General features: G+C 38.5%; 11 protein-coding genes and 1 long non-coding RNA gene across 28 annotated transcripts; 5 read left to right on the top strand and 7 right to left on the bottom strand.

The window, feature by feature from the left end:
• Positions 1–8,790: 8,790 nt before the first annotated feature.
• LOC124646111 lies at positions 8,791–10,569 on the bottom strand. The gene has a single exon (XM_047186188.1). The coding sequence runs from the start codon at positions 10,567–10,569 to the stop codon at positions 8,791–8,793; it is 1,779 nt and encodes a 592-aa protein (XP_047042144.1).
• A 1,690-nt stretch (positions 10,570–12,259) lies between these two features.
• Positions 12,260–23,965, bottom strand: LOC124644016 (trichohyalin-like). Of its 4 annotated transcripts, none has more exons than XM_047184324.1 (8): positions 23,876–23,965; positions 23,632–23,792; positions 23,219–23,315; positions 18,327–23,142; positions 14,128–14,232; positions 13,368–13,545; positions 13,160–13,298; positions 12,260–13,078 (listed from the first exon to the last, which is right to left on the bottom strand). In XM_047184324.1, exons 4-8 carry the CDS (start codon positions 22,491–22,493, stop codon positions 12,358–12,360), a joined length of 5,310 nt encoding a protein of 1,769 aa, XP_047040280.1. In that variant the 5' UTR covers positions 22,494–23,142; positions 23,219–23,315; positions 23,632–23,792; positions 23,876–23,965; the 3' UTR covers positions 12,260–12,357. The 4 variants fall into 4 exon arrangements, with proteins under 4 accessions (XP_047040280.1, XP_047039523.1, XP_047041043.1 ...); XM_047183567.1 differs by having other exon boundaries at positions 23,681–23,792; XM_047185087.1 differs by having other exon boundaries at positions 18,327–23,136; positions 23,681–23,792.
• Positions 23,966–25,474: 1,509 nt separating this feature from the next.
• On the top strand, positions 25,475–25,965 carry LOC124645750. Its single transcript, XR_006986271.1, has 2 exons — positions 25,475–25,540; positions 25,617–25,965. It is a non-coding gene; the product is annotated as an uncharacterized LOC124645750 (long non-coding RNA).
• On the bottom strand, positions 25,956–28,285 carry LOC124645675 (GPI transamidase component PIG-T). Its single transcript, XM_047185560.1, has 3 exons — positions 27,980–28,285; positions 26,586–27,872; positions 25,956–26,223 (listed from the first exon to the last, which is right to left on the bottom strand). Exons 1-3 carry the CDS (start codon positions 28,143–28,145, stop codon positions 26,003–26,005), a joined length of 1,674 nt encoding a protein of 557 aa, XP_047041516.1. The 5' UTR covers positions 28,146–28,285; the 3' UTR covers positions 25,956–26,002.
• Positions 28,286–28,610: 325 nt separating this feature from the next.
• Positions 28,611–32,611, top strand: LOC124632882 (major facilitator superfamily domain-containing protein 12-like). The gene is made up of 8 exons (XM_047167870.1): positions 28,611–29,212; positions 29,323–29,530; positions 29,812–29,896; positions 29,984–30,175; positions 30,379–30,676; positions 30,942–31,092; positions 31,487–31,614; positions 31,695–32,611. The coding sequence occupies exons 1-8, from the start codon at positions 28,933–28,935 to the stop codon at positions 31,766–31,768; spliced, it is 1,416 nt and encodes a 471-aa protein (XP_047023826.1). The 5' UTR covers positions 28,611–28,932; the 3' UTR covers positions 31,769–32,611.
• A 1,831-nt stretch (positions 32,612–34,442) lies between these two features.
• Positions 34,443–35,580, bottom strand: LOC124635015 (ubiquitin carboxyl-terminal hydrolase isozyme L3). Its single transcript, XM_047170753.1, has 2 exons — positions 35,426–35,580; positions 34,443–35,327 (listed from the first exon to the last, which is right to left on the bottom strand). Exon 2 carries the CDS (start codon positions 35,312–35,314, stop codon positions 34,622–34,624), a length of 693 nt encoding a protein of 230 aa, XP_047026709.1. The 5' UTR covers positions 35,315–35,327; positions 35,426–35,580; the 3' UTR covers positions 34,443–34,621.
• Positions 35,581–35,948: 368 nt separating this feature from the next.
• Positions 35,949–39,260, top strand: LOC124635001 (DNA-directed RNA polymerase II subunit RPB1). 2 transcript variants are annotated; one of them, XM_047170734.1, is made up of 5 exons: positions 35,949–36,170; positions 36,421–36,558; positions 37,394–37,474; positions 37,559–37,811; positions 37,893–39,260. In XM_047170734.1, the coding sequence occupies exons 1-5, from the start codon at positions 36,117–36,119 to the stop codon at positions 38,600–38,602; spliced, it is 1,236 nt and encodes a 411-aa protein (XP_047026690.1). In that variant the 5' UTR covers positions 35,949–36,116; the 3' UTR covers positions 38,603–39,260. The 2 variants fall into 2 exon arrangements, with proteins under 2 accessions (XP_047026690.1, XP_047026698.1); XM_047170742.1 differs by lacking the exon at positions 35,949–36,170 and adding an exon at positions 36,182–36,331.
• A 1,181-nt stretch (positions 39,261–40,441) lies between these two features.
• LOC124634985 (aspartyl/asparaginyl beta-hydroxylase) lies at positions 40,442–54,841 on the bottom strand. 3 transcript variants are annotated; one of them, XM_047170705.1, is made up of 18 exons: positions 54,688–54,841; positions 54,445–54,554; positions 54,167–54,358; positions 53,822–53,931; positions 53,172–53,570; positions 52,862–53,080; positions 52,119–52,254; positions 51,449–51,597; positions 47,704–47,812; positions 46,006–46,083; positions 45,253–45,342; positions 45,004–45,167; positions 44,587–44,926; positions 44,047–44,144; positions 42,883–43,117; positions 42,694–42,799; positions 41,355–42,065; positions 40,442–41,232 (listed from the first exon to the last, which is right to left on the bottom strand). In XM_047170705.1, exons 2-18 carry the CDS (start codon positions 54,494–54,496, stop codon positions 41,082–41,084), a joined length of 3,339 nt encoding a protein of 1,112 aa, XP_047026661.1. In that variant the 5' UTR covers positions 54,497–54,554; positions 54,688–54,841; the 3' UTR covers positions 40,442–41,081. The 3 variants fall into 3 exon arrangements, with proteins under 3 accessions (XP_047026661.1, XP_047026670.1, XP_047026679.1); XM_047170714.1 differs by having other exon boundaries at positions 54,684–54,702; XM_047170723.1 differs by lacking the exons at positions 52,862–53,080; positions 53,172–53,570.
• A 205-nt stretch (positions 54,842–55,046) lies between these two features.
• Positions 55,047–56,206, top strand: LOC124635021 (metallo-beta-lactamase domain-containing protein 1). The gene is made up of 4 exons (XM_047170764.1): positions 55,047–55,414; positions 55,494–55,658; positions 55,735–55,848; positions 55,927–56,206. Exons 1-4 carry the CDS (start codon positions 55,264–55,266, stop codon positions 56,133–56,135), a joined length of 639 nt encoding a protein of 212 aa, XP_047026720.1. The 5' UTR covers positions 55,047–55,263; the 3' UTR covers positions 56,136–56,206.
• Positions 56,207–56,357: 151 nt separating this feature from the next.
• Positions 56,358–70,549, bottom strand: LOC124629802 (sodium/hydrogen exchanger 7). 11 transcript variants are annotated; one of them, XM_047163368.1, is made up of 16 exons: positions 70,077–70,549; positions 69,322–69,477; positions 68,668–68,828; positions 68,098–68,313; positions 67,302–67,375; positions 66,850–66,991; positions 66,043–66,148; positions 64,759–64,961; positions 64,086–64,197; positions 63,409–63,568; positions 62,994–63,045; positions 62,129–62,158; positions 61,250–61,318; positions 59,972–60,163; positions 58,188–58,289; positions 56,358–57,857 (listed from the first exon to the last, which is right to left on the bottom strand). In XM_047163368.1, exons 1-16 carry the CDS (start codon positions 70,303–70,305, stop codon positions 57,819–57,821), a joined length of 2,043 nt encoding a protein of 680 aa, XP_047019324.1. In that variant the 5' UTR covers positions 70,306–70,549; the 3' UTR covers positions 56,358–57,818. The 11 variants fall into 11 exon arrangements, with proteins under 11 accessions (XP_047019324.1, XP_047019331.1, XP_047019398.1 ...); XM_047163375.1 differs by having other exon boundaries at positions 58,188–58,271; XM_047163442.1 differs by lacking the exon at positions 61,250–61,318 and adding an exon at positions 60,840–60,914 and having other exon boundaries at positions 58,188–58,271.
• Positions 70,550–76,871: 6,322 nt separating this feature from the next.
• Positions 76,872–101,820, top strand: LOC124646256 (myrosinase 1-like). The gene is made up of 7 exons (XM_047186404.1): positions 76,872–77,111; positions 90,945–91,063; positions 91,142–91,717; positions 91,801–91,895; positions 92,506–92,811; positions 93,711–93,952; positions 101,111–101,820. Exons 1-7 carry the CDS (start codon positions 77,068–77,070, stop codon positions 101,316–101,318), a joined length of 1,590 nt encoding a protein of 529 aa, XP_047042360.1. The 5' UTR covers positions 76,872–77,067; the 3' UTR covers positions 101,319–101,820.
• Positions 101,058–121,695, bottom strand: LOC124646352 (facilitated trehalose transporter Tret1-like). The gene is made up of 4 exons (XM_047162834.1): positions 121,263–121,695; positions 104,720–105,117; positions 101,897–102,706; positions 101,058–101,691 (listed from the first exon to the last, which is right to left on the bottom strand). Exons 1-4 carry the CDS (start codon positions 121,312–121,314, stop codon positions 101,503–101,505), a joined length of 1,449 nt encoding a protein of 482 aa, XP_047018790.1. The 5' UTR covers positions 121,315–121,695; the 3' UTR covers positions 101,058–101,502.
• Between the last annotated feature and the right edge of the window lie 7,795 nt (positions 121,696–129,490).

The raw sequence follows: 129,490 nt of genomic DNA, 5'->3' as shown, positions 1-129,490 counted from the left end.
GGAGCATATATATGTGGCATTCCGAAATTGTTTGTTTCAAATAAACGTTTTTTTTTTGCTTTTCTGTGATTCAATAATTAATCATTGTCTGCAAATGATGTTTGCAACACGATTGTAGAGCAAAATACCCTGTAGATAGAGCAAGCAATGGCAGACCAATGGAACGTCATTGGAAAACAATTGCTTTTATATTAGTAGCAGAATTCACGCTAAGGTTAAAACTGCTCCTACATCGTCAAATTAGCAGAATTGAGCCCCTGAAGACACCTTTCATTCAGCCTCGTCGTTGCTTTGTTCAATGTAACATATACTGGCCATTAACAAGTGCGTTATATAGGGTGTGTCGTTCACAATCACATGAAATGAAATGCGTTAATATACTGGTTATGTCGATTAACACAAAGAAAAAAGAAAAATACGTAAAAATATAAAAATGAATTTTTCAAACATATAAAAATAGAATAAAGATGTGCGAAAATTACATCACCATATATAAGTCAATCATTAATTACAAACAACTGAAATTCTCCCTTGAAAACTGACAGCTGTCAACTGATCAAAACATTCGATACTCCCATGATACTCCTAACTTATCTCTGCTTTACACACGTGATACACATGATGTTGTAAATTATAAAAACCAAAAATGACTCCTGTGGTTAAACCACTGAATGGATTAGGTTATTTTTTTTACAATTCGCCATAGAATATCATAAAGTATAGGTATGCGATAGGATTTAATGTGATTGTGAACGACACACCCTGTATAGATGAACGAGAAACGAAACTATAATAAAAGAGTTAGCGATCAGCGAGAAGCGAGTGTGTAGATTCGATAGTATTGTCGCCGTACTATGCTTTCAATGACGCACTGTTAAGAAATGATCAAGCGAGCGAGCATCGCTGAGCGAGTTTATTTTTAAAAGCTCGTCGCTCGGCTACAAAACTAGTAAAGCGAGTCGTCGTCGGCAGTGTGAACAGCCAGCGAGCAACTATTAAACATATGCATCTCTTTCGTTTACACGGAATGTACATTTATTGTGCGCTTCTTGAGAGAGAAAATCGCCGATAGTTAGTCGTTTTCTCGCCGAAGCTTTAGGCAGTGGTCCCACTGCCTAAAGCTTGGGTTTCCTAGGAAAGCGGTGCAGTCATATAGCGGCCGTAATATTACGGACGCAAATAGACGGTCGTCTTGACGGTGATGACATGTGGAAAGTTCCACGGCCGTTTTAACATACCGTTATAATAGTAGGGGAGGCATAGAAGGGATTTTGGGATTTACTCAAGCGCGGCAGATTAGTATAAAGGGAGGTACCTATTACCCCATTTAACACCTCCACCAAGTATAAGCCCTGTATATGTAGCCGCGTGTCTAGAATAAAGGATCAGATTAGTAAAAAAAAAAATATCATCTGACATTCTCCAGCGCGTCAGATTAAGATAAGGTAAGTTAGTTATATGCTAAAAAGTGTATATTCCACTAATCTGACAATTTGCGATTGACGATAAGAAGTAGGAAGGTTACAAACTTGTAAAAAAAAAACGTCATCTTGACTTTCTCGAGCGCGGCTAATTTTTTTTTATTTTGAAGGGAATAATTCAACGTTCACGAAAAATATATAATCTGACGATTCCCGTAAGCCGAAGTAAGGAAAATTAATCGATAAAGTTTAAAGCGTGCAGCTACGTGATGCCGGTATTCTCCTCCCAGGTTTCTATTCCTCTCTCTCTTTTTTCAATTCAATTCAATTCAATTCAATTCATTTTAGTGCAAATGAATGTGTGTTAGTATGTAGTGTTGGTACATTTTGGGTCTTAAATAATCTACACTAATATTATAAAGCTGAAGAGTTTTTTTGTTTGAACTCGCTAATCTCAGGAAGTCATACGTAGTATGCAGATATACTGTTTTTAACGAAGACGATTCATTTTATTGGATACTTTCGTTAAGTACGTGTGCCTTCCAGTTGCATTGTTTGTCTATCGTGATACCGAGAAATGCCATTTCGTATACTTCTTGTAATTTATGTCCTCTATAATTACTCTTTATAGTCTTCTTTTTATACAGTCGTGGTCAGCGGCGGCCCTAGCCTTTGCGAGGCTACGTGCAGCAGGTCTATGCGAGGCCCTTTGTCCTACGTGAAAAGTATGTGTTGCGAAAGTAAGCTGGTGTTTTGATTTAGCTAAACGTCATGTTTGAGGAGAATTGCTCAAGTTAAACAAATTAATAAAATTCTATTTTTACTACAGTTTATATTTAAAGAATCACAAAATAAAATGATCCAATGCTTGCGACTTTTCTTAAGACTAAAATCTTTAATTAAAGCAGAATGTAAAATTGGTGTACCTAATAAAGTATATCTATCTATCTATCTTTCTTTCAAAAGCAAAAAAGGATAACAAAAAATAACAAAATAAAAAAAGAATAACAATTATAAGAAAGACTAGCAAAAAAGGATGAAAAAAATAAAACAAGTGGAAAGTAAAGCACCTGCGAGCGTAGCGAGCGCAAAAAATTTTTGAGCTTTGGGTCACTGAAACACCTAAACTTGTATAATGAACAACAGTGCAAGGTGAAGTCGCGAGCGTAGCGAGCGCGAAAATTTTTGAGTTTTGGGACATAAAAATACTCTAATCAAGTTAGAAGGAAAGGTACTGCCAAGTGAACAGCCGCGAGCGTAGCGAGCGCATTTTTTTTAATTGTTTGTTTAAGGACTCTCAAATTAAACTCGGAATTAAGCACAAATAAAAAGAATCCGTGACTGGATCGAGAGCCAGTTGTTTTTGTTACTTTGGTGTTTCAAGTTTTTGTTAAATTGAGGACTCAAAAAGTAAACGCAGAACGAATTAGAAATGAAGAAAAAATGCACATTTTTTTTTCTTGGACCAGATATATATTTTTTAATTCTATTTTTTTATATTAGTGTGGGTTGTAGCGCGAGGCCCCCCCAAGCGCGAGGCCCTGTGCGATGGCACAGTTCGCACACCCCTAGGGCCGCCACTGGTCGTGGTGGCCTAGTCATCCGGTTAGACTGGAAGCCGACCCCAACATAGTTGGGAAAAAGGCTAGGCAGATGATGATGAGCCTTATTTTTTATCTATATGTATTAAATTGAATAAAATTAGTTTTTGTAAGATTTACGCGTAGATTATTTTCGTCAAGCCATGTTATTATAGATTCAATTGTATTGTTTATGTCACATGTATATTTATCAATGTCATTATAATTCAATGTAATTATTATAGAAATGTATGTAATGTATGAGCAGATTGGTACACTCCGCCAATAGCAATTTCATACATATCATTGGATAGGCCTTTTTATCTAGAACAACCTTTATTATGACAGCTTTGTTGAAATGTTTGTCCGTTCTGGGATATAGATCAAAAAGTGTGTAAAAGTTAAAACTAAATAATCTATTGATATCTCAAGTTTTTAAGGAATACCAAAGTGCTACACGTACGACGCGACCACCGGTGCTCCAATACTCTTGCCATTGAAAGAGCAATTGAGCTGAATCGGGGGTCAAAGGTGTTCGTACAATCTCTTGGAAGAAGCCACTTGACGAAGCTGACCACAACAAGTGGAGAAGTCGTTTCTTCGGTGCCGGCAGTCCTTTCGGAAGTGGAAAATTTCTATGGCCGGTTATACGCATCGCATGCATCTCGACCTGATCACGGAAATGAGGATTCTAGAGCCACATTAACACGCCATTTCACCGAAGACCTGCCAGAAGTCAGCAGTGGCGAAATCGAGATCGCTCTGAGACAGCTCAAAAATGGAAAAGCCCCTGGCGAGGATGGCATTACAACAGAGCTTTTAAAAGCAGGAGGTAAGCCCGTACTGGGGGAGCTCCAGAAGCTTTTTAATGCCGTCCTGTTTGAAGGGAGAACTCAGGCGTGGAGTAGGAGTGTTGTCGTCCTGTTCTTCAAAAAGGGAGACAAAACCCAGTTGAAGAACTATCGACCCATTTCCCTCCTAAGCCACGTATATAAGCTGTTCTCAAGAGTGATCACGAACCGACTTGCGCGAAGACTCGACGAATTCCAACCACCGGAGCAGGCTGGGTTTCGGAGCGGATACGGCACCATAGACCACATCCACACAGTGCGGCAGATTATACAGAAGACCGAAGAGTATAATCAGCCCCTGTGTCTAGCATTTGTGGACTATGAGAAGGCCTTTGACTCGGTTGAAATCTGGTCTGTTCTGGAGTCCCTGCAGCGTTGTCAAGTAGATTGGCGATACATCCAAATGATGAGATGTCTTTACGAAGCCGCTACAATGTCCGTCCAAGTACAGAATCAGCAAACAAGGCCCATACCGTTGCATCGAGGAGTGAGACAAGGGGATGTTATTTCCCCGAAACTGTTCACTAATGCAATGGCGGATATGTTCAAGACGCTGAACTGGAAAGGACGCGGCATCAACATCAATGGCGAACACATCTCTCACTTGAGATTTGCTGACGATATCGTCATCATGGCGGAAACGCTGCAGGACCTACAACAGATGCTGAACGACCTGGCTGAATCTTCTCTACGCATCGGCCTACAGATGAACTTGGACAAAACCAAGGTCATGTTCAATGAACATGTTCTACCGGAACCGATTGCGATACACGGCGCCGTTCTCGAAGTTGTTCGGAAATATGTATACCTCGGGCAGACATTGCAGTTAGGTAGAAACAACTTTGAGGACGAGGTGAATAGGAGAATTCAGTTGGGTTGGGCTGCATTTGGGAAGCTACGTCGAGTCCTAACATCGTCGATCCCACAGTGCCTAAAGACAAAAGTCTTCAATCAGTGCGTCCTACCTGTCATGACTTACGGAGCCGAAACGTGGACACTGACGGTACGGCTGGTCCACAAGTTCAAAGTCGCTCAGCGGGCTATGGAAAGAGCTATGCTCGGCGTTTCTCTGAGGGATCGCATCAGAAATGAGGTAATCCGTCAGAGAACCAAGGTCGTCGACATAGCCTACCGAATTAGCAAGCTGAAGTGGCAGTGGGCTGGCCATATTAGCCGAAGAACCGATAACCGTTGGGGTAAACGAGTTCTAGAGTGGAGACCACGCCTCGGCAAACGTAGTGTAGGACGTCCTCAGGCACGGTGGAGTGATGACTTGCGCAAGACGGCTGGCAGGAGCTGGATGCGAGAAGCCGAAAATAGATCTCAGTGGCGTGCACTTGGAGAGGCCTATGTCCAGCAGTGGACTGCGATAGGCTGATGATGAAAGTGCTACAACGTGTATGTCTTGTAAGTACTAAGTACTTGCTGTGCAGACATTGGTACTTGCCTGACCTTTTTTTTTTTTTTTTTTTTTTTTTTTGTTGTCGCTGGGCTAAAAATGCTATTACGCATCCCCTTCCCGTCGGGGGACGGGAGAGGGGTATGTGGGACTCCCCGGTAAAAACGTTCCCGGTATACCCACTAAAAAGGCCCAGCGGCACTCCGACCTCGCCTGAGTGGAGGGGGTCTGGGAATCTATGGCATCCAGTCCCCCACCGGCGATTGCCCGCCTTACGGCAGGCCCCTCATTCCTCCCCCTAGTGGGGATGGATCCTTATAATGGCCGGAGCGCAGGGGTTGATCCTTGTGATGCAGGCGGTGGCGCCCCCGCGCCTGTCGCCCGCTGATCACCCCCCAGGGCGGATGGGGACGGAGGTTGTATTCGCCGTCTTCTGCCCCTTCTTCGTCTACGGAGCGGCACCGCGAGAGGATCGTTCTCCCGCATGCGCTCCGCAGCTTCCTTCTGGGACATGATGTCTTCACAGAAGGAGGCTACCGCTTCCCATGTCTCTTCACCTCCCAGCATGGCAGCAATCACGCTGGGAAGCGAGAGATCGTTCCCGACCACTGCCATCAGGGCGCGGCGGGGTTCAGCCCACGATGGGCACACCTGGAGTGTGTGCTCTGCCGTATCCTCCGTGGCTTCGCAGTGGTGACACTGTGGGGTCGCCTCCCTCCCAATCCGATGCAGGTACGATCCGAAGCAGCCATGTCCGGACAGCACCTGCACCAGACGCATCGAAAGGCACCCATGCCGCCGATCGAGCCATCCGTTCAGGACAGGCCCGATGGCATCCAGCGTCCAGCGACCATACGTTGCCGAGGCAAGATCTTCGGCCCAGTGTAGAGTTATTGCCTCCCTTGCCTCCTCACGCACCTCTTCCTTTTCTGTCGGGTCTGGGCGCCGGTTTAGCGCCTTCTGCTCCGCCGTCCAGTCGTACACTCTGGCGAGCACCCAAGCCTCGAGCTCCCAGGGAGGAGTTCCCGCCAGAACGCACGCCGCCGCGAAGCTCACCGTGCGGTACGCCCTCGACACCCGCTGTGCAATGGCCCTTTGTGGCCTGCGGATGGCAGCGGCGTTCACCCTACTGCACAGTGAGTCTGCCCAGATTGGGGCCCCGTACAGTGCCATACTTTTGAGTATGCCGGCGTATAGTCGTCGGCATTGGTCGCCGGGTCTCCCGATGTTTGGGAGGAGCCATGAGAGGGCGCCCGCGGTCCTCATCAAGCGCGTCGACAGGCCGCTGAAGTGTGCTCTGAAGCACCACTTACTGTCGAGCACTATGCCCAGATATTTCATCTGGGGCTGCACCCCGATGCGGACACCCTCCACATGGATATGGGCGTCGGGCGGTTGGTGCTGCCGAGGGCCATGGAAGAACACGGCCTCGGTCTTGTGCAGCGCCACCGTCAGCCCTAGGCGGGAGATTCTGTCCACCACTTGAGAACCGCCCGCCGAGGCCAAGCTGGCTGCCTCTCCAAAGTTTCTCCCCCTGGCCGTCAGGAGGGTGTCGTCTGCATAGCAGATGACAGACGTGCCACGTGGGAGGTTGCCCCGCAAAAGCCAGTCGAATCCGATGTTCCACAGAAGTGGCCCTAGAACTGAACCCTGTGGGACACCGGACTCGACGGCGTAACGTCGGAGCTGGCCCGACTTGTCCACAAGGAGGACTGTACGGTCCTTCAGGTAGTCCGCCAATAGTCCCCGCAAATATGGAGGCACCCCATGAAAGCGAAGGGCCTCCAGTATGGTGGAGTGGGGAATTGAATTGAAGGCATTGGCTATGTCGAATGACACAGCCAGCAGTCCATCTCCCGCATCCATTGCCTCCCTCACCTGGCCCTTGAGTCGGGACAGGGCATCAACTGTCGAACGCTCAGCTCGAAAACCGAACTGAGCGTCCGCTAGATCCGGGCCGATTGTGCCCAGATGTCTGGTGATACGGGCAGCGAGGATCCTCTCGAACATTTTACCGACCTCATCCAGTAAAACGATGGGTCGGTATGCCGATGGGGAGTCCACCGGCCGCCCTTCCTTCCGAAGAAGGCACAATTGGCCCTCCTTCCATGGCTTTGGGAACCTCTCACACGTCAGGCACGCACTGAATAGGTCCCGAAACCTTTCTCCCATCTGGGAGGTGGCGATGGCCACCACCTTTGCGGGGACGCCGTCCGGACCTGGGGCGGTCTTTTTCCCCCTCAGGCAGAAAGCTGCCTTCTCTACCTCGTCCTCCGTAACCGGCGGGACCTCCTCGGCCGATGGAGCCGTACCCTGCAAGGCGCTCATCACTGGTGGAGTGAAGTTGTCCCTACGCGGAAACAGGGACTGGACCACCCCATCCAGCAACGACGGCTCGAGGGTCTCGGCAACTGGGGGACCGTACGGGCGCAGTTTATTGCGTGCCGCTTTGTAGGGCCTCCCAAAGGGATCAATGTCCAAGCCCTCAAGCATCTCCGCCCTTGCGCGATCCTGGGCTGTGCCCATTTGCGCCGTCAGCGTCGACTTGGCCTCTATGTAGGTTGCATAGAGGCGGTCCTCGTTGTCGAGGTCGCGAAGGCGCCGCCGCCGACTTCTTGTGTAGGCCCGCCTGGCCGCCACACAAGCGGCCCGAAGATCCCCCAACTCCTCCGACCACCAATAAACGGCGCGTCTAGGAGGCGGACGATGAGACCGAGGCATGCTAGAGTTGCACACCTCGGTCAGGGAGACCCTTAACTGGACCGCTGTGGCGTCCACATCCCGGGCTATTACAGGAGGAGACAGCCAGTCCTGGACGAAAGCCGCCTCCGAGGCGGCCTCCCGGTCTAGGCGGGAGAGCGCCCACCGTGGGAAGTGCGACCGACCCTCCTGGGTCCCCTGGGAGCCCGGGGTGGAAATATCGAACCGCACGTATCGGTGGTCGGATAGCGTCTCCACCAGCTCCACCCGCCAGTCCACTACACAGGCCGCCAAAGAAGGGGATGCAAAGGCGAGGTCCACGATGGAGCCCCCCTGCCGCCGCACGCAGGTGTGAACTGTTCCCCTATTCAGGAGGGACAGACCGGATGACACGGACCAGGTTTCCACCTCTCGTCCTCGGGCATTGGTGGTTGGGTTACCCCATATTGCCGACTTGGCGTTAAAGTCGCCTAAGACCAACACCCGTTGCTGCACCACTCCGCTTGCCACCCTGGCGAGCACTTCGAGAAAGTTCTCGAAGTCCGTGAGAGGGCGGTTTGGGGAGAAATACACCCCTATTAGGGCTATGTCACCCCACGCGGCAGCCACGTATCCCGGTCCCCTCTCTAAGAGTGAGAGGGAGGGGGAATCCGTGGAAGACCGTGCTACCAAAGCAACTAAGCCGTTGTCGTCTCCCAGCCAGCTGCGAGGGACAGAGTACGGCTCGGCAACAACCGCCACGTCCACCAACCACTCCGCAAAGGTTTGAACCAGCAGGCTCTGGGCTGCTCTGCAGTGGTTGATGTTCGCTTGAAGAACACGTCGTCGATGCCCAGCCATCAGTCGGTGTTCATCGCGCTTCCCTCGGTTGCCGGCACTGGAACTGGAGTTTCAGAGGTGGCGGCAGCAGCAGGCCGCACCGGCGCCTGCAGTTTGCCCTTCTTCGGTGGCGGTCGGCATTCCTTGCCCGCCATTACGTGGTCGGATGGACGACCATTGGCAGCGCATACTGCGCAATGCATGGTGGCAGCCTCGCAGCTGGCCAACCTATGTCCCTCTTTTCCGCAGCGGAAGCATAGTTCCCCACGCTCGGCAGTGGACGGGCAGAGAGGCCGGGTGTGTCCGATGCCGAGGCACTTGAAACAGCGCATCGGCGCATCCTCAAGCACTCGGACCCCACCCGAGCTAAACCCGACCGGGAGGCGGCCCTTAGCCAGAACCGCCTTGGCAGCTACGACCGGGCACTCTAACCTCATAGTGCCCATACCCCTGCGGCCAGGTCTAATGGCTCGGCCCTTGACAGATGCGACGGCGCAGCCCCCCGCCGCCGCAACCGCTGCCACCACCTCCTCTTGCGTGACCGAGTCGTCGAGGTCGGTCACTTCTAGAGCTACACACTTAACGGCCCTCACCACCTTGGCCGTGTCCGCGACAGCCTCTCTGAGCTTCGTCGCAAAGAGGTCCGCCTTGGTGCCGCGTTGAGCCCCCGAGAACTCGAAGATACGAGCCCCCGTTTGGGTCTTCCGGCACGTAATTCTGCCAGCCCCAAGTTCTGCAGGGTCGACGTTTGTACGAGCCCGCCGCAGCACGGACTCGTATGTCTCCCCGCGTTCCGCTGCCTCTGGGGTCAACGTGACCACCACGGCTTCGGTTCTTGGAGGAGGAGCGAGCTTCCTCCTCCTGTCCCCCAAAGCGGCAGGCTTGGCTGCAGGGGGCTCGGGAGCTAACTGCTTACCCTTCCGCTTCCTCGCTACCACCTTAATCCAAGGCTGGTTGGAAGGGGTGGTGGAGGGCAGTAATGGGTCTTCTCTCACCGGTTCGGGAGGGACCGTCTGGGTAGTCGGGGCTAGTGAGGTTTTCTTGCCCTTTCCCTTGCCCTTGGTGGTCTTTAGGACCTGGGGCTCCGACTGGTCTGGAGCCGTTGAGGGCCCCGGTGCGATGGGCATCCGTCCAGGTGCTTTATCCGCCGCGAGTGGAGGGCGTAACCGCTTCTCCGGCAGGAGCCGATCCTCTATGCCGGCAAAACAGGCCCTGGTGAATGCTCTCTCCTCCATTACAACCTTACGGATAAGATCCTCAAGGTCAGAGGAGGCAGGTATCGTTGCTGTACCTTCCGACGTCCCCTCGGGCCGAGTCGTGGGCTCGGCAACGCGCGCGTGCAACGCGGACACCTCTTTCTGCAGGCGATCCACCTTCGCCTGAAGTTGCCGCGTCTCATCGGAGGTGGTGCGCTTCGCCAACTCCTTTACAATGCCGAGCAAGCTCGCTGCCCGGCATTTTAGGGCCTTCTGGAAGGTCCCCTTCAAGTTGGAGGACTTGGAGGCGACCTCTAGGATCTCCATCTGATCCTCCAGAGCCATGCGCTCCATTTCCTCCACGGAGTGGTCCGCGTAAAGGACACTGGAGGCGTCGTGGCTGGCCCTGGCTCTGCTTGGCCGGTCGTCGTCTTCCAATACCGCCCTCTTCGCGGGCTTCTCGGCTGCGTCCTCGGAAGAGCCTCCGGATCCCCGCTTGAGGAAGGCCCTCTTCCTCGTACGGCGGGTTGCAACGCCGCTCGTTCCACTTATTTGTGACTCCGTGTCGGACAAGTCGGTCGACACGAGGTCACTACCTCTCATGAGACTGACCGCGGATGGTGCGCGGCTGGTCTCTGATGCCGAAGCATCTCGAGATTGGCCCTGAGAAGGGCCTTTGGGTTGGCCCTGAGAAGGGCCTTTGGGTTGGCCCTGAGAAGGGCCTTTGCGGAGACAGCGCCCGGAGGCGGCCCTCACAGGACGTGGCATTGCCACCCACAATATCGAAACGCAAGACTGTTGAAGATGTTTCGACGCACAGCGTTCGTTTGCCGCCGGCCTGCCACTCCGTTACGGTGGTCAGGCACGGCGTTGCCCAGGGGTCACTACGTGGAAGTCAACGCTGTGGGGGGACCCCCGGTACTTGCCTGACCTGGAATCGAATCCACATACTTGAGAGGTTGGTTCTTTACCCACTAGGCCACCACGACTTAGATAATGATTATAACAAAATTAAAAAACAACGACATTGGTGTTAATTTTTCAAAGAAAATTAGGTTACAGTATTGATTATTATTAGTTTTAAAAACTTTCCATTGTCAGATTAAGCGAGTCTCTCCAGATAATCGTCAGATTATAAGATGATTACGTTAAGGGTACATAAATGAACCATATATATCTTAATCTGACGCGCTCGAGTATTTCAAAATGGCGATATTTTTTTGCAATTTCAAATAATGGCCACGAGTTTAGGTCACGTCTAAATCGTCAGATTATTGCATAAGAGACATCGTCTTGGTTCACTTAACACCCCTTTTGAAAATCTGTCGCGCTCGATAAAATTATTTTTTTTTCCCATTTTTAACCCTTACCTACGACCACCCCCACCATGGAAACAGTCAGATTAATATACGTATGTTTTCAAAATGACGTACGACGTGCATGCTATTAATATCTGACGCGCTCGAGTATGTCCATGCAACTGTTTTTTTTTACATTTTTGAAAGTTTATAGCCGCTCCACCCACCGATGAAAGTGTGTGTATGTCAGGACATTTTTTTCTTCTTATAATCTAAGCTTCGCAATCTATAATAGGTCTCATTGACGCTCGAGTCACTCCCGGTTTAGCACCCTTGCCTCCCCTACTATAAACTTTTTGTTAGTTGTATTATACTTACTAACCTGTTTTATTTAATATTTCTCAAATTTCACGACACCAATTCAGTTTTAGTTGACTTCTTCTATAATCTTAACTTTTTATATTATTTATTGCTTCGTGGTTACGAACGAAATCTATTAAAATTTCGTCGTCCTCGCTGCTCCAAGAGCTGGAACTCATTTTTTACGTTGTTCCGAAAAAAAAAACACATACGGATTAAAAAAGCTTCACCGCTTTCAATAAAACGTTCACCAAACCATCTGACACAGACAAGACGGCCGTCATGCAAATGCCGGCACCGCTTTTTGAAGTTACGGTGTCAGTTACCGCTCTCTAGGAAACCGCCCCATTTCGTTTTTACATAGACAACGTTCTAGTGACGTCATTCACCGCTGTATTACGGCCGCTATATGACGGCACCGCTTTCCTATGAAACCAAAGCTTAACGTACTTGCGCAAAACGCTGTAGTTTTTATATTTCGCATTACTAAAACCAATGTTGACTGCCAAGGGTCAGAACATGCTAAAAGTCACTAGATGTACTAACTTATTTTAGTTGCATGAAACAAGGATTGCATAATCTAAATTATTTATTTTAAACCTATAAATAGAAATATCTTGTAATTATACTAATAATTATATTAAGACTAATTTATTTATGGAAATATTAAAATAATAATATAACAATACTTTAAAAAGAAATAGAAAATGTTTAACAATTGCGAGTACATCATTCAAAGAAGGCGGGTATTATAATATAGATTGTTTGATGGCTTTCGGCAAGGACAATATCCAGCGCTAGTCGTAGAGGCAGTGGGCAGAGTCCTCAAAGGAGGTCTTAACGGGGCGGAGACGGCAGCCATGAGGTGATCCGCACTGGCGCAAGGCTCCGGGGGCCGCAGTCTACGCTCGCGCTCGGTGCGCTGCCTCTCGTAGCGCTGCGCGTACGCTACACTGCGCTGCAAGCCCGCCAGGCTGTCAGTGCGAGCTGGGAATCTTTCTAAATTGTTCGAAACTTCTCCTACCTCAGCAGTGTCCGTATCCACAATTTCTTGATGGTCTAATATCATGCCGATGTTGAGTTTCAAATTAGTCGTACCGTCTCTAAAGATTAGATAGATTGTAGCTTGATCTAACACTTTCAGAGAAAAATGCTCATTGATTTTAAGAGCCTTCATTTTTATCTGGAAGGGCTTGAATTTTTGCGACAACTTCTTACTCTTCTCTTTGATGAAGTTATCAAACTCTATAGCTAACATTTCTTCGTTATCCGGTCGAACTTTCGTGTCAGCAGCCGCGCCTAGTTTAAGTATTTGAGGATCTTTATGTGCCATTTGCGTATCTATCATGACTTGTTGTAGAACCGGCGGATCGTTCAGAGTATGCCATTTCCAATGCGAAACAGGTCCGATACCACGATCGAGCACTACTCCTTCAGTTTGATTGTATTTGAGACTGCGAAACATAAATATTATGCAAGATATTAGGTATGAATACTAAAAAGGTACATACATATGTAGCTATATTTGCTGTTACCGTATTTTTCCCGCATGATCGAAAACTATCCCATTTCCTAGATAGTCAAAAGTGGCAAGTATCGTAATAGGATAACTGCGACCGCGCTCATCGGGCTCACCACTGCTGTATATAACGAACCGCTGTTGAGCATTTGTCTCTGAAATTCACAACGGTGCATAAATCCCAACATTATGTTTAAAATAAAGTATGTGTACACCAAGATTACCTTCAGCATCGTAATAATCTAATGCCAGCCGTCCACTTCTGTAATACCAGCGACCTCGTCCGTTATCATCGAACTCTGCTAATCTTTCACCAGTATCGTAAGTCATCAATCGCTTATTTTTGTTGTGTTCGAACCAGTCGAATTCGGGATGCGCGGGACGCATACGGTAAACATTCATCTATAAAAAATATAAATATAAATCCCAGATGCGTAAACATAGTTACCAATACCTAAAGTTTTATTGATTCTTTTATACTAAAATAAAGAAGATAAAGAGAAGAGGTTTGTTTGTTTGTTTATTTGTACCCGTAACTAGGTTGGTCCGATTTGAAAAAATCTAACTGGTGAAACCAAACAACCAAAAGGCCAATACTATCTATACTAATCTGGAGTAGTATAATATAGAGGAAACATTTTTTGTACCCTAAAAACTCCCAAACTACTGAACCGATTTGAAAATTCTTTCACTGTTGGGAAATTGGAAACTAGTCTATCCTCGAGTAACAATAAAGACACGGGGCTGGAACCGCTGGAAAACGGCTATTCTATACATATTATAAAGTGTAAAAATTTGTATTTGTAAAGGACAAACTCAAAAACTGCTGTACCGATTTTAAAAATTCTTTCACAAGGCTACATTATCTGAGTGATATAGGCTATATTTTATCTCGGTACGGGCCCGCAGTAGTTACCACAGGGCGCAGGTGAGATAGCGCCAAAATGGCAAACCTTCAATAAATATAGAGATAAACAAACCTACCTTTCGCACAACTTTCTCAGTTGGTAGCATAGTCCAACCCTTGTCTATGAAAGTGCGATCGGACAAAGCGTATCGTACTATACCTTTCGCGGGCTCCGGGTCGATCTGCAAAGAGTTTTTAACAATTAATTAAAATTTTTATTTTGTATTTGCCTCAATTTTTATGTAAGTACCTATATAAGATATATATATTCGTTTCACAGCGTCTTCCTATGCTCAGAATAATGTAAGTTTTTTACTAAATTAATCTAAAATGGGCGATGTTGGCAGACTCGATGTTGTCTACTTACTGGTTCTGCTTTTTTGTTTCTAGACATTTTCGGTTAGAAAATAATGAAAATAAAGGGCTATAATAAAATAAATTACTCGCAAATATACCTAATTATCAAAATCGAATAGTTGTTATGAAGAATAATGTCAAATATTAACGTCACATTTAGAAAATATTCAAAGATTATAAGTGGCCAGTACAAAATACTTACAAAACTTATAGAAAAAAAAATACTCAACCGATGATAATTTTGATATTTTGATTATTTTAGCGCTCTAAAGTTGGTAGAATATTTTGTGCAGTTGAAGTTTCATATAAAAATAAAACATAATGAATTCAAAAAGTTCGAAAATGACCTTATGTCTATTTGATTTATACCTCGAGGAACACCCTGAATAAAGTAAGGATTTTCTTCATTTGGTACATCCAGGAAACGTAGGTAGGCCCTTTTTAGACTAAGTTTCAGTTCGGGTTACTAAAATTTAAAATCATGCTAACTTCTCTCTAGCGGTTAGATTGTATTAGATAATATTTATTATATTGTTGTCTTGTAAGTCGTGATGGTTGGGTACCTATACAAATTGAAATACGAAGAAAACTCGATTGTTTATCTAGAAACATTATTATCGCGGCTTATACAATAGGGTAACCTACATTACACAGGTTACGTACCTACAGCCCATCATGACCATTCATCAGACGAAGGTTATGAGAAGCATGAGAAGACTATAATTGGACGTGATTTTCTAATAGACGATAATGTTCAAATTTTGATATCTAGCAGGTATATAACGTATTTTAAAGTAGTACAAGCTGAAAATCGCCATTGACAAACTGCTACAACACACTAAAGCCCGAAGTGCACCACTTAGGTTTAACCGACTACAGCTAGGTGTAACCGGCCATAATTATGCCCCTTTAAAACTAATTGTATACCCAAATCTTCGGTTAGAATTAGGTGTAGCCTTCATCGTAGCGACTACAATGTGCAGTCGAACTGTGGAGTTTAGGTGTACCTATAGGGCTTATTGCACTTCACTAAATTGAGTCGTCTATGATTCAGTCACAAAATTCAGATAAATGTAAATAATCGCATTTAGGAAGGTAGGTACCTAGGTTTCATTAAATCATTTAGAAACCTCATTAGACGACTGAATTTAGTCAAGTTTAATAAGCCTTTAATTAAGCAGAACGAAATGACCATTTGTTCCCAACGAGTAACACCCTCAAATGTCACACTGTTACTCGATGGGATTTTTTTCTGAAAAAATTCCCAACCGGTCACACTACCAGTCACACTGTTACTCGATGGGATTTTTTTCAGAAAAAAATCCCATCGAGTAACAGTGTGACTGGTTGCGTGGCCGCCGCCACCGGGGCCGCGGGAAGAGGGATGCAAAAGTATTTTTACATTAAATGTGCATGGAAAATAACCGCCATTACACACTCGCGATAACTGATGTTGCCGGCTTATCATAACTTTATTTTGCTATACATAATTTTAATTGTCACAACATACTTATGGCTAATTATATGTATTTGGAAAATTGTTTAAAGTTCAAATTAACATTAGAAATTAGAACTGATAATTGTTGTAAAATGTGATGATTTACTCTGATATATTATATAAAGCTGATTGTATTTAGGTACCTCCCCCCCCTTATTACGTGGGACTTAAATATAGATGGCGAGATGTGGGTGTTATATTACACCTCTGCCTACCCCTTCGGGGATACAGGCGTGAGTCTATGTATGTATGTATGTATTTAGGTATTGTAATTTTATTTAATTATTTAAGAATAAAACGTTCAAAGGAGAATCACCAGCAATATGACGAATAAATGTTTTTAAAGTAAAACCGATTTAATTCTTCTTTTCATTAACTACTGTAATATTGTGACTGGTTGGGAAATTACTAATAAGAAGTTCCCATCGAGTAACAGTGTGACTGGTTGGGAAATTAGTAATAAAAAGTTCCCATCGAGTAACAGTGTGACTGGTTGGGAATTTTTTCTTAAAAACATTCCCATCGAGTAACAGTGTGACATTTGAGGGTGTTACTCGTTGGGAACAAATGGAAATGACTACCTAGTGGATATGCCATAAGTAACGCAAAATCTCTAAATAACGCAAGTACGTACCTAAGTTTCAAAATATTTATGCTAACATGTTTAAATCATCATCATCATCATTATCTCAGCCATAGGACGTCCACTGCTGAACATAGGCCTCCCCCTTAGATCTCCACAGATACCTGTTGGAGGCGACCTGCATCCAGCGTCTTGCGGCGACCTTTATAAGGTCGTCTGTCATGTTTAAATATGTAAGGCATAACCTAAAGGACCCAAGGACTCATATAGATATAAACATAAACTAACTGCTCCTGACTATCGGTAAAATAAGGTGTACGGATCATTTGTGCCTTTGTGTACCTACGCATTTACATGCTATTTTAATGTTAATGATTATTTTCACAGATAAACGCAGATGGCAGCTTTGAAGGGGAAAACTGTGTTTTATTATGTATATCATGTATATGTGTATTATTATATGTAGTATTGATATACAAAAAACCCAAAAGCACACTCAATGTGTCAAAAACGTCCTCACAAAATGAACGCAACATTTAAAATTGTGCGCTCCTTTCAAATAGTCTCGCGTCGCTCGAGTACGTAAGCAGTCGTTAAAAATGCCGAAGTGTTCCCTCAAAAACTGTAAAAATATCACGTCTAGAAGATTAAAAAAGGATGGGATATCGTATTTTCGGTAAGTTAAATAGTTCATTTATTAGTTTTTATGACTGATTTTTGCAAGCAATATTTGATTTATTTTTCTAAAACCTTAATCCAACACTCATAGTATAATACGACCAACTTCAATGGCCACTTGTTCAGTGTTAGAACAACGCAATACAGCGACCTGCTTATTTTCGTCGCATTATAAAAGTTCTAATATAATGTATAAGTGGAGTCGATTTTTTTTTGTATTTGTGTTGAATTTTTTTGTTAATACATTTATACACTTTGAACTTTTTTATGTAGGTTTTTAGAGTTATATTTACTTTACGTACATTCTACAAAGTGTGTCATACCTAATCACATTAAATTAAACATTACAATGAATATTAAATAAACGATAATAACAGTTACCTACTATTTGTTTTTTTTTATATACCCATAGGCTACCAAAGACATGTTTATGCAAAAATAAAAGAATGTATACCTATGTCACCGGAAAATAACAAGATCCGTACGTTTATCAATTTACTAGGAAGTTTATAAACTTTCGTAAGATTCTAAACGGGAGATAAATTGTAATATTTTACGTCCACATTTTCGTATATTGATAAACTTACTGAACTCACTCGTAAAATAATAAGTAACCAAACGCTACGCGCGATCTGATTGGTTGGCTGTCACGTGTCACTTCTCCTTCCTGAGCATTGCCACTATGAACATTGAACAATCAGAGAGCAGTGGGTTGTTTTACTATTTCAAAGATCAAAAGAGTGATTCTGACATTCAGAGTTCTGTGATTGGTCGAACCGTATAAAATCTTACGAATAGACATTCGTTAGTTTATAAATTTACCGTATGACTTCGGAAATTGATAAATTTACGAAAATGTGGACGTAAAATATTACAATTTATCTCCCGTTTATAATCTTACGAAAGTTTATAAACTTCGTAGTAAATTGATAAACGTACGGATCTTGTTATTTTCCGGTGACATATATGTGTTTAAAACAAATCCAACAAAATTAAAATACTGGCTAATAATGAAAAAAATAAAGCCATGTTCGTCTCCACTCAATGCTTTGTCCTAGCCGACCGAGTACTTACGGAGCCCTTCGTGTGCGAGTCCGACTCGCACTTGGCCGGTTTTTTATTTTCCTGGCACTCCTCTAATTACTTGTATGTGTACTTACCACATTAGCGCCTTTCTTTGCCATGACAGTTGGCAGAACTGGTTTATTCTCGAGTTCGTCCACACCAGTAGGTACTGTCACTAGTTCTTTAGATGGTTGTAGATTAGATTCTTCTATAAATTTCGATTTAAATAATAAAGGAACATTAGTTTCTTGAATTATTTCGCGGCGTGGTTTATATTTCAATATGTATTCGCCAATTATGATGTCTGTTATGTCTGCCTTCTTACGATTAAGTTTATTATCATAACTTTCAACATCAATTTCTAAGTCAGAATCGAAACAAAGTATACACGTTTGTGAGTCGTGTCCACATCTATAGTGGTTTCTATGAGCTCTTACAACTTTAGGGTCAACATCGGCAGGGTTAATCTTTATTAGCCTTGGAGTGGATTCTTCAGACAATTGTGGTTCAATTGACTTTGGTGCTTTCTCACTTTTTTTACGTTCGGCTTCTTCTTTGGCTCTTTTTTCTGCTAACTCTGTTAATTTTCTTGCCTCAGCTTCTTCTATTTTTTTCTGCTTTAAGGCTTCTTCTTTTTCTTTTTTGAGTTTAGCTTGTAATTTTCTAAACTCAGCCTCATCTGCTGATTCTTTTGCTTTTTTTTTAGCATCTTCTTTAGAAGCTTCTTCTTTTTTAGAACTTTCGTCTATGGGTTCTTTAGATGTTTCAGCTTTCTTAGACTCTTTTCTAGAAGACTCTTGCATCTCTCCAGGCGTTTCTCCTTTTTTCTTTTTAGAATCTTGTTGCGTAGTTGAAAGTTTTATATTTTCAGATGCATTTGGATCTTTGACTTTTATTTTTGTCATAGATATTTCAATTTCAGATGATTTTTGTGCTTTTGAGGCCTTCTCCGACTTTTTGAGCGTTTCTTTCTCTTTAATAGACTTTTTTGGCATCTCTGCTGCTTCTTTTGTTGATGGTTTCTTCTGATATTCTTTGTCTTTTCGTTCTATTAACTCTCGCATTTCTTTTTCTTCTTTGTCTCTTTGTAGCTTTTCATCAAGCTCTTGCTTTTCCTTATTTTTTAAAGCTGTTGCCATTTCTTTATCCATATCTTTATTCCAATCTTTCTTTTCTGGTTTCTTTTCTTTAGCATTTTTATCTTTGTGTTCTTCTTGAAAGTCTTTTTTGTCTTCAGCTTTTTTAACTCGTTCAGATTTTTCTTTTAAATCTTTTTTCAACTGACTATCACTTTTGATAGCTTGCTGTCCAGTTTTACTTTTTAACGTTATTTCAATATCTGTATCTGATTCTCTTTTTAGCTTGGGATATTTTTTACTCAAGTCGGGTATGTCCTCATGTTTACCTTTCAATCCGGGCTTATCTGTTACCTCTTTTCTGCTTTTGGGAGTTATTTCACCATCTTTGCCCGTTGATTCATATTTTTCTTTAATTCCTTTTTTACCTTTTTCTTGCACTTCGAAGCCCTTTTCTTTTGGTTCAGACCTCATCGAAACTTCAACTACAGTATCTTTTTCGGGTTTTATTTTATAGTCTTTTTTGGTCTCCTTTTCTTTCTTCAATGCTTCTTCAGATTTATCTCCTAGTCCAGATTTAGCCTTGGACCCTTTTTTGGCTTTTTCGGATACTTCATCATATTTATCTTGTTTGTCAGTTTTAGAACTAATTTCTTTTTTTGATTTGTCTGTCGTAGCATCATATGTATCTCTTTTAGATTTCAATTCTCTCTTAGATTTAGAACTTAGCTCTTTTCTTTCTTTGTCTATTCCGTCATCATATATATCTCTTTTATCACTTTTCGATTTGAAAGAAAGAAAGAATTTATCTAATTCTTTGTCGGGTTTAGAACTTAGCTCTTTTCTTTCTTTGTCTGTCCCATCATCATATGTATCTCTTGTATCACTTTTCGATTTTATACCTCTCTTAGATTTTTCTAAATCTCTATCAGTTTTAGAACTTAGCTCTTTCCTTGCTTTGTCTGTCCCATCATCATACGTATGTTTAGAGTCACTTTTTGATTTTACACCTTTCTTAGATCTTTCTAATTCTCTATCAGTTTCAGAACTTAGCTCTTTCCTATTTTTATCTGTCCCGTCGTCATATGCATCCTTTGTGTCAGTTTTCGATTTTATATCTCTTTTAGATTTTTCTGATTCTCTATCAGTTTTAGAACTTGGTTCTCTCCTTTCTTTGTCTGTCCTATTATCGTAGATATCTTTTGTGTCAGTTTTCGATTTTGTTCCTTTTTTAGATTTTTCTAATTCTCGATCAGTTTTAGGACTTAGCTCTCTCCTTGCTTTGTCTGTCTCATAATCGTTTGTATCTCTTGTGTCAGTTTTCGATTTTATACCTCTCTTAGATTTTTCTAAATCTCGATCAGTTTTATAACTTTGCTCTCTCTTTGCTTTGTCTTTCTCATCATCGTATGTATCTCTTGTGTCAGTTTTCGATTTTATACCTCTCTTCGATTTTTCTAAATCTCGATCAGTCTTATAACTTTGCTCTCTCTTTGCTTTTTCTTTCTCATCTTCGTATGTATCTCTTGTGTCAGTTTTCGATTTTATAGCTCTCTTAGATTTTTCTAATTCTCTTTCAGTTTTAGAACTTAGCTCTCTTCTTGCTTTGTCTGTCTCATCGTCATATGTACCTCTTGTATCACTTTTCGATTTTAAGCCTCTCTTAGATTTTTCTAATTGTCTTTCAGTTTTAGAGCTTTCTCTCCTTGCTTTGTCTGTCTCATCATCATATGTACCTCTTGTTTCACTTTTCGATTTTAAGCTTCTCTTCGATTTTTCTAATTCTCTTTCAGTTTTAGAACTTTCTCTCTTTGCTTTGTCTGTCTCGTCAGCATATGTATCTCTTGTGTCACTTTTCGATTTTAAGCCTCTCTTCGATTTTTCTAATTCTCTTTCAGTTTTAGAACTTTCTCTCTTTGCTTTGTCTGTCTCGTCAGCATATGTATCTCTTGTGTCACTTTTCGATTTTAAGCCTCTCTTCGATTTTTCTAATTCTCTTTCAGTTTTAGAACTTTCTCTCTTTGCTTTGTCTGTCTCGTCAGCATATGTATCTCTTGTGTCACTTTTCGATTTTAAGCCTTTCTTCGATTTTTCTAATTCTCTTTCAGTTTTAGAACTTTCTCTCTTTGCTTTGTCTGTCTCGTCAGCATATGTATCTCTTGTGTCACTTTTCGATTTTAAGCCTCTCCTAGATTTTTCTAATTCTCTATCGGTTTCCATTTTGTCCCTTGGTTGTGTTCTTTGTTTCAAATCCTTTTCAAATAAACCTGAATCCGACATCGTGTCTCTTTTGTATTTATCTTCTTTGGAGAGGTCCCTCGCTCTATCTTGCTTTTCTCTCTCTGCCAATGATTTGCTTTCCAAATCTTCAAAGCTTCTTTCAACTGTCATTCTAATATCTTCTTTTTCATCCTTAATTGACTGCCGTATTTCTTCATCCTGCTGCGTTTTCCCTTTTTCGGTTAGCATTTTCTTTTCATGTACTTCCTGTTTTTGTTGTTGTTCAACTTCAAGCCGTTTCTGCGCATCTTCAGCTTGTTGAAGTATCTTTTCCTGTGTTGTCTTAATAAGCTCTGATGAACGAACTTTGAATTGTTTTTTGTGTTTTTGGACTTTTTTTGGAAAATAGAAGCTGAATTGGTGTTTCAATTTTCTTTCTACGTTATCTTTGGATCCGATGGGTTTTTGTCCAGTTACTTTTGCTACACCTTGTTCTGATTTAAATTCTTTATCATGTAAATGGTATTCGTCTCGCTTAATTTTCTGGAATATTAGTTCAGATTCAGATATTTCTTTATTTAATTTACCGTGGTCATATTTACCAACTCGCTCAGAGCGAGTACCTCTTAAACTCTTTTGTGACGAGATTTTTGATGTTGGGTGCTTTCTTTTACCGGTTTCTTTAGCATTAAATTTGGTATCAGCAGCATATTCCAAAGGTTTCCGTTTCGATTCTTTTTGAGAGGTTCTTGATCCATATTTTTTTAATTTGTACAATTCAGATTCTGCATCACCTGAACTTTCTGAACTTAAATCTTGTTTTGCTTTAGGCAATTTAATAAAAATTTCTGATATGCCGTCATGATCTTTTTCGGTTTTAGGGTGTTCCCATGGTGCGATTTTAAGAATTTCGTATATTTCAGGCCTTTTCGATGCGGCTCTAAATTTTTTTCCAGATCCCACCATTTGTCTCAAACTGAGGTCATGTTTATTTTTATAGCTTCCTTAACATCCATTGAAGGTTTATTGTAATAATCTAACTTATCTTCTAGTTTGCCTTCTTTTAGTGAAGTTCGTGGGGGCTCCTGTGCAGGTACATGCGTTCCAACGACAGTTTCCGATGGTTCAATAGGTTGAGAAAAAGCTACAGCCTTTTCAGGCACATTAATTTCTTTTAATTCTGTTGTCGTGTCCACAAATATGTCTGCATATGATTTGTGTGTTTCGGGGCTAAACATTTGTTGAACTTCTAGTTCACGTCTACATTTGGGTGATTTTATAAATATTTGGTTTATATGTGCGTCAGAATAGGTACGAGTTTGGTGTCTATTGTCAAGATTCATTGTGTCTTTCAAAAGATGCCCCATTCTTGAAAGCCATAATTTAACATCCTTTTTTGTCTCTTCTTTTTGTTCACCTTTAACTGATATAAATTTCTTTACAATCTCTTCACAGGCAAAGCATGGCTTTTTAATTCTTTGAGCTTTCTTACGACAGTGATCACATACACCTATAGTATTTCTCCTACCTATCGACGGTATTTTTTTAATTAGTTCTTGAGCATGCTCTAATGTTTTTCTACATCTTGGGCAGCTGATGTCTTTTTTTTCTGAAACTGTGTGAAACTAAAGTAAATGAAAACCGAATCAAGGCTGTCACACTAATTAAATTAATGAATAGTGCCGTTTTACCCAATTCTGAAGTTAAATCGGCATTTGTGATTTTTACGCCTCCCGTATTATGCAATATAAATACATCTTTTACAGCGCCTTCTTCACCTTGCCTGACCTGTTGATCGTAATAGCAATATAGTGGGTGGCTTTTATGTAGGTAGCTAGTCTCAGATACCTTACAAGACATACAATACTTATAATGTAGTAGGTAGGTATATTTGTAGATACGGTTATAACATTACTTGTGATAGAAGAGTATGGAAGAAAACATACAGCGCCGACCCCAAATGAAATTGGGATATGGGCAGGAGGATGATGATGAGGTAGGTTAATTTATCCAGCACATTATGGATCTTAGGTCTTTTTGCCGAACTGGGACTGTATTACACAGAGTGGACATAAAGTTATATGAAGTGAGAAAGTTTACCTACCTACATACCTAGAACCTAGTTAAGTAGTTACGGAAAAGTGTTCTCTTACATTCGTTCTCCGTGTGCTATGACAATAGACCACCAACCCAGTATCCTTAAATTCAGCTAGTTTGTAGAACTGTTGTTGGCACTCCTTGTAGCACGGACATAACTGCTGTTCTCTGCACATAATAATATTATAATATGTTATATTAGAAAAAAAAAGTTCCACACTAGAACAACTGCGCAATCTCATTACACTTACGTTCCAAGTACTCCCATCATATACCTAGCTACATGTAAAATAAAATCCCTAATAGAAAAAATGTTACACATACAAAAACGGTCCTATTTGTCAATTTGACACTGGATTACCTCAAAGACTACAATGTATATGTTATGGACCATGTGATTAATTCGGGCATTATTTATAATGCCCGAGCATTATGAATAATGTCTAGCTTTATCGGGCCAAATGATTAATAACTATCTTAACTTCATTATTTATCACATTGCACGGGCATTATTATATTGCTACATGATAGTTGGGCAAATTGATAATAAAGCTATATTTTATGCGGTGCGAGGGTGGCAGTTGTTCTAATAAATAAATCCTGATACTTGCTACATATGTTATGATTATTGTTTTAAATTATATGTTCTATTTTAATGGGAAATTATAAGTCTAGCCACAAAATTATTAATTGGACAATTGTCATCTAATTTACTAACTCGGCCTCGTTTTTCTTGATCTCATTATTCTTGGCTGCTTTTTTTTATGGTAGAATTTAATTTGGATTCAAAACATTGTATTAAAATCTGAACTTAGTGACGAAAACGAATCGCTGCAAAACCGACTCCACGTAGTCTTGTCTGCCCTACCCCTAGAGTGCAATTCAAAACCGCGTAGGCGTGGAGGGGCGAGGCGGCCTGCGAGCTGAGGCGCAGATAGTTGAAGCGCTCGCCGCCACGGCTGAGGCTGGCCGGCTGAGCCGGCCAGCAAGCCGAAGCTGCGGTGGTGAGCGTGAAAACCATCTGCGACGATAAGCTCGCATGGGACCGCCGGAGCCCCGCAGCGCCGGAGCCGTGACAGAAGCCATGCTTGCTGCATGTTGCATGCTTACTTCCATGCTCTGTTAATTGATATGGGATGTGTTATATTTTAAACGTACTGAGTAAAAAAAATATTGTCATTTTATATTATATGATGTCATTTAATAGTATTTCAGAAGTTTACTTTAGTTTAGCATGCTACAAATTTAATTGTGGCTGACTTAGTATTTTAGAAGGCAACATACATTTTTGGGGGCGATTAATGATATTAAAAAGAAGCCTGTTTAAATAGCACCCTATTTTAATTATATTTTCTATGTGACTTTTATTTAGAGAAGCTAAATAATAAAAGTTAATTATGCCAAATAATGAGTCCAATCGCTTAAACTTTAGTTTATTTTGTTTTATAATAATAAGTCATTTGTATAAAACAAAGATACGTTGTAAATTTTTGGTTTTAAATTTAATTATATTTTATGTTATATTTTTAATATGACTTTCCTTAACTTTTAAATGCAAAAACTAGTGGATTTTTAAGGCAGAAGTCCTTCATTATTAATCCAAATCATGAGGCTGATTATTTAAGTGGTTTAATGTTTAGTTTAAGTTAAATGGCAAAAACAAAAAAAAATGAAATTAAATATGTTTGTATTACTTTGCCCAAAATGTCACGGACAATATGTATAGTGCCCGGTCAATTTGATTATTTGAATAATTATTATCAAATTGCGCTCTCATATTGGGCATTATTCATAATGACCGGGCATTATGTATACTGCCCAATTTATCACTTGGTCCATAACATATATACGATTATCTTTTCTAAGTTGTCTTTGAAGATGAGCACAGATGCCTTCGCACCTCGGCTGTAATCTCGGTATTTTCCAAGAAGTTTGTATACAAATAAGTAATGATATCAATCAATATCGCTCAAGTCTAAGGGATCATCGTAGGTCCAGTCCGCCACGCGTATGGCGTGCACCACACGCGGCCGGCACGACTACCGGGGTATTCCATCACAAGACTTTCAACTAATGTGGCTAAGGTCCAGTCATTACAGATATGAAGTACGACAAAGGTACGATGATACATGATACCCATTTTCCAGATACCAGATTCAGGCTGACTTTGTACCTAGACATTCCAAAAAGCAAAAAAAAAAATGATAGATTTAATTACGGACTTTGTAGTGTGGTTGCGCTCTAAGTACATTTTCTAATGTATATTTTCCAGAGATATCAATGTGTTCAATTGGGGCACATAATGTTTCACTTACATGAATAAAAACCACATTATTCTGTATTATTTTATTCAGTCCAAAATTAATACTTCCTTCTTCTTAATCCTTCTTCTTTTTAAATAAATTTAACAGTTTTTGTGTTAGTGACACAGGAGTTCCCAATGGCTTGAGAACTAACTCTTTTGTGCAGATGTTGTGGAGTGGGCCAAATGCCAGTGCTACCACAGTGCAGGCTAGGCAGATAACATTATAAGGCATACTGAAGTCTGGAGTAGGCAATGATACCATAGCACCATTTGTTCTGAACACGATAGGGTACCCTGAAAATAAACAGTATTTGAGATTTCTTATCAAAACAACATATCGACTGCAAGCAAGCAATACCTCCTATCTGACATTTTTGTTTCAAAAAACCAAAAAACTTGTATCTACCATAAACTACCTTTAGATTCAAAATAAAAACAAAAAACTTTATTAATCAATACTATGCTTAGAAAAAGAAAACTTGGATTTTCAGTATCTCATTATACCTTCCTCGGAATAAGGATTTTATTAAGTTTTATTGTTCCCCTTTAAAATCCACCCGGAGTCAGATAGGAGGTATTGCTTGCTTGCAGTCGATATTCACAAAAACTATTACTAACTTGAAAAATATATGTATAGTATAAATTGGACTACTTACATATCTTTGATGCATTAACAAATGAATCAAATGTGGAGCCAGTAATAGGCAGACTTGTATAGTTTCTGGCTGTAGGCAGGTTTGCCGAAATGAGTGCTGAACCAACATAGAACCCATGGTTAGCATCAGGAGGATATTCTTGCCATTTCAGAAAGACAAACTCAAAGTCGATTGTTATGGTTGTTGTTGATTTAGGCGGAAGTTTGATGAGTAGCTCCAAATGGTATGGTTTTTGCCTGCTCCTACCAGGTGAATAGAATTGAGACATAACCAAATTACTCTCAGCTTCACCATTAATTCTTAGGGAACTAAGTTGTATTGGCAACCACCAGGGAGCATTTTCCAAAACAACAACATTTATAGAAGTCCAACAGTTGTTTGTAATCTCTGTTACTATACCTCCATACTCTTTACCATAACCAAGAATGTAGCGAGTAAAGTGTAAAGGTGGGGGTACAGAAAGGGGCAAATGTAACTTAGATTTATATTTAGCTCCAATATTTATCATTTGGCCATCAGGCTTTACATTGTAGACTGCTAATTTAGTTTCGCTACCACCTCTTTGAGACATTATGACATTTTCTGGCGATGGTGTTAATGTGAATGTCTGTGTATCATTTAAAGTAATATCAACATATATCTTGCTGTCTGAAGAAAGCGGGCAAGCTCCAGGCAATCCTTGGCCAAATAATTTTCTGAACGACCAGTCATTGCTGTTTATTATATCATAATCATAAACAAGAGCCACTGTCTGTTTAAATTCCATTTGAGTCTCCAAGCAGTCACTTGATTTACAGATTTTTCTTACATGAACTCCAATTGAATGGTAGTTTGTGTTATGGATCATCCGGGAGTTGAGCAATGCAGAGAAGCCACGACTTGATTCACATGGTAAAAGTTTCTTCCATGGTGTTAAGTTCTCTGTGCACACAATCTCCCTAGGTAGTGAAGCATATCGAAGCTGTGAGGTAACATTTTGACTAGATTTGACTGCTCCCATAGGCCAAAGGGCCATTTGAGGTGTGACAGTATTAAAGTTGTCAATGAAATTAAGTGAAGCACAAAAGAGTCCTGAAAGAGTAGCACTTAATTTTTTCCAATGTGTATCTACATCTGTAACATCAGGTGAGAACCAGGCATACAACTCTGCCCCAGGTGCCGCATCCAGTACTGGATATCCCCATTGGTTATGTCTCCATTGTCCTTCAGTAAGAGTTAAGTGTAACTCCTCCACTTGAAAGCGAGATATAACTTCAGCCAATGATCGAGGTGCCAAGTGGGAATGAACTAAAAACAGAAATACTCACTGAATAAAGAAAGTTCACTAGTATGTCGACTTATTGAAAAAATAAACAGGTATATATATGTAAATAATTTATGTTATCAATCCTTACATGAAGAAGTCTCCCCATCTACCAATGTGACGAATTGAAAGTAGCTATACAGATGAGTCGGCGGCAAAGGTTTTATATATAATTCCTCTTTAAAGTCATCTCCACGGACAAATAAAAAATAAGTAAGGAATACACTGTAATATACTAGTTTACGAAGGGTCTCCATTGTAAGCCACGAATAAAGTTTAAAGAAAGATTTTCATTATCAACAGTGTAATCAAATTCAATCATTCGGTATCGCAGTCCTATTCGGCGCAATGTTTCTAAAAAATTGACACTGACAGCTTGAATCTTGACAGCAAAATAGTTTGAATAGTAAATGACATTACGACAAAGACTAAAGAGCATTGTGTGTTCCGAATCTTAGGATGCTTTTAACTTCAGTGTAAACTTGTAACGTCATTCGAATCTGATGTGATATTCCGTATCGTACTGGTGAGAAAGTGAGGCGTGCGTGTTATTATAATTTATGATATTGTGTGTCTACAGTGACATGGCAACATTGACATACATGGCAATGGCATGCAGATGGCAGATGAAAAAGAAAATTCCTCGTACCTCGTTCTCCTTTCTCGATAAGCTTTTTGAGAATACCTAACGTTAAAAATTTTTGGCCCAAGTCTATGGCAAAATAATGACATGAAATTGACATTTCTGCCAACTTTGACCTTATTTTGTTGACATTGTTGACAATTTGAATTTCATGATATTCAAAAAAAATACTTAGCTTGTGGACGTGCTATGCTGGTTAGACAATAGAAAATGTGATAAATGTGAAGGAAATTAAATCTTGACGCGATATTTTTTATGAATAGAATAGAATACCAAACCATTATAATCTTTAACGTTACGGAACTAATTCTGTGTGTACGAAGTTTCTAATATCACGACGCGACAACAAAAAAGAATTAACTTTTTTATTAATTATAGTAACGTGAATTAAGTACATTAAAATGGATACCGAATTTATACACATATCTACTAGCTTGCGGTTACAACTGGGCTACGGTATAGGCCATGTATTGAACGATGTTTGTGCAAGTTTATGGTTTACATATTTTCTTGTATTTTTTCATTTAGTACTTGAATTTAGTGCTTCTCAATCAGGTAACTTGATGTTAATCGGTCAAGTAATGGATGCTCTATCAACGCCTTTTGTTGGCTATCATTCAGATCACACAGACAATCGTTTTAGTATAAAGTATGGTAAGCGGAAACTATGGCATTTATTTGGTAAGTATGTTTTAAAGTTTTTAATTATTAATTACTTGCTGTTTATATATTTGCTAAGTATGAAATCAGTTTACTGGTAATAGTTACCAATGCTTAATTACTTGTTTTAGGTACAGCCTGTGTTCTTGCTTCATTCCCGTTCATATTCACGGAATGTATTGGTTGTTCATCCACACACAAATGGGCACAAATGTACTATTATGCTGCATTTATTGTTATATTCCAAATTGGATGGGCTGCTGTTCAGATTTCCCACTTAAGTTTAATACCAGAGCTGTCTGAGGATGATCATACAAGGACACATCTGACTGCAATCAGGTAAATATGTTTTATGTTCATTATAAATTGATAAAATTCATGTATCACTATGGGCAAAGTATAGTAAAAATCTATATCATGTGCCTAGCCTTTTCCAACTATGTTCGGGTCTGCTTCCACTCTAACTGGATACAACAGAGTACACTGTTTTACATAGAGCGATTACCTATTAGATCTCCTCAACCCAGTTATCTAGGAAAAAATATTTAACATGTAAAAAAACACATATTAATTGAATATGTTTCATAAGAATACTAATTATGTTAATATTTCTATTGCAGATATGGATTTACAGTGTTTTCTAATCTATTTGTTTATATTATCACATGGATTATATTACATTTGACTGGGGAATGTGATAAGCATGTAAGTTTATTAGTTTTTTTATTAATCACTAAATCGTAAATTCTGTTTATGAGTTATATGTTTGAAACATTTTCTTTATTCTTTTAGCAAGTGGGGCCTACTGATGCATGGAAGTTTAGACATGTTGTCTATATAGTATTAGGACTAGGAACATTAACGTCAATTATATTTCATCTTTCTGTTACTGAAAAAAACAACTACCAACGTCAAGAGCTACTCCTAGCTGAAGGTGAAAGCGGGGCACACTATGAGTTCTTACAAAAACCAGTCATGTATCAAGTAAGTTGATAGACAAATAACATACTGCATGTCTGAATTAGCTTGGTATACTGAAAACAGGCCTAATTCCTATATGATATGGATAGAAACCTTTTAATATGTTGTATCTAGTTATCAGTAGACTAACACAGTTATCAATACTCATTACCTACTCATTACTATTCAAATATTAAATGTTAAATAATTAATTAAGTTGTTTGTAGGTTGCAGGAGTGTACATGTGTACGAGGCTGGTAGTGAACATTTCTCAGGTGCTCATCCCACTGTACCTGCACCGGACGCTAGGGCTGGCTGCGAGAGCCCTGGCCGTGGTCCCTCTCGCCCTGTACCTTGGCAGTCTGGCAGCTGCTGGAGTACAGAGGTTGGCACCAAGATCCTTCACTCGAAAACTTAATTATTTGACCGGTGCTGCATGCGCAATAGCTGGTTTTGTGTGGATTTATCTTGGATCAGATGATGATTACAAAGTTTATTTCATTTATGTGGTTGCTGTGTTAATAGGTTAGTACCCTCTCACTTACACACATTGACCTATATTACAATTATGTAAATAAAACCATGTTATTATCCTAAAATGTTCTGTCACCTCTTAATCTATGTACTGTTAAATAAACTAACAAACCTGATGAATGAGCCTCACATACCCCTGTTACCATGTAATACAAATGTTATTTTGTTGTGATAAAAGTAGTTAGTCAGCTCCAATTCTGTGTATGATATGGTATTACCCAGAATTTTCGTTCATAAATTGTATTTCTGTTATCAGGTTTTGGTGGTGCAGTGATGTTGGTGACGAGCCTAGCTCTGACGGCTGACCTAGTCGGAGCTAGGACAGAAGCTTCCGCCTTTGTCTACGGCCTCATGAGTTTTACTGATAAGCTCGCGTGCGGCATTGCAATTGCTATTATACAGGCATAGTAAGTGAACTCATGATTCATAGTGACACATAATGCTTCTGTTTACACATTTAGTTGAACTCAAATATTATTTCAACAATTTGTAATAGTGTTGATTTTGTCAAAACACATAATTTTGTTAGTCACTTTCAAAAACAAGTAAGCAAAAGCAAAGTAAGGAACCTACTGTTTCAATGTAAAACTGTGTCCACTTTGCAATTACTTTAGGTACCTACTTTATATCAAAGCATTCTTGTCCATATATAACACAAACTGTGCTAATATTAGTATTCCTAAGTTGCTGCTCTAAATTGCTATGCCCTATCAGGGCGATGAACTCATAAGACCTCATTGTGCAATACGCAATAAAGTAAATAGTAAAAGCTATATCTAAAATTTGATATTACGTTTTCAGCGCAGACGGCGCTCCTGCGGCGTACTACGGGACCGTGCTTGTGTGGGTGTGTGGCGTCGCAGCGATTATAGGACTCGTGCTAACTCTGCTCTTGCCAAGATTTAGATTTGATGCTCCATCATCCACTGGTAAGTACTTGATAATATATTTGGTAGTATATTTTTTATCAACTACCTACAGTTTCATGTTTTGTCTTTGTATGTTTCAGTGGACTCCTCAATAAACAACTCTGACGTGATCTCAGAAGAACAGCAATTACCTGCGGCGATAGAAAGTATATGAAGCGAATTTTAGTACAATATACATAAATATGTATGCAATGCACACATAATATATTCCTTAAGTATATAATTGACTGGGTAGTTACCATAAGTATCATATTATCTCAAGATGAGTACCTAAAATACGTATGGGTGAACATAATACTATTTATTTGGTTGCAACAATACAAGAGGCATTTTACTCACATATTTTATTTGGTTATTTATTCTCATAATAAATCTCTATAGAATGTAATGGGGAACTCTTAGGAATTGATATTTTAAAGTTAGATTCAGTATAAGAAGAATAAATGGATCTCGTGCGATAGCCTGAAAGTTGTAGTAAGTGAAGATGTCTTAAAGCACAAAATGACTAATAACATAGTAAGTATAAATAAATAATGATAACAACACGTTACTAGTGTAATAGTGTTACTACCTACTTTACATTCCGGCAATTGTTGTGAATATATAGTTACTTATGTATCTAGATATTCTATTGTTATTTTTGTGTTAAGATTTTAACTGTGTTATGATAGTACAGGTGCTAATTGTGTAAATGATATTTAATTGCAAGTGAAATGCAATGATACCAATTGATATTATATTTACTAGGAAAAAAAAACAATATTCAGTCAGTACTGTATATCTATTTATTATTGAGATATAATTATTATGGAGCTACATTTTCGTAAGTAGGTACCTAATATTAACTATAAAGTGACTATGGAGTAGTTTTTTTTTTATTGTAATAATTAAATTACCGCTGTATTATTTTTACCAAATTGCACTTCAGTAAATCAGAAGGTATAGGTAGGTACTTTTTATAAATTAAATAAATTATTTTTTATCTCCAAAAGTTAAATTATTTTTTATTAATTATTATATCCGTCGGAATTGTTTCATTTATTAAACCTTCTTACTTACCACCTAAACCTAACCAAATACCAATCGTCATCATTATCTTACTCATCCTAGGTACGTACATACTCAGAGTACCTTATATTACCTGTAGTATTTTCCTATTACTTCAAGAACTCTAATTGTAATCTTGAGATTTTTTTCTTCTCATCTTGGGATCTCTGAGATTTCATTCAATAGTAGCCAACATTAGCAATGTGATGGAATGACTTCTGAGTAAATAAGTCATCCTCCTCCGAGCCTTTTTCCCAACTATGTTGGGGTCGGCTTCCAGTCTAACCGGATTCAGCTGAGTACCAGTGCTTTACAAGAAGCGACTGCCTATCTGACCTCCTCAACCTAGTTACCCGGGCAACCCGATACCCCTTGGTTAGACTGGTGTCAGACTTACTGGCTTCTGACTACCCGTAACGACTGCCAAAGATGTTCAATGACAGCCGGGACCTACAGTTTAACGTGCCATCCGAAACACAGTCATCATTGGTGTCTAAGATATACTTAGAAAGTACATACAAACATAGAAAAGTTGCATTGGTACTGAGTAAATAAGTATAAAATAATTTAAGTACCCAAAATAAACTCATGAATAACACCAGACAATCTAATGATCAGACAACTTGTGATCTAAAATAGAATTAGGTAGTAGGACCTACTTATCCCACTAACATTTTATGAATGAAAAATGTTTCCACAAGCATGTATGTTTGTTGCTCATTTACGCCAAAACTACTATGCCGATTTAAATGTTTGGTAATCAGATTGTCAGTCTAGAACTTGGGAATTATTAAGATACTTTTACCCGTGTTCGGGATGCGGGTGGAACCGCGGTGCGGGAAACAACTAGTAGGCATTAAAAAAAAGAAAATTCCGACACCCTCTGGTGGTTAACATGATGAAGTATCTAAGTATAGCACTCAGCCAACACTATACAATAAATTCTCGAACAGACTGTGTTTATCGACGCGAGACGATTTTCTGCCTAGTAGGTACCTATCTACTCCAGTCTCTAGCTAGGTAATAAGTAACAAATTACTACTAATTCCTGGCAAAGTTTCATCAAATATTATGAGTTGGCCGCGCGGTCGAAATGGACACGTAGTGAGTAGGTACATATAGACCTATACGTCTGTCTGGCTCTATTGATTTTTAGTTTAGCGTAAGTCATCTGAAGGTGGTCTGGTACAAATAGCTACCTATTGGTATTTATTTGGGGCAGCAAAAGTATCGATACGTTATTCTATCAACCTGCCTACATTATCAAAATAATATTTTTTAGGTTTCTGTAATCACCAACCCGCATTGAGCAAGCGTGGTGATTAATGCTCAATCCTTCTCCGTGTGAGAGGAGGCCTGTGCCCAGCAGTGGGACGATAAAAAGGCTGTAACAGTAACAGTTCTGTATATGTATAAAGAAGAGTAGCAATCAAAAAACTAGATGTAATATTAGAGGCTATATATAATAAAGGCTCCCATATAAAAAACGTGATTTTTATAATCCTTTGTTCGCAAGTCTGACTCACACTGCCGGATTTTTACGTTTTCAAACTTATGAACTGAAGCCATATAATCCTTTGTGCTACAGTAAACATAAGCAGTAGCTAACAAAAGGTTTTGCACATAAAGGGCTTGGTTGAATGAATTTACAAGGTTAAAGAATCTATACTTCAGTGCCTAATCCGTTTTTGTGATTTACTAGGGGAATTGAGGTAATTAGTTTAGTAAGGCTCTGTTTCAGCCTTTTGGTACAGATTGTAAAGGTTTTCTAAACAAAGACATTTAACTTTTTTATGAAGTTTATTTCAAAATAAATACTTTATATTGTATCACAAAAGCTTACATTGCACCTTTTAGTATCAAACGTCAGAATACTTTTAAGCTTGAATAAGAAGCACGGCTCATTATAAACTACAGCCTGCAAAATGCTGTAGAGAGCTCAACTCTATACAACAATACATTAGTCAGAAGCTGCCAATGCAATAACTGTGAAGCGTACTTCATTGGGATCACGAGCCATGAACTCCTTGCACACCTTGGCAGCATCTTCTAGTAGAGAATCAGGTGTAGTAGGGCCATGATTAACAGGGAAAGCCTTGCGGCCATCTAATTCATATAGAGACCCATCCTTATGAACAAATGTTATAAAATGATGGTTGACAGGCTCCTCAGCACTGGGAGTATTGGTTTGTCCCTCTTGGGCCAATTCCTTGTGGGCAGTGATAATACCTTCAGACTTTTCTAACAATTTTCCTCGAGCAGAAGCATCTATATCTTTGGCTTCATCTAAGAATTTCTTCATGTGTCCTTCAGCCAGCTCTATTTTATCAGTATTATTGGCAACACTGTGCACAAGTGCCACAGTGCCGCAAGCATTACTTAGGAACTGTTTCATATAGAAAATACTGCTTGAAACTTCTTGTCCCTTCGATAGAATATCGCTTTCTTCCTTTTGTTTATGTTCTTCGTAAGCATCGGAAACCGGGAAGAGGAGCATGACAGAAAGCACGGGACGGGGAACCCACGACAGCATTTCAGGTTCCAAGCCCATAACATCTACGATACCCCATTGACTAGGTACTCCCAATTTCTGCAAAAACTTATTCATAACCTCGGGGTTTGATTCTAATGGGATTAAAGTTTCAGTCGCCATTTCGGTTTTATTTCTGGAAGTAAAATTCGAACATGTGAGGTTACCGGTACCTACTAGATTCAGATGTTAATACGCAGTCTCTATGAGTAATACATAATGAATTGTACTTACCAGTTATAAAACTTCTCAATAAATACTAAAACAAAGTCAGACTGAGGTAGCGTATTCGAGAAATTCAAATTATGATGAGTAAGTAACCCTGACCGATCAATACAATCCGATTCCGTCTGACTTTTTGATTATCAACATAGAGTAGTCCTTGTGAGGTGGGGTCAAAAGAGAATCGACTAAATTGTTATATATTTCGACTGATGTGGTAAAAAAAAATTGCGATATTTTAAGCGCAAGTTGGTTGATTCAAAGGATAATATTCATCTGTTCTGTCTGTTCAACTTCAATATATTACATACGATCATGATGGGTGAGATTTAGAATCAATTTACTTTCCGGTGCTACATTAATATTGTCAAAAATTTCACATAATTATACTCCAAATCAAAGTGATTCTGCGTGTTTGTTTCTGCATAATCCGATTTAAAAACGGGATATCCGATATTTATATATTCGATTTGAATTTGGACAATGACACTGATTTAACACCACATCACTATTCTTAACATTGCCGATTAAAAAAAAAAACTTTTACCACACATACAACGGGAATAATTTTGTTATTCAAAATGTTTAGTTTATTAGTTTTATGTATTAGAATTAGATAATTAAGTGTTTATAAAAATGTACCTGTATATTTCCTAAAATAAATTGAAAGTTTTTGTGCGATTCCGTTGGATAACTTGTTGAAATGGCAGTTTGTGGTCTAAGAACGTTATTGTTGATCGTCTGTATTTTGGAATTGGTATGTCTTGCCGTTAAAATCTTATAGAAATGTTGATATTTCTATTGGCTGTGCCTTATTACCGTTCATAAGCTTACCACTTTTATTTATCATATTGGACTGTTTTTCTTGGAGTAGAGATTAGGTACTTCTTAGACCTAGTAACTGATGACCTCCACTAGGTACCATGCAGATTCTGATGATATGAAATCATATTTAAATGACTCATACTCTGGTGTTGATTGCTATAATCATTGTTTCTTTATTACAGATCATCACAATACAGCGGCAAGTCTTTGATTTTCTTGGATATATGTGGTTGCCAATAATTGCAAACTTCACGAACATAATTTTGATAATATTTGGATCATTTGGAGCTGTTCAGTATATTACAAAGTATCTTTTAGCGGTAAGTCAACAGTTAGACGGTTCAGCATTATGGTATATTGCTAACAAGTGGTAAAGAAATGACCTACTTTTTTCTTTTGCTTTCACCATGTGTAGGTGGTTCCATAAACAACATTATGTAACCATTTAAGAATTTACTATCACATTCTTTATAACTAGGGCTGCCATCTCGAATTTCGCCAAACCCGGACAAACATTTAAAAAACCCAGACATTTGGCGTAAATAGCATTTTTTCTCCGAACCAGTACGATTTTTTTTTAAACAAAATAACACCTAATTTGTAATCCATTAACTATTAACATATACTTAAATTCAATGAGGTGTTTCCTTACATGAAAAGTGTCCGGGTTTTCCCCGGACACTTCTTGAAACCCCGCCCGGACGGCCCCCGGACGGCCTTAAAACGAGGACAAATCTGGGGAAACCCGGACGGATGGCAGCCCTATTTATAACCAATCTTCTAAAAGGAGGAAGTTTTATGGTCCTGATTGAATTTGACTCATGCATCTGTGGGAATGGGTTAACGCTTTATTATTCCATAGTAAAATTAAAGTAATAAATCTTTTCATATCCTAAGATAGGTGTCATTAAAGCAAATTTTAATAATGTGTAGGTATATTATTAAAGAAAAAACTTTTTGTTATGTAAACAAACTTTTGCTTATTCACATTAGGCCATAGTGATGCCGGACAAACTAGTTTTAGAATGTTTATGTCAATCTTGACTCTAATCATTATTAAATTGATAATTTTATTTTCAACCTTTCTCTTTTGATTGTGTGACATGTTTGTGACACTTGATTTTGAATAAAAAAAACCTTTTTTATTCTTTACAGTATGCAATATGGAGTTTCATGTGGCTAGTATGGAACATATTTTTGATATGCTACTACCTGAATTTGGGCTCTTTGAACAGGGTATGATTTATTTTAAGTTTTTATGTAAATATTATATTTTTCCCCTTATTCTAGACTATATAAAGCAAGTCATATATTTTTCAGGATAGTGGCCTGTTATCCCTAGGTACAGGCAGTGTGAGCTGGTGGGAAGGCAATGGTTGGGGATGTCAACCAGTTTGGGATGAAGTGGATGGTCCTGGCTCATGGAGACCCACAAGAGTTGAGGGTTGTTTCATGCAGTGGGACCATGTGGAACTGGGACAGTCAGCTGTTGCTGCTATATTTGCAGCCACAGCATTACCACTTGCTGTTGTTTTGGCTTATAGATCCTTTAAAAAGCAGAAGCCAGCAGCAGGTAACAACATATTTTTTTTTATACTGATTTCAAGTGCTATAAACAGTAAACAGTAGTGCTCATTCACTTATTTATTCGCAGATAAAGGAACAATGTCTCGTCGACCGGTGTATACGATTGAACTAAGTCCAACAGAAACAAACATCAGTGAAACTTCAATGAAGCCAATGACACCTCGTCGAGTCAAACGTCGATCAGGTTCTCGAGGAAATAACTCGTCAGTCCGGAGGTCCCGTCGATCATACAGAAACGCCGGATACTTATCGTCAAACGCTTCGTTGCCTCGCGAGTCGAGAGCCTCTCGACCGACGTCGGCACACTCGTCCTACTCCAATTTTCACGCGGCGCGTCCTGTCTCTTATCACACAGCAGAGCGAGAAAACTTTCCTTGTGTAGAAGATGCCTATGACCCACCACCCCCAGTCGAATCTGTTCCTATAGTCACTAATAATAGGTATAACACCATAGGTCGTAGCAGTATGAAATCGGGTTATGATGTAGTCGGCCCTTACAACGAACCAAACCCACCAAGGAAATACGAGCCCAACATTGCATCTTATGACAATATTGAAAGAAATTATGAGACCGCACCCACTTACGATAATAGAGCAGACAATATAACTCCTTGCGAGTCTCCTTCTTACGTGTACGGCGGCGCTTACGGCGAGGCGGCGTGGCAGACGCCGCCGCCGCCCGCGCCGCCCTACAGCGCCCGCGCCACGCCGCAGGCGCCCGGTCCGCCCGCCTACCAGCCCATCAATGATCATTATAACATGAATATAGCAGCTTAATTAATCAATCATATTGTAGATGCTTGACCTTGCAGAGTACTTAAGTGCCTTACTTCAGTGATGTTATTTGGTAAATGCTGTTTGAAATATTGCTGGCCTTACTGTAGTCACTAAGTTTTGATTTATATTTAGATAATCATATCGAAATATTGCCATCAAGTGGTGTGTTTAACGAATGAGTGTTTCAAGATGTGAATGTGATTTTATACGAATTTTTTCATTTGGGTTTAGGTCATTGAGCGAGCATATTTTTAAGGAATTGTTATTATTATGTCAAGACATTAGCTTTAATGAAACTGTTAGTGTTAAGTTTCTGCCAGAAATAATTAGTTTAACAACGATAGCACGTGTCGTTATGAAGCATTCAAACTGAATTGAAGATTAATTATAAATTATCCAATTGTTGATTTGATTGCCCAGTGAATTTATACTTATTTGTTTGGGCACAAAATAAGTTTATACTTACATTTTATATCGAATCCTACCCTAAACCATTCCACTGACTCACATTCCAGAAGCTGATCATAACATGTTTTTAATGTTCAGTACATACATTACTTGTGTTCTGTAAATGTATATCGAAATAAATAGTATCAAGATCCCTTTATTAGTAAATTAGAAAGTAAACAATAGTTATTTTATAATGTTATGAGAATTCCAGTGTAAGGCGATTATCACACTGCCCCGCATGATGCAGCGTAGTGCGTGGATGCGTTTTTTTCCGTTGTATGGAAATATCTCCGTTTGTATGGAAAACACGCATAGTCCAACACACTGAAAATGCATCCACGCGCGTTCATGCGGATTACGCACATACATGCGGAGAAACACGCACCCCCGCGCGTAGGTGCGGGGCGAGACGCAAGGTATGGCACACTGAATCCCGCAATGCCGCGCGTGATTTTGAATGGGCGTGACGTGTATATTTGAAAATGGAACTCGCTGTGCGTGAATTTACAAAACGCACCTACGCGCGTGAGTGCGTGAAAAACCCGCACGATGATGCAGATCTGCACTCCCGCAGGAACGCGCGTAGGTGCGTCGACACGCAAGATGCAGCGTGATGCGGGGCAGTGTGAAGATCACCTTATACTTCCGTCCAATTGAGTTGAAGTTCTCGAATTACTAGAATCTCATTATGAATGTTTAAGCAAAAGTCGAATTTGTCTAGATAAGGTATAAATAATCGGACTGTATTTGTTACTATAGTCTTGATGATGAACTGTGGACCAATTTTGTACCTAGCAATTAATTAGATTACAACGAGCTTTATTAGGTTAAGTGTATAAGTTATAGGGTTATATTTGAACCAGACTATCTGGTAATTTTTATACCAAATATACACCTACTAAGCAAATACAGATCTTTATTTTTTTGACAATTTCTCCTCCTGATACCTACATACATTCATCATCCTCCGAGCCTTTTTCCCAAACTATGTTGGGGTCGGCTTCCAGTCTAACCGGATGTAGCTGAGTACTAGTGCTTTACAAGGAGCGACTGCCCTGCCTGACCTCCTCAACCCAGTTACCCGGGCAACCCAATACCCCTTGGTTAGACTGGTGTCAGACTTACTGGCTTCTGACTACCCGTAACGACTGCCAAGGATGTTCTATGACAGCCGGGACCTACAGTTTAACGTGCCATCCGAAACACAGTCATTGGTGTCTAAGATATACTTAGAAAGTACATACAAACTTAGAAAAGTTGCATTGGTACTTGCCTGACCTGGAATCGAACCCGCGCCCTCATACTCGAGAGGTTGGTTCTTTGCCCACTAGGCCACCACGACTTTTAATACCTACATACATTGGAAGAAGAAAATAAAAAGTAATGTTATATCGAGCATTATAATTTTATTCTTAATATTAATCTTAACAGAGAAATATAAGACAATTCAATACACTGATCATGAATATTTTATAAAATTGCCAGCTATATACATAAATAAGCCGAAACAATAATTTACTAGTTTTAAAGAAAAAAAATGTTAGTTAGGTACATTATATTATATGAATGATCATTATAAAATCGACTGATAACTTCCAGTTCACGAATTTAAAACTGATATGCCTATGACAGACTTTACAGGTAACTATCATAAGTACGGTAAAATTATGCGTCAAATTATTTTTAAAGAAATTCAATATTACTTTTGCGAAACCATGTAAACATTAAATGCAACGCTAAACGCGATGTATGCATTATTATTGATGTAAAATTGACTAGTTTAATTCATTCTTACATTAAAAATACTTTTTCCCATCGGGATTTATTAACTTGTCCTGTTCCCTTATTTTGATATGGGTATAGTACCTAAAGGTGTGTACATAACGGACGCCTTATTATGACATGTAGTCCGTAGCTGGGTCACACTCCCATGGTCTGCGGGCGACCGACTGCCACCCGCATGGGCTATGGGAGTGCCATAAACCAAGACTACGGTAGTGTTGAAACACTGCGAGGACGGAGAGGACGTTCAGATGGCTGGCAGAGTTCGGCGCTCGGCGGGCGTGAGCGCGGGGTGCCACACGTCCACTATGAGTACCAGCCGCGTGCCGGTGCCGTTGTGCCACACCTCGTGCTCGAAGCTGTCGTCGAACATGAACGTCTTGCCCACTTGCCACTGTCTGACAATTGAATAACACGTTTTAGTGAGTCCTCAGATGAAATCATATAGGCTGTTATTAAGATCGTAAAAAAAGTTGTAATTATTCATCTAAAATCAAAAGTGGCCACTTGTTTATCTCACCTGGTTTCCTGATCCACTCTTAAGTATGTATCTTTGGTATTACTGAGACCTAAGTGCATCCGTAAGCGGCAGTTGGTGGGCCCGACATGTGGCCGGACATGGGTGCCTGCCTCCATCGCACTGAACTTCACTTGGCCGCGTCTACAGCCCACCGCGGCTGCTTCCGACCGCACGATCGAACACGTCACAGGTGCCCTCTTACATCTATTGGGAATTTCTTGGCCGCGAACGAATAAGTCCAGTTGCGACCATTCACCTCGCTCTTTGAGACCCTCTTTTTCTTTCTCATACAGAGCTTTTGCAGCTTCTCCTTCCTTCAAAATTTCTTTCCAAGATTTTTCTAAGGCGCGAGCTAACTTAGCATAAGGAGTCTGTTCTATGTTCCACCATGGTTGACTTTTTAGTCGATCTACATTATATAGCGATCGTTGCGCCGGTGATAGAAAGTGGCCAAGTGCCGCTCCACGCTTGTGGACTTCATGGGCTTCTTTGAATCGACCCAGCAAGAGGAGCGAGTCTCCAAGGTGGTAATAAAACCGTGGCTCAGTCGCTGGTCCGACATCGCCCTCCAAAGCTTTTTGGAATGCCTCAACTGCTTCTTCGTTGCGGTTATGTTGAGTTTTCATTACAAAACCATGGTGGGCCAGTGCTACGCGATCGTTGGGCCACTTTTTAAGCGTATCTTTAATGACCTGTTCAGCGAGGTCGGCCCTAAAACATATTGAAGTATATTATTATAACAAAAAACCGGCCAAGTGCGAGTCGGACTCGTGCACGAAGGGTTCCGTAAATTACAGTTAAATCAACCTATCTCAAAAACTATAAGAGATACTTTGATCAAACCAAAAATCGTTGAAAGAGTTAATTAGCATGCATCACCTCTATTTTTTTTAGAATTTTATACCCCGTAGTTATAAAAATAGAGGGGGGGGGACATACTTTTTACGACTTTGAGAGCTGATATCTCAAAAACCGTTCACTTTAAGAAAAATGTTTTTTAGAAAACTTTATATCATTTTAAAAGACCTTTCCATTGATACCCCACACGGGTATGTACATCGAAAAAAAAAATTTCATCCCTCAGTTACATGTATGGGGGGCCCCACCCCCAATTCTTTTTTTTACTATTTAGTGTCATATTTTTGTAGCGGTTCATACAACACATATTCCCATCAAATTTCATCACTGTAGTACTTATAGTTTCCGAGTAAATCGGCTGTGACAGACGGACAGACGGACAGACGGACATGACGAAACTATAAGGGTTCCGTTTTTGCCATTTTGGCTACGGAACCCTAAAAAACGCAAGAACGCAATATAATTTTTTATGGGAAGCTACCTGTTAGCCATGAGGAAAGACACCGTAAGATTATTGTGATAGTCGGGCACGTCAGGAAACCGACGAATGAGCAACCTGTACACAGGTTCCGCACTTAAATAATTACCTGCGAACAGAAATGTGTATTATAATTTTCTATTATTATTTAGGAATATAGGTATGAATATGTATTTATGGAATAAAAATGACCTCTAAATCGTATTCTGTCAAGCGTTCGATGCGCGACCTCGAGCAGCCTGTGGTCGGAGAGGCGTTCGTTCATCTTGAGCAGATGCAGGTAGGCGGTGATGGCGGCGGAGAGCAGGCGGTTGTCGCGGCGCGCCTCGGCCTCGGCGTCGGCGGCGCGCGCCAGCAGCCAGCGCGCGCGCGCACTGCCCGCCAGCGCGCCCGCGCCCGCCAGTCGCCGCGCCCGGCCCCACGCGCCCTCGCACGTTAGTACACGATACACTCACACACGCACACACACAACCGCTCACCCGCCCTCAACACGCACTAACCAGCAAATCACTCGTATTAACATCGATTTGCTTTCTACTTCGTGTTTGCGTTCAGGCAGGTGAGCAACAGTTCCTAGTCTAGGGGAGACGATGTCGTCGGAGGAAGGCGGGGGCAGCCCACGCGGGGTGCGGGCGCGGGATGCAGCCCAACCCTCCGCCGACAACAAGTCCAAAGGAAAATGGCACAACGAGCAAAGTATGATGGATGCGAATTTTGGATGCGAAAATAAAAATAAGTTAGTCGAGCCACTCCTGAAAGTTGATATAATAGTGGTTTGAGAAACGTACAATGAACATTTTGAGGTTGAATTGATTGGAGTATTCAAATATCCTCCTAGGTCTCGATTTCTTATATTGTTGGTGTACCGTTGTGATAACATGGGAAGCGAGCAAAGCCATTATAAGCTTTAAGACAATCAAAAACTCACTCAGTAGCATGCCAGTTAATAACAAATATGGACGTGCATTTTAAAATTAATTAAGAAAATCAAAACACTCGAGGTAATCATAATAACAGAAAATAATGATACACCAACAATTATTTAATAGCTCTATCATTTCTATTCTGAATTTATTAACAAGGCAACTCGATATTCCTAATACAACACCCTTGCTGTGTGAAGGATCATAACATTGAAATTCCGAAAGTGTGTTTGTTTGTCAAGCTTTTAGGCAAAACTCTGACTTGATTTAGACGATTTTTGAGATAGATGTGATGTGACAGACGGTTATTAGACTTATTTTGTTTTGGAGAGCAGTTACCCCGGGCGTGGAAAACAGCTCTATCTCAAATAAATATGAATAATATTATATATTTGAAGAGATTTTAAAGAAAAAATAACTTGTAAGTGCTTACTTGGCGTAGCTCTTCCTCCGCTTGGTCGAGTTGTTGACGCCAGTACTGATCACTGGGCTCTCCCGGCCAGTCGTCCTCTATACTGTTCCCACCATCCTCTGCAAATTGCGCATACAAGAATTAAAAAATAAATAAAAAAGATGAAAAATAAAAACAACTTTGTTATGCGGAGCAGTTTATAGACAGTTGTCCGGATCTAGGGCGTAGGGAATAGATGAACGTTAACTAAATCTGAGTCGGTCAATGTAATTACTAAGTTTTAGATCTATTCAGAATCTGCAATGACATATGACACCTATGTTACATACTTAAATATAATTCTACATAGGGTATGTAGAACCAGATGTTCATGGCAATTAAATCTGAAATGAACACCGAACCTAAAATATGAAAGCACAAAACAAATATAAGTATATTAATGAATAATTCATATCCACTCACGTTACAGTTAGTCATGCCAGGGAGGGTTAATAAGTTAAGTGATGAAGCCAACTGCGAGTCTACGCGAGCAAGCGGACACAGGCATACAGTCGTGTTTACTGGGTTTTGGTCCGAATCGCTCCGGTTCGGGCAGACGCCCGTATTTAGCCTCCAGCCGGCTGAGAAGCTCTGCATCATCTACGTCTGATATTTCCTCCTCTTCATCGTCTTCTTCTTCATATTCCTCCTCAAGCTGCTCATTATCGATTATTTCCACGTCATCGGGTACATCGTCGTCAGGCGTTGGTTTAGTCTCCGCCGAATTTTGTGGAGTTGGAGCTGCTTTCTTCGGAGGCTCCTTTACTTCTTCAACAATTTCCTCTTCCTCCTCAACTTCTTCGTCTTCTTCTTCGTCGCTGTACAGTTCTTTATCTTTCGTGATTCCTTTTGCGCTAACTTCCTGTGGATTATTGGTTGTCGTTTATAAAGAACATTTATTGATCAATAAATGATTTAGAATATCGATTACAATCTTACCTTGGCTCCTATTGGCCCTTCTTCGTTTTCTTCTTCTTCCTCCTCTACTACCTCTTCTTCAATTTCTTCCTTTGGAGGTGGAGCAGTTTTAATAACAGAAGCAATCTTTTCAGCTAGATTTTCTTCCTCAACTGGTTGGGAAGTTTCCTCTTCTTCATCAATTGCTGCAGTCACGTAAAACAACTAATTAACTTATGGTTCGAGGAAAACTGGCGTATTTACGTTATGTCTGTAATAAATATTTCCTACCAGCTGCGGCTTCTTCAGATATGAGAGTCATTCGACGGTCCCTCACAGGCGTTTCTTCCCTAATATCGTGCTCTTCACTTGCTGATGCATCTGTTACGAAAATTGCAGTTCAATTGCGTTGGATTGTACAGATTGAATTGATAGGTCTACATCTTCCTACGCTAAATGTGGGTGTGTATGGGATATAATCTTTGCCAATTTATCAATGTCTCATATGCGAATTAAACTATACGTTAACTTTATTGGAATATTTCCAAATCCCTAAATACATAGGTATCACAATTGAATAAAATTGTTAGAAACTATTCATTTCCAATTATATCTACTTATAAAAGTTATTCTAAGATTCAACTCTAACGACTGTTTTATTGAGTCTCATTGAAAAGAGAATAGGAATCAACTTTTTAGATTAAAACTATATTTATGCAAAATGATAATTAAGAGAAAGTGGATTGAATTAACTTCAAGAAGTATATAGTTTGTACAGCTACTATTCCACTTCCGTCCTGACACATATCCTCCTTAAACCAAATTGTTTTTAAAATTAATGCTTGCCTATGCTTAACAATGAAATTCGGAACTCAGATGGAGCAGTAGCGTGAGTGAGTGTAGAGCTAAAACCCGGTTACCATAGACAAGAAACTATTCGCATAACTTGTTTTTTATATAAGTCTTATTATATAAATGTCAAAAAGTTATCATCCATAAGCTAAAAGTATGGTTTCTAATGAGAAAGTAATGAATGGTACGCACCGCGCCGGGCAGTGGCTCGACGCACGACGGCGTGGGTGGCCAACAGCAACGCGCCGCCCACGCCCAGCTTCAGCCACACTGCAACACACGCGCCACACGCGTTACCGTTGCGTACACCTCACAAACACCACGGTCATAGATGCGCGCACTGATGACTTTACGTCTGGTTACTAATTAAATTTTGACAGGTCACTAAGGTTTTGCAATGCCAAAATCGCTTAAATTGGGCGAAGCGGGCTAACTAACAATGCTATGTAGCTTTTTTTGTAGACCGTGCGCAACGAACCATTCAGACTCGTGTAGTCGGCAGTTTTAGTCTTCTATAGCTGAAATGCGAAAGCATGGACCCAAGAGGACAGCTGCCTGTCCCGATCCGAACTCAATAACGATTGAAACGCGGTGAAACTGAAAGTCACCAGTGCACTCTTCGAAAAGCTCTATTTCACCGTAATCGTATGCATTTTCGACGACGTACAGACGTTAAGTCCGCGCGTAATGTTTGTGCTGAAGGTGTACCTAGTAAACCTTTTTTGTACAGATTACAATGTTTTGAAAAACACTTGGTTATGTTGCGTTAAATGAACTTGCCAAAGCAATTCCTGCTTTAACTAATTTAAACAAAACCTTCGTCCAAGGCAAATGCAAAGACTGTTTTTAACGTCACATCAAGAGATTTCTTACACATATTGAAGTTAATCATGGATATAATCAATGGTCATATCAATCTGTCGCCCGTCTACACGACATCCTCAATTATAATTTATTTAATAGCAAGAACAATGAATACGCTTTGTCATTTGGGTCGCATACATTTAAAGCTTAACATGCCAAATAGTCCTTTGTCTCGCATAAAGTCTTAGGAAACAAAAATAGCGCGTCCGTAATGAGGACTTCGAGAGAATCTATTTTCGATGTAGGCTAATTGCAAAAGCCCTTTCCGCGTTAACATAGACAAGATAATACAGTTTAGCGATTTACAAGTGATCCTAGAGTAGGTAAGCTAAGGCGATCATTATTGTTATTAATCGAACATGAACAAAATTAAGTGTATGAAAATTTACAAAGATAAAGATGAAATTAATTCAGCAAAATTAGGTACACGTGAGTGTCAGTGGAAGAGTTAACAATTAGGTTGTTGTTCTAATGTAATTTGTAATTGTAAATTCAAAAGTAATAATTCTAATGCCAACTATTAGGGACCTATGCAGATATGTATGAGATTTCTGTATGAGGTATATAACTATAAAAAAAAAACACGAATGATCTAAAATGGGCCCGAAAAGTAAGTTTTCGTAACAATGCTGTTTAAAACAAATATTTTATCCAATAATACATTACAATCGGTGCAACAAAAGAAAACAACAAATTCCGAAAAAAAGAAAAACCTGTGTTGAAAATTAAAAGGAAAAGAAATCAAATACTTAGCTCACTAAAGCAAATGGGTCAAAATAAAAGAAATTAATTTCCACAACATTTATTTTTACATAGTTTTATGAAATAAAAACTATATCAATTGTTAGATCTGTTATCAAAACCAAAACCGATGTCTTAAGCAGAATGGAATTTCAATATTACGGTGTTAATGGGAACTATTTTATTTATGTTACGAATTATTAGCGAAACAAGCCCGTAATAAGCTGGTAGGTTAAGGTTTTATTATTGGCATGCAAATTATTACAATTATATGAAATAACTCACTGTGAGAAGCTTGTTCCTGTTCACGTCTTAGCTCTTCTTGCTGTTTCTCGTATTCTTCTTCTTCGGCCAAAGTATCAGCAGGCTTGACGATAGGTGTTTCTTCTTCAACCTGATCAATATTGAGCATATTTATTTACCCCCATTTTTTTAAAAAAGCAGTTCGAATAAATAAATTATTGAAGTTTTAAAATGTTGTACAAAACACAGCTCCAGCTTATTTGTCAGTCAAAAGTACTAACCAGCCTGATGGCAACTTAACTTTCTAAAGATACAGTATTTCATTCAAAACAAACCAGACCAATATGTTTGTATATCAATTACCAGTTTTGACAACATCTTTACCAATGACGAAAGACGGTTTTTTTTTGTAAATTACCAATTTCGATTTTCTCATCATCATCAGCCTATCGCAGTCCACTGCTGGACATAGGCCTCTCCAAGTGCACGCCACTGAGATCTATTTTCGGCTTCTCGCATCCAGCTCCTGCCAGCCGTCTTGCGCAAGTCATCACTCCACCGTGCCTGAGGACGTCCTACACTACGTTTGCCGAGGCGTGGTCTCCACTCTAGAACTCGTTTACCCCAACGGTTATCGGTTCTTCGGCTAATATGGCCAGCCCACTGCCACTTCAGCTTGCTGATTCGGTAGGCTATGTCGATGACCTTGGTTCTCTGACGGATTACCTCATTTCTGATGCGATCCCTCAGAGAAACGCCGAGCATAGCTCTTTCCATAGCCCGCTGAGCGACTTTGAACTTGTGGACCAGCCGTACCGTCAGTGTCCACGTTTCGGCTCCGTAAGTCATGACAGGTAGGACGCACTGATTGAAGACTTTTGTCTTTAGGCACTGTGGGATCGACGATGTTAGGACTCGACGTAGCTTCCCAAATGCAGCCCAACCCAACTGAATTCTCCTATTCACCTCGTCCTCAAAGTTGTTTCTACCTAACTGCAATGTCTGCCCGAGGTATACATATTTCCGAACAACTTCGAGAACGGCGCCGTGTATCGCAATCGGTTCCGGTAGAACATGTTCATTGAACATGACCTTGGTTTTGTCCAAGTTCATCCGTAGGCCGATGCGTAGAGAAGATTCAGCCAGGTCGTTCAGCATCTGTTGTAGGTCCTGCAGCGTTTCCGCCATGATGACGATATCGTCAGCAAATCTCAAGTGAGAGATGTGTTCGCCATTGATGTTGATGCCGCGTCCTTTCCAGTTCAGCGTCTTGAACATATCCTCCATTGCATTAGTGAACAGTTTCGGGGAAATAACATCCCCTTGTCTCACTCCTCGATGCAACGGTATGGGCCTTGTTTGCTGATTCTGTACTTGGACGGACATTGTAGCGGCTTCGTAAAGACATCTCATCACTTGGATGTATCGCCAATCTACTTGACAACGCTGCAGGGACTCCAGAACAGACCAGATTTCAACCGAGTCAAAGGCCTTCTCATAGTCCACAAATGCTAGACACAGGGGCTGATTATACTCTTCGGTCTTCTGTATAATCTGCCGCACTGTGTGGATGTGGTCTATGGTGCCGTATCCGCTCCGAAACCCAGCCTGCTCCGGTGGTTGGAATTCGTCGAGTCTTCGCGCAAGTCGGTTCGTGATCACTCTTGAGAACAGCTTATATACGTGGCTTAGGAGGGAAATGGGTCGATAGTTCTTCAGCTGGGTTTTGTCTCCCTTTTTGAAGAACAGGACGACAACACTCCTACTCCACGCCTCTGGAGTTCTCCCTTCAAACAGGACGGCATTAAAAAGCTTCTGGAGCTCCCCCAGTACGGGCTTACCTCCTGCTTTTAAAAGCTCTGTTGTAATGCCATCCTCGCCAGGGGCTTTTCCATTTTTGAGCTGTCTCAGAGCGATCTCGATTTCGCCACTGCTGACTTCTGGCAGATCTTCGGTGAAATGGCGTGTTAATGTGGCTCTAGAATCCTCATTTCCGGGATCAGGTCGAGATGCATGCGATGCGTATAACCGGCCATAGAAATTTTCCACTTCCGAAAGGACTGCCGGCACCGAAGAAACGACTTCTCCACTTGTTGTGGTCAGCTTCGTCAAGTGGCTTCTTCCAAGAGATTGTACGAACACCTTTGACCCCCGATTCAGCTCAATTGCTCTTTCAATGGCAAGAGTATTGGAGCACCGGAGGTCGCGTCGTACGTGCTTGTTGATCTCTTGGTTTAGAGCCCGCTTAGCTGACGAAGTGACAGGCGGGTTTTCACGTCGTTTCTTCATAAGCCCTAATGTCTCTTCCGAAAGCTTTGATTTCTTGCCCTTACGCTGCATGTTACAGAATCGCGAACCTTCCTCCCTGAGGATCCGAACCACATATTCATGGTTCTGGTTAACGTCTGTTGTGGTTTCCACGGCGGCAAATCGGTTCTCCAGATTTGACTGGAACGTTTCAGATCCTGTCATGGTTTGGAGCAGTGTTGGTCGGAGCCTGGCCTTCACCAGACGGAAACGTTCGGCCTTGAAGTTGATATTCAGAGAGCCTCGGACAAGTCGGTGATCGCTCCCGGTATTAAACCTATTGATCACGGAGACGTCTCTGAATATGTGCTTCTTGTTCGTCATGATGAAGTCAATCTCATTTTTAGTCATAGTGTCGGGGCTTTGCCACGTCCACTTCCTTTGGGGCTGCTTTTTGAAAAAGGAGTTCATCAAAAAGAGCCCCTCGCGTTCGAGGAAGTTGACGAGCATTTGCCCCCTATGATTCCTGCTTCCAAATCCATGGGATCCTACTGCCGATTCGCCGCAAATCTGTACTCCCACTTTAGCGTTAAAGTCCCCCATGACAACGGTGTAATGGGTCTTTGTAGTGAAGTGGAGGGCCCTTGATATATCATCAAACATATCCTCCACTTCATCGTCTGAATGTGTCGAGGTCGGTGCGTACACTTGCACTACCTTGAGGCTATACCTGTCGGTGAGCTTTATGATAAGGTACGCTACCCTGTTCGACACACTAGACACCTCCACAACGTTATCAGCTAGGGACTTATTTACCAGAAACCCAACGCCACCTTGGGATTGTTGGTCTCCCTCTCGGAAGTACATTAGGTGACCTGATTCGAGGGTTATGGTGTCCTCCCCCTCTCTTCGAACTTCACATAACCCTAATATATGCCACCTAATCTTCCCAAGTTCCACCTCGAGTTGCGCCAGATGCGAGTCAAGCCGCAGCGTGCGGCCGTTGTACGTCGCAAGAGTAAGTTGTGTTTGGTGGCCTCCCGTAACCCGGAGATTCTTCGCACCCCCTGTCCCGCCGTAACCACGGTCGCCACCGTGACCGGGAATAGCGGGACTGCCGGGAACTAGGGGCCGTGGCTTTTTCGTTCTGCACATTGAGGAATTTAGCCTACTGCTATCACGCTGGCCAGACGGGTTGATAGAGGGTTTTTTTCGAGTTTTCCTTCTCTCGCACGGTGTTCGGTGCATTTTTGACTCCATTAGTCGACTTCTACGACACCCACTGGAAGAAGGGGGTAGCGACACATGTATTCTTAAGCCGTCGCTACACGGCAAATCGACTCTAATTTCGATTTTCTATCGACCTAAAACTCTAACCGTCTTACCACAAAAACTTTTTAACGTCAGTTTAAGACTTGTCTAAAAAAATGTCAAATTATGACGTTGACATATGGTTCATTTTGGAGCCACATTTTTTTTAGACAAGTGTAAAACAGTGGTTAAAGTTTTTGTAGTAAGACCGTAACAGATTATAATTTACCTCAACTAAAGGTTTTCCTTTCGGCGCAACTATTGGTTCGATCTCAGGCAGTGCGTCGTCAATATCGTCAGGTTCCAAAAACTCTTCGTCCTCCGTAGCACCATCATCAGCATCTGCGTCGTCCTCTTGAGCTATTTCGTTTGAGATTTCTGAAATGTTTGTTAATATTTTACAACTTTTGACAACAGAATTAGACTTACCGTCAGTTGCACAAAGCTCCATTAAAGTTAAAGCTTAATTAAATCAATTGCTACAAAGAAAGAAAGAGACAAAGAAAAAAGACAAAGAAAGAGGCAGCAATAGATTTAAAGAAGCTTTAACTTGAATGGGGCTTTGTGCAACTGACGGTTAGTTTTTAATAGTTTAAGATTTCTGAGATACAAATTGACAAACATCGTTTTGACATAAATGCTAAATTCATGCATTAAAGTTTTTCGATTTATCTACCTTCACCAGCGTCAAGAGGGAACTATTTACCTCACCAAGACAGGAGGGGATCAAAAGCCTATATTATGTCCATCTGCTTGTTCTAAGCTCCTCGAACTTTTAACCAAATCAGTTCAACGGTTTTTGAGTTATATTACACTATTAATGCACACTAGTTTATACAGGCTTTGTTTAGCTTATTGAGGTTTAAAATGATTTTTAAATGAATTGCTTAATAAATCACCTTCGCTTTTATCGTCATCATCAAGTTCGGGTGCGGGCAGTTCCTCAGATAAATCATCATCAGAAACTTCCTTCTCCAGTCTCTCTACTTCTACCTCTAAATCTTCTTCTTCATCCTCGTGTTCTTCTTCTTCGTCCTGTAATATTTTATCATAGTCATCCTCTATGCTAAATTACTTATTTTTATAATCACACCTATAGTAGTCTACAAATCACTGTACTGAATGAGAAATGTAGACAACAAGCGTAATACATTGATTGGTGCTTATGTCTGAATAATACAACTTGATATTAAAACAACATTGCATTTAAAAGTTTAAATGTGTTTGACTATATAGTGCATACATGCACATCTTTTTTATCCATGCTGAAAAATCATATCTAGCCATAATATTAAACATTCAAATATCAGTGTTTCAATAATCAATTTTTTATACTGGTAATGTAATAAAATTGCCAAAAAATTCATATTAACTCAATTCGCGAACATAGTATGTTAAGATTCAACAAAACTAAATTCACAATAATAAGCCATACCACAATGTAGTTTTATTTCGATAATGTTATTGATAGCGACTCTTTTTATTGTTAGATTTAATAAAATATTAATCTCATTAATTAATTTAATAAACGCACTAGATCATTGGTGTCTTAAATTAAAATTTTAAAAACAAAAGCTTGAAGATGTTAGTGCCAATCAAAATGAATCAATCTTTTACTGTTGCCAAGCATCACACTTTGCACCTCATTTTCACGCGATTCATTGTCATCCTGATTATTTTCGTCACTGTTTTCTTCATCAGCTCCGTCGTCATTGTGTTCAATACTATCATTTCTTTCATCATCTTCACCTGTATCGTTTTCGTCTACCCTTTGTAGGTCGTCATCATCATCGTTATTTTTATTGTCTTCACCACTATCCTCATACTTTCCATAGCCTTGTCCTATTTTATCATCATCATCCTGTTGAAAGTTGTAATGAATACAAGAACTGGACAATCAAATTTCGAATTTTTACCACAAAAGCAATTCAGGACAATAAAATTATATAGACCTCATTTGATTTGTCAAAACTTCTTTCTTCACTGTTGTCATCATCTTGTTGGTCAAGTTCTGCATTTTCTTCATCAGCGTCTTCATTATCATGATCGCCGTCTTCACCATCATCATCATCATCATCTCCATCATGTTCTTGACCATCTTCGTCATCGTCAAGTTCATTGGAATTTTCATCTTCATCATTGTCTTCACGCTCGTCATTTTCGTCATCTTGCGCAGAATCTTCGTCATCTTGTTCCGCATGTTCGTCATCATCATCACCATCGTCATGTTCATCGTCATCATCATCATCACCATCGTCATGGTCATCATCCTCATTATCATGATCATCATCCTCATCATCATGATCTATTTCTTCTGGACTATGATTATCAATATCTTCTTCATCATCATCCTAGGTCATAATCTTAGTAAAAACATTGCTATACATAAAAAAATATAAATGCTACGTTTTTGGAAAAATAGTATGAATATTGAATACTTACAGAAGTTTATGCAATAGATCCACTATGCTAAGACTGTGGAACTTGGTAAATATAAGGGCTGATGTTTATAAAATGATATTGCAGTCAATTGTCATTCCTTGTTGTATTATGTATGTATTTTATGTTTATGTATCTTATCATTGTATTTGGGTCTACTTACATGATGCTTTAGTTCTAGTGTGTGTTCGTCATGGTGGTCATCTTCCGGTGCATCTTCAAGCCAACCTTCTAATATTCCTGAGTATTGAGACTCCACAGAATTCGCTTCCACTGTAAAGTGGAAAATAATGAATGGTTAAAAATTTTGACCATTGTTTTAAAGTTATACAATGTTGAAAATGTTTAAATAGTGCAAAAATGATTTTGAACTGCAAGTGTGGAATAATGGGAACAGTTATGTGTTACATTGTCAGTCTAAAATTAGTTTAAGAACTACTTTTACTGATGGATTTCTTTGTCATATCCTAGAAAAAAAAATAGCTTAACTCTGTTAAAGTTTACTCACATTCTGTAAGACCTCTGTTTTCCAATATAATCAGTCCAATTAGAGTTACGAGCACAGCGAGTAATGAGAAGAATATAATCTTAGCACACCAATGTCCACCAGTTCCATGTTCATTGGGAGAATGCATAAACACATCGCCTTCACCAAGCGCCGCAGCCGTACCACGAGGTGCTTCGTCTACGCCTAACTCATCTGAAACGCAAATAAAGGAGCGATGATCCAATAAAACCTCATTGGTATGCAGAACACATATTAAACCTTTACTAGATATTTCTTACCTTTCTTCCTCTTCTTATCCTTACGTTTCCTTGGCTGCACGTCCCCTGACATGGTTCACAAAGACTGGCGCTCCCGAGGCGACAGAGATCCACTTTATTGTTTCATAACCCTGAGTAAACAATGAACATAAAGACTTGCATATAATATATTATGACACGCGTTATACAAGTATCCAAATGCGCAATTTTCATGAATAAAGAAAATGAATGGCGCACGATGAAATGTTAAAATAACCTACGTACAAAACTATGTAATGTACCACCGCAGCTTTCTTCAATTTATTTTAGATTTTAACCTAAAAATAACCGGCAAAAACAGCTGAGGAGGGAGACAGGGATAGACGAGAAGTTTACTTAGTTTAGAAATTATTTCACGTAACTTATGCACGATAAAGTTTAAATGATTATTTTAACAGATAATAATCCGTTTGGGAAAAATGAAAACGAGTTCATTACGTAACCACTTACTTTACACGTATTTTAATGCTAAATTAATAATGTTCCGATTTAGTTTATCAACAATTTTAAAAGAATAACATTGAAATATACTTTTGAGTTTCAGCACGATATCACATATTTCAATTTTGATTGACGTAGATGACGTTTCTTAGGTTTGGTTTCCGCTCTGTCAACCGAAAGTTTTTCTGTTTTGAAGAAAGTGTGTAAATAAATGTAAATAAAGAAGAGTTATGATGAGAGTGTGCGTTTAGTGATTTCTATTCATACTTATTTTTTTGTCAGTGGGAAATTAGCTAGGCTATTCATATTCCTTGTATTATAGAAACCTCTTGCGCTGATATTGAAAACAAGTAGATCAAAATGACTGAAGTTATAACTTTATACGATGGTTACTCGGTAATGACTGGAAAAGATAGGATGTCTGCAAATTGCAGTTGTACTCTGGTAAAAGGAGTCAATAACATAGTTGTAGACACAATGACGGCTTGGGATTCACAGAAAATAATTTCCGGTAAATAAACCTTCTATTTACCCGAGTGTAAACATGAAAAAGTATAACTATCTAAAATTTATGTTTCTTTCTTTCGCAGCATTAGACAGAAATAACGTGAAACCAGAAAATATAAACTATGTTGTTTCAACTCATGGTCATTCAGACCATATAGGTAACAACAACCTGTTTTTGATGGCAAAACACATAGTTGGGTTCAGTGTTTCATTTCAAGATGAATACCACATGCATCCTTTTGATAAAGGTACCTTGAAAACCTTATTATGTTACACAAATATTGTACAATGTCTGTAACAAAATGTATATTTTCCACGTTTCAGGTGAAGATTTCAAAATAGATGAAAATGTGAAAGTAATCCCAACTCCTGGCCATACGTTATCTGACGTTACTGTGATTGTAACATCTAAACCATCAGGAACCATAGCCATTGCTGGTAAAAATTAATGACTTAGTAAGAATCAACCATATTTTCCCCTATTTTTTATATTTAATAAATATTAATTTTTCTCAGGAGATCTATTTGAAAGATTTGAAGATATTGAAAATCCAAACATATGGCTGGAAGCAGGAAGTGAGGACCCAGTGCAACAAATGAAGAACAGGTCAAAAGTTGCTGATTTAGCAGACTGGATTATTCCTGGACATGGTCCTAAGTTTCAAGTCACTGAACAAATTAAACAAACACTTCAGAAACAAGTTGGTCCGGAAACTCCTTCATAAGATCAAAACTTTTAGGCTAAGGCTTTAATTTTTATATTTTTGTTGAGATAATAAAAACTGCTTTGCAATTATTTTAGGATTTTTCTTGGTAACACTTATCATTATTTGAATAGGGTCTCAAGTATTTAAATAGTACAAAAACAAATAGAATGTTGATTTGTACATAAATATAAATAAATACTATTATACTTTTTGGGTTTGGGTACATTAAATAAAAACCAATTTAAAGGTCAGATTTTAATACACATAAAGAAATTCAATTTGCTAAGTTTTTAAAACGAAGCAGATTTACATTACACAAAACTATTGATGAGGACACTTGTAACATTTAGTATAAAATTTTGAAAATACGAAATTTTTTGACACCTGACTATCTGAGATCAAATCAATGTTACATATTAATTAGTGAAATACTTTGTAATATTATGATAAGAGATAAAACAAAGCATTTAGGAACATGGACAGCAAAAGAATATTATCTACAGTAATGTGATTAAAAATGATCCAAAAGAAGTTTTACTGTAACTTGTACCTCTCACTATTCTATGAAAATCTAAACAGTAAGGAAATAATCTTATGGTTTTAGAAACCTCTTAATAATTTCATTAATAATACAAAACGGACAAAGACATAAAACAAAAACTAAAAATAAATTCAAATATGAGATAATTACCCTTCCCCAGTAACATGAAATATAAGTTCCCATTTGATGGTCAACAAAAATATTCGTCGAATTCTATGAAATAAGCGAGACATTAATTTTATTACGAAGTAAGTAGGTACATAATAGTAGACTAGATTATTTAATATAAAAGTGTTTCATAGGTGAGACGACATTTTACATCACGTGAAGCGAGTGTTGAGCTTTCACGAATAGACAATGAAACATTGGTGAAGAAAAATACACTAACCTCCCCTTTTTGAGGTCAGTTAAATAAAGCTATTGATACATTTAAGGGACAGAGTGCTTTCAAGATCACGCGATTTCATTCAGCTTACAGACGACTCAAACTAAACAATAAATCGAATGGAAAATATCCTTTTCTAGTAAGAATGAAATAAAGATGCTACGATTATAGGAAATAAATTGCATTATCTAAACCGGGAGTGCTTTGTATACGACTCCCGAGCCTACGACTTTATAATTACTTGCATTGCAGCCATGGATTCGCGTCCTTATAATCAGATCTTATATTCACATCTTCATAACGATCACATTTAAATACAAAGTCATTGTAAACTCCAATAGTGAATTCATGTAAACATTACGATTTAAGCACACACTGGCCATAACAACATTCATTTACAAACATTTTAACTGTTTACTTATGTATACAAAAGGCATTTATATCGAATGGTTTACGTATTGAATACTCAGCTAAGAATAGAAAATTGAATAAACAGTTAAAATCTTGTGTTTTGCGAAGAAATTTAATGATTAATATTTATACAACATTTGTGGCACCCATTTTCAATTTTGTTATATCAAAGTACTCAATACAAATACCTACTTAGATATTGCTACCAGTGATACCTTCTACAGAAATCCTTGTGTCCACCAGTCCAGGCCATAATTGCTGCGTGCAATAATTAAAAAGGAATTTCCTATTAATCATATTTTTCTATTATATGCTATTAGAGCAAATTTCATATCACAGCCGTGGATCACTAATGCTACAAAGCTCAAACATGCCCATATCCATTCCGAACGTTAATCGATAGCTGCAACCAAAAGGAAATATGAAATATTAATAAACAAATATGTATACATAATAAAATATTATAGAATAAATAGAAATAGTATGATAAATCAACAAAAACGTTAAAAAATACATCAATAACGGAACAAGTTTTATTTCGATGGAATATTAATAAACAAAACTTATTTGCTTTAACAAAGACATCCTTATTTTAATCGACTGCGACATCTCATCTCGGCTTTATACCAACTTAACATGCCAATAAAACATTGGAAGCTAAACAGTAAAGCCTAACAAACTGACAGCTGTCATTATAGCGAGTCGAAGAACGAAGGTTTTATATGCGGTTTACCTGAGGGTCAATACTCGTAGGAACTGGTTGCTGCTCATCGATGCAAAGGTCTGAATCGGAGTCGGTCCTACGCAGCGAGCTGTCCTGTGGACACAAAACATACTGCTTACTTTACTTTTGTTGGAAACGGTCACGGCGATATGAAAGCGTTAGGACGTCGATATCTCTCCACGCACGTAATTTACAAATTAAGCAGATTCTACGTTAATACGTAGAATCTTGCCACTAATGTGGCAAGGACTCGAGCTTCAAAAGATCTGGATTTAGGTTCACTTATAGTTCCCGCCAAACTCAAAGGGGGCTCGCACCTAACCTCCGAGCATTATGCACATGTTGCCCAAATTCATCGCGCACCACCGTCACCCACCGCGCTCATTTCTACGCCGCAACTCGCTCGCCGCCATTAAGTTTGGTGAGACCTAGACATCCTAAAGTCATCTTTTTTCAACCGACTTCAAAAAAAAGGAGGAGGTTCTCAATTCGGCTGTATTTTTTTTTTTTTTTTTTTTTATGTTTGTTACTCGATTTCTCAAAGACGCCTGGACCGATTTCAAAAATTCTTTTTTTATTTGAAAGGGTATGCTTGTCATTTGGTCCCATTGTCATCAGATCAGGATCTGATGGTGGAAACCCTGAGAAATCGAGGGCATCTCTTGAAAATTGTAGGCGAGCATGGGGTACAAACTTTATATTTATGTGTTTATCTGATGAGACTACAATACTATGGAGGTTTAGGGCAGATCTGATGATGGAGACGACAGAGGATCGAGGGAACTCCTAAACGGCACATCTTAACTACCTCGTGTTTGGGCTTATTTTATTAGTGTTGACAAGATCTTTACACCGAAATGAGTAATGACTGCCACTGCAAGGTCCGAGATGCAGGTGCAGTACAGTTTAGGGAACTCCTTAATGGTTGATAGCAGCTACATAATGTTTGGGTTTATTTTATTCGTGGTGACAAGAACTTTAAGCTGAGATGGGTTATGACTGCCACAGCAAGGTCAGTGATGCAGGTGCAGTACAGTTTAGGGAACTCCTTAATGGTCGATAGCAGCTACATAGTTTGGGCGTATTTTATTCGTATTGATGTACACATTAAGCTGAGATGGGTAATATTGCAGATTTAACAGTGAAGACGAAAAACAGTTTAAAGATATTCTAAATGGAAATGTTTACCGACGTTTAAGTATTGGAAGAAAGATTTCTTAACCTCGTTATTTCTGCCAACGTCCTGCCGTCGTGTGGTCGATTAACAGCCAGTTTCTTCATCAAAAGTTAAAGCCAAAGTTAAAGTCAAAGTAATGTCTAAAGTAAAAGTAACGGTCAAATTCAATTTTTCTATTAGTTTTGCTGTCACTTTAGCCTTGAAAATACGTATTTGACCGTTACTTTTACTTTAGACATTACTTTAACTTTAACTTTTGATGAAGAAACTGGCCGTAAGTAACTTGTTGGCATCCAAATCTGACAAAACTATACCTTCTATACTTCTGACACGACTTAGCGGAATTTTCCGCTAAGTCGTGTCAGGTATACGAGGTATTTACCTCGTATTTGGGCTTATATTCTTTGTATTGATAAGAACTTTCCACTTATATCGATAGTGACAACTATTCGTATCACTAAAAAGCTGTAAATAAAAAACTTTTTTACAAAAAAATTAAACCGACTTCCAAAAACACTAAAAAGCAAAAAAAAATAATAATTTTAGGTGCATCGGCCTAGAAGTCGGTGGCAAAATTAACTTAGTAACATCCATTAGACATTTTAATATAACTTACCCCCTGCGTATACTGGTGGGTAGTAGTGAGTACCCTCGCTAGAGGCCTCATGAACGCCGGCAAGGTCTCCGTAAGCGGCGGTCGCGCGTGAGTCAGCAGTGGCTTCAGTAGCTTGGAGTCTACTGCGCCCCATAGACGTGCGAGACGAGCCTTCTGACCGGTGCCGCCGTCGCCGCGGTCACGGGGTGTGTCCTGGTGTACCAATGTATATGTAAACATGAAGTCTTCGATGTTGATAGTTCAATATTATGTACAAAGGAATGTTGGGGAGAGTTAATATTTATATGTGGAATAATTTGTATCAATTTGAAAATTTAATTTATCAGTCAAAAAACTCAACTTCTTCTTTCTTGTTTTAAATACCAATTAAAAAAATATATTATAAGTCTATTTACAACAAAAAAACGTTAGGTCAAACGGTCCTTAATATACAAAGGACTTATAAGTTACTCACAGGTGGCATCAAAAAGTTACACACCATGTTAAAGTTGACGTTAGTGAAGTAAGTTTGTGAGTGACAACTGATTTTGAAACCCTCTGCTTGTGTAATTAAGGGCAGTGTAGAACTGTACAGTCATTTCTAATGTAGTGATACTTGGACAAATATGTATGTGAAAATGTGTGTTAACTCAACAGGATATCTCAATGAAATGATTGGAGAAAACGTTAAATTCAAAGATCAAGAAAAATGACAAAATTATAATTTATCCAAGCAACACTACCCATTATGTTATTATTTTCACTATATTAACATTCACCAAATACATGCACGGAGATTTGTGTTATTTGCATAATGCTCATGTATTTCATGCATGTGAGTGGTAAATACTATATACTTAAATAACAATATAATAAAAATACAACATACTTCGATACCGTTTAGTTCCCAAGGCATAATCACTTCCTTCGCTCCATTAGCCCACTTAACTACCATGCGGCCTCTCTAGATATTAAAAGAAACCAAACAAAGCAATAAAGTAAAAGTAATATCATGCAAGATACAACACTACATTTATAGTTTCATCTGCTTCTCTTCATACAGTGGTGTGAAAATTCCAAGAATAAAATAGACTGTGGAAAAGTTAGTGGAAAATTACTGTCTTAAATATTTTCAGAGTGCAGAATTGTCTTTCAAACCCTGTTGGTAAAGTAAAATTTGTTAAAAGTATCGATATGTGCTGTCAATCCCTATGGTGTTGAAGTTTAGTAAAGTTAGTATATTATTTTTAGTAAGACGCGTGCAGAATTGTAATGCGTGCATGTATTTATTAGTCTTACTGTTGCCCTGTCGCAACTGGCTGGTTGCGTTGAGTCCATGTTACGTAGGCCGAAACCTATGTCAGCGGGCTGAACAACAAAACAGTTTTTAGTTACGTGTTAATTAAACGCTAAGGTCAATTCAATGACACCTTTGCTAATTTGACGATTGATGTAGGAAGGGTACTCTATGAAATTACTTGAGTGTTAAGAAAGATTATAGTACAGAGTGCGCAAAAAGGTTTGCTATTTATTGAACAAATATAGTGTAATATAAATAAGAGTAAGTCTTGTAATTTCAAAAGTAACCTTCGTCTCGTGACATAAATAGGTACCTACACAAAAATAGGTAAATTAATCTAATGAACGTGGATGAATCTGTAAACCTTCCCCAAACACTCCTACGATTATACTCAACAATTGAAAATACCGAAATTGGTACACTTTGGAGTTTGAAGAAGATTTCTAAACGTCGTTTCTCAACCTGAACACAATCGTCTAAAAACAACTATAGTTCGGCCATTCAGAGAATGCGTTCCTGACACGTCGCGATTGAACTGACGACGTAACTACATTCATTGATTATTGATATAATAATGTTGTTTTAATGCTCCTCAATTGTTAAAACGGTAAACAACCAGCAAAAATATTTTTATCGTAACTGCAACGCCATTGCAAAGTTACGTCGTCAGTTCAATCGCGACGTGTCAGGAACGCATTCTCTGAATGGCCGAACTATAAGTTATTAAACACGAATCATGTTAGTAATGTACAACTATCACCCTATAATCCCCAAAAAATACGGTACAACATAGATTGAGAAACGCAATGCGTGATAAGCGCTCGGTATGAACATCCAAAGCTCCAGTAAGGTGCAAACATAGCGCTATGAATACGTACCGGTCCAGCAGAGTCCGTGGCCTGGTACAGCTGCCACAATAATGTAGTTATTAATCACATGCTTGCCCGTACACACGCTTCTAACGTGCCTTATGTACGAATACGAGCCATGAAAAGTGCGCGTCTGCGACTGTCCTACAGTGCTCTGATGACCTAAATATGGACTCTTTATACAAAATATTAAGTACTAGTATTGCTTGACCATTTATACTTTGTACAGTCAGCTACATATATTTGTGGATAGTGCCAATTATTTATCAAAGACAATTGACGAATTAAACTTGGTAATATTTTGTATAAACATTACGTTCATGCCTTAAAAACTGTTCAAAAAGCATAAGTAATGGACGATCAACGATACGGTCAATTTCGTCGTTTTTCTATTGGCAATAAAGTTACATCCATATTTTATTTTATTTAGTTTACTTAAATGAAATTGCCTTAACCAGAATACTTTTGAAAGGCTAGTAGGGAAGTTAAACAAGTTAGAACACGAAATAAAATAAGGCACACAGAAAGCAGCAGTTGATTGAAAATAAAGGATAGCAACGAAGAAATGTTATACTCTACGATTAAAAATAATTTACTATAAAATTTTGGAAAAGATACCGTCCCAAAATATTTTAAAATGAAATTTAAAAAAATCTAGTGGACATTTGTAAGGAGTTAACAAATACAAATGAATGTATATGAACGAAATGCTTACTAAATATAACTGTTTCGCCAATCGAAAGTGATAGTGATTACGTCTATTTCTAGTAGAAAACCAGTGTGATTCCAGCACTACTTTACAAAGTGTATCAATTAAAACTTCTTGCAACCCAAAGTTAATTCACAATATTTACAGTGGAGTAAAAAAACTTACGCTTCTGACATCCCGATACGGTAGCGCGTCATTTTCATCGTTGCCCGTTTCACTGGAAATTAGATTTTATTTAAGTAGACTGCTAAACACATTTACCTGTATTCAGCCCCCTAAAGGGGCGAAAATCTTTGTTGTTTTCAAATTATTTGCTAATAGAAAAATAGGTCATAAGTCGCGTGTGCTGATAGTACTTTTGGTCCTACCAAACAATAAAATTTAAGACCATGGCAATTTTTCATAGGGCCAATATAATAAGGTCGAAATACGGTATGCTCTGTAAAGGATCAGGAACGTCTTTCTTGTTCCGACTTCTTGTTTCAAACGATTTTTCGACCGAGTGGATTATACATGGCATTGGTCGATAGTACATGATTTTTTATAAATATGGGAACATATTAAACATAATACTACATACCCAGTAGGTATACGTAGATATGCGAGCGCATGCGTGGCGGCGCCTCCTTGCAGTACAACAGTAGCTATCACAATCAGAGACGTGGTCGTTAACATGGCTTGTCGCGCCTCTGACACCGTGTTACGAATGGCGAGCGCGAAGGACATCGCACCTCGAAGACCTGGAATTATTAAAAACAGGTTATTAAAGTTTAGTATCATGCATTATAATTTTCTTACCATGATCATGTAAAAATCGCTTCAAATGGGAGAAGTGGAAGGAGCTTCCTTTTTTGGACATCTCCCATACTTTGACGATAATATGTATTTAGTTTGGAATTATATCATCGCACTTAGACACATTTAAAAAAATCTACTTTTTAGTAGCTCAAACTATTGAAGTAGGCAATCACAAGTTTGCGTCAAAGGCGGTTAGGCCCCCGCTTCAATAAAACGTGAATTGACTCTAAATTAGCCTTAGACGAGACCACAATATGGGTTGGCTGTAACAATAAACTTTTACCTTGTTTACCGAGATAGGTACAAACAGTACTTGCGGTTAGAGATTACGGAATATCCAAGATACAGAAATGCCGTACCTGCTTGTTCGCAAGTACCTACATATGTACTACGTGTTATCAAGATTTTTACCTTAAAATATTATTTCTATACTTTAATATAAATAACACACAAAGTTACCTGAGAAGAATAACATGTGCTGGAAATTCATCGGTATAGGTGGTTTTCGTCCGAGGTTGAGCAGGAACGAGAGTGGGTAAATGTTGACAGCGCGTCCGAGGACCGATGTGATCTGTCTATGGCTAAGGAACATTATATGGAAAACAAATAATATTCTTCCTCTTAGAAGGCTTTGAGCTATATATACTTACAACACATATTGTTTTAGTGTGTTACCTGCACTCGAGTTTTGTCCTTAATTGTCATTGTATTTTGGGTACATGATTTGTACCTAGCATCGTTATAAACTTCGTAATCTTTAAATTGTTTCGCAATCTTGTAAATCTAACATTTTACATTTATGATAAGGGATATCTTAAAAGCATTACTTTGTAATTAATAAGGCAAAACAAATGTATGTGAAACACTTGATTGTGCATTGATTTCACAATGCATAAATAGCACTTTGCTAAGCCCTATTTTGGCTTCGCTTGGCATTACAAAATCAATTTGAGAGTAAATTAATTGAAGACCATTTTAACATTGGTAGTTGTTACAATAAAATTCCACGTCATTAGGCGGATTTAAGAAAACTCTGACATCAGGGATTGTTAGGAGATTATACCTGCAGCATTCATAAGAAGATTTTGATATGAGTAAAACTCAAAGATCTAAAATAATTTCAAAAGGATACAAATCCAGCAATAATAAACCACGGATCGAAATGATGCTTAGGGAACGTGAACATAGAGACGCCGATGTACGTAAAGATGAAGTTCTCAGCCAAGAAGTTTAGTAGCTCGAACAGTTGCTTGGTGCGATTGCGCGAGTCGGAAGATAAGTTGTTGTATGTGTAGTGAGCCTGGCATATGCCGCAGAATAGCACTGCTACAACACCTGTGTAAAGAAATAATATTATAATTATAATATATCAAGGCAATATAATAAAACACTTTGAAGACGCTAGTAAGATGTATTTTCAACTTGTTTTAACATAAAAAGAGTGCTACAGAAATGTGCGAAAGATATGCACAGTATTCGTTTGTTTAAAAAATATAGGCACTAAGTATAGACCCGCACAAAATATTGCGTACAAAGGGACAGTGTAAATTCACAACAATAAAATAAGTTTTCAAATCGTTTCTTTAGTTTCGGAGCCTATTTAATGTAAACAAACAACCATTGGATTGTTTTGTTATTTATTTTCTCTTTATAATTATTAGGTTAGATAGATAAATAGATCATCATCTGATAATTATCTAGCTACCTATTTGTCATATAATGTGTTTATTAAATTTTTCATATGTGAGTATATTAATGTTATTTCTTGTAATGTTATTTATTAATGTTATATCTTTGTTGTCTACAAGGTAGGGGGACTAACATTTACTCGTATTTCAATGTCTGAGTCCTACGTCAATTTCACAATTGCAGTAACGGTACCTTTGTTTATTTCCGCGAACCACGAAGAAATGTTTAAGTGGCGACATCATTAACATAAAACAAACTAGGCCAAACGGCCGGAAATTGTGTACCAACTCAGCATTTGACTCGACTGTCTAACGAAGCGATTAAGCCGCTATGACAAAACTATTCTTTACGCTAAGTACCTATTTTAAAACTCGTAAAATTTTCAAACAATAATTTGTAGCGGGTGAAACAATAATATATAGATCTAAGAGGTTGTCTAAATGGCCAAGGCGGATGTTTTCTATTCATTGTAGATTCTCTCTTTGAATATGAATAGATCTTTTTGAGCTAAGATTGCATGTCTGCATTGAATCTGTGTGTTTACTATTATCTTACACAATACCAAGTTACATTTTCATGTGACAAAAGTTAGCTATATATCGTTTAAATACCAGAATTACTGTATTTAATCATCATCGTGTATTCCACATACATTACTTTAAAAATTTCGTATTAAAATGCCAAACGAATACCAACCGTATTATCTAAGTAATAAAGTCCACTTTACCTGTAAGCTCGCAGACTTCAGCAATCAAGAAGGCAGCATAAGACATGAGCACGAAGAGAGCCGACTCGAGTAGCGGCCACTCGCGCACGTGAGTGAACTTAGTCATGTAAACATTGGTTAAGGAATCATTGCACTTATCTTTGTAGTACTAATATCATTTGTATGAACAATAATTAATATTTAGACGCCACGTGGACGGTGAGTCAGACAGATAAATATTGGTTTAAGAAGTGTTTGGGTTACGGCGCTAATGATGGGGCGTTTTTATCGTGTTTTTAGTGGCTTGAATTCGCTCCATTCGGGTGTTTTGGTAAGAAGGATTAGGCTAATGAGTAAATTAATGCGCCAATCGCATTGTAACGCCTGTAACTAGAAACTGCCAATGAATAATAAAAACTTATAGACACGATAACAATTCACCCAACTGTGAAATTGAATATGCTTTGCGTTCACTACTCCAATAAGGCCGCTGCCTCGAATTTTGCGGGCAGCGGGGCGGCAGCGGCGGCGGCGCGTTCGGTCACCGTTTTGAATGGAGCTCACCGCTCGTTGCCCGCTCCCGCGCCGCTGTATTCGAGGGCCGGTCCATTTGATTATACGCGTAAGATCCTGCCGCTCCCGTGCCGCCGCCGCTGCCGCCCCGCTGCCCGCAAAATTCGAGGCAGCGGCCTTAAAGTGATTAACAGTATTCACTAGATATTATTTAAAATTTATTTAACCATAAATTGTTTAAAATTTATTTAACCATAAATTGTTTAAAATGTATTTATGCTTATTAATATACGAAAATTATATTGAAAAGGATATCAATGCCGTCAAACAACCCATAAGAGCTCCAACCAGTAGTGACAAGCTGAAGATCCCAATAAAATCTCCGATGGCTCCCAAAAACGCCGTAATTTCAAACCCGCCATCATTGGAATACCTCAACTCATAGTTTTGTATGGCTCTGTAAGAATACAGGAAAAAATATAACGTTGATAAGCGTATCTATTGATTGCCGAAGGTATGCCATTAAACATTATAACGCTGTAATGTAGATAGCAGAGTAAATAAAATAGTTTTTTCCGACTTTAATCTCGATTACTGGATAACGGTTAGTAGTCACAATTAATTTAAGTAATATTATGAAATAATGAATTAGTTTTAGTAGACAGAATATTTCTACCTGCTCATGTTAATGATGTCTTTTCTTTTCAACTTATAAAAATAGAATATTGTGTGCATTTATTTAAAAAAAGTCTTTATTGTATAATTACCCGCTGAGTACAAGAGCCACTGCGTCATTGAGAACGCTTTCACCGAATATCATCGCATAAAGATTGACGTCCACCTGTAACAATATTGACACATTAATTCTGACGATTGCGTGACAATGGGAGAATACCTGAAAAAACGCCAACCATGTGACTCAGCAGATATGATAAATAATGGCGTCTGATGGGAGAGATAACACCGTGGTATTTTACTTTAATTTTACGCTACATGGTAATTGCTTGTTTTTCTTCTCTAAACTAAATATTACAATACCTTTTCGGTACCAGATTCTTAATTTAATTCATGATTCTATGATCGTCAATACGCAGACTAGTATTACCTAGGTGTTTGTGTGTTGGTCTAGTAACATGATAGCCTTAACTATTTCATAAAACATAGGCACCGAACATATGATAGCTTCTAAAATTACATGTGAATTTGATATATTGTAGTAAGCACAAATCATAAGCGCCCCACCGCTATACTTCGAATATTTCACTTATTTCTATATATGGCATTCGCTAAAAGGAACCTCCGTGTTTGCGGTCGTAAGTATACGAGTACTTGTATCACTAGATAGTTGAATAGCCAAGTAACGAAGTAGATAACGTAATTTATTCCCAGTTGATGTACTTAGATGCCTTTCAACATGTTATCCACTACATACCTACACAAGTACATAGGTATTGAAAGTTGGTTTATTAATATATTCATTATCCTCATTGTCACATTTGAATACACACACACATAATACTTAGGAAAACATGATAAGTTGAATAAATGATAATGATGTTTTACCTTCAATTGTGAGAAGATGGCGAGTACTGTCAGCGGGTCGGTGGGTGAGATGAGGGCGCCGAAGTACAAAGTGTCTAGGAAGGTGAAGCTTGAGGCCAAGGAGGCCGGCATCAGTTGGACACAGCCGTACATCAGAGAGCCAATAACCAGGGCTGATAGTGCTGTCCCCACCATCGCGAACGTCAATATCGCGCCCAGATTGCGGAAGAAATATTTCTGTGAAATTGAATGTGATATGAGCTTACTGTTGATACTCAATATGCTCTAGTTAAATTCTAGATGGATTGTTGTCTGCTGGACAAAAGCATCTTGAATTAGTGTGTGCTATGCGTGGTTGAAAACCCACTTTTGTAATGTGCAGCCAATATTAAATCTAATATTTTAAATCATTACCGCAAGGTAACTCTATAATTTAATAGGTTTTAGTTGCTATAAATAAACAACGTAGCATGTATGTTTTCAAGAAGGAAAATCACTGAATTACTAGATTTCCTTAAACTGATTTTAACTATTACATTAAGCTATAAATAAATGTATTTTATAATTTTATACTTTCTGTTATATACTTACCCTTTTCAGACAATATCCAGCATGGAATATGATAGGTGGCAAAATTATGTTAAAAAATATCTCAGGATCAAATGTTGCCTTCAGATCTATCTCATTCTGCTCAACATTTACTATTTCTCCTCTAAAGCTATATGCATAAGTCTTATTTGGTACCGGAGCATCTGTACGAAAATACATTTCTGTTAATCCATTTGCTAATATTCAGTTGGGGTTTCACAATAATTCACTAATACATGAAGTTATCATAAAATTTTAACTATTAATTAGGCATAACTATGATAAGATTACAAACACTTAAGTTATTTAATAAAGAATTCTATTGAGACAAAAAACTAACAAGGCCATACTGTTTTGCATGCAAGTATATTAGTGGTATAAAAAGTCTAAGTAAAAAAACTCTTGAAGAAGGCAATTGTCAAGGAAATTATGATTTGAATAGGTTTTTTAAACATATTTATGTGACAGTTGACAATAAAAATTATCAGACTGTGACTTCATTTGGAGAGTCCCGTATAAATTTGTAGTAACACATGTTAACTAAATCTCATTAAACTAAAATCTGATACACTTTATGTAATACAAAAGTTACAAACTTTGCTCTTATCAATTTTAATACATCATTAAATAAAATATTTATATGTTAATATTTCTTACCTCCTGAAGACACCTGCATTTTATCTGGGAAGTGCAGGCGCAGCATGTCTGGTGGGACAGATAGATTGTACTTTGTTTCCGGTGCAGGGTGCACATTGATGTAGGTAACTTGGTTTGTACTAGCTGCATAGCGAATTATTGCTCCCACGATAAGACCTAGTAAAGAAAAAAAATTTTGATTATAGATTTAAGAAGAGAGAGAATCAATAGTTAGGTACTCTTAAAAATGTGTGAGTACACCTAAAACTGGAATATTCGTTTCTAGAAGTACATTGTACTTTTCAATGGACGAATGCACAATTAAACTGTTATGTAAACAACACTAGAAACTGCAAACCAGTAAACAACACATTGGTTGTTTGAAGTGTTACCTATATGTATTGAAAATGTGTGTTAGTTTTTTTTTTTTTGAAATAGGGATAACCAAGTAGTTAGTAGTTAAAGTTAGTAAAAAAAGTAATTGGTAGTTAAAACCATGCATATTATAATTAAAGTAAATTTAAAATTTCTGTTGTACTCTGTACCTAAAAAGATATCAGGGTCAACAGGTTATCCAAATAAAATGTATGTATTGCTTAAGTTTGATGTTACATACAATATCATAGACACAAACGGTAATTTAGCGGCAGATAGGTACAAACAGGTAAATAATAATTTACTTCAAGGTCTTAAGCATCATATTGAGTGATCACATGACCAGTTACTGTTATTATAAACTAATAAAGCTTTGTTAGGCAATATAATATGAGTCTCACCATAAATAACAGCAAGTCCTGTCTCGTGAAGCCAGCTTACACGGCGGTGTTTAAATACCCAAATAGTCAGCACAGTTAACGTTAATAGACAGGTGTATATTAGAAGATTTAAACTGTCTATACGATGCAGAAGTGTGGCTTTTGCGTCCAACGCAATGTCTGTTCCAGAAGCTTGACATTGTGCCACTAAATATAAAAGAAATGACGCGAAACTCGGAAGGATATTCATGATTTTTTAGTGCAATAAAATAAAGTCGTCACATCACATATATCCGCACTTAATTCAAAGGAAACACCTATTGAAATAACGTTTAAACCTTCAATAGACGGATCAATCCATACACATACAAATAAATACGTAATAAAGCCCAATTATATCTCGTTCCAGAAAAATAGTCAATACATTTTTTATACAAGAACAAACCGTACAGACAACCGTGAGTGAGATTTAGAAATAGCAACTGTCAAACCTTCAAACCTGTCAGAAAATTGACAATAAACTCGTTTCATGCCTATTAGGAGTAATGTTTAGCATTAAAAAAAATCGTTTTTTTTACTTCAGATATTTTTTCAGTAGCTTGTATTAAATAAATATGACTATAGATGTCAAGTAATCCTTGTCATTTTTTTCGATTGTATTTTATTTTGATTGTGATCCTTTTAACGCAAAAGATATCTTAATTTTGTAACCTTGCTTATTAAACTGTGATTGGCTGTTTAGAATCGACACACGAAAATTTCGCGCGAAATTTAAAAAGCGAATGAAAATTCTGTCGTCGTATTGGTTCATTTCATTCATAGTATTTGGTAGTATACAAGAATTTTGGAGTGGAGGTAGTTTTGTCGTATCGTGCAACATGGAAAAGTGGAAAAAATGATTTCTATGAAGCATAATCGCTTCGCTTATAGTTATCGGCACGAATCTTGAGCTCTGACCTTCACCTGCGCAGAAGTAATTTATTGTGTCCCTTTTGTGGTATGAAGTGAGGCGCGGGGGCGGGCTAAAGCGGTGATTGGTGCGCAGTGTGTCGCGTCATAGCCGTCACTCGGGATTGGTTCTTTGCAAATAAATCACTTCTGCATAGATGTAGGTCAGAGCTCAAGATTCGTGCCGATAACTATACATTTCAGCAGTTCAGACTGAGGTAAGTGTTTTTGTAATTGTACCTACTTAGTATCGGAAAAATCTGCAAATGGTGGCAATCAATTCTAGATTGATTAAATAAATTGTCGCTACTTGAGATTAAGTTTATTGGTTGGTTTGTCTTTTTAAGTCTTGCTGCCCGTCTGACTGATAAAATGATCCAATTCAATGAGACATTCGTAATGATCAATCGACCGTTATATTTTCAATGTTGATTTACCGAGAGCAAAACTACGGAATGCAAGTTTTATAATGTACCTTGAATTAATCCTATAAATACTATTATAGTTTGGAATGTCCAGACTGTCCGATAGACAGATAATTATGTAGGCAGGTACTTTGCATTGTATTTAATTGTGGAGTAGTGCAAGTATTTATTTAGCAACAGTAGCGAGAACACCACAGACCCAATCGATTGCTATTCGTATTCGGTCAATCTTTGCGTTAGTGTGTTGCTACGAATAAATTAGGTACCCGATTGTATTATGTATTACGAAAGTTTCAAATTTAGATTTAAAATATTCCATTTGACTTATGAGTAGCAATATTCGTAGGTAATACCGAAATGAACGAAAAGTAGATCCGTTATAAGTGCGTATCTACACAGGTAGGGGTACCTACATATATGAGTATTAAAAAGAGAACACTAATGTAATACATAACATTTTTTTTTTTTAATTCATAAAAGGCAGAAATAAGAGTGATGTCAAAAGTAAATTAGGGTTGTTGTGGGCATGCCCATTACGGTAGATCCGCTACAGCTTCGTGACTCGCTCTCATTAATTGCTATGTAATATATATATTATATATATATATATATAATATAATAAACTTTAATAACTACTGGTTTTATAGACCTATTGTCACGATAGTATCGTGTACCTAATACGAGTTTGATATTCAATCCCATTGTTTTAAAAGAAGAGACGACTTAACACTAGACTACTTCTGTCTTAAAACTAGACTAGGTTCCGTTTGTAGTGTAATGTTATAAGATTTCTCTTTTACCTACTTAATTTTGGTTTTAACTTGCAGATACTTAGCTACATCGATTAGGTATGTGACTTCAATATGTTCAGAAACCATAAGTGTTATCAGATTAAATCACAGGCATTATCTGTAACGAGTGTTTGTTTTATTGTGGGTTAAGAATTAGCTTAAACAACTGTAAGTCAAGAAGCTCAAATAGGTGCTTTAAATTATAAAACTGAAACATTACAAAATAAAAAACTTTTTTTATAAGGCAACGCACGGTGCTTTCAGTCACTGAAATAAATAAAAAATGAACGTAATTAAGGTTTAAAAAATATCATAATAAGTACCTAATTAGTTTCAAACCCAACAAACAGGTACCCACTGCACTTGAGTTTCTACCGAATTAGCTCCTAATTAGTATCATCAACTCGTCTACTTTGATAAATAAAATACTTGATAGAAACCGATCGTTTTTCGTAATGTCACCATTTAGCGTTTTCTTAACAAATATTTTGCAATATATAAAATATCTACCATACGTCCTTCCTTACTTAAGAAATTAACGCATATAAAAGGCCTCGTAATTACGTTCAAGGCAGATTTGGAGACCCTGCTCATCGGTTTAATAGCATTCTATCGGATATAAATTAATATTAAATAAGGATACCAAAAACTTCTATCTTATTTATAGTTAAGGTCGACCAATGACGCAGTTATAGTGATCCAGTAGGTAGGTGATTTGTGATTTAGCAATCAGTTCTCTACCACAGTTCCTATATTACTATCGCAAGTAAATTGCGGTAGGCATTACTTGTGGGTACCTGTCTGTACCTACCTACATAATTGACTTTAGGTACCTTTATATTTACCAGTTTTGGTACAGACCTAAACCAAATCCTTTTTTTAAATGCAATAATAAAAATCATACAGATTCTCGGAAAATAATTTACAGTTCTCAAGGTGCTTTTATTTATAGAGGATAACCGGTTTAGTAACCGGAAAATCCTAAATGCATATGCCTTATTTGTCGTAAGGACAGCATCATTCGTATTCGGTATCTTCGACTTCAACTTCTTACAGGTTAAATGGCCCTATTTAATGTCTTAACTAGCTTCGGCTCGAGTTTTCACCCGTGTCCAGAAGGAATATAGCAGCACCCAGATATCGACATGTCGGCTAATTTCTTTTAGCTGTTAAAGCGTTATTGAGGAACAACAACACACTATAATATAGTGGGAACAAATATAATGACCACCATAAAATGCTTTGATACCCTAAGTTTTGCAACCAGAAATATCTACTGAACACCAGAAAAATAAAGTCTAAAAATGTAATAGTACCAGCTATTTTAGTCACGACTTCACTTTAAATTGTATTCGACCACCAAATTTAGTAAATGATCACCAACTCTTGACGACCAAATTAATGTATTATTTTTGCCTAAATAAGTCACTGTGATTGCCATAAAATGTAGGCTTATTACCAAACAAAGTATTATGATGCCATATTAAGTTATGTGTCCGGCTTGCAATGCATGCGTGAGTGTCAGTATGACGAGTGACAGGGGAAAATGGAAGAAAATGACATATTGCGCCGACGCCAAGTAAAATTGGGAACAGGGCAGGAGAAAGAAGAAGAAGAATGTGTTTCTCAATACACTCTTATCGCACTGTTTAGAGGCATGCAATAGACAATTTTCCACGCTAGTGCAGGAAAAGGGTCCCCAAAATGTTATTACATTTATTTTATCAGGCCGAACTTATTTTTTTGGAGTCAGTTTACTTAAACAGGATAGCAAGATGTAAAAACTTTTTTGATGATCATTTACTACTTTTGGTGATCATTTACTACTTTTGGGATAACAATGATTTTTTTGGACTCATTTTGCTTAAATAGGATAACAGAATTTAAAAACTTTGGTTATAATCTTACTTTAAAATGGTGGTTTAATTTTGGTGATCATTTACTATTTTTGGCTTACGCATGATTTATTTTGGAGTAATTTCACTTAAATAGGATAGCAAAGTGTTAAAACTTTGGTGATAGTTTTACATTAAAATGCGAGTTTCATTTTGGTGATCATTTACTATTTTTGTCTGCTGTTTGTTACTATATCTGGTGATCAGTTAAACATAAGCCTAATATAGTTAAGTACATTGTCAAAAGTTCTACATTTTTAGTCTTTGAATGGCGGCCATCTATCAATCTATGTAGTTACAAATGCTTTATTATCGAGGTATGCAAATCGTTAAGTTACTTGTTGTGCGGCTACTACCTACTGGTTGAGCTAATCGCAAATGTATCTAACCAAACGTTAACTCGTGAAGAACTAAATTAAATAATAAATTATTTTAAATTTCGTGCATTTGGTTTTGTATAGTTTGCAACATCTTTATAAGCTTAAACAAGGCTATGTATAAAATTACTGCAGCAGAGTTCACAATGTCCAAATGAATAGATATACATTGGATTTAAAAAAGTAATCTATATTCAATCTTCTGAGATATAACGTCACGAATAAACTAACTACACCTGATTGGGAAAATAAATAAACCAAAATTTTTTGTTCTGTGTAACTTTGCATCCTAAGGGGTAATATAAAACGTGCTTATAAACATAATGTTAGTTCCCAATAAATATGATATTCCTGTAATTACCATGTTCTATCAAATATTTTATAATAACACTCCTAAAACAAAACTCCTAAACGATTAATTGCCGAAAAAAAATACTGAATATTCTTAGGTATAAGCCTCGTTTATTTATGTTGATGATTTCATAAATAATTGAGGTGAAATAAGATGTAAGAAAGTAATTTGTTGCAATAAAATTGAAAACATTGCGCAAAGATAGTTTGTATAAGGTAAGTCATATTAGTACAGTCAATCACAGGTTAAAGGAGGAAAATTAACGTTTGTTTCAAGGGATTTCGTTGTGCACTTCGATCAACAGTATTGTTGATCGCATGACTAATTAGGTACCTAGGTACCTCTTTGTAAATAGCATGCGTAACAAACAATTAATGCAGGAGGTAAATCCCTTCGTTGCATGTTTAATGGAAATAATATAATATGTGGAATTTCTCTGAAAAAGTACACAGATCTATACATTCTGTTTGCAACATGTAAGTATTATTCCAATTTTTCAGCGGATGACAGTTGCAGAGCTTTTAACGTATTTTTCGTATAGTGTATTTTTTTATTATTTTAGATAGCAATTATTGGTTAACTGTTGTGAAAATGGACGTAAAAAGCTTGCACCAGAAGGCACAACTATTTACTTTTACAGAGTAAAGTGGTGAAAACTCCTTCTAATTTTAACTATATTTTCAATCCACTAAACCAAGTTTGCCTCGTTATTTTATACGAAAATATGTAGATACATAAATAATATGTACCTGACTATGTACAGGAATGAATTTTATCCAGTGCGTAAACTTTGTCAACTTATAGTTAAATATGTTTTATAGATACGTATATTTTTATTTTGTCGTGTTTTACTACAAAAAAGAAAAGTTATTGATATCGAAAGATGTTTATTTTGTAACCGAGTGTACGGTCACACTCGTCATAGTAGGCACGGCGGCAACGCGAAACCGGTTTACTGACGCGAGCGCTGCTCCAAGCGCGTAAAGAATAGTTGGTATCCATATTTTGCTGATTTGAGGGCGGACAAAAGAATGAAAAATTTTTTTTACTGACGATGCAGATATGTTCTGTTAATGATTCTGGACCACCAGTTTTTTTTTGCGCACTGCTTAAAATTCATTCCTGTATAGCCAAAGTTAACAAAATGATTCGTGTTTTGCAATACTAACAAGTATTATTAGATCAAAGTTAATTGTGCCGGAAATCTCTCCAGTGATATGTTAAAATAAAACATACTTACATAAAAGACACCTTCTTACTTACTTATATAATGTTATAAATGGACTCATCAGAGGAATTTGTAATCAGTGATTTGAATATTAGCTAGTAATGCGAACATTAACAATACAGGTTTTGAACATTTAGGTGTATAATACGGTTTATGATCTTGAAGGATGTTTCTCAAGTGTTATAACAATTAGGTAGATGCATCTTTCGTATCGCTATCATCGTCTTAGTCTAAGGCGCTGAATGCACTGTAATGATCCTTGGGGAAGGTCAGTTTAGAGTACTTACCTAAAGAGAACGTCGACGCTCTGACGCACGTAGCCGTACTGCAACGGAAATAATTATTGGGCTAATGATGTTGTCCTGGTGATGCTACCTTGACCATTTTTCGCATAATCAATCACACATTATATTGAAAATTCTAATGAACAAATAATTGATAGAACCAGATTTAACTTGAAGAAGAAATCAAGAAATGAAAATGAAACGGTATATGAAAGTACCTATACCGTTAAACTTTCACATTTTGAGTCCTTTAATGGATTACGTAAACACTACATGGACTCATGCAAAAGGTTAAAGTCAAACTTTTTGTGGGATAGGCATGATGCGCCAGGCTTGTAATTACCTACGTCATGTAAACCTGAACAACAGACTCTCTATCCCTATTGGACGGGGGTTTCCATACAGGTTCCAATAGTCTACGAGTTTCACCAACGTCATGACGACATTACTACGAATCCTTTATCTCAGCTGCCTTTTAAGTGATCGGTTAGTATTCGTAGCGCTACATGCTGCGCCAACGCATTCAGTGCGCGTCGAGTTTTGGCGCGCATTACATGTTTCGACTTAATTTAATATTTTATTTACGATAACTTATTCACTTTCAATAATATAAGAAATGTTAAGAACTAAAAACTAAAATATATTTTTCTCGCAGTGTAAATAAAGTGATATTTTTTTAATTTATTAAATTTAATTAGTGTAACTTACAAAAATGGAGTACAAACTTTTGGTGTTATTTGCTGTTGTGTGGATTGGGTAAGATTTTATTTTAATGACTGCTTGAAGTAACTATGTAGTGTACAGTGTAGATCTATTCTCGTTTATTGAAAATTAAAACAATAACTTACCTATTTGAGCATCTTAAATCATGGTTGGTTGTCGTCACGTCGACGACATTGTTATTGTTTGTGACCGCAAATTATTATGTACCTGCTTCTTCGAAGCCTGAATAATGTTCGTGGAGTTTTGAAAAAAATATGACCTAAAGCTATCTTACAATAGAGTGCTAGTTAGCACGTAGTTTGATTAATAAAGATAAATGATGTGACTCTTCTATTGTTTAGCTGTAATTTGAGATCAAAAGATTAGTTACGCTGTCAAAGGATTGTTTTTAAGATTTATTAATTGCCGTTTTTCTTAGCAATAACAGAGCTATAGTTTTTACAAAAAAACATCAGCTTTCCTCTGCTGTCACGCGTCCAAAGGAAACTAATCATCTATGGTGTAGGTAATTTATAAAAAAGGTTAATATTAGTTAAGCTTGCGTGTCCATTCCTATAAATAAACTACGATTAATTACATTATTAATATCTTAAAAGTTGTAAATAAAATAAGTTATCTTCACGTATACATACTTATAACGTAAATAAATTTGCCCATCCTTAAGCTTGATGTTCCTATTTATCTTTATTATACATAGTCTTATTTATTTATTACTTAAAAAAAATGCAGCCGTTACTGTAGTTGACAGTAAGCACCAGACCCTACTACTTATGTATCTTCTTTTCTTATTAAAGGTGAGGTCACCATTTGCCCATAAATATTTATTTGGCAATGGCAAAGTGGTAATTTTCCCAAGTAACCTTTCATTCGAAGAAGATTAAATTATAATCTAATTAAAAATACTTCAATTGAATATAAGCGAGGTATCTGGAGCTATAGGTAATAATTATGTTCTAACGAATTGATGTTTAGAATTGATATGAGCTGTAACTCACAATTTGTGTAATTGAATGTTTTTTAGATGACTTTGGTAGACACGTAAGCTAATGATTTTTGGCGCCATAAGTATGGTATTAAAAATTATTTAAATAGCAGTTGTTTTAATTTAATAAGTGTACAAATATAATGTGGGTATTAAATCCCGCATGCACACAAATTAGATAACAGTAACTATGTCATTTAATTAACGAGGTTAACTTTCCCTCTGTTTGGATGGCTTAGCCTTATCGCAAATAAAACAATTTTAAGTAATAAACAAATCACAAACAAGTAAGTACTCAAATTGCCTTTATATAGCCTGTTTAAACATGAACATATTTTTAAATGGTAAAGATTAAGATATAGCTTCCTAAATATTTGTTTTTGGGTTAGATCTATTGTTTTGGAAAAAAAATAAAAGTTCTGAATGAATGTGTAATTAATAGTTTTTCTTTAATTTTCTTCCTCTTCAGGAATAACTGACGTGAAACTCAGATGTTTTGTGCAGTGGATTATTAAATCTATAGGTATAGATGTATAAAATTGTAGCTGTATACTAAAAGTTAATGTAGTCTTTATATTAACTTAGTTCGTAAATAGGCGTAACAAAAAAGGGTAACGGCAAAAAGGTATGAGACGTAGGATCATCGTCAGAAGCCAGTAAGTCTGACGACCAGTCTTGCCGAGGGGTATTGAGTTGTCCCAGTAACTGGGTTGAGGGTGGCAGATAGGCACTGGTACTCAGCTGCATACGGTTAGACTGGAAGCCAACGCCAACATAGTTGGGAAAAGGCTCGGGAGATGATGACGTAGGATCATTCAATTATTTTAATAAAATCTGTGTTTCATATTTATGGGCGCATTATGTAGGTCCATATCAAACCACAACGATTCTCAGTAAGTAGTATATCTAGTTGAACGAGTTTTGGCATCATGTTTGGTATGTGGGCGGAAAAAGAGGAAAATATAGTTAGGTAAAGTCAACTTAGACCAAATTGCAGGCGCTAGCATGTAGCGTGGATATAAGGATATAACTTAGAAAGTATTTAATTTATAACGAAGTCATAATCGTAAACGGCTATGTCTGTATATGTACCTATATGTTGGTACATTTTTTTATTGAAGGCGATTTAATAATTTTATTTACCTATCGAAAGTAAAAAAATCGAATGTAAAATTAATATAAAACAAAGAACTTTGCGTAAACATTTTAACATATTCACACAGGTAGGACTATGCAATTTCCTAGTATGAGGGGAAAAACCGAGCAGCATTGAGGATACATCAAACTTCATAAACACCTGTTTGGATAACTTTATATGCCGGTCAAGCTGGAAAAGCGGTTTGTTAGTAGTAGTAGTAGGATACATCGTAACTGTAATTAAATTAAACGTAGAAGGCGAGTGGTTAAACGACTCATTATATTCGTCCTGATTAATACCCATATGGATTGAAATGACGTGAAACGGTCCGCGCCTGCTAATTCGTAGGGATTTCCGAGGTGTAAAACGAATAGTGACCACTAAACTCTGTGGTCTATCTAAGCACTCGCAACTAGTTTCGTTCAAAACATAAATATTTTCCTTATTTTGCAATTTTCCGTGCAGGTTTTCAGTGCAAGAAGAAAAGTTTTGTATGTATTATAAACTAGCTTCTGCCAGCGATTTCACCCGCATCCCGTGGGAACCACGAACCCGGATAAAAAGTAGCCTATAGCCTTCCTCGATAAATGGGCTATCTAACACCGAAAGAATTGTTCAAATCGGACCAGTAGTTCCTGAGATTAGCGCATTCAAACAAACAAACAAACTCTTCAGCTCTATAATATTAGTACAGATAGGTATTGTGTAGTCCTTCATCATTGACTAACTTCATGATATTTGGGCTTTACGGGTTCATCCAAAGATTCATTATCCTCACACAGAACATTAATATTATGTTCTGCAACCCGCGGTATGAATCCATTCGGGTAAATTGGACTAAGCAAGTTTTGGGTTAATGGAACAATTTATCATGTCACCTTGAATTAACTGCGTTGCTATGTGTCTTTACCACTTAATACTGCATAAATAGGGCCTACAGAGAATTTTATAGCAATTATATATTCGAAGACAAATATTAAATTTTATTACATAACGTCAGCCTTTAACAGTGTAATTAGTACCTTTCAAAACCTTGCTCTTTTATCACTAAGTACCTATAAATTTTATATTTAGTGATTGTCAGGTATTTATTACAGTAGGTTACTTGGAAAATATGAATGTATTTTTTGTTCAGCAAAAAAATCTCAGCTACGAAGGTTTTCCTCGCGGAAACGGGGCACTGACTTTACATTGACAATGACATACATAGTTCTACAATATTTTAATAATTCAAGAAAGGGCCTTACCTTAAAAGGTCTTACGCAACTAGTTTATCAAAAGGCATTGAGCAAAAGGGAAAGTTAAGTCTTTATTTGAGACACAAGCTATTAATCTCAGAGTAATTATTTATATCGGGATTTTTTACTAACATTGTAGTTTGCATCCATTCATGCATTAAGTTATAGGTACCTAGTTTTTTATTTTGACTTCTAGGTGAATATTTCTTATAAATTATTTTTTATTTTTCTTATAATATTTATTTAATTGGTTTTAAACAGTTTTACAAAATAAAATACGTATACGTAATAAAATTGTACTACGGTCCACACAATATCTCAAGTAGAAGTAGAAAAACACCTCGTCGAAACTGAAAATGTCTGCCTGAGAATACCATAGACCTTTACAGTGGTTGTGGACATTTATATATGTGTGAATAAAGAGTTTGTCAGCAGTTTACTTACTACAAACCATCTACCTAGGTACTACAATCGTTTAATATATCCTACGGAAGTCTGCGGCACGGAAATGCGTGCTTTTTCAATGAACATTGATTAAGTCGTCTTTGATGTGGATAGAGCAATCAGACAGGAGCAGGCCCGCCGCTAGCTGTTTGTTCGCCCGCGTGCAAAACCGATTACGCCGCCCTACGACTACATATTATACTGGGTTTTGTCAAAAAATATATAAGGGGGGGGTCCAGGGGGTCCGGACCCCCCCGCCCATTCATATCCATCTTACTTTTCCAACAGAAAAAAATATGTGCAATCATTACCCAAGTGGCCCCTATGTATTGAAAGATTGTGATTAATGGGTAGGTACCAACATAATGTATATGTCACCGTAAGATTACAAACATCGTTAGATTACAATCTATCTCGAGAGATTGTAAACTGTCGAATTATTGTAAACCGTAACACCTGATTGCAATTTAACGCATTATTTTTCGCTATATTATAATCTATCGATGAGAAATTGTCAAATTGTCAACTGTCCGAAAGCTCTCCCTGATTGGTCAGTCTTTTTGTAAGATCGAGAGCGATGTAGAGCGGTCAAATTGTCAACTGGCGTAGAACGGAATGCATCTTGCGCGCTGATTGGTAGAACGTCAAAAAAGACAATGTTCTTTGCAACTCCCGGTGTCACAGCTCTTTGACGTGCAAAAATAAGTGACGGTTTAATTTTTTATAAAATCAAAAATTGTACTTAATTTTTAAGACTCAAATTACACACAATTAAAAATTGAAGTTAGTGACGAAAACGAATCGCTGCAAAACCGACTCCACGTAGTCTTGTCTGCCCTACCCCTAGAGTGCAATTCAAAACCGCGTAGGCGCGGAGGGGCGAGGCGGCCTGCGAGCTGAGGCGCAGGTAGTTTCAGCGCTCGCCGCCGCGGCTGAGGCTGGCCGGCTCCGCCAGCCAGCAAGCCGAAGCTGCGGTGGTGAGCGTGAAAACCATCTGCGACGATAAGCTCGCATGGGACCGCCGGAGCCCCGCAGCGCCGGAGCCGTGACAGAAGTTATGCTTGCTGCATGTTGCATGCTTACTTCCATGCTGGGTCAATTAATATGGGATGTGTTATATTTTAAACAAAAAACTCAGTAGGTACGAGTTAAAAAATTAGAAGGTAAATAAATATTTTTATGATGTCATTTAATAGTATTTAAGAAGTTTACTGTTAGAATGCATGCTACAAATTTAGATGCAAAAAAATAACCATCATGCTGAGTTGTATTTAGAGTGGAAGATAACTCGTGGCTAAGATAGTATTATTTAGATGCTCGACGCTTTATTAATTGTGGCTGACTTAGTAATTTAGAAGGCAACATACATTTTTGGGGGCGAATAATGATATTAAAAAGAAGCCTGTTTAATTAGCACCCCTTTTATTTTATTTTTAAATATTAGTTTGTATTTGAAGACAAAATACCTAACTGTATTTTTATAAGAGTTATTTTTATATAAATTTAATACTTGAAGAATTTTTGAAGAGCATTTATTTTATTTAACTGACACCTCTATTTCATTCCTAACTCTACGGGAACTCCATGGGAACAGAACGGCTGGTCGTGATTGGTCGATCTTACAAAAAGACTGACCAATCAGAGAGAGCTTTCGGACAGTTGACAATTTGACAATTTCTCATCGATAGATTATAATATAGCGAAAAATAATGCGTTAAATTGCAATCAGATGTTACGGTTCACAATAATTCGACAGTTTACAATCTCTCGAGATAGATTGTAATCTAACGATGTTTGTAATCTTACGGTAACATATACATATCAAAGTGCTTAGAACAGATTATGGGTAACTTAAACTAACGAACTTAAATATCTGTAGCAATGTTTAATTTCAGTAAAATATGTTATTAATGGTTTTTGGTGGGTTTCCCGTTGAAAAAGTCAACGCATGAGACATAGTTCATATGTAAGGAAGCGCGAGCGAAGCGAGTGCGAATTTTTTTTAGTCTAAGGACACAAAACAAATAAAAACCACTGTAAATTAACAAAGCAAAGTCAAAAAGTAAGATATGCACAGAAATGAAGTGCAAATGTACATGAAGCCGCGAGCGAAGCGAGCGCGATTTTTTCCTTAGAGTTTTCATGAAGTAAACATATCATAAAAAGCCAAAGTGAACAAAAAGCTATAACGGACGTGAGCGAAAAATGATTTTTCAGAATTGAATGCCTCAACAATTAAACAAAGATAAATTGCGATCAGTGCCGGTTTTTACTCTACCAGCGCCCTAGGCGAGATTTCTACGGCGCCCTACAACCGCAATTCAAACCCATACGAAAAACAGAGACGCATGTAGTTACCGATTGCGCGAGCGAAGCGAGCGCGAATATTTTTTTTTATAGTTAACAAGTCGAAGCAAAAATTACGTAAAATGTAGCCCAATCGTACATAAGTTATTGCTGGTTGATGAATGCCAAAACACTGGAACATGTCTTCTGATTGCGAAATTTTTGTTATATTTTAGAACTCAAAACAAAAATTACTTAAAATTTTGCCCAAACGTACATAACTCTTTGTTGATGATGGCGCCTATGTATTAAAATTTTGGGACTTAAAGTAGGTAGGTAGGTAGGTAGGTAGTTAGGTTTGTTAGGGTAGACTAAAAAAATCTTGAAAAATAAAAACAACTGTAAAGTGAAGGAAGCCCGAAAATGTTTGAGTTTTGGATCACTAAAAGTCCTAAACATATAATAAAAAGCGACTGTGAAGTGAAGAAGCCGCAAGCGAAGGGAGCGCGAATTTTTTTGAGTATTGGGACATTAAAAGTAGCTATATGTGATAAAAAATTGAAGCGTTTAAGTAAGGAAACCGCGAGCGAAGCGAGCGCGAAAATTTTTGAGTTTTGGGACATAAAATTAGTGTTTCTTCGAGAATTTCTCAAATTTAACGCGGAATTAAACACAAATTCGCTTCGGCGCCCCTGAGCCCGCGGCGCCCGGGTTATTCGCGCACACTGCACCATAGGTTAAGATGGCCCTGATGCTATCCATTCATTTGGGTACAGTTCTTGTAAGTTGCAATCTTTGATGAAATTTAAAACAAAAATAGGAGTAACATTCTGATCAAGGATTGGTTGGGGGCGCCTGCGGCGCCCCTTATATCCGGCGCCCTGGGCCGTAGCCCAACCACGCCCTACCCTAAAATCGATACTGATTGCGAGCGCAGCGAGCGCGAATTTTTTTGGGGATGCAAAGGATGAACCCGTCAAAATTGATAGGGGACGACCAAAGCGAGGGCGGCTTTTTCTAAAATTTTATTGCTAATCTACTCATCTATTTTTAGTAAAAATATGTTTATTAGGTAATTATAGTTTAATTGTGCCGTATGGGTTAATTTTGCCGCCCCCTAATTAGTGCCGCTCAGGGCATTTGCCCCCCTGCTCTCTCCCCCCACGCTACGGTAATGGTTGATCTTAAATCTTTTTTAATAATTTTTAATTTTGAAAATGATCAACAGATGTAACTGATACCGGCAGTGTAAGTTATATTCTTAGCGCTATTGCTGTGTTCGGAAATATTGAAATCAAATAATTGGTAAAAAGATATTGTATTTTTTTAATATTACGTGATAGGTCGCTCGATTTGCCGCCCCCTAGGACGTGCCGCCCGCGTGCGGTGCACGCGCTGCACGCCCGCTTACGGCGGGCCTGGACAGGAGCGCGGTCATGTGCGACACTAACTTTAGCACGAACTAAGTTAGTAACGTCTTGCGAAATGGATCTATTTAGTTCAATGCTCTTCATTTCTAGTAAGTATGGTCTTCTTTACCAAGTCTGTGAATTATTTTGCTTGAAATGTGAGTTAAATGTCGGATGCTTTCGTATGCAAAACTTGTAACACTATATTGTCTTCGTCTTACATACAATACGTGCAAATTACTTACTTTCTTTGTAACTTATCTGCTTACAGAATACATTAAAGAATGTAGGTTAAGTTTAGGGCCAGTTCAACGAAATACTTGTTTCCATTCGCGGTTTCAACACTCTAGTAACGGGTTTAGTTAAAGGAATTATAAAAAAACATTCAGCTAATACATAATAAATATTTCATTCATAAGCTGTAAAATATAATTTACCTATCTGTAGGGTATATAAGATCGCTTTAATTACTCGTAATCCTGTTTGTTTGCAGATAACTGTAATAATACGTAGTATTCTAGTATTGTCAACTGGATAAGTAACAGATACTCGTGGTACCTAATTGTAAAAATACATTATCTTGTCTAGGCGCGTGTTACTGAGTAGGTATTATCATTGGGAAAATGATTCAACATGTTATGAGGAAAAAATAGCTCTAGCTCTCTATTAGCATAAGCAAGTAGTCAGTTACGGAATGTGCGTCTGTCTCCGGAGTTCATCTTAGTGTTTCTTTTTTTTCGCTAATATATCTTATCAGTGAATATTCTTTATAACATCCTAAAGTAAAAAGTTTTTTTTACTAGCAGAGGTTTTTATTACGAAGCAAATAATTATGAAGGAATTCTACGCAGATATGAAACAGGTTTCCGAGACTAAGTACTTATAGGTATTTTTAGTTATGTATGGCTTTTAATATTTCTGATAACAATCCTTATTAGGTATTATACATAGGCAATTTACAAAACTAATTCCAAAGTTCAATATCCTTGCCCCTTATGCCCCTCGTAATCTGTGTCCTTTCAGAGCAATCGCAAACATTATTGGATTAAGGCAAAATTTGTTATTGCTTTGTGGTCAAGTTGTAATGTCGGGCGTTTTAGTAAAATACCTTTTGCTTTTGAATGTCTTCGAGTAAAATATGTTCGACCAGAAGCCTGTTAGCCTTGAGTACTTTCTGGGTTCACTCTGTCGGATTCTCCGGAGTCTTTTTTTTTTTTTTTTTTTTTATCGACGTAAAATCATCAAATGACCCCACCCGCTGTGGGTTAGCAGCGGTGAGGGAGTGTCAGACTCTTACTGACTAAAATCGTCGTGTTCCGTCATAGGCCTTTTATGTACCAGGGCCGCGGTATCTCTTTCGAACAACCCGCAGCCCCGGCAGGCCTTGGCCCTGCTGGGCCCCGCTGGGGTTGCTGACATCTCTTTGAGGAGCGCGTGGAACAACGCGCGCCGTCGACACGGGTCTGTCGTCTAGAAAGACAGAGGGACGATGAGCCACCCGAACTCACCGCCCACAGACCCACGCCTACGGTGGCCGGGAGTCATCTCGCGACACCCGGCGCCCATGGTGTCTACCTGGTCCAGCGCGGCGGCCGGGATGAGAGGTGCGAACTCTCTGGCGTTCCGCCTCCTCCTTCTCGAGCATGACCGCTTCGCAGAAGGAGGCGACGGCATCCCATTCCCTCTCGCCCCGGACCATGGCCTGAACCAGGGCCGGACGCGAGAGGTCGCCGCCGCCCAAAGCCTCAACGAGGACCCGGCGGTGCCCCTCCCATGCGGGGCACACCTGGACTGTGTGGTCCACCGTGTCCTCGGGGCTGTCCGCACAATGGTGACACCCGGGCGCCTCCTCACGACCGATGCGGTGCAGGTACCTCCCGAAACAACCGTGTCCGGTGAGGACCTGCGTCATGCGGTACGTGAGGGCGCCGTGACTCCTCCCGAGCCACTCCTCAAAGAGGGGACTTACCGCCACGATGGTGGCGTGCCCTGCACTGGGTTGCGACAGTCGCTCCCTCCAGGCCACCATGAGATCGCGCCGGAGCTCCGCCCGCTGCGCGACAACTTGCCGCGGCAACGGGGTTTCTCCCCGGCGCTGAGCCTCCTCGCGCCAGTCGTACAGGCGCAAGAAGACCCTCGCCTCCAGATCCCACGGTGGCAGTCCAGCAAGTAGGCCAGCTGCTTCGCGGGAAATCGTGCGGTACCCCCGGATTAGCCTAATGGCTATCACCCTTTGGGGCACGTTCAAGTAGTGTAAAGCCCGCGGCCGTACCGAACGTGCCCATACCGGGGCCCCGTAAAGGGCCATGGACCGCATGACCCCCGCGTAGAGTCTGCGGCAGGGGGCGTTTGGGCCGCCCAGGTTGGGCAGGAGCCGCTTGAGTGCAGCACCTGCCTTCTCCAGTTTGGGGCCCAAACGTCGGAAATGCTCAACGAAGTTCCACCGGCCGTCGAGGACGAGTCCCAGGTATTTCATCGCCCTCTCGACGCCGATGGTAACCCCCCCCACCGTGACCTGGGAGCCTGAAGGTGGCGCGTTCCGAAGCCCATGAAAGCACATGGCCTCGGATTTGTGCAAGGCCACCTCCAGGCCCAGCAGCTGGATCCTCTCGATGACTGTCGCAACCCCGCGCGTCATTATGTCGGCCGCCTCCTGGTGCGACCTCCCTTGTGCCAGAACCAGCGTGTCGTCAGCGTAGCAGACCACGCTGACGCCGCTAGGGAGGTCGGCGCGCAGCACCCAGTCGTAGCCGATGTTCCACAAGAGCGGCCCCAGTACCGACCCCTGCGGAACACCGCACGACATCTCTCGCCGGTTCCATTCCCCATTGTGACCGGGGTAAATGATGGACCTATCCGACAGATAGGCCTCGACCACGCGACGAAGGTAGGTCGGCACCCGGTGATACCGGAGTGCCTCCCTAATGCAACTCCAGGGAAGGGTGTTGAAGGCGTTGGCGATGTCAAGAGACACCGCCAAGACGACCCCCCCCCGGGACACAGCATCCCCCGTCGTGAGAGCTCTCACGCGCATGATGGCGTCCACCGTTGAGCGCCCCTTGCGGAAACCGAACTGGTGGTCCGCAAGGTCCGGCCCTATCCCCCCAAGGTGCGCGACGAGGCGGTGTGCGACAACTCGCTCAAAGAGCTTGCCCACCTCGCCGAGCAGCACGATAGGCCGGTATGCGGACGGAGAGTCCGCAGGGCGCCCCGGCTTCCGTATGAGGACCAGTTTCCCTGTCTTCCAACGAAGTGGGAACTGGCCCCTCTCCAAGCATGCGCTGAGAAGCCCCCTAAGTCGAGGCCCGAGAGCCTCAAGGGCCAGGACCCAGGCCTTGCCAGGCAGGCCGTCAGGCCCTGGGGCGGTGTTTTTGGCTTTCAGCCTAGCCACCGCCACTCTCAGGTCCACCCCAGTCACCTCGGGGACATCGTCGTCGTCGGAAGTGTGGTCCGTCGTTGACACCGCGGGTTGCAGAGCCATGGGCGGGGGAGAGTGTTCCCCGCGCGAAGGGAACAGAGCGCTCACCACCTCCTCCACCAGCTGAGGCCGAAGACTCTGGGTCAGCGGGGGGGCCCATGGGCGGAGCTTGCCCCGCACCATTTTGTACGGGCGCCCCCACGGGTCCCTGTCCAGAGACCCCAGCAGCTCCGCATTGGCCACCTCCTTGGCCTGGATGATGGCCAATTGGAGGGCGGTCTTCGCAGCTCTGTATCCCTCGTACAGCTCTGCTTCCCTGGCTTCTGCATCCGGAGGGCGGATGCGCAGCCTGCGGTGTCTGGTGTACAGGTGCCTCGCAGCGACGCACGCCTCTCGAAGGGCGGCGATCTCGCAAGACCACCAGTACACCTGGCGTCGGGCGCGTCCTGGCGGGGCTCGGGGCATGGCCACGTCACAGATCTCGGACATGGTCTCCCGGAACCACTCCGCCTCGTCGTTGATGTCGGCGGGCCTGTCCGGTGATGACACCCAGGCCTGCACGACTGAGGCTTCCAGGAGAAGCTCCCGGTCCAGGTGCCTCAGCGCCCAACGTGGACCACTCGGGGTCTGCAGGACCGGCGCGCTAGGGTTCTGGGCGGAGACGTCAAACCGGATGTACCGATGATCGGAGTAGGTCTCCACCCTCTCCTCCACGCGCCAGTCAAAGACACGCGGCAGCAGAGCGGGGCTGGCGAACGAGATGTCCACCACTGACTCGCCCCGCATCCGTACACACGTGGGGACAGAACCCCGATTGAGGACGACCAGGCCTGCTTCCAGCGCCCAGTCCTCCACCATCCTACCCCGTGCATCTGTGCGTCGGGAACCCCAGGCCAAGTTCTTGGCGTTGAAGTCCCCTAACACTATCACGGGGAGGGAATAACTTCCGACGACGACGGACAACTCCAGGAGGGAGTTGTGGAACTCGGCGAGAGTTCGGCTCGGGGAGAAGTACACCCCCACGACGACTATCTCCCCGAACCGTGCTGCGACGCAACCCCTTCCACTCTTCACCCCTTCGAGGGAAGGAGTACCAGCGGCGGCCGACGATATGATGGTCACTGAGCCGCTAAGGTCCTTAACCCAGTCATCCCTGGGAAGGACAAACCACCGGAGTCTCAGGGGAAAAACCACGGTTTCACCTGATAACTTGATCGTTTAATGTATCTACTTGCATTTTACGCACAAGTTGTATAATTACGAGTTAATAGCCATCGTACTTTGTATGTTGTGTTTTAGATCGTGGACTACTTTGGAATATGTTCTAATTAGTTAACTTCTGAATATTTTTTCAAAAAAATTACATAGGTACTGTAGTAGACTACCTAAAAAATATTTAAAAATTTAGAGCTTATTAAAATAGTAAGAATCGAACAACCTAAGTATTTCTCAGAATCGCTAAAGTTGATAATAATATACCAAACCGGTAGTCTTGCAACAGTTGTTTGTTCCAAAAATTGGAATTTTTAAAGCAAAACCTGTCGAATCCTGTGTAACAATAATTTATCAGTGTTAATAACTGGGCATATAGGTTTTACATCATAAATTATGTCATTGAGTGCACGTCTATAAATATTTACAATCCTAATCCTAACTAATATTATAAATGTGAAAGTAACTCTGTCTGTCTGTCTGTCTGTCTGTCTGTCTGTCTGTCTGTCTGTCTGTCTGTCCGTCTTTTCTTCACGCCTAAACTACTGAACCGATTTGTGTGAAATTTGGTACAGACATAGTTTGGAACTTGAGAAAGGACATAGGATAGTTTTTATTTCAAAAAAAATATATAAAAATAAAAAATAAAATTTATTACGGACATATAGCGCCATCTATTGGTCAAACCAAAAATATGCCGGAAGTCACTATATCATGCGAACGAAGTCTAAGAAATAGTATAAAATAGAATTATCTGCTGAAGGAATGAGAATAGGTAAAATAATAAGTCATTAGTGTTAAACCATAGTATTACCTAATCTACTTCAATAATCACAAAAATAAATAAGCTTAAGATCGTACAATAGACACGCAGAGGAGATTATTTAAATTATTTAAGTACTGATGACTAATTTTCATTACCGTTACTTGTATATAATTATGTTTCTCATTATTGTTCTTGGCTTGAGCCAAATAAGCGTATCTAATCGATAAGATTCCATGATTGGCCTTATCCTTCATAGCTTCATTCGGACTTAATGCTAAGATTGCCTTTGGAATGCCATAATAATGCAGACCTTCATTGATTATAATTAGAAGGGCAATTTTAATGGACTTCATACTTCATAGTTTGAGTTTATAGAAATGTTAAAAATAATAGACATGCTTACGTTTGTTTATATCCATATATAATAATCCTGTAGATCAGGTTTAGTCTGATGGAGATAAACCGGAGCCTGGAAATCATGTTTGCTTTAAAATGTGTTTTTTGTGATAAAATTGCGGTTATTATTAACTATATATGTTGAAATTTAAAATCATTATTGGTCTTCATTGGTTACAGATGCTCATTATTAAAGAAAACTTTTGTGTTAGTAGGTCCCTAGGTAAAAAAAAAGTATTTCCACTAACGGAATATATAGTCACTATAAAAATAGCCAATACTTATATTAGCTACGCTGCATAATACATAATTGCTTCATATTGCGTTTATAGATTGATTGAATTAAATGAGTATGGAATTTAAGTCGTGACCCCGCCTTTTATGGGCAGTGGAACTTTATTGTTTATCGCTGATATTGACAAGAAACATGTGTTACCTATGTACCTTCATTTAGTTCCGCTTCCTACATAATAGAATAATTTCAAGTAAACCAGAACAGTATTTGTTTAACGAGAACTGGTTAAAACAGCTGCGGTCTGACAGTCTACTCAACTAACGAATTTAACTTTGGTTACAGAAATGCTGAAATTTTGAACTTTTCCGGAGGATCGAAATCGAATTACACATTCGCGAGAGATTTCGTATTTGGAGTCTCTACAGCTGCTTATCAAATTGAAGGAGCATGGGACGAAGATGGTAAGAAACTTTTTACTTAATTTAAAATTGCAGAAGTACAATAAGCAAGTACTTATAAGAATTCTTAACTGATTTCAGGAAAGTCCGAAAGTATATGGGATCATCTAGTACACAATAATAAAACATTTGTCAAAGATGGATCGAATGGTGATGTGGCAGCTGATTCATATCACCTTTATAAGAGGGACGCCGAGATGGTTCATGAACTAGGTGTTGACGTCTATAGATTTTCTATAGCATGGTCAAGGATCTTGCCAACTGGTCTCACAAACGAGATTAACGCTTTAGGTCTCAAGTATTATAGTAATCTTATTGACGAACTTTTGAAGTACAATATTACTCCCATGGTGACTATTTATCATTGGGACTTGCCACAGAAGCTGCAGAATATAGGCGGATGGACAAACGCACATATTGTTGACTACTACACAGATTATGCGAAGGTTTTGTTCGATAACTTCGCTGGTAAGGTGAAGTATTGGGTCACTTTCAATGAGCCGATGCAGACGTGTCTCGAAGGCTACGGCGGTACATACAGAGCTCCCGCATTGAACAGGCACGGTATTGCTGAATACCTCTGTGCTCACAACCTTTTGAAAGCACACGCGAGCGTATACCATCTCTTCAACGAGAACTACCGTCATGTCAATAAAGGTACGAATCAGTTTATTCTCCTCTTGCTTGGAATTTGTATTACATTTGCCCTGTAAATATAAATCTAAATTCATATATTCCAGGTAAAATTGGACTGTCGTTGGACTCCAACTGGGCTGAACCCAAAGACGACACGCCTCAAGACAGGGAAGCTGCAGAACTATACTTAAAAACTCACGTGAGTGTACATATTTAGAAATACGTATTTAGCTAACATTGTTATCTAACAAAAGAATCACAACCTTTATCGGTACGTACTGTCATTCAGAAAGACTTCTCAGCCCTCAAGGTCAAATTTCACTGAAATGTCATTGAACCAGGGTACACATACCTACCTATATTGTACGAACTGCCTTTGTTTAGTGGAACGTAACGACGACATTCAGGTAATAACCGAAGTATAATTTTGATGCAGATTTAGTACGACTAATTATAGTACTATTGAGTACCGACTTACATTTTTTTATGTGCACATTGCCATGCACCTCGACATGATGTTTTGAAGTGCATGGAAGTTAAAAATAAACTGATATAAAACCTGTTTATCAAAACCTGAATTTAGGGTTTCACTCGTCGACGTTTTGAATGAAGATAAAGAAAATAAATACCTAACAATTTCATCTACCAATAAATACGGACTCTCCGTAGCAACAGTAAAATAAGTAACACGAACGTCTAAAACCACGCATCTCCAAAGATACCTTCGGTCAATACCCTGTCGTTTGGTTGGCATGGCGGAAAACATTTGTAATTTAAGTAATTTATGCAAAATCTTCCGTGAATTCCAGTTGGGTTGGTACGCGCACCCAGTTTACTCGAAAGAGGGCAACTACCCTGCCGAACTCATAAAGTTAGTCGACGAGAAGAGTCTGCAGCAAAACTACACTCGCTCCCGACTTCCAAAGTTTACTCCTGAGGAGGTTAACTACATTAGGGGAACTGCTGACTTCTTTGGACTGAATCATTATACCACGTACCTCCTGTCTATGGCTGATAAAGAAGTAGGTGCCATACCCTCCCACGAAAATGATGTTGGCATCGTAAGAGTCCAGGATCCGAAATGGCCTTCAGATTCTTCTTCATCGTGGCTTAAGGTAATTGCATACTAATGAATTGATATTAAGTTTAAATTGTCCCAAGCTAGTCGCTAAGTTATCCTAAAATCAAATATTAAGGACACGTCTAGTCCAGCGGCATACATATTTTGCTTTATATAGTACTAGCTTTTGCCCGCGACTTCGTTCGCATGATATAGTGACTTCCGGCATATTTTTGGTTTGACCAATAGATGGCGCTATATGTCCGTAATAAATTTTATTTTTTATTTTTATATATTTTTTTTGAAATAAAAACTATCCTATGTCCTTTCTCAAGTTCCAAACTATGTCTGTACCAAATTTCACACAAATCGGTTCAGTAGTTTAGGCGTGAAGAAAAGACAGACAGACAGACAGACAGACAGACAGACAGAGTTACTTTCACATTTATAATATTAGTTAGGATTAGGATGATGTCTTTTGCCTATTATCTGGTTTATGGTATGCAGCAACAATTGCCAGACAGTATTTAAGATTACAGTTTGCCTCTTGTCGTTTCAGGTAGGTATTGAAATGTTACACATTATCTTATTCAATACAAGTACTTACATAAGTCATGTACAAAGAACATCTTTCGTAATAAACCTACTGATAAGAGATCCAGTTAATCTTCTTAGAGGATGTACATGCTATACTTGAGAGTTCTGCAATATTATATCTGTCTGTGTGATTTAGATAAGTGGAGATCTACCTACACTTTTATTTATTTTGAAGCTGAAGATATGGAAAGTTTGTTTAAAAATCCATTAGAAAACACTGATCCTGGTACACTGATTTCGACTTTTATCGGCTAGCCTTCAAAATTAGGACACGATTAATGAACTAAACACAAAAAGTCTTTCTATGTCAAGCGTTTATTTATTGTGATTTTAATATTAATCTCATGCTCTCCGTAGGTGGTGCCTTTCGGCTTCAGGCGTCTTCTCAAATGGATCTCAAAGACCTACAACAATGTTCCCATCATAGTTACGGAGAATGGTTACGCAGATTTCTCAGGACTGGAGGACAAAGCTCGCGTGGCTTACTACAGTCACTACTTGAATGCTTTGCTTCACGCCGTACATGAAGACAAGTGCAATGTCCAAGGGTACTTCGCGTGGAGTCTCATGGATAACTTTGAATGGGATGACGGTTATGTGTAAGTATTGTTAATAGGTCCTTTATTTGTACCAGGTATGATGGTTGTTTCAATGATCTCCTGTAAGGAGACAGGATTTTGCTTTTTCGAAACGACTAGCTCTCTTGACATAGATGTGGCTACTCTATGGCTGATAAATACCTACCTAAAGCGATAACGCGACAGTAATTAGTACACCTAAGTACATAAGGTTTAAACCTATCATCATCGTCATCAGCCTTTTATATTGTTAGACTGCTGGGCACAGGTCTCCTCTAAGTTAGTAGAGCCTCTAACACAGAGTACCTAAGATTGAGCGTTAGTCATCACGTTTGCTCACTGCGGGTTGGTGATTTCAGACTTTATAGTTCAGGTTTCCTTAAGATGTTTTCCTTCACCTTTAAACAGTGACCAGTGTCCGAGATACCTATACTTATTTAGAAAGTACAAACTTTTTAGGTAATATTAAAAAAAAACCGCTTGGGCACTTGAATTACTTTGTTTCAAATGAGAATGTTGCATTTCTAAGATAATCATTCTTTATTTATCATTCTAACTGATAATCATTCTGTATTTTAATGTTACAACTCCTACCTAACAGGATGTTTCCTTTAATATAACCTATTAAGAACCTTGGGCTTTTAACTTAGGCGATTATCACACTGCCCCGCATGATGCAGCGTAGTGCGTGGATGCGTTTTTTTCCGTTGTATGGAAATATCTCCGTTTGTATGGAAAACACGCATAGTCCAACACACTGAAAATGCATCCACGCGCGTTCATGCGGATCACGCACACAGGCCCGCCGTAAGCGGGCGTGCAGCGCGTGCACCGCACGCGGGCGGCACGTCCTAGGGGGCGGCAAATCGAGCGACCTATCACGTAATATTAAAAAAATACAATATCTTTTTACCAATTATTTGATTTCAATATTTCCGAACACAGCAATAGCGCTAAGAATATAACTTACACTGCCGGTATCAGTTACATCTGTTGATCATTTTCAAAATTAAAAATTATTAAAAAAGATTTAAGATCAACCATTACCGTAGCGTGGGGGGAGAGAGCAGGGGGGCAAATGCCCTGAGCGGCACTAATTAGGGGGCGGCAAAATTAACCCATACGGCACAATTAAACTATAATTACCTAATAAACATATTTTTACTAAAAATAGATGAGTAGATTAGCAATAAAATTTTAGAAAAAGCCGCCCTCGCTTTGGTCGTCCCCTATCAATTTTGACGGGTTCATCCTTTGCATCCCCAAAAAAATTCGCGCTCGCTGCGCTCGCAATCAGTATCGATTTTAGGGTAGGGCGTGGTTGGGCTACGGCCCAGGGCGCCGGATATAAGGGGCGCCGCAGGCGCCCCCAACCAATCCTTGATCAGAATGTTACTCCTATTTTTGTTTTAAATTTCATCAAAGATTGCAACTTACAAGAACTGTACCCAAATGAATGGATAGCATCAGGGCCATCTTAACCTATGGTGCAGCGTGCGCGAATAACCCGGGCGCCGCGGGCTCAGGGGCGCCGAAGCGAATTTGTGTTTAATTCCGCGTTAAATTTGAGAAATTCTCGAAGAAACACTAATTTTATGTCCCAAAACTCAAAAATTTTCGCGCTCGCGTCGCTCGCGGTTTCCTTACTTAAACGCTTCAATTTTTTATCACATATAGCTACTTTTAATGTCCCAATACTCAAAAAAATTCGCGCTCCCTTCGCTTGCGGCTTCTTCACTTCACAGTCGCTTTTTATTATATATGTTTAGGACTTTTAGTGATCCAAAACTCAAACATTTTCGGGCTTCCTTCACTTTACAGTTGTTTTTATTTTTCAAGATTTTTTTAGTCTACCCTAACAAACCTAACTACCTACCTACCTACCTACCTACTTTAAGTCCCAAAATTTTAATACATAGGCGCCATCATCAACAAAGAGTTATGTACGTTTGGGCAAAATTTTAAGTAATTTTTGTTTTGAGTTCTAAAATATAACAAAAATTTCGCAATCAGAAGACATGTTCCAGTGTTTTGGCATTCATCAACCAGCAATAACTTATGTACGATTGGGCTACATTTTACGTAATTTTTGCTTCGACTTGTTAACTATAAAAAAAAATATTCGCGCTCGCTTCGCTCGCGCAATCGGTAACTACATGCGTCTCTGTTTTTCGTATGGGTTTGAATTGCGGTTGTAGGGCGCCGTAGAAATCTCGCCTAGGGCGCTGGTAGAGTAAAAACCGGCACTGATCGCAATTTATCTTTGTTTAATTGTTGAGGCATTCAATTCTGAAAAATCATTTTTCGCTCACGTCCGTTATAGCTTTTTGTTCACTTTGGCTTTTTATGATATGTTTACTTCATGAAAACTCTAAGGAAAAAATCGCGCTCGCTTCGCTCGCGGCTTCATGTACATTTGCACTTCATTTCTGTGCATATCTTACTTTTTGACTTTGCTTTGTTAATTTACAGTGGTTTTTATTTGTTTTGTGTCCTTAGACTAAAAAAAATTCGCACTCGCTTCGCTCGCGCTTCCTTACATATGAACTATGTCTCATGCGTTGACTTTTTCAACGGGAAACCCACCAAAAACCATTAATAACATATTTTACTGAAATTAAACATTGCTACAGATATTTAAGTTCGTTAGTTTAAGTTACCCATAATCTGTTCTAAGCACTTTGATATGTATATGTTACCGTAAGATTACAAACATCGTTAGATTACAATCTATCTCGAGAGATTGTAAACTGTCGAATTATTGTGAACCGTAACGTCTGATTGCAATTTAACGCATTATTTTTCGCTATATTATAATCTATCGATGAGAAATTGTCAAATTGTCAACTGTCCGAAAGCTCTCTCTGATTGGTCAGTCTTTTTGTAAGATCGACCAATCACGACCAGCCGTTCTGTTCCCATGGAGTTCCCGTAGAGTTAGGAATGAAATAGAGGTGTCAGTTAAATAAAATAAATGCTCTTCAAAAATTCTTCAAGTATTAAATTTATATAAAAATAACTCTTATAAAAATACAGTTAGGTATTTTGTCTTCAAATACAAACTAATATTTAAAAATAAAATAAAAGGGGTGCTAATTAAACAGGCTTCTTTTTAATATCATTATTCGCCCCCAAAAATGTATGTTGCCTTCTAAATTACTAAGTCAGCCACAATTAATAAAGCGTCGAGCATCTAAATAATACTATCTTAGCCACGAGTTATCTTCCACTCTAAATACAACTCAGCATGATGGTTATTTTTTTGCATCTAAATTTGTAGCATGCATTCTAACAGTAAACTTCTTAAATACTATTAAATGACATCATAAAAATATTTATTTACCTTCTAATTTTTTAACTCGTACCTACTGAGTTTTTTGTTTAAAATATAACACATCCCATATTAATTGACCCAGCATGGAAGTAAGCATGCAACATGCAGCAAGCATAACTTCTGTCACGGCTCCGGCGCTGCGGGGCTCCGGCGGTCCCATGCGAGCTTATCGTCGCAGATGGTTTTCACGCTCACCACCGCAGCTTCGGCTTGCTGGCTGGCGGAGCCGGCCAGCCTCAGCCGCGGCGGCGAGCGCTGAAACTACCTGCGCCTCAGCTCGCAGGCCGCCTCGCCCCTCCGCGCCTACGCGGTTTTGAATTGCACTCTAGGGGTAGGGCAGACAAGACTACGTGGAGTCGGTTTTGCAGCGATTCGTTTTCGTCACTAACTTCAATTTTTAATTGTGTGTAATTTGAGTCTTAAAAATTAAGTACAATTTTTGATTTTATAAAAAATTAAACCGTCACTTATTTTTGCACGTCAAAGAGCTGTGACACCGGGAGTTGCAAAGAACATTGTCTTTTTTGACGTTCTACCAATCAGCGCGCAAGATGCATTCCGTTCTACGCCAGTTGACAATTTGACCGCTCTACATCGCTCTCGATCTTACAAAAAGACTGACCAATCAGGGAGAGCTTTCGGACAGTTGACAATTTGACAATTTCTCATCGATAGATTATAATATAGCGAAAAATAATGCGTTAAATTGCAATCAGGTGTTACGGTTTACAATAATTCGACAGTTTACAATCTCTCGAGATAGATTGTAATCTAACGATGTTTGTAATCTTACGGTGACATATACATTATGTTGGTACCTACCCATTAATCACAATCTTTCAATACATAGGGGCCACTTGGGTAATGATTGCACATATTTTTTTCTGTTGGAAAAGTAAGATGGATATGAATGGGCGGGGGGGTCCGGACCCCCTGGACCCCCCCCTTATATATTTTTTGACAAAACCCAGTATAATATGTAGTCGTAGGGCGGGGCGTAATCGGTTTTGCACGCGGGCGAACAAACAGCTAGCGGCGGGCCTGCACGCACATACATGCGGAGAAACACGCACCCCCGCGCGTAGGTGCGGGGCGAGACGCAAGGTATGGCACACTGAATCCCGCAATGCCGCGCGTGATTTTGAATGGGCGTGACGTGTATATTTGAAAATGGAACTCGCTGTGCGTGAATTTACAAAACGCACCTACGCGCGTGAGTGCGTGAAAAACCCGCACGATGATGCAGATCTGCACTCCCGCAGGAACGCGCGTAGGTGCGTCAACACGCAAGATGCAGCGTGATGCGGGGCAGTGTGAAGATGAAATGAAATGAAATGAAATGAAATGAAATGAAATTGTTTATTTTGCAAGTTGGACATTACATCACTTTTACACGTCATTTTAAGAACGCTGAGGCCGGCATTTCCTAACTGACTGATCCCTGAGAAGAAACGCCGAAACAAACTCAAGGGTCATAGTCTCCTTTAAAGTCCAAACATGTTATACATGAAATAATTATGTGTGAGTGTCACCATGTACGCTAGATCACCTTATAATAAACAATAATGCTACCTATTCACGCACGACACTAATTCTTGATTGTTTTATAATTATCGACAATCAATCATTAGCACTTCGGTTGACAATAAGCCACGAGATACAAGCAGCGACATCTATCGAAAGTGTTTCAAATTGAAATCGTTCTATCTAGAGTTTGACAGAACGTTACAGTGCTAGATGGCACTACTAGTTTCTAGATAGAAACTTGTGTTATAAGTGTAGCACAAAGTTCAGGGACACACGAGTATGAGAGTTCGGATTCTGACGAATATAATATGGATTTCTTTCAGTCATGATATTTATTAACTGTGAAATTATAAAATTTATACTTCAGAAATATAGAGTAATGAATACCGTGCGAAACAATTTACTACATAAGTACATAGACACAAGAAGTTATAGAAATAGGCACCTACCAAGATCATTAATTCAAAGTCAATTAGGTAATTGATCGCTATTTTTCACTAGGGTCAGTGATTAATTTTGGGCTTTTATAGCCCGTCACATTCCATTTTTGAGTTTGGCAATCGCATCGAGTTATTTAGTTAGAACTAATTTTTTAGTATTACTCAGCGTATAGGGAATTTGGTACAAAAATATTATCAGAATTTTAGAACCTTACCATAACTTTGGTAGCGCACGTGAAAACTGTATACTGTATGTGTTCAGATACTTATGTATTTCCAAAGTCCAAATTCCAGTCTAATTTTTTTGTCGATAAAGCGATGACTATCTTGTGTGTGATCACTGTGTCATAACGATGATATTTATATCTTCTATTGATCAGGCGTCGTCTCTGTCTCTTTATGACTGATCATCTGTCAAAAAGAATCGACCTTAATTTCTCCATTTTGATATAACAATAAATATAATAATATATTTATCTTACATTTTCACGTGGCACGCTGCGCCTATAACGTTGTAGTGACTTTCAAAGTTTCAATATCAAGGGACTTGTATCAAGAACTTTGCTGCAAGGTTAAGAAGCCCATATTATATAATCAATTATCGTGACAATTACCTGCCGTTAAGTTATTACGTATACGTTAATTTATTATGGTTTAAGGGCAGCTACCTATCACTTGTATACATATAAGGTCAACTACACTTTAAGCTGAATCATTCTTTATTCGTACCGATTAATTTTGATAGCGCCTCTAAAAACCAAAATAAGTTGGATTTTTAAAGTGTGAATCATTAAATCTTTTGAAAAACAACAAATGTAACATCATGTTACACTTGCAAAAAATAAATAATCTAAAAGATTAGACAAATGTCTACTATCATAGATATCTTTCCACATACTTACTCGTAATGATGAGTTGACATATCTTTAAATAGGTATGGACTTTTTGGATCTACCTTCACCTTATCATAAATAGGGACATTTATTTTATGTGATCTTTTGAATTAAACTTTTATAATAATCGTTGTAATGAATGAAATATTTCTTAACATAATTTTGATTCATAATAATGTTAATGTTCCTGATTTTTATAATTGACCTAAAACATTTTGCTCCCTATTCAAAAGCTCCCGTTAAGATTTGTCGTTTGACTTAATCCCCAGTTACCAAAATATAAAAAGTTTGAAAATATAGGCAACCTGGTAACAAAAACGGCTGAATTTCTCTGGAAACGGCCTAGCTTAGCGGCTGTTTGCGTCATAAGTCAACCTAATTCTGAAACTATTTTTATCACCCTGTATCAGCATAGTGGACGTTGTACAATTTCTCTTTAATCTAATCAGCTTTAAATATGTGAAGAACGTTTGGAGGCACGTTCTGATTGATAGCAATGATTGATGAATGTTATCAATTGCGTTGTTTTGTTATATATTTATCTTCGCATATTAGATAGCTAACGTCAATTCTATAGAGTTCTTCAAATAGATGAATCATTTGAATCGGAAATAATCTGTTAAGTTTATTTTGATATACTTTTAAGGAAAAATACCATTCAGATTTTAACTCTAAATAGTCATCAACGTGTTTGACATTAGTTTGTATATCATCAAGTATTTTTTTCATTTTAGTCTCCGTTAAAGTTACCGGGTTAAAAGCAGTTAACACAAATACAATGGCATTTTAATAGACAACATATTATTTGATTTGCTTTTGTAACTAGCAAGTAAACTAAAAGTTATGTCAATATCTTAAGACAAAGTTAAGAACACGAAATGTCCATTAACATTCTGTCCATTGTTCATCTGGTGATAAATAAAACACATAGATCAGTCAGAAATGTCTAATTTCACTCTTTTCACAGTTGTAAATGCATTTGCAGGTCCCGCTTCGGTCTGTACCTGGTTGATTTCAAGAGTCCGAACAAGACGCGGACGGCGAAGGACTCAGCCAAGCTGTACGCGAGCGTGATCAGGTCACGCTCGCTGCCTGCCGACTACGACCCTGAGGATTTTACCGCCTTCTCGGGCGCAGCCCTTTTGGCCCCCTCCATACTCCCTCTACTGTGCATACACAGGCTACTTTTGTAATAGTGTCTACAATACTTTTTAGAAAACTGTACGTTGTTACACTATTCTATGCTATAAGTATATTAAACATTAAGTATCAATATCCTTAACTGTCATTCCAACTTGCTTGATCCCTTAAAACACATTAAAGTAAAGCTTAAGCTAAACTAGTGAGAAGTTATCCGGACAACGATGTCTCCGGCGTTCAGTATTCGACGGTGGCCAGTTTCTTAGCGTTGTCGCGGGCCACCTCCCGCTTGAGCTGCGCCTGGATGCTCGCGAACGACTTGCCCTTCGTCTCCGGCAACATGATCAGCATGAACACCAGCCCCAGCAGCGAGAACGTGGCGAATCCCCAGAATACTGTGTATATTTGATATGCGTCTTTGACCACCTGGAATGACAAATTATTTCAGATTAGAGCAATGTTCAAATTATGAATTTAATTATTTTGTGTTTATTACACGGCTGAATTGTACAAAAAGTATTTTACTATTAATAAATGGGAATTTTGTTACAATAATGCTTTTCTATTCTTATTCATTTTTGTTTATATTGCTAATGCTGCACTAGCGGTTATGTTATAAAAGATCTCTCACCTGGAATAGTTTTTGAACAGCGAACATGGAGACGCCGGTGTAGATGTGGGCGATACAGGAAGCATACAACTTGACGTTGGTCGGGAACATCTCTCCTATGATAACGTAGGGTACCGTCGACAACCCGATGGCGTAGCAAACGATGTAAACGAGAAGAGCGGCGAGGGGTATCCAGTGAAGATGTGCAACGGCTTCTTTGTTGACATGGTCGAAGTAGAAGTATGTTCCAATTGTGCCGTTCATAAGGCCCACTCCAAGAGCCGATAGCAACAGAAGGGGCTTTCTACCAACACGATCGACGAGTATTACTGACAGGACGCAGGTGGCTACTTGTACACAACCAAGAATAATAGATTCTTGGTAGGGTTCTATAGAAGCGGAAGAGGTAACATTTTCTACTCCAGTAATGTTTGGAGTGACTGGGCTGGTCGTGCAGTTGAATATGACCTGCGCGTATGCCACCACAGCAGCACTGCCACATAGCTGCTGTATCGTGAATATACCAAGCGTAATCCACATTGCTTTCCTGTTGGTAGCTTCAGTGATCAAGTCTCCCCAAGTTCCTCTATTCTTCATATCTTCTTGAACGTTCAGTTCTATACTTTTGAGTTCAGTTCTAATGTCGCCACTGCGTAGGTTCCTGAGTGAGCGCTCGGCTCTCTCACTTCGCTCAAATTTTAAGTAGTAGTAAGGAGATTCTGGCAAAAAGATGAAGGTGATGACAAATGTGACGGGCAGGATCAAGTTGATGGCAGCGAGGGTTTGCATCGAGACGAACGGACCGATGCAGTACTGGGCAAGAATTCCGACCTGAAACAAAAGACATAATTCATTAGTTTTGTATTACCGTGAATTTTATGGCATGATATGAAAATTTCCTGTAATACGTGATATTATAATGCTATTTGGTGGCTTAATATTATGCCTACTTTTTACGGATGAATCGTTTGATACCGAGGCTACTCGAGTGCATCCATAAACAATGGTTTTACATCATTTATAATAATAATATCGGGACACCATTTTCACACACGGTCGGTTAGCCCCATGGTAAGTTATTAATTAACTTGTGTTATGGGTGCTAACACAACTGATAAACTACATATAGCTACATATATACATATTGATAAATACACATCGTAACACCCAGACCACGACCAACAAGCATGCTCATCACACAAATGTCGACCGAACCGGGAATCGAACCCGGGACCTCAGGTTCGGCAGTCCGGCATGGTAACCATTGCGCCATCGAGGTCGCCATCATTATTTGTCAAGATAAGGTGGGTAATAGCTAAGTATGGGTAGATAAAAACCATCGTTACGATTAGATGGACACAATAGGTATACCTACACATAAACTGGGTGTTCCTCTATCGGAATCAATTTTATCACAAGCATAGCTGTATTCAAGTAGGATTTGGGTAAAATTATGATCAGTTCAAAAGATTAACGACATAAGTGAGCTTATTCAAAGGCAATAAAATTATTATTTTCAAAACATCGTATACGTTTCAAGTTTTATATGAGTTGCGGGAAACCGTGCTCACTGCGTAATTGAGGTAATGAGTCACGTTTCAGCATCGCGTCGCGCCTCGTATCGCGCTGCCTTAATTACGTGCAAATACAACGCACAATGTGAAATAAATTGTTGTCATATAAGATCACGGTGAATAGCTTTTGATTAAAGCCCTCTGCACTGACGTTGTTGTGAGCTCTGTCGAATGATACTTCAATATAATTTCATTAGGATGCACTGTGGTTTGGCATCCCGGGGAATAATTTGATTTCCTCTAGTTAACAGAGATAGTAGGTATATTCTGATACGTACGTACTTATAATGTGTTTCATGGTATTATCACAAGCTTATCACGTGAACATTTTATAGCTCTTGATAAAAATGGTCGGTTTTTATGTGCGACGACTGGTATCAGACATGTGAATGTTTTTACTTAGAGGATTAAAGTTTGAGAAATAGGTAAGTACTACCAAGTAGGTATAGTACATATTAAAATGAACTGAACAATTAATTAATTCAAAAGCTTTTTGGCTATGACATATACAGATGTAAGTCTATTTGTTGAGTAATTTAGTGGCTTGGGTATCCATAACATAACCGAAATCTCGTATGACATTGTCGATGTAACGAGATAAGTATTATGCCTGTAGTGCAATGGACTCTGACAAAGGAAACCGTACACCTGTTGGTTACACAAGTACATACCGTTCATGCTCACCGTGCGATTCTACGAATATCATTTAGAAATCGCATATTTAACTCTCAAAGCAGAAAGCGAGCTTATGAGACAGGCAACAGAGCATGGAATATGTAAATACCGCGTGATAAGCCAGAGCAGGCTCCGAGCGAAATAATTTATAATTGCAATTGCCTATTACGTTGCAAAGGATATCGCCCATTAGTTGAACTTATCCAGAGTGAATAATTGCAATGAGATGGAGTTACTCAATTATTTCATTGAAATTGATCAATTGATGTGCCATTACAGTTGACATTGATCTATCACATAAATGAACCTTCTCGATGACAGCATCGTAGTTTTTCTATTAGGTAGAAGTTTTTTTTTAAACTCCGTTAAGTAATATAAGTACTCGAATTATTATTATTAGTATTCGCAGATGGAACTTGCAAATGCGATGAATCATTCATTAACACCTGCCTGTCTCATGTTTTTTTAATGCCCCTAAGTTTAATACCATTCGTTTCACTGGCGCGATATTGTGACAATTTCAAGTAACGTCGTATACCTAAATGGAACATTGTGTTCGTATTGCATCACTAATTAATGTGCGTCATGTACTTACTTTATTCATTAACGTGATGAGTGTGGAGAGGGCTCCTCGAACTTGATTGGTAGCGATTTCTCCTGTGTACATTGGAGCAACTGTGTAGACAATTCCATAGCCCAAGCCGGAGAACATCCGCGCCACGTAGAGAAGAGCGACGGAGTTGGCCACGATGACCAGCACCCAACCCAAGATGAACGGCACCGCACCGAGGAGTAGCGTGGTCTTCCTGCCGAACCGGTCGGCGAAGTAGGCGGAGGGAACAGGCGTCAACGCGGAGCACAGGATCATTATCGAGACTATCCATGATCCCTCGTCAGCTGTTGTTTTGATTGAACTCTCTTCGGATAGTAGGTACGGTAGAGTAGGTGAGGGCCACCCGTAGCAGGTACCCGCTGTAGCGGTGATAAGCGTAGCTGAAATAGAAGGAAAACAACTGTTAGATTGAAGTAACATTCATGCTAATTGTATCGGATACAGTGCCAATAGTGTTAATAAAGAAGGCACCGTTTTGGCAAAAACATTGTATGCTAAAGTCATTAGATTATATAAGAGAATCAAGGATAGTTATTGATGGTTACATAGCTTATAAAGAGTGCATTGCCCCCTACGAGGTGCTAGAAGTAGGTGTTTATCTGTGTACGTTAAGAAATATAAATGTGAAAATGTTTACAGATGGAGATAATGTCGGAGTAAACTTTTACATTATGTTCAAAGAGCTGTGTACACATGTACCTATACTTGTACATACCTATGAGGGTTACATTAATACTTCATGCGACCTTGGTGTTAATTATCGCGCTAAACATTTTCCGGTCATCATCGATAGTAAATCTAGTCTTGTAATTAAGCGGTATTAAAACTGTACTACCTATTGTTATCGACTTTAGTGGAAACGTGATGCAGAATGACTAGCTGATGAATATCTTATTCTGTAAAACCTTGTAGCTTTATCTACGAGAGAGAATAGTTTTGTGGTAGAAAACTGGAATGTTTACTAGCATTCATATGACCTTCCTATAAGCAAAGCGGAACCTGGCAATAGTCCAGGCAGCAGTAAGAATGAAGAAGAAGATGCACACAGTCCACTTTTAACTATGCAACTACCATTGAAATGAATATCTTACAAAATCGAATGGTCGAATGGAATTCTTCGAGATTTAGATTCGGACTATAAACACGTACACGATTAAATGGAACGAGATCGCCTGATAAAGTGCATTTTTTCACATTTAAATCTGCTTGAAAGATGTAAGTTGAAATTAAAAAAGATTTTATGCCTGTTTCACAGTGTCCCAGCAAGATTTTGGCAATTTGTTCCTTTTCAAACATAGGAATACCATATGTCCTTTTCCTGAATCGCGGTGTTTCAGCTTTGAATGTAATCTAAATAGGTACACATTTGTAATACCAAGCGATTGTACACATCGTAAATCTAATTAGTCGAGATTACCATCTCCATATATCTGTATTGCGGCGACTGATATTAATGTTTGTTTTATACATTTCCTACCTTTACCTACCAAAGTGTAAATGGAAAAATAATGTATAAGGGAAATGAAAGTGGTTATTCATGTATCTAATGGAGGATTAGTGGTAAATAATGAATGTTGAATATCCTCAAAACGACTTTTATCATGATATATATTATATGATTAATTTTGTAAATTATGGTAATTAAAATATAAAACCCTCTTCAATTTTATGACTCTAGAGGTAGACGGCGAGTGCCAAAATATCAATAGGAAACTACATAGATTTGGCAGACTAGATATACCTACCTTGACTTGCGGAAAATGATATGTTATCAATCCTTTTGATCTACATCAATTTATTCTATTTTTCAAAGCTTTCATTTCACTTGCAAAGTTTAAATTTAATTTTTTGAAATTGGAATTGAATCGCTACTGCCCAGGAATAAGTCTAGAATGCGTACGATTTACTGTAACAAACTTCCTGTCCGAAGTAAAAACAAGTTTGGGAGTGGCGACGCTATCATGTCTTATCGGGCGCTCGTGGAAACTTCTGGCCACTCCAATATACTCGACACGTTCCTCGACCCTGTATCTGATAATTAATATGACAGATGCCACAGTTTCGTGACAATATACTATTAGAAAGTTACGCGTATATGCTACGAATATTACTTTTCCTGGACCATTCGCCTATAAGTCGGCGTGACGCTGTTTGTTTTATCTCTGACTCATATTTCATAGATACACAGAAGACGTATTGACCCCGTTCCCATTATTATCAGTTTTTATTTGCTAAAGGTTTACAGAAGCTTTAAATTGTGTTCTTAGAGTCCACAGTAACTCTATGAATAAGTGGAGCAATCTGAAATAATTTTGATTGTAAACACTGGATTTATAGTTCCGATTTTTAAATGGGGTTTCAATTGAATTTTATTTTTAAGTTTCAAAGAAGCATTCGAAACACGTACGTAGAAGAGTGGGTATCTTAAGGCGCAGGTTGTTGAAACTGCTAAATATTTCAGTATATCTGGTGTGCGTGCGCTATTCCAAATGCAGAAGCGTGTTCGAGTCAGTGCCTAAGTTTAATCACAAATATGTACCTACATAGTTTGTGCACAACAGAATCAAACTGCGAGCTAAAGTTTACATGGTGGCCGTGTTGTGTTAGTTAGGAGATAGAGGACGCCACATCCACGCCGCAAGTAAATACTTCACGTTCGCGATCAAGCTTTACAACAACTAGACAACGAACACGTGAGCCACAGTGACTCGAGGAACTTCAGATTGAAACTGAACAAAAAAGCTAAAAATGGCATGACAAACTCGTTTGATACCAAGACTGTAGCAATTGCAACATTTTACGAAGAAACCAACATTTTTCAGCCTAAATAGCTTGGTCACGTATTGAGATTTTCAGGAAAGACATTTACGCGTGCTGAAGGCGTCTGAAATTGTTTCCACGTCAGCAGTGTAAACAGTAGAGCTGTGTAATTTATATAGTAACAGATTCAGGGAACGAACGCCGTATGCCAGTTGGCACCATCATCGAGCCATCAGTTTATAATAGTTATGTACGAGTACACGCAGGAGTCGGACGCTGTCACGTGCTTATTATTAATTAATACTTTATTCATGAATTTATGCAGCCATTTTTTTTCAAAAATGTTTTTTTGAACAACAATGTTACTGTTATGACACCAGTAATGGCTCTATTGTAAGTAAATGGTTTGTATTGGTATCAAGGCACTCATTATCATATTTATACCTGTCATGTTTGGACTAACCTTGAGAGGAAAATGAAAAAGGTTGCTAACAATAGAATTAAAGTCACGTTGTTTTCCTGTTGTAATGGAAGCAGTCTAGTTGCTAATTTAGAACTTTAATAACGTGTGGACTATAAAGTACCAGTGTACCTATTAAGCCCCTGTATTCTGAAGGTATTTTTACTGTGGTGATCAATCAGGCAATAACATAATTAAGAATACGTATCTACACCTGACATTGAAAAATTGGTCTGGGACTATGAAAAATCGGTTTAGTTGAAAGCTAGGTCGAGTTTAAATTAAAATTTAAATAGGATTGATAGACTTGATTTTAAGTGTAAAATACTTATAAATGCGAGCAATGCTGTTTACTTAAAATCACACAGATTTAATTGTATTTTATTAAATTCCACGAAATCTTAATACTCAGCAGCAGAAGCAAATTATATTTAATTCAAAGCAAATACAATTTAAAACACGGAGTCGTTATAGGTATTAGGTAGTAATGATTGTAGTTTGACCATTGTTTACACTTCTATTTTTTCAGGAGGCCTTTTTTGATGCAATCGAGTTTTTGGCATTTTGTTGTCCTTTTTAACCGACTTCCCAAAAAGGAGGAGGTTATCAATTCGGCCGGTATGTTTTTTTTTTTTTTTTTTTTTTTCTATGTATGTACATCGATTACTCCGAGGTTTATAGACCGATTTACGTGATTCTTTTTTTGTTCGACGCGGAATTGCTGCCAGTTGGTCCCATAGTCATCAGGTCAGGATCTGATGATGGAAACCCTGAGAAATCGAGGGCAACCTTCGAAAGTTGTAGGCATACATAGGGTAAAAACTTGACACTCAGGTGTACGCCTAAAAGCACTATTCAACTGTGAAGATTTGGAGCTGATCTGATGATGGAAACCAGAGAGGGTCGAGGGAACTCGACAACTGAATATGTAAACTACCTCGTGTTTGGGCTTAAATTATTTGTATTGACAAGACCTTTGCAACAGTTAAGGTTTGGAGCTGACCTGATGATGGAGACCAGAGAAAGTAAGTCGAGGGAACTCGACAACTGAATATGTAAAATACCTCGTATTTGGACTTATATTCTTTGTATTGATGAGAACTTCTCACTTGTATGGATAGTGACAACTATTCGTATCACTGAAAAGCTTTAAATAAAAAACTTTTTTACAAAAAAATTAAACCGACTTCCCAAAACACTAAAAAGCAAAAAAAAACTATTTTTAGGTGCATCGGCCTAGAAGTCGGTGGCAAAATTAACTTAGTAACATCCATTAGACACCGACTTCTAGGCCGATGCACCTAAAAATAGTTTTTTTTTGCTTTTTAGTGTTTTGGGAAGTCGGTTTAATTTTTAAGTTAAACATTACCAGAAAAGTATATTACTTTTGCGTTCAATTAGATAATGTAATACTTATTACTTTTAAATAACATGATGTATTATGTTCTGCACTTCAGATGCTCGTGTCACCACAAAGTCATCTCGCTAATACGTTAGTTACAGATAATGAACGCAATAAAAGTATGACTTAAGGTATAATTTAAATTGTGGTATAAATGGTCTCGTGTGAGGTGGGCACGAGGCCGCGGCGCGGTGCGGGGCGCCGGCGCCTCTCCGCTCGCCGCGAGCCCGCCCGCGCCACGCTCGCTGACGCAACCCACCGTCATACAAAGGGTGCGTTCAAACTCCAAACCACATTTTGATTTTATTTTTCCTAATTACCACTAAAGAAATATCTCTGCTTTTCTTATACTTTACAATACACGTGTTTACATAACTGATAGATAGAGGCCTTGTTCCTAAAATCTTATCGTTTGTTTTTGCTTCAAACAGAGCTTTGCGAGTAAACAAGTTTTTAAACAAAATTAAACGTCCCAGAAAATTGTATTTCAGGTAATCCAGCTATGCATAAATCGCTTTCGGGAGTAGGTAGAAAAAGTTGGCAATACTTTTTGAAGAAAATGCAAATGCGAGCTGATTTATATTTTTGTCGGGAACTGACTGGTTTGCGTCGTTATTTTGCAAGCTAAGTGTGAACGTGTCCTAATGGCGGCACACATCTCAGAATAACAATAATTGTAATTGTGATATTGTTGTATCGTACGACAATGTACCACTTGCTGAATTTGAACAAATATCATCGTGTGCGTGCGTGACTGAACCGCAACTAAGTAGAACAATAGCTATATTCGATTGCTTCATTTGATGGTAAAAAACAGGTCCAGTTGGCGAATCAATGGAAGGATTTAGTGGCGTCGTTTGAACTTGGCGGCTTTATTTATAGCTCGTGACAATTATGTTCAATGTTGGAACAGAATGGATAAATTACTGGCTTTACACAATATTTTAGATTGTGTTATTTTGTTGCTACGGCTAGTGGACTTCAAAAGTGTCGCTTATGATTTAAGGGGGGGGGGGGGGTGTGTGGCGTTAGCGTAGAAGCTATGTGTTTTTATAACACTCACAATGTTGACAGGATGTAGTCAGTCAATCATTCAAACCTCAAAGTGAAAGCCGACACTCGGATGACACTCATGTCTTGATTATGATAGCAGATGATAGACTACGATACTTATATTCTTAACAAATTAACTCAGATTTCCTTTTTCAAAATTATTCAAATCTGAGGTTGCGATAACGATTTCTATTCATTAAGTAATTCAAATTCACCTATTAATGTCCAGCATGAGATATCGAAAAGTAAAATACCTAGCCATCACACAATTTTGATTTATGCCGGCCAAATATTGTTCCTATTTGTGACTGACCTTTAAAATATTCCATTCGCTAATTTAACCTGTCACCCGTCACTTATTTTGAAACTGTTGTTATAGTGAATATAGTGCCGAAGACGGAACATTCAATTCTCAGTATAAATAAATTGTTTGTTGACCCATTTAATACAATTCCATTAATATCACAAGTCAACTTTAATCAGGCTATTAAGAGCTATCTTGCAAGATTCTTCACCGTTTGAATGCCAATATTATGCTTATTCGCATTGAATGTTACGTTCATTACCGATAAACAGAATCTTTGTGTCGTAAGCAGCATTAGCCATGTGTGTGTAAATTGTAGCCATAAGTAAGACTTCGTGATTGGCCGACAATATCGATAAGGGAAAATAACGCAATACACATAAACGGTACATTGAGCGTGAATAAACCTACAGAACTGTATTTTCATAAAACAATAAATAAATTATCATAAGAATCAGACGAATGAATCCAGTGAGCCTGGAAGTGGCTATTATTCAGTTCACAAAGACTGAGAATTTCAATTTCCGACTCCACCCGGTCTGTTATATTGGGTCAATTAAATGCTTGATCTGATACAGCGAATCCAATTCGAAAAGATATTTTGATATAGATTTAAATACATAAAGGTCCAAATCTTTGTAAGAAATTACAGTCACTCATTTTAATTAGGTAGTCATTTGTTTTGCGCACAGATAGAGCGTAAAAAAATAAGTACAATTAAACATTTTTTATCATCATGGTAGAACGGAAAATCCCATGTGCGATCATGAGGGTGTTTCCGATAATTACCACGAGCAAATGGTCAGCCATCTCAATTGTACGCCACTTAATACATATTGTATATAAGGAATATTCTGTGTCTGTTAAGTTAATAGTTTATTCTGAACATTTATAGGTTATCCCCACTCTAGAATAGAACAACATCTTCATTTGAATGGATAGAATATAATAATATAGAGCACGTGTCAAAAGCACGTGGTGCCGAACACCAGCACATTTATAGTTCTAGGTTCAAGACCTCGTGACGTCAAACTGAGTATAACGAACCTATTCTCAATACTATACCGTACAGATTTCTACGAACAATTTGTGCTCTGTTGGTTAAATAAGCTCATTGTTCTTTTGATCTAAAAATTAGATCCGCTTATTTATATTTTTGACTACATAGCATGTTTTTAATGGATTGGCGATCTCGGTGATTATTTACGAATACAACATTAAAACAGGAAACTTTAGTAGGTAAATCTAGAAGCGTATGCAGGTTTGTGTTACATAATACTTGGTAGAGTTTCATATTTTTTTCTTTATTATGTGTAGTTCCTACATTCGTTTGTTTTTAAAACATTATATGCAGCGTATAAGTAATGGAATACTTATTTTATAATTCTATTGACACGATCGATACCCCTATAAACAGCTGAATCCTTTTTAAACACCATCATCCTCCGAGCCTTTTTCCCAATCATGTTGGGGTCGGCTTCCAGTCTAACCGGATTCAGCTGAGTACCAGTGCTTTACAAGAAGCGACTGCCTATCTGAGCTCCTCAACCCAGTTACCCGGGCAACCCGATTCCCCTTGGTTAGACTGGTGTCAGACTTACTGGCTTCTGACTACCCGTAACGACTGCCAAGGATGTTCAAAGACAGCCGGGACCTACAGTTTAACGTGCCATCCGAAACACAGTCAGTGGTGTCTAAGATATACTTAGAAAGTACATACAAACTTAGAAAAGTTGCATTGGTACTTGCCTGACCTGGGATCAAACCCGCGCCCTCATACTTGAGAGGTTGGTCCTTTACCCACTAGGCCACCACGACTTTTTTTTACTTTTTTTTTCCTTTTTAAACACCAGTTTCCCGATAATATGAACAAATGGAAGAAAAATAATGGCACACCGTTTGTTTACCTTCCGCGTTTATTGTAACGTATTCTGAGAAATGGGTTAGGATTGTACTAGCGGAGCTGCTTATTATCGGACAACAACCTTTTGGCTCTCTTATTTAGCATTGATTTAATTGTTTTGTCTATCCATCGGCTTATTATACTCTCTATAATCTACTCTTAGCATCCACACCCGCTATGCATGCAAGAACTAGTATTATTTTACTTTTGTTTGACCACAATCCCCCGAGCAAACTGCTTTATTAAAAATCGATTGTATCAACAGCAATATATCAAAAGCTTTACTACCGTTCCGTTTTGTTTAGTTCTGCAAAGATTATGCGCATAGTTAAAAGCTATCGTCCAGTTCAATGGAATTGCATAGACAATAGATTTAACAGCTCGACGGAATGAAGAATAGAAATCCTATTGGTTCGCGCGGATTAGCGTCCATTAATCTATTACCTACATCTGAATTCTTTCACGTTAATCTGAAGACTACTTTAAAATGTTAGTTTGAAATAATTTTATCATTGTGGTTTTAACAGACAGCGTTCGTTTGACATTAGCTTCGTTAGTGACGGTTCGGTGAAGAATTCAACGTGTAAGATAAAAAATAAAGAACTGAGATAAAAAATGAGTGTAGTCAAGTTTTTATTAGTGTATGGTGATATCTGTAAGAAGTTTTTAGACTGTTCTTTTTTTAATTGAGGCATAAACTGAAGTATTTAATACAGGAAAAAAAGCAGGTCTGTTTTATTATTATTCAGGTATGTTGTTAATGATATAGCGATGACAGTTAGACAGTGCAATAAGATGATTTGAATTGATAGCCTTTCAGTATTCGCTTGATGACAAACAACATCATGCTATATGTGAGGATCGCCAGTCCGTCTGTCAAGAGAGAACATTTTGGCATCGTCCCACACAGGTGTGAATGTTCAGCTCAGACGTGAACATGGAATTTTGTAAAGTATATAGGTACCTATGATATTACGTTTTATTTATATCAGTATAGAATACTTAAATGAAATCAACAGCATTATGTTATTCAGCGTAAGCATTCATAACCGATAATTTGCTACAGTTTGTTGATCATGATCAGATTTAAATTCTTGCTGGGTTAGCAATGTTTTTAATAAATATATTTATTTACGAGTATTTATTGCTAAATATTCATTATGATTTTGATTACGTAACTCATTTTATAATAGTAAAGTGTGACGCAATGTATGTACTTTCCTGTAGGTACTACATGCAAAAGTAAATCAATTTCACGTGAATTTTTGGAATGGAAATGGAATTTTTCTGATGCAGTTTGAAGAAGTATGCAGAAGAGAAGTCGAATAGCTACAACAAATACAATACGAAACATCGAAAATCCTGCCGCAAATCCTACAAAAGCTAAGCGCTCTTATTTATTTCCCGAACTTTTTATGAAATAAATGCATTTTTCTTAGATTTATTTTTATGAAAACGTAATGTGTTTTAAAAATAAATGAGAACATTATAAAATCGAACTCATTAATCATTCGGAATACCGTGCTGTAAAACGAACCGAGTTTTCGCCATCTGTGACTCATCATTCAAAATATGGTTATGACGTCAGCAGATCCTCATTGCGAGCCGTGTCTGATCTCTCCGAGCAAAAAAGCTGCGTAGAACATTTATTGCTAACTTTTAGTGTCGTCACTTCCAAGAATTAGTCTTTGAAGTGGAACATGGTATGGCGGGCTATTGTTTATAAACATGGATCGTCGCCGAGCCATCGTTTCCACTTCGCTCTCTCCACGCCGACGAATCGCAGAAAATCGCAATAGAACCGTAAACTATCGGATGTCAATGACATTCGAATACCTGAGTTTATAGTAAGGTTGGTGTTTTTTACCAACATATAGCACCGATCTATTTGCATACGGTCTTGCGTGTCCGGAAGTCATAACATAACCTATGAACGAGGGGCACGAATTGGAATTTTGAAGGCTGATACAAGGGAAGGGAAGGACTACTTAAAATGTATGATGATTCACGATGCTTGAATGACGAATAACAATTCACAAAAAAACACATCGCAAAAAAATTAAGTCTACAGCAGAGTATTCAAGCGCAGATATCAATGGTTCATTAATAAACGCGATAAAATTTAAACTAATCAGTAATCGCAAAATGTATTAGAGATTAGGTAATACAAACTATGCTGTTGATTTTGATAAATAAAACACTTATTTGTATAATGTAATTAACAACCCTAGTTATCTTATTCAGTCACATGTCAAAATATGTCCAACAGATATGAAGTTGACCTGCAACTGGAATATCTTGTGCACAGTTTACTATTGATAATGACATCTGCACTAGTAGACAAAGTATAGTCGTAAATACAAGCTGTTGATCTGCATCCGTGCCATAGTCAAGGAGGTTAAAATTAAATACGTAAATAATCGATTTGAATTACGGTAGGTGGGAAAAAGCTAATATGCGCTGCTTTTTTTGATGTTGTAATTTCATGGTATTTCAGAATTTAGCCCACGGTTAAACACAAATCATAACAGAATTGCCCCGCGGCCACAGTGTGTGCGTGATGGCAGCTATGTGTGCGTAGACAGAGAAAACTAATGTCTACGTGTGTGCGTGAGTGTCGATGTGTGAGTGTCTTATCTACGACATGACAGCGCGAGCGCGCGAGCGAGCGAGACCGAGTGATACGCGATAGCAATCATTTTACCTAAAGTTTCGAAAATCACCTTCATTATTGTCATTAACTTCGATTTACTTTACTTACTAATTTTTGAGCATAAATTTAACACAGATATCTTATTAACTACAGTAATAAGCAATACTAGTGCGCGAAAGAAAGTTCACTAACATGTTAACAGCTGATTGATAAAATGTTCGTTTTGCTTTATCTTTCAGCATAAAGTTTTCGCAGTGATTTAGTTTTTATTTTTGAATTAAATTGGTTAATAATTAGAAATTTTGCTTCCTTCTTAACGGTCTTAGGACCTTGGAACACGGAAATCTTATTAATGACGTAATACTAGTGCGCTAAAGGAAAGTTCACTGACCTGTTAACAGCTGATTGATAACATTTTCGGTTTGCTTTAACATTCAGCGTAAAGATTTCGTAGTAATTTTGTTTTTACTTTTCGATTAAATTACTGAAAGATGTGTTAGTTAAGTGTAGGCACGAGGTGATTCTTTCGGCTCGTAGGTATTATTGGCGTGGTTAAGAAATCAACTTATTTACACTAATAAAATTGATTAAGCTGACTACGTATTTACAAAATGTACAAATAAATAAATTACCTAGTTTAGTTACCCGGAGGTACTGTTCAAAGCTGTCACCTTCACACTCTTGGCACAATCGAGCACGACGAAGTAGCTGGTTGTCCTTCAGCTAACATAACACTATCACATTCGTTTTTAATGTGTCGAAAGCACTAAGTTAACGGTCCTAGCACATAAGTCTGTCACATGACCAGCATGACCCTCCGTGATGAGGGTTCCCGGTCGGTAAACATTTCCCGGAACATAGGTATGTACGGCTGTCATTGCACATCCTTGGCAGTCGTAACGGGTAGTCAGAAGCCAGTAAGTCTGACACCAGTCTAACCAAGGGGTATCGGGTTGCCCGGGTAACTGGGTTGAGGAGGTCAGATAGGCAGTCGCTTCTTGTAAAGCACTGGTACTCAGCTGAATCCGGTTAGACTGGAAGCCGACCCCAACATGATTGGGAAAAGGCTCGGAGGATGGATGGCTGTTAGTACACTGTTGTCACTGATGGCATACAGGCGGACCATCGCCACCAACTCGTGTTCGTGTAGTTTTCCGTCATCTCGCACTTTGTACCTACACGTCGCGGAATTCAAAGCGCACGTACGCAGCAGCGGCGGCGACATCAAACACACTGCTTGCCGTCGGCGCTTGTTTGTTCCGGCTTCAAGGGCACGCGGGGAGCGGCGAGGCGAGTGTGTGGGAGTACTCGCACTGTGATTGGGTGAATTTGGGTAGGCTGGATGATCTACGATTTTTATTGAACGATCGTTGCGTATGCTTTGTGCATGTATCGTTTGCGTTTGTGTGAGTGCGCAGCGCGGTAGTAAGGCTAGTAACACACGCGCCGAATTAAAGTACGGCTGGGTTACACTGACGGATATACGTAAATAAGAAAAAAACATGAAAAAATTACCTACCCATTTTTTCGTTGATTTGGGTCGAGAATCATTAGCATATTTACGTCCTTGACTATGGCACGGATGCAAATCAACAGCTTGTATATACAACTACTAGCTATTTCCCGCGGTTCTACTTGCGACCTGAAACTTATTATTACACAACCGGATAAAAAGCCGCCTATGATTTTTTTTCAGGATTTTTACTAGATTCTTTTCAGAAATCAGAACATCGGTTCAGTAGTATTGGCGTGAAAAAAGGGGAAAGACGAATAGAATTTCATTCTCATTAATAATATTATCAAGGATATACTTAGATAGGTACTGGGAGCCGTTATTAAATATCATAAAACAAGTTATAAACTTGAGAATCAGTATCCGGCAACGTGAATTTAATAAGACAGCTACACTTGCATATGTGATGATAAAACATCGAGTTGTTATGAAATTGTAATGACTAATGACACAATAGCGTATAGTTTTTAAATAATTGACACGTGGTTACTGTAAATATAAACTACAAAGGAAGTGCATTAATACGTTAAGTAAATATTAGGCTTTCTGCTTTTCCTCATGGAGGTATTATTCATAGTTTATCATTCGTATATCTAACTATAATTAATCATAATTATAAATAACGTAATTATTGACTTATACATCATGTTAAATTAAAAAGGACACGGAAGGCAGATGTTTTACCTGACTGCGGGAAGTTTTGTAGCTAGTTACGAATAAATGTTTAACATCTGAATTGTTACATAAATTGTTCTTACTTTCTTGAGAGTTGATTGATGTCTAATCCAAGCGAAACGAACTTAATGGTATAAATTCCTCGATGTTTTCCATGCGAATTGACGGTGATTATTTTCTTTGTTTTACTTTGATATCGACGACGAAACCACTGTGGTTATAATTCTTAAATCTTTCTAGAACAATATTAAGAGAACACGACAGAACACAGTTTGGATTCCTTTAAATGTTATCTAAATTAAGGCAATTAATGTACAAGTTTAAAAAAATAAAACAAAACGAAGATACTAAAGTTATTACTTTGTAATGACGTAAAACAGAGCAGTAAATAGTCCTAGGTATTTACTCTGACAACGTTAATTACACTGAATTGTTTATATAAATACGATTAGTTTCGTGTTGATTGGCATTGGAGGATTATTGTAAGATCTTCTGAGAATTAATTTATACAAAGAGGTGGACTAACAATTAGAATAAAAAATATATGAATCAATGGGCAATCTGTGGCTGTGTTTCAAACTTCATGTCACAATTTATAAATTCTATCTTAAAACAAGTATTTTGCAAATATCCTGTAGGCAGACATCTTATAAATATGGTAAAACCACTTGATTTAAATTTATCGACCTACGCTAGGCACTTAATTAGTAGTTAAGAGTATTGTTTCATGCAAACTATTAATATCCATATTTCCCTGTATTATTTGGCAAGTTAAATTTTTCAATGAAAATAACGGGATGTGGATTAGTTACAAGTTACGATATTTGTTTACCTGTTTGTTTATATTTAATTGCGGTCTAAAGGTCAAGCAATAATCGCACGTATTGATATTTCCCGTTAAACGCATACAAAGTGATATAAAGCTTTGATAGAGATTATGTTTTATTAGACTTATCTAATCATTATGAGAATTAATTTATATTTATTGGACAAGGCAATATAACTGCAAGTATTGTCTTGATATTAATCTATTAAGAAATGGTTTTGTTTTACATTTTTTAAATTGGCATTCTTCCTCTCTATCAGCGGTATCACCTATAGGCCGACAACACTTGGTCCCTTGGTTTCATTTTTCTACCTGATACCTTTGCATTCTCGGAATAATAGGAATTCCTCTTAGGAGAAGTGCCATGGTTTATAATGGTTCTTTCAAGTAAATGTTCGAAGATACTTAAAGAATTCCTATATAGGTACAAATGATCGATTCGTTTGAGAAGGTATCGATGACGCATCTTGTATTATATGGAGTTATGTGATTATGACAATAATGTTATTAAAGAGTATCTTTGTTTGAGATGATTAACTTGGGGATAGGGTATAGACTTGAAATAACATTTTAATGTGTAATAAATCATTCGTTAGCAAGAAGTAACAGCGCGGTTGGCATCGCTTTCACGATTTCACGACGCACTAGGTTGTAAGAATTACTTTAGAGATACGTGAATCAAATATGATTCAATACATACTTAGTTTAGTTATTTTTTGGCTGTTTTAAAAATACATCTCAGGCCATTCACCTAATGAGAAAATAAATATGTGCACTCGTTCTTGAAAAAGGTTATTCAAACAGAACTTTTTCAGAGACGTTCAATTTCATAAATAAATAATCATTAGAAGCGATAAACGAGACACTTTAGTGGGATATTCCTTCGAGTTTGAATGATCATGTGATTTCAGGGAAGCTGTTAGAGGATTGGAACATAACTCTTTTCGAGTGGCCAATCATGTTATATATTTACGATACTTCAATTTATCCGGTCGTAAGAGCAGATTGATAAACCATTAACCTACAGTTTCGTTGAGGCGAATTAGCGTTGAAGTTATAAAAGCAATAAAAGCCACTAGGATCTTGTGGTTTCAGAAATATTATATCTATTTCTTTGATTTGAAATACTGGTAGTATAATATAAGGAAAATCATCTACCTATTTCGCATTGTCTAGTTTGATCCTACATAGTTGTTATTTATGTTAAGAAGTTATAGATATTGCTTTTGCGATTTTCCTTACAATTTATGCGAGTTAACGTTAGACGTGAAAGCAATTATTTTATGTAGTCAGAATGCAAGACTGTAATAAACTTGAATTAAAGACGCCATCAATGAGATATACCTATTACACAAAAGTTTTTATCAGTGATGATGCTCGGTTGTTTTCCTAAAAATTCTTAGATGTCTGGACATGCGACCATTTAATGGCAACATAATATCTTATGTTCATCCTCCGAGCCTTTTTCCCAAACTATGTTGGGGTCGGCTTCCAGTCTAAACGGATGTAGCTGAGTACTAGTGCTTTACAAGGAGCGACTGCCCTGCCTGACCTCCTCAACCCAGTTACCCGGGCAACCCAATACCCCTTGGTTAGACTGGTGTCAGACTTACTGGCTTCTGACTACCCGTAACGACTGCCAAGGATGTTCAATGACAGCCGGGACCTACAGTTTAACGTGCCATCCGAAACACAGTCATTGGTGTCTAAGATATACTTAGAAAGTACATACAAACTTAGAAAAGTTGCATTGGTACTTGCCTGACCTGGAATCGAACCCGCGCCCTCATACTCGAGAGGTTGGTTCTTTGCCCACTAGGCCACCACGACTTCAACATAATATCTTATGTTATACTTGTGATTTTCTTGCGCACGCCACTTGTATCAGCCATTTATACACATTGCTGTCGGAAGCAGCGCAAACAGATGCAATTGAGTGTTTTCACTCTAAAGCTTTTCAGGTTTCGGAGCTAAAATCTTCACGCTTTATTCAAAGATTATTGAGAGCACCACGTGCGGCTAGATTGCTACTTCTACGGAATTGTCCTCGAGAAAACCTCGAGGCGTATTGAAGTTCTGGGGCCCGATTCTCCTAAGTTAATAATGTCAAAATTGAATAGAAATCGAATCGCAATATGATCGCAATAGTAGTTTTAACCATATCGGGCATTCTGCTACTAATATAAGACCAATCGCATTCCAACGATATTCGATTGGTTTGCGATTGGTCTCCTGTTTTGGTGATTTTGGTCTAAACGTTAGTTTGTTCTACAATCATATTGCAATCGTAAATCATTTGCAGACAAAATGATTCATTATTGAATGACAGAAAAGGATAAGAACGTTTATTTCAAAGAAAAAATAGCGGAATGCCACATACGCTTCAATCGTAATCGAGTCGTGATTGGATCGCAGTCGAATGTGAATCGAATGCCACTTAAGTAAAATTAGGAGAATCGGGCCCCTGGTTTAAATAAAAGGCAATACATGTTACAAAATAAGCATACGTGGAACGTGGAATGTTCTCTACTAACAAAGTGACAGTTACGAGCGTGCCTCTAACTTTACCGCTGTTTGCCGATAATGACAAGTAACACCGATAATAATTATGATCAAATGACATTTGGTAGAGTCATTGTTGTCAATATGGGACAAAATTGGTTGGCACTGACCGGTACATGATCGCTACATTAAAAATAGCTTACTGCGTTAACTTGAATAATATGTGGTACTCGGTGAAATCATGCATCGGTAGCTTTCACATGTGAATTTAATGGACGTGGACAACAGCGAGTGTCTGAGGTAGTTTGGGGTGACACAAAATGAAAATGACGGGGGTTTTGCAGTGATTTCCATGTAATTAAGGTACAATAAATGAGTATTTACGTCATCGCCGCGGCTGGACCGCCGCGGCCCGGTCACATACGGACACATGGCCGACGCATGCGATAATGATAGGTTAGAAAATGAACTCACCACATAGTGCTGTTCCATATTCCTTCCAATGTGAACGAGTTTTTGCAGTCATCGCAATTGTTGTAGTAAGACTTCTAGATAATTACTGCGCGTTTGGAATGAGATTATCTTGAGCACTGAATTTATTTTATATATTAAAAATAATAATATTAAATAAAGTAAATTGAATTCATCGTAACGATTATAAATATTAAAAATACGGAGAACTAACTAAATATCACAATAATTATATATATTCGATCTAAATTAAAATTGGGTTTGTAAACGAAACGTTATAACCGATTAGGCTTCATTTTGATGGTTTATGTGTTGTTGGCTGGCTGGTTCATTGCGCGGGAAGGACGCGTGAGTGTCGTGGTAGCGCGACGGCGACTCGTGAGCAACTGAACGAAACGGCACGATAAAGAGGCGAACGAACTAATCGCAACGCTCCAAGTGGGATGGAATGAGGCAAAACGGCGCGGGCGCACGCTTTTGCTCCTTGTTTATCGGGCGGTGGAGTAGTTCTTGTTGAGATAAGAAGAAGGTCGATAACGGCGGCGAGACACGCGGGGACGCCGCGCGCGACGACTGCAACCACGCCGCCGGCCAGACACTGCCGGACACTCCGACACACAGAATATTTTGTTAACACTCATTTATTTATAGACTTAATACGACTAAAATAACACTGACAAACGTTACACCCGTGCGATGCACGAGACCACTTATAACGGAATAGGTACAAACGACGTAACTCCGATAATAAGGGAGTTTTAAGCATTTTTGTTAAATAGGTCATATTATTATGTCATTCCTGTTTCGCAGCTTTATTTTAATACAAATTCCCGTAGCTAGTAAAATTATGATTAAATAAAAGACAAAGGTACTGGTAGAGTGTTCCAGTAGAGATGCACAGGGAAAAATCAATCAAATTTAAACAGAGCTAGTGATAGAATCATAAGGTTATTAGGTACTACATTATTATAAATGGCAGTTTATACTGTTTCTGAAATTGCTGACGTAATCGCCACTAGGTGACTCCAATTCGAATTTTCTGAATAATAGAATCAGCTTCCAAAATAAAAAGCAAGACCTTCATAATGTTCTTCTTGTGACAAATAGTGAAATGGACAGATGAGAGGACACAGGATTCACATTTCATTAAGCTCTACTCCTAAGCTCCCGGTATATTGGATTTTTTCATGTTTAAGTAGGGCAAGAGTAGATATTCTCGTACAAGTATAAAGTTAAATGGACCTTTCAAGTTATATTGGTGTTTCATCCCTTTCTCGTATGTGTTTGCGAACTTCAGAATAGCCCATTTTTTGTTCAGAAAGCAATTTGCTTTCAAGGAGAGATCGTAATATCGAAATTTTATTGATATTTTGTTACGGGTATGTCGTTTTACACTTTCAGGATTTGTAACACTGTTTCACGCGATTGACAAAATATTTTCACTCTGATTCTCACTTTTTCTAGAAATTTTCTTGATTTTCAATAACTTATTATTCAATAAGCACTTGAATTATAAGATGAACCCATATTTTTTGGGATTTACCAAAGTTCACTAGTGCTACTATAAACAACACTACCACTACCACATTCGAGCTTATGAGTATCTATAGCATCCCATGTCTATAGGTTAACTTGTTTACACCACCAAGGACATAAGCTTCTGATTCCTACTTTTATGCACATACCGTACATACTCGTAAAAACAGGAATCCGTATTTACCTGTTGCCATAAATGTACTAGTAGGCACATGCGTATGATTCACATATCATGTTTGGCATTTTTGTGTGACATATCGAAAATAATCAGACAGGTGGAGAGGTGAAAATTTAAGGACCAATGGTGCAGTCCTCTTCATGGTCTGAAAGTTACAAGAATTTCTTAAAGTTGGTTTTATGATTCAGCCCCCGAAGGTCACAACTGAATCAATACTGAAAGTGACATGTTTCTAACAAAATTAGATCCGTCAAGGTCTCCATGCTTGGAAAAGCAACAAATTACTATCTTTATTTGTTCCTAATTCGTTTCTGCTGAAGTGCTTTGACATTCATAATTTAAAACTGCACTATATCAAGCTACACATGCACGGGATTTGGCTTCATTCCATTAATTAGATATATTCGACACAGAGGACATTCGCTGTTAGGATGCAAGGGCTGCTGATGCATTTTTGGCTAATGTGACTTGTTTTGAAACAATTCTATTAATAAATATATTCCTTCAGGGTTTATAGGAAGAGTTAATGAAAAAATCTTAGGAATAGCATGTCTTATCGGTTTCAGACTATTTTAAGCGGTAGTTTGTCTATTTATTTTTAAAGAGGAAAAAGGTGCTTAGAAACACGGTACTACTATAAAATACTGGTACCTGCCTTGTACAAGTTCTTTCAAAAACATCAAGTTTTGTCGGACGAAATTGGTAAAGGAATGGCTCTTCTTATAAGGAAATTATTACTCAACTATAGTTACATGATCAACGTTGGAAATAACATTAGGAAACACATCAGGTAAAACCTCACGAGCGACCTCTAGGCTTTGAGAATAACTGTAATTTTAGAATTGATTTTCCTGTTTGTTTACATTTCTAATAAAAGCTTAGCTATGCAAACAGTGCTCGCTGATGCATGCGTAATTGAAATGAATAAGTAGATACCTATCAATTAAAAAATAGCAATGCAATGTGAAGGATGAAATAGGTACCTACATACATTTAAAGTGCGGAGGTGAAAGTAAGAGAGTTATAGACGACGCTACAAGTCGTCACTGTGGTTCCGAAATAGTGCAAAATTATCTGCGAGTATATCTATATGAAGAGAGAAAGCAAGGGGAAATGACTTGACTGAGACTTGTCTGTAATTCTAACCTTTCTCTATGATTGGGTACAAAAATGTCGCAGTACTAGAGAAGATCGTAATTAAGTCCAATCAATCCAATTAATCCGCTTCATTGAAAAATAAACGAGATTGTTTTGTTTTATATAAAAAAATAGCCACTTAATAAATACTGTATATAAATCTCAAGGTAAATCCCGAAAGATTTTTCTGTAAAAGTCCTTGCAAATCCGAAAATTCTTGTTACAATCGATAACGCCAGATTGTTTCCTGAAAGAGCAATCAGATAAATAGATAGCAATCAGTTATGGTCCTTCGCCCTAACGATTTAAATATCACGGTGTGTTGGCATTTTTGATCAATTGTTTTTACTTTCCGCACGCCTTTTCCGGCTGATTTTCACGCAATATTTTGCTTGTAATGCAAGATAAGGGCAAAAGAAATCGGAGGACTTTAGCTTGATAAACAATGTGGGCTTGGCCCGTTCGTCATGACACACTGATAAAAAACTTTGATAACGAATAATTTAATCCCTATCTAATTACATCACTTTTTATTTGCTACACCCCCACGTCACGTTATGCTGATTTTCACGCAATTTATTGTTGTTTGATAAGAAATTTGTATGATATCCTAATCTTGCCGCTGAAGAAATGTATGAGTAAGCATTTCATAGTGAAAATTTTATCTGATAATGTGAGCAGTGACAGTTTTATCGCGCTCTGGTTATAAATAGTACCATATTACTGCGTTCAACATTGAGCAGTTACGGGAAATACGCGTTGCATGTGACTGTACCTATTGCAAGCCTTGAGAAAAACAGGAAAAAAGATTTTTCTTTCCTAAGTTCAATAGCCGGTCGCGACTTTGACAAACCATGAGCAGTTTTTAAAAAGAAAGATTGCTCACCCACTTATGAAACTATTTTCAACGCTGGTCTGGAAGACCAGGAATAGGATTTTGTTTTGTCGCAATAAATAATTTCTATGGTATTTTGGGAGAAGTCAAGCTGAACGTTTACAAGATCATGGTATCAATTTGAAATAACGATAACTGCTAATGAGAAACTTATCGTAAATATTGATGGTCCGGATACAGCTGCTATAAAATGCTGTCTTGACATTGAATGGAATAATGTAATAAAATTGTTCTATAAATAGTCATGGTATTGATGTTTATGCAACTGAAAAGAATGCAATATTAAACTCTTGACAAAAACTAAGTCGTAGCTTTCATCAACATAAATAATTATAATTTTATTAATTCACTTGGGTTCTTATTAAGAGCACCGAGTTTCTTTGCCTTTACCTGTCAAAATGTCTAAGAATATTTATAGGTAATTGCTATCTTACATTTTCTTGAAGCGTCCTTATCTAAGAGACAATTTCAGAGTCCTATTGTGTTCATAATTTATTGAATTGAGTCATTCAGAATCATTTTATGGCAGCTGAAAGATAAATTTTATTATTGAGCAATATGACAGTGCGATCATTTGTCTGAAGCATTTTTTTTGGACCGCTTTCTGCACGGAAATAATTAATATGTACCTACTCGTAGATACGTTTGTCGGTTTTCGAATGACGTACTATGATGTCAGGTTAGCTCATTGGCAGTTGCCTAACTTCTAATAATACGTACCTACTGATCAAATCGATTTATACTATTTACGTGGGAAGAAAATGCTAATCTATTTATTGATATTTTTACACCTTTTAAATATAGGCATTGTGAGTCCTAATAAATCAATCACTAAGTAACTGTAGTGATTTATGTTTCACCTTTTACTGTCCAAGAGCTATAAATACTATGTAAATACATTTTCATTCTCGAAGTGAGTTAACTTGTACAATAAATTATGAATCATTTAGTGTAGGAGTCAGCTCGTTCGACTTTGGACCGTTTGACGTTTGCCTTCTCGGATCCGAGACAATCCATTGTCTTAATTTGTGTAAAAAAACAATTGAAATCTTTACACAAATTATAGTCTTGTTTATTTTCAGAAGTTTTGTATTGAGTACGTGTTGTTATTAATATTACAGAAACACGGTTATTAATATTGGATGTTTTACTGTCAGTACAAAATCGTACTAAAATTTAAATTATCTGACATGAATGACAAATGTCTGACAAGTCTAGGAAACTTCAGTCGCTTCATTCAATTATATTTTGTGACACATACCGTCTTACCACAAAAACTTTTAAACGTCAGTTCATGCCTTGTCTAAAAAAATGTCAAATTATGACGTTGACATATGGTTCATTTTGCAGCTAAAATTTTATTAGACAAGTGTAAAACAGGGTTTAAAGTTTTTGTAGTAAGGCCCATATGATTTAATTTATTTACGTGTACCTAAATGGTCCCATTTTTCCTAAAAGGTTTTCATAAAAAATAGGTTTAAACTAAGATTACGAAGTACTATGCTTAACTTTTGAAATCGCATAGTAGTTATGGGTAGGACAGAGAGAACCTTAGAAATTGAGGAGTATTTGGCCTTCACAAAACTTTTGGGTTGGCTCAATAAACTCGAAACTAAGATCTTTAACAAAAGGTTTGCTCTTTAGGGAGTACATTACATAATGAAGTGTATGATGTGGGATTGCGAAAAATTTGACAAGGTATTCCTGCTGTCAGAGGAACATTTTGGCACCGTCGGCGTCTGTACCTCCCGCGCACTGTCTCTCGTACTAATAGATACAAAATCAGCGCGTGGGCATTAAGTGATGATAGCTTACTCGGAGGAAATGGAGAATTCAAGAATGACATTAAACGGTGACAAATCTTCGTGACATGCTTAACTGCAGCACTCGTGTACAAACCGGTTGGGATTAAGGTCGGGATTGGTCGCTTCCTCCGAAGATATAGGCAATTTGCTTGGTCAGCTTCAGTCGAAGTGATCTAACATTTAATATTAGATCACAGTCTAATAATAAAACGTATTTTACAGAACAAAGTAGGTATCATAACACCAATACTTTGTTATTTTCTGGATCCACTTGTTCAAATAAAGGTAAGATAGTGTCTGTCCACTTAAACGAAATGTTTACTGATATACGTGGAGTTTAAAATAAATAATCGTGTAATATTCCATTAAACTTTCCATAATCGTCTTGAATTAATGAAAATTACGGTCGGTTATAAGGTAATTCGTGAGCTTTAAGTAGGGAAAACTGGTTGTCGTTTACGATGGAGAAGCCTAATGCCATGTCTACACTACTTATGTTCATAATTCGTGGTCGTATTCATAATTATAACTACATATAGATAGTGTTCTCTTGAATTAGAAGTATTATGTACATAGTTATTTATTTATTGGCCTAAACTATCAAAAGAGGATAATGTAGTAAATCCTTTTTCGACGTTGTTTTACACAGTTCATTCTCCAAACACTTTTAATTTAAGAACAGAGGTATCTACCATCTATAATATAAAAATGAATCGCAAAATGTGTTGGTAAGCGCATAACTCAACAACGCACATAGGGGTATTTTGCAGTTTTAGCCGGGCGAAACTAGTAAAAAAAAACTTTCACGTAAAAGAAAAAAATTCTACTTGTTAGCCAGCCAGGTAACTACTGAACGAAATCTGAGCTTTTTTGGACTCCTACCCACACGCCAGCTACCCACAAATCTGTCAGAACTTGATCGTTGTCACATGCACTCACGTCAGTTACTGGCTACATTAAAAACGTGCCGTGTTTGATACCTCAGAGTTTTTTTATTGTGAGTTAGATAACCAAAACTACTATGGATTATCACAATACAGGTAAGAACAGTTTTATTTGTTATGATTTACTAATGTTTACGTGTATTTTTAAGATTTAAAATCAATTTTTGAAGTTCAACATTTTTAAACGTTTTTTTGTATGAATTCTACTATTCTCAGGGATTAAAGTTATCCTTCCGAGTGTTTCCGGGTAACGATTTCTGTTGTAACGTATTACAAAATCTGTCAGGTGATAGATATTACACACATTGGGTGCTACTTTTTGCTACTTTCGACAAAACTTAGACTTTTCTGCTGGTGTTAGCTAAAAACCATTAACCATTATTTTCAAGCAAAGTAGCAAAAAGTAGCACCCAATGTGTGTAATATCTATCACCTGACAGATTTTGTAATACGTTACAACAGAAATCGTTACCCGGAAACACTCGGAAGGATAACTTTAATCCCTGAGAATAGTAGAATTCATACAAAAAAACGTTAAAAAATTTTGAACTTCAAAAATTGATTTTGAATCTTAAAAATACACGTAAACATTAGTAAATCATAACAAATAAAACTGTTCTTACCTGTATTATGATAATCCATAGTAGTTTTGGTTATCTAACTCACAATAAAAAAACTCTGAGGTATCAAACACGGCACGTTTTTAATGTAGCCAGTAACTGACGTGAGTGCATGTGACAACGATCAAGTTCTGACAGATTTGTGGGTAGCTGGCGTGTGGGTAGGAGTCCAAAAAAGCTCAGATTTCGTTCAGTAGTTACCGGGCTGGCTAACAAGTAGAATTTTTTTCTTTTATGTTAAAGTTTGTTTTTACTAGTTTCGCCCGGCTAAAAATGCAAAATACCCCTATGTGCAACGCCTGGACCAATTTGGCTAATTCTTTTTTTGTTGTGTTTCTTATTGTCAGGATAAGGTTCTTATGGAGAAAAAAATAGGGTAAAGTAGAGAAGTCAGTTGACGGGAGCGAAGCCGCGGGCAAAAGCTAGTTATGAATATGATTAAGTACATTAATGAGTGATGTAGTCTCACCTTTTGTTCGGAATATTTGGAGTTCTGCCCACCTTGAAAGAGACAAAACAATGATTTATTAATACCCTTTTCCTGGTCGGAAAGATCTTCGTGAAGAATTCTGCCAGTGTCGTTAGCCAGCTATACAACAACATTTTGTAAATCGGATATTGTTGATCTAGATTATTTTACTTACAATATAGAGCCACCGTCTGATATTGTAAAAAATTACCAATCTCGGAGTGAAATTAGACGAACTTGATAATTCCAGGAGAAATAGAGAGTCATGAAAATTTACTGTAACCTGAAAACCGTTACAAATGGCAAAGAAAATGATCATGCGAGTGCATTAGTTTAGTTTCTCTAAGTGAACCAGATCCTGGCAATACGCCAAAGAATATTTACATGAACAAGAAACTAGTAAGCATACGTAATTATTGGAAACGAACTTATCTGATTAGTAAAAAAACATCTCTGAAATCATTACATGGGGGAATGGAAATCACGACGGCATCAATCTTTGTACAGTTAAAGATCATCGTAACACGCAACAAAACAAGATTTGAGGAATAAATTACACACTACTCCAGTGGGAGGTCGATAAGAAATATCAAAAGAAATAAAATATACCACAACAAACAATGTATTATTATTTCAACCATCTCAGA

Source organism: Helicoverpa zea, chromosome 1, assembly GCF_022581195.2.
Source record: "Helicoverpa zea isolate HzStark_Cry1AcR chromosome 1, ilHelZeax1.1, whole genome shotgun sequence".
Taxonomy (NCBI): domain Eukaryota; kingdom Metazoa; phylum Arthropoda; class Insecta; order Lepidoptera; family Noctuidae; genus Helicoverpa; species Helicoverpa zea.
The sequence above is the reverse complement of the archived record's forward strand: the minus strand, read 5'-3'. Positions and strand labels throughout refer to the sequence as shown.

Excerpts from the sequence above, each read along its gene's own strand:
- LOC124646111 (XM_047186188.1), bottom strand. The coding sequence starts at position 10,569 with ATGAGAGGTAGTGACCTCGTGTCGACCGACTTGTCCGACACGGAGTCA.
- LOC124644016 (XM_047184324.1), bottom strand. The coding sequence starts at position 22,493 with ATGGTGGGATCTGGAAAAAAATTTAGAGCCGCATCGAAAAGGCCTGAA. Across the intron at positions 14,233-18,326 it reads CAAAGAAAGGCGCTAATGTG|ATCGACCCGGAGCCCGCGAA; the intron begins GTAAGTACACAT and ends AACTCTTTGCAG. Across the intron at positions 13,299-13,367 it reads AGATTATTACGATGCTGAAG|AGACAAATGCTCAACAGCGG; the intron begins GTAATCTTGGTG and ends TGTGAATTTCAG.
- LOC124645675 (XM_047185560.1), bottom strand. The coding sequence starts at position 28,145 with ATGGAGACCCTTCGTAAACTAGTATATTACAGTGTATTCCTTACTTAT. Across the intron at positions 27,873-27,979 it reads AGATGGGGAGACTTCTTCAT|TTCATTCCCACTTGGCACCT; the intron begins GTAAGGATTGAT and ends TTCTGTTTTTAG. Across the intron at positions 26,224-26,585 it reads TGTTAATGCATCAAAGATAT|GGTACCCTATCGTGTTCAGA; the intron begins GTAAGTAGTCCA and ends GTTTATTTTCAG.
- LOC124632882 (XM_047167870.1), top strand. The coding sequence starts at position 28,933 with ATGGATACCGAATTTATACACATATCTACTAGCTTGCGGTTACAACTG. Across the intron at positions 29,213-29,322 it reads GAAACTATGGCATTTATTTG|GTACAGCCTGTGTTCTTGCT; the intron begins GTAAGTATGTTT and ends TACTTGTTTTAG. Across the intron at positions 30,677-30,941 it reads TGTGGTTGCTGTGTTAATAG|GTTTTGGTGGTGCAGTGATG; the intron begins GTTAGTACCCTC and ends TTCTGTTATCAG.
- LOC124635015 (XM_047170753.1), bottom strand. The coding sequence starts at position 35,314 with ATGGCGACTGAAACTTTAATCCCATTAGAATCAAACCCCGAGGTTATG.
- LOC124635001 (XM_047170734.1), top strand. The coding sequence starts at position 36,117 with ATGGCAGTTTGTGGTCTAAGAACGTTATTGTTGATCGTCTGTATTTTG. Across the intron at positions 36,559-37,393 it reads TTACAAAGTATCTTTTAGCG|TATGCAATATGGAGTTTCAT; the intron begins GTAAGTCAACAG and ends TATTCTTTACAG. Across the intron at positions 37,475-37,558 it reads ATTTGGGCTCTTTGAACAGG|GATAGTGGCCTGTTATCCCT; the intron begins GTATGATTTATT and ends TATATTTTTCAG.
- LOC124634985 (XM_047170705.1), bottom strand. The coding sequence starts at position 54,496 with ATGTCAGGGGACGTGCAGCCAAGGAAACGTAAGGATAAGAAGAGGAAG. Across the intron at positions 53,571-53,821 it reads CACTAGAACTAAAGCATCAT|GATGATGATGAAGAAGATAT; the intron begins GTAAGTAGACCC and ends ATTATGACCTAG. Across the intron at positions 45,343-46,005 it reads TCGAGCCACTGCCCGGCGCG|ATGCATCAGCAAGTGAAGAG; the intron begins GTGCGTACCATT and ends TTTTCGTAACAG.
- LOC124635021 (XM_047170764.1), top strand. The coding sequence starts at position 55,264 with ATGACTGAAGTTATAACTTTATACGATGGTTACTCGGTAATGACTGGA. Across the intron at positions 55,659-55,734 it reads CATGCATCCTTTTGATAAAG|GTGAAGATTTCAAAATAGAT; the intron begins GTACCTTGAAAA and ends TCCACGTTTCAG. Across the intron at positions 55,849-55,926 it reads AGGAACCATAGCCATTGCTG|GAGATCTATTTGAAAGATTT; the intron begins GTAAAAATTAAT and ends AATTTTTCTCAG.
- LOC124629802 (XM_047163450.1), bottom strand. The coding sequence starts at position 70,305 with ATGAATATCCTTCCGAGTTTCGCGTCATTTCTTTTATATTTAGTGGCA. Across the intron at positions 69,478-70,076 it reads AGGACTTGCTGTTATTTATG|GTCTTATCGTGGGAGCAATA; the intron begins GTGAGACTCATA and ends TTTCTTTACTAG. Across the intron at positions 57,713-58,187 it reads CTACGAGTATTGACCCTCAG|CAATTATGGCCTGGACTGGT; the intron begins GTAAACCGCATA and ends TATTGCACGCAG.
- LOC124646256 (XM_047186404.1), top strand. The coding sequence starts at position 77,068 with ATGGAGTACAAACTTTTGGTGTTATTTGCTGTTGTGTGGATTGG. Across the intron at positions 91,064-91,141 it reads AGGAGCATGGGACGAAGATG|GAAAGTCCGAAAGTATATGG; the intron begins GTAAGAAACTTT and ends AACTGATTTCAG. Across the intron at positions 93,953-101,110 it reads GAATGGGATGACGGTTATGT|GTCCCGCTTCGGTCTGTACC; the intron begins GTAAGTATTGTT and ends ATGCATTTGCAG.
- LOC124646352 (XM_047162834.1), bottom strand. The coding sequence starts at position 121,314 with ATGACTGCAAAAACTCGTTCACATTGGAAGGAATATGGAACAGCACTA. Across the intron at positions 102,707-104,719 it reads TCATCACGTTAATGAATAAA|GTCGGAATTCTTGCCCAGTA; the intron begins GTAAGTACATGA and ends CTTTTGTTTCAG. Across the intron at positions 101,692-101,896 it reads CTGTTCAAAAACTATTCCAG|GTGGTCAAAGACGCATATCA; the intron begins GTGAGAGATCTT and ends TTGTCATTCCAG.